The sequence below is a fragment of the Trachurus trachurus genome (genome assembly GCF_905171665.1).
Source record: "Trachurus trachurus genome assembly, chromosome: 24".
In the NCBI taxonomy this organism is placed as follows: domain Eukaryota; kingdom Metazoa; phylum Chordata; class Actinopteri; order Carangiformes; family Carangidae; genus Trachurus; species Trachurus trachurus.
Genome location: NC_139910.1, coordinates 17,953,024 through 18,073,316, shown reverse-complemented (window position 1 = coordinate 18,073,316; position 120,293 = coordinate 17,953,024). Strand labels below are relative to the sequence as shown.

Below are 120,293 nucleotides of genomic sequence, written 5' to 3'. Positions count from 1 at the left end.
AGAACCTATTCAAAGAGAAACCTACAGTTATCTTGCCATAAGGTTAAATATATACAACAAAGGGAATAAAAAATGTAAATATTTATTTACATTGGTACATGTATTGTATATTGGCATCTTTCGGAAATATTCTATATCCAACCAAAATAATTCAATAGCAGCCACGACAAAGAGTCTCAGTTTTGTAAAAATAATTTTAAAACTGATCCATTTTTGTTTACAGCGCACAGCTGGTACAGTTCACACGGCAGTGGCTGACGTCATGGTGCGTTACGGCCAATTCCGTTACGGTTTCTTTTTACAGTCTATGGTTACGGCTTGGTCTCTACGTACAACGTCATTACGTGTCATTTGTGCGTGCTGCGCGCGGGATCTTTGGTTATCTAACGGCGGAGTTTGAGAAGAAACAAGCAGCAACAGCAGGTCAGTACCGTCTGTAGATAACTCTCCTGACTCACACATATGACACATAACACACAACTAAGACATTAAAAATGAATGTGTGTTCGCTGGCCGTGCAGGAGAGTTGTCAACTAGCTTCCGGCTAACAACAGGTCGATAGCTCCACAGCGTAAATGCTGCAAACTGGTGCGAAAACAGCGCCAACGCTAACGAAGCTAAAGAGCTTCATTAAAAGTTGCCCTCGGTTTACTGTTGTAGCGCTACATAACATTATCAGTGTTGACTGGCAGGTTTGCTTGAATTCGTCTTAACAGGCTGAAGCTGTCTGTTGGGGGGGGGGGGGAAATAATCCAATCTCGTAAATACAACAATGGCCCAAGACGGTTACTATGTTGAAACATGACCCAGGTGTTGTGCTAGTAAGTGTGAGGAAAGCAAAGGGACAGAGATCTGAATCCCTGACAGTATTTTATGGTAGTACACAGCGCCTCCTGTTTGATAACACTGAGCTACTTCTTCTTCATGTGGACCAGATTTTCATATTGACACCATGGCTATGAGGAGTGAGGCCAGGGTGGAGGCAGAGGTGGAGGAGGAGGAAAACTTCGGGCCACAGCCTCTGTGCAGACTGGAGGTAGGTTGTCTGAGTTCATTTGGTTCCTTATGGACAGTTTATGAAATGTTGTATATCCTGGAATAAATGCCATTACCATTTTCCTGTCTGGCAGAGCAACTGGTCTGAGGAACAAGCTGCCATTTATAAACATGGATCCAAGTCCGTCCCTTGGCAGATATAGCCTTGTTAGAAAACAATTGTTCAACTTTTTCACCCTTTTTTTTGTTGTGTGACTGACTCTTATTCTACTTCTCCCATCGCAGCAATCTGGTATCAGTGCCAGCGACATCAAGAAGCTGGAGGAAGCAGGTTTCCACACCATCGAGGCAGTGGCCTACGCACCCAAGAAGGAACTGCTGAACATCAAGGGCATCAGTGAGGCCAAAGCTGACAAAATTTTAGTAAGAAACAACGGCCTGATCTTAACCAAAGAGTGACTGTGTCTCACCGTCACGTCACCCTGTGATATTCATGGGAGAAGCACATTTCCACCCGTCAACAAGAATTGACACTCAACTGCTCTGATTTTATCACGGCTTTTTTATTGTGTTAGAGTTGTAAACTCAAAATATAAAAAAGAAACATAAAATATAACACACATTGCCAAACTGAAACCTGTCCAACTCACTCGTCTCAGCACTTGCTAACATCACAAGCATGGTTGGGTTAACTTAGCATCTCTGGATCATGTTATAGGAAAAACATTTGTTTACACTTAAAATGTATTTGAACTGCAGACATTTCATTTAATCATTGGAAGGGGGTGGGGGAAGTGTATTACTATATTATTTTTAATTTAATGTTTAATGTTTTCTGCCTTTGCCAGACTGAAGCAGCCAAACTGGTGCCTATGGGCTTCACCACAGCCACTGAGTTTCACCAGAGGAGAGCAGAGATCATCCAGGTCTCCACAGGTTCCAAGGAGCTGGACAAACTACTACAAGGTCTGAACATCCATCACAATGTTCACTGTGATGATCCGAGCTGAATTTTGTGGAAAAACAGTCTGAGTTCATTTAACTCAGGTTGTGTTAGGTGAACAAGGCAGTCGTTCCAGATAGGAGCTCATTAGTTTTCCTGTTTTCTCCGCAGGTGGGATTGAGACGGGCTCCATCACAGAGATGTTTGGAGAGTTTCGCACGGGAAAGACCCAGCTGTGTCACACACTCGCTGTCACCTGTCAGGTACCGTCAGAGTTATTCTTCTAGGACGATGGCAAAGAAACCCTGTCGTTAAATTTTTAGGAAAGGGGGAAAAAAATCATATCAGGAGTAAGTTTGTGGTTCTCAACCTTTTCTTTTTTATTAGATATTTTTTTGACCTTTTTTGACTTTATTTTTGATGCAGTGAGAGATTGATGGGAAAATCAGGGAAAGGGAGGCTGACATGCAGTAAAGAATTAGGATTAAGTGGTATTTGTGCTGCCAGGTGCCTGTCCCTGTTGAAAATCTCAGAAATGTTAGTTACCCACATCCACCCTCATAAAAGAATAAACTTGTTATCATCATCATCATCATCATCATCATCATCATCATCGTAACAGCCAACCATTCAGGCCAATTCACCGTCTCTCTCTTGACTTTTTCCATCTGACGCTTCAGTTTTTGGATGTTATCTTCAAACACAGTCACACTGAAGTAGCAAACAAGGACCACAGGCTGGCAACAACATAAGATTTCCTCTCAATGTCTTATCACAGTGACATTTTTGTATGTTTTTATTTCATTTTAAAACATTAAACATTCCTTTTATTTAATAGAATTAAATATCCATTAAAGTTGTCCTGCCTAGCAGATATTTTGTCAGTGTATATACAGTTGAATCTCAGCCCACACCACCAGGTGCTTAAAAATTCGAAATGACGTGAGTGTCCTTCGTGTCCACAGCTGCCCATCGATCAGGGCGGTGGAGAAGGTAAAGCTATGTACATCGACACAGAGGGAACCTTCAGACCAGAGAGACTTCTTGCCGTAGCTGAGAGGTGAGTCGTCACTCGTCATCTGATGCACGCCGCCGCCTGAAACACGCCGTGGCCACGTCTAATGTTTCATGTGGTGACGTTCCCTCTCTCTCCGTTGTCAGGTACGGGCTGGTCGGCAGCGACGTTCTCGACAACGTGGCTTACGCTCGGGCTTTCAACACAGATCATCAGACCCAGCTGCTGTATCAAGCTTCTGCCATGATGGCTGAGTCCAGGTCAGTTTGTGCTTTCAGAGTATTAACTTCTACCTCACATGGTGTTGTGTGATCATAATCATAGATTTAATTCAGAGCTGGACACATTGTTTCCAAGATGAAATTAAATTAAAATTTAATTATGGTCATCAAAGGTCTGTGTGACCTCACAGGATAGCTTTAACCAGAACTCCAGGCTTTAATACTGTAGTTATAAAAAAAACATGATTATGCAAATGATTATTTAAAGGTACAAACTTGTTGCCTTAGTTTTCTTTTTTTTTTAACCTCAGAATAGGTGACCTTTTGTGTGGAGTGGTATAAGGTTAGGTGTTGGTTGCTCTCCAAGCAACACATGACAAACCCTCCTCTGTTTGATCTGATTGGCTCTCTTGATATTCTAACCCCAATCCACCCAGTGTCAGTCCTCAAAACTAACATCAGCCAAGTTTATTATAGATCAGGATGGTATTTGTTTATGACCACAGTTTCACAGCTGTGGGTTTGACTGGTGAAGGCCTCAGGCTGCTGCTCATGTGAAGCTGCTGTTTCGTACTGTAAAATTAAAACCAGCGTAGAACCACAGGAAGCAGAGCAGACTCACATCTCCACGGCCTAAATTAGATCCGGCAAGTTCTTCATACCGTCAACTTCTCTCTAGATCAGTTTGTGTAGCTCCTGTATTCCCATGCTGCTCCTCTCATGTTGATGTTTCCCCCGATACAGTGACAGGTTGTTGCAGTATCATGGATGTGATTGTGCCTCCACACTGTTATATAGTGGTCTTATTTTATATTATTGGTGAACATCAAGAGGAGGGAGCCTCAGAGTCTCCATGAAGAAACGTATGTGATAATGTCAGAGCATCAGAGCAGTTTGTCTGCATCTCAGTAGTTCTTGATAATGAAGGTTTAAGTTAAAGTGATAGTTCACTCAAAATTCGAATTTCACTCATTATCTACTCACCCTCATGTCGACTAAGGGCCGAGAGAAGTTTCTGAGTCCTCCGTGCCTTCTCTGAATTACAGGGGGGCTCGGCGCAGCACTGCATGTCCATATGACGGTTGCGAACGGAGCTCACTTTTCTTTGTCCAAAAAGACACACCAAAAAACATCCAAATACCTCCATACTGCTCGTCTGTAATGTCCCTCTTGCAGTGAAGCCCCAACATGAGAAATTGTTCCGAAAGAAATTAAATAAGTATATATTTTAAGCTTGTTTGTAGCAGAAGCTCCCAGCACTGCTCTTCCTGGTCCGTCCAAATCTCGCGAGAAAAATTGGAATTGGAATTTTGGGTGAACTATCCCTTTAAGGTCTATATTACAGTTTACATTATCAATCTGCACGATGAGGCTGTTTTTTGTTGTTATTGTTGTCTTTCTGAGCCCTGCTACATTTAAGCACTCTGCTCTTCTGTGTATTTTTATATCCGTGTCTTGATGATGTCCACACTCACTGCAGTGGTATTTCAACATGAATGGGCAGGATCCAGGTCCTGGTGGTGTGTATCCGTGCAGCTAACACACACACACCTTCTCTGTCAGGTACGCTCTGCTGATAGTGGACAGCGCCACAGCTCTCTACAGAACAGACTACTCGGGTAGAGGAGAGCTGTCAGCCAGACAGGGACACCTGGGACGTTTCCTCCGCATGCTGCTCAGACTGGCCGACGAGGTGGGTGTTGGACCCAGGATGCTGTGATGTGTATTATTCTGGTGTCGTCACGTGTGATGCATGATTGCTGACCCAAGATGTTTTCAGAAGTAGGTGTCTGTAACTCTGAGGATTTCTCTCTGGTCTCTGTCACAACAGTTTGGTGTTGCCGTGGTGATAACCAACCAGGTTGTAGCACAGGTGGATGGAGCAGCCATGTTCTCTGCTGATCCCAAAAAACCAATCGGTGGCAACATCATGGCTCACGCCTCCACCACACGGTGAGTGATACGGTGAAGGATAAGTGTTCCTCACTCCCCTCCTCCTCTATCACAGTCTGTCTATCACAACATGGTGCAATAAGATCCATCTTTAAGGTGTTTCTCCAGAAGTGGTGGTTTTTAATTTACTGTGTGCTGTCAACTCAAAAACTGATCTGAGATAGATCAGTAGTTACCTCATTGATACTCTGACTGATAGTGTAGGGTTTGTCAGGGATCTGTTCTTGGACCACTGCCGTTCTCTTCTAGTTTATATTAGTGCATCTGGAAAACATTCACAATATCACTTCAATGCAGATGACACAGTTTCATACACGGTAACGTCTTCACAAGTTTTTATTGATCTTAGATTGATAACAATTAATGCAGAAGTAAGCGATCCGGTCGTTTTGGCTAACTTCCTGTCAGCCGATGGAGTTAGCAGTCCCCACCCTCGTCCCTACGTCACCACATTCATGCGCATCCCTTGGCTGCACACACAGAGAGGACCGCCCCTTTATGCCGCTCTCTCTCCTCATTGGATAAAGGTTGTAGGATACAAGGAAAGTTTTCTCCTCGGCTTACAGCAGAGCAGAGTGACTGACAGACCCGTGTTTCAGACCAAACACTCTATGTAAGTGATTGCTGTCGGAAGATATAACTATTTAAGACTTATATTAACACAAACATTCCGCTTACTTCTGCTTTAACAAATGACAAAAAAAACACAGGCCGTAATTACAATAGAAAACACTTAGGACATCTGATCTGGTCAAATTGATCACTATAGACAGAAAATTATTGTGAGCATTTTTTTTTGTATCTGATGGCTGTGGACAGCTGCAGCATTGTGTTTCTATTTCTGTCTGTTTGATTGATCGTGAATGCAACAGCTCAGCGACATCTTGAGGCAACTTCTTGAAATTTGGCACCAAGTTTGGTTGTTCTTATGTCTACTATAACTGACTTATTGTATATTTGAATGTTGGGAACACACACAAAGCAATTAAACAGAGTTTCTTGTTGTCAGTTTGTATCTGAGGAAAGGCCGAGGAGAGACGAGGATCTGTAAGATCTACGACTCGCCCTGCCTACCAGAGGCTGAAGCCATGTTCGCCATCAATGCCGACGGAGTGGGCGACGCCAAGGACTGAGAGGACGGACGGGCACGAAGCAGAGAGCTGAGAAACAAGCTGCCTCTGGGACTATAGTGCCACATATTGCTGCCGTCACACAAGGCCTCATGATTGAAGGAATTATGAGTCGTCTCCTTCATGGACTCTGAGACTGTCCAGCTGCACATCTGGCTTCTTGGAGCTCAGTGATGCAACAGCAGGATGAAAAGTTTAGTTTAATGCACTGAAAAGGAAAAGGAGACCAACATTTTCTCTTACTTTTGACGTATCTCATAATTCGGAGATACTGCAAATCTCAGAGATTCATAAAATAACATCTTTATCACTTATTGGACTTTTAAAGTGTAAGAGCTCATACTCAGGATATGCTAAATCATAATTAGAGAGAGGGTCTCCAGTTTCTTTTCGTTGTTGCAGTGCAGTGGAGTTCTGCAGTTACACCAGTAACAGGTTAAAAAAACAATTGTATTAAATAGTGAGTGGGTTTATCTTTTCTTTGCTCTTCATGCTCTTTCTGTTGACTGCTGTCTTCTCTGGACGCCTCACAGTGAACAGTCAAAATATTGTTTTCCTACAAAGACCTACTCATGTATGTAAAGTGTTGTTCTCATTTCCTGTCAGTCACCGCTGTCTGCTGACTACGTTTGTCTTTATAACTTGTGTTTGCTCTATGATTTATATGTAAATTAAATTTCTTTTATTATTAAATCCACTTGTCATCATCATGATGTAAAGATTTTATTGTGTCTCGTTACCACGCTGTTGGATAGTTACACACATGCATGGCTGAGGAAGAGTGGTAGGTGGTGGACCATGAAGGCAACATCCCACCAAAGGGACACAAATATTAGGAGACTTTTCACAGTCACAGCCAAACAGGAGGCTCCATGTCAGTTTACTGAGGGCTGTGGTCCAGTGCAGCTGCTTTGTACTTCCAGATGTGTCCTTTCCTCTCAACACAGGGCTGATGTTGAAAGGTTGTTTTTCTATAAGGAAGTTTTAAACTGAGTTAAATGAGCTGGAGTCTGAGTAGCATCATGACCAGAGCTGCTCCTCTTCTCTAACATCGGGGGTACTACTACTACTCCCTACTTAGAAAAAAGAATAGGAGAAATACTGCACCAACATGTAAAGATTTAAAATGATGCTCTATTGTGTAGATTCACCTTCACTGAGACATCAGAGCACTTGACTGCTTCAAATTCATAAATACAGATTCATGAAGGCGACCCCAGTCATGAAGTCATGAAGAACAAAATGACTGAATTCCTAGTTAACATGATCATAACAAAGTATTATAACCTGTACATAAATGTTTAAACATTTCAGCCCTCGCTTTTTTTCTATCATCTTTATATCTATGTCTTATAAAGTTAGTTAAATAAAACAAAAAAAACACCTTAGAATAAGAGCAGTCACATTCTCAAGTCCCCACGAACACCTTCACATCTTTCCATCATGCTCATCTTCACTTTTCAAATCCTGACTGTGTGAGCTCTAGTCCACTTCTCCACACACTGTAAGTACCTGCAAAAAAGGCTGAAATGTAAAAAGCAAAACTAAAAACTGATCTTCCGTCTCATGGTATCTGGTTTTTCAGATGTCTGTCACTGTGATTAAATCTTTTCAGACCACGGAGCCCTTGTCTGCTTGCCTGTGTTTGATATTCAACAGGCTGATGACTGATGAAACTCTGCTAAATCCAAGGGCAGGCTAACTGTTGGCATCATCTCCATTTCCTTCATATCTCAAGCTTCTTTATTGAATAGATTTGCGAGTAGACAACGTTATACAACAACCACTTCAAATACTGGCGCTTTAATTTCCATGAGTCGATTTAATAATTGAAAACAACACATACACATAACTCTTTACCAGACTCAGTGTCACTCAGACAGGTTGAAAACATTAAATTTAAACAAACTCACTCAGAGACCAGCAGGGGTCAGTAGTGGAAAGAGCTAGAGGAAAGACTGAACACCAGGTAGGACAGTGGCCCCTATTGTTTTTAACCGTGTGTGTCATCCTGGTACTTACTGTAGGTAATAATGTTATCATAATCATCATTATCCATTTAGGTGGCTTATTCCTGCCCATTGATAAAACCTACCTCTGTTTATTGTCAGTTAAATAAGCAAAAAAGGTTAAAAACCTGAAACATACACTACAACCTGTATTAGTCACTGATACCGACTCAGATCAGCTGTAATAAAGCTTGCAGTAAATAAATAAATAAACATCAGTAAACTCCAAATCATTTCACAGTGATAGCAAAACAACAATATCCACATTAGAGGGGAATGAAGATTAAGTGTGCCGTTTGCACAGCACATCTGATTGGATGGTCACAGATTGGGGGTGGCCCCACTAGCCAATCAGTGGCTCCATCGGCTGGACCTCAGTGGAAATAACTCGTTCAAAATGTAGTGTCGACCAAGGCGCGAAGCTCAGACTCCAGTTTAGACGTTTCTTCATCCTTGGAACAGAAAAGAAAAGAGGTTAGTCTCACATTTGAAACTTAAATTAAAATTCCTTCTTTCATCCTTCATCAATTTGCCATTTGTATTTGTGTGGAAATAATTCAGGTCTCTAGGGTTTCAGTTATTGATAAGTGGTAGCACCAAATGTCTTCAGATGTTCTAAATCAATGTTAGCACAGTGAAATGTGGATATCTAAATGGACGTGTCCTCATTCCATCGGGGTTCGTGTGTGCTCTCACATCATTAGTATTGATGGACATCTTCAGAGCCAGCCTGGTCCAGTTTGTGGCCTCAGAGACGTTTCCCAGCTCCCGGTGACACTGACACAAGTCAAACAACACAGCAGTAAGTTTCCAACACGACACACACTGATGACGAGAAAGTGAAGGAAAGATAGAAAATAGATAATTGTTTCATTTTAACATCCTGAACTTTCTCCTGTTTCTATTTTTCCACTCTCGTCTTCGATTAAATTCTTTTTTTTTTTTAATCTACGAATGAACAGGAGAATGTTGTTGTCTCATAAAAGTTTAAGTCAAAATGTTGTGACCATTAGGGAGGGCACTACTTGTTATCAATGGGTCAAGGTTTAAACTACAGTTTCCCATGATGCTTTGGGCCATACAAACAAAAGAAAAACAATGAACCACGACTTCATTGTGAGATTTACTCACAGATGAACTGATTAGTCTGGACATGGTGTCACACCAACCACAGTTATCAAACAACTTGGTGGCTGTATTGATGTTGACTGTGTTCAGATGGTCACTGTGTTTGATAAGCACACAGTAAAAGGTCCCTGTGCAGGTGTCGTGTTACCTTTGCGATGTACAGTCTCACCGTCTTGGAGAAACCTGGACTCAGTTCTTCTGCCTGTGGGTTCACAAGACAAAAAGTGTCATATTCACAAGCAGCATACAAACAAGAGGATGGAGGAGGACCATGGTCCTGGAAGGACCTGATGGGATCTCTTATCCATTTGTCTGGTTTTAAACTTAAAATATAGTTTCTAGACACGAGCTGCACCTGTTCCCCTTAGCTGTGCAGGATCATTATCATTTTGCATTTCATTATCACATCCGTTTAATTGTTTGTATTCCTGCACACCTCTTCTTGAATATATAAAGGTAAAAAAAAGAGAAATAAAACAACAATGCTCTCTTTTTTGACTGAAAATGCTTCATCATCTGTCCTTATAATGTGTTTATTCAAAACAAACTTTACTGACAGAGGAAACCAACCACTGTACTGGCTCCACAGGAGACCATCAACCAACTTCAATGTGACCTACACTTGGACTACGAGGCCCAGCTGCTGCAGCCAGGTGTACCTGCTGTAGCTGGACTAACCGCCAACTTGGACCAGAGCAGAGCAAATACAGGTCTAAAAACACTGTCAGCAGTAGCAGACTATGTGTGACCGCCTGTGTGTGTGTGTGTCTACCTTCAAGAAGTTCTCCAGGGCGTCATGCAGTGTGGAGGAGGGGGGGCTCTCGTAGAGGGCAGCAGCCGCCTTCTTCTCCAGCCAGTCCAGAGTGGCCACCTGCAGAGACACACAGACCAGGAAACATTTAACACGTGCCGGTTGCCTGTGGTCAACAATAAGCAGCACAGCATCAGCACAGCTCCCGTCTCACCTCATAGCACCACCTGCCAAGCAGGTAGAAACACATGGGGTCGTCGTCTCGGAGGGCGATGGCCCGATCCAGATGCTCCTGAGTGGAGAGAAGAGTATATAGAGTATATCCATAGAGTATAAAGGTAGATGTTTATATTAAAGCTCCATACAATATAAAGGTAGATATTCATATTAAAGCTCCATACAATATAAAGGTTGATTTTTATAACGGTTCATACAGTATGTTTATATTAAAGCTCCATACAATATAAAGGTAGATGTTTATATTAAAGATCTGTACAATATAAAGGTAGATGTTTATATTAAAGATCTGTACAGTATAAAGGTAGATGTTTATATTAAAGGTTCATACAGTATGTTTATATTAAAGCTCCATACAATATAAAGGTAGATGTTTATATTAAATCTCCATGCAGTATAAAGGTAGATGTTTATATTAAATCGCCATGCAGTATAAAGGTAGATATTCATATTAAAGCTCCATACAATATAAAGGTCATATCAAAATAAAGCTAGATGTGTCACTACTGTGTCCGTCTGCATGAGCTCTAAATGCTCCTACTGTACCTTGAGTATGTGGCTGCTCTTGAGTTTGCCGTGCATGCTCTCGTGCTGGGAGCTCAGTCCCGTCAGAACAGCAAACCTACAGCCGCAAACACACAACAACTGAGACATTGGAGTATGAGGTCAGTGGTGGGACAGTCATCTACACACAGGTGAGATCCTGATGTTGGGTGAAGCTCGGTCGCCCTCGTCCCCTTACCATTTGTGACACTCGGCGCTCAGGCCGTTCTTCTTCAGGGCGCGCTCTGCCTCCTCACAACCTGCAACAGCAACAACTCACAGGTTAGTCCCTAAAACCCCGACATGCAAACTTCAGGACTCAAATACATAAATGATCAGCACACACTAAATCAGCCATACATCATTTCCTAAACATACAGTAAATTGGTTTTATAAACCAATGTGCCACCTTGCACGTTTCCTTGACCACATGTTCAAATAAGCTACGGTGAAGTGAAAAGGTGAAACAGCCAGTTTCACAGAGCTTCCTTCACTATCATCATTGCAAGCTTTTTCATGAAGGTGAAGTTCATGCTGCACTTTACATCTGCAGTGATTGTTACAAAGTAAATCGATGCACGATTTTACCTCAGTCTCACAATCAGTGACCTTGTTCTTCCTCATATCTCCTCTCTGTGTCTGATTACTTGATGATAAATTGATTTAAAGAGTCTAGCTTTATTATTCAAATAGCTTTTAAAGAATGTGAGTACACCAAATTTCAGTTCATGCTCCACTGACAATCTCATTGTAATCATTACATCTATGTGTGTGTCCATCACCTTGTTGTGCATAGGTCTTCTTCTCCTGTTTGTCCTCTGTGGATTCGTACATGTCACTATAGGCCCGAGCCAGTCGCCATAGAAACTCCCTGCTGTCTCCATACTGCAGAGTCAGAAAGCCACTGGTCAGTTTTCAGGAGGATTCACTAATGAACACACACAGCCGACCAGGCTGATGTGTGTTGTCAGACGTCTGACCACTGTCCTTCTGACAACAGAAAACCAATGTCTGAACAGCTACAACAAAGTGGAGAAAACATCTGCAGGGTGTTTTAGTTTATATTTAACACAACAACAAATTTATGAAAATCAGTGATTGTGCACCCAAGTGTGAGAAAAAAAAGAGAAAGACTTGATTTTCCACGGGGAAAATTTAGAGCAGCAGTTCCCAAACATTTCCATTTCATGGCCCACTTGAAAGTCTCAAATATGTTGGCAGCAATCGTGATCACGCTCATGATTACAATTTTTCTAGTTCCTTTTAATTCTTCCTGCTGCTATTCAATTTGATTCTTAATTTTTAAAGCTATATTTGGGCTTTTCATCCCTCTATTATTACAGGATAAGAGACAGGAAATCTGGGGAGAGACACGGGGGGATGGCATAAAAAAACAGATCATCTATAAATAAGTACAGTGTTTCTGATCACTTGATTTGTCAGTAAAATGTCAAAATTGCCAACAAAAGTCATAAAACTTCTTCTTTCTGACAGTTTAACCAGCAACGGTTTGGGATTCTGATTCTGACAAGTGCAATGTAAATCATCATTATCAATAGCGTCCTCACTAGTTTACTTCCCTGTGACCGAGTCGGTTCACTCACCTCTGCTCTGTTGTCCAGCAGCAGGCGAAAGCCCTCCGCCTTCAGCCTGGCATCTCCTGTGTGGAGGATGTCACTCTGAGCCAGGAGGAGAGCCAGCTCTCCACTGGGAACTTCAGTCACCAGCTGCAGTCTCCCCTCATCATCATCATCCTCATCCTCATCGTCCTCCTCTTCTCCCAGATCCCTGTCTTCCCCCACCTCCTCCTCCTGAGAGTCTTCCTGGCGGAGGGTGAGGACTGTGGCACAGCTCCTGTCTTCCTCTTCCTCCTCAGACTCCTGCTCTGGCTGCTGCTCTCCCTCTTCTTTGTCTGTGTCCCGGTCTGTGTAGTCGGACTCAGCATAGGCTGTGGAGTAGCTGAGAAAAAAAACAAAAAAACTCTCGGGTGAAAAACTTTAACCAGCGTTTCCTACAATACCAGTCCTGCATAATCAGCAATGTAATGTGTTTGAAGTTCATGAAGTAGTTTATTTTGATAACTTTCCTTTTTGATGGATTGTCTGTTATCACCTCCTGTGTACCTGATAAATGTACATAATGTACATTAATAACATCAGATCTTTTCTCTTTTTAAGGACGGGATTAGCAAGTAGCTAATTTTCACCCGCAGTCCTCTGGCAGTTTACATAAAGAAGATTTCATAACAATTAGACAGACACAGGTATAACAGGACAGACATAAAATCAGACACAATATTGACAGGTGAAATAAGACAGACAGTACAAGTAAGAACTCGACAGAGCAAAACACAGGGATCAGAGGTACAAAGAAGTTCTAACAAACATTCAGGACAGGCAACAAGAACAAGAACCTGACATACACTCTTGACTGAACAATCGCATTTTCCACGTTTTTCCATATTCCATGTTGTAAACTGTTTTCTTGTCTGTACACAACATCTACTGTATTGCACGTCTGCCCGTCCTGAGCGACGGATCCCTCCTCTGTTGCTCACCCTGAGGTTTCTCCCATTTTTTCCCTGTTAAGGGTTATCTTGGGAGTTTTTCCTCAGTTAATGTGAGGGTCTAAGGCGGTGTTTTTCAACCTTGGGGTCGCTTGGAATTCAAATGGGGTCACCTGAAATGTCTACTAATTGATAAAAAAAAAAATTACTGATAAAAATACTCTTAACTAATTATTATTCTTTTTAAAATTATGATTAAAAATACCACACACAATCTTAAACAACTGTATTCTATACTTTCACCTTCTCAAATATAAATGGAGTTCAATTAAAATGCCGCATATAAAAACATCTGAGCTGACGCATGATTGACGGCCGCGATCACATGACTGCACGTGATCGGGGGTCGCCTGAAATTTGTGATTTCAAAATGGGGTCATGAGCCAAAAAAGAACAACTGGTCTAAGGGCAGAGGATGTTGTTATGAAGCTGTGTAAAGCGCTGTGTAAAATGGGCTGCACAAATAAACTTGCCTTGCATCGCCTTAGGTCTTACAGTGTGTTCACAGCCACAGCAAACTGAACAGCAGGACTGCACAAAATTACTTTATGAGTCAGACCATTATTATGTTACACTCGACATGTTTTGAAACAGTATTATTTCCGTTCTAAAGTGTCCACAGGATTGAGTCTCAGTCAGAGACTTACTTAGAGGTAGTCACACATGGCACCATTTAACTGTCTCTAATTGTCTTTCACGAATTAGTTGATTAAGCTTAAAAAGCCAATCAACAACACCCACAAGCTGGATGAGCCTGAGCTGGTGCTACAGAGAGCACTACGGGAAATCACACACCGTTGCTCGTGCTGCTATGATGGAGGCACAACTTTAAAGCTGCACTTGCCATTTTCTCCACAATGTCAATGGGTCAGGTGTTGGACATTATGTATGAACTGGAATTATTATCATCATGAGAGTGACACCAGAAAAGAAGAATAGACCAAAACTAAACAAAAGAAACTAGTGAAAACAGCGCATACCCTCCCTCACTGGTCTCATCATATGCGCTGGCCATGCCCTGGCTGGCTGTGAAATAGATGGAGCTGGAACTGTTGGAATCAGTTCGCTCTCTGTGGACGGTGTGACGGCGCCGACGCAGCCGCTGACTGTCCTCCACTCCCTTTCTGAAAGAAGAGAGGACACAGTCAGGGGAGGGATTTAAACTCCCATACACAGATGTCTTCAGCTACTTATTGTTAAGAGATTTCTTATTAAAAACATAAAGAATGGGTCAAAGTTGTTAAGCCCACACCAACTGAAGACCAGTTGATTCAAGTATTAAAAAAGGAATTGGGACAAGAAATTAATAAGTTGTTGTTCCCAAATATTTCTGGGAATGAATCTGAATAATACAGTACAGGTAAAGGAGAGATGGGAAACTCAGACATATCACAGGACATGTGGGAAGAAATATGCACTGAAGCACATTTAGCAACCAACTCAAATGTGTAGAGGGAATTTAGATAGAAAGTAATTATGAGATTCTTTGGGACACTAGAAAGTATGGCTAAATTGAGCAATACACACTTGGTGGAGAAACTGTGGCCCACATAGTAGCAACCAGACCCAGATATTTTGGTCATGCCTTTAATTGAAAATACTCTGGGAAGAAACTCAAAGAAGTATTTGATGAAAACATTACAGTTGTCACCTCTACTGGACCCATTACTGAAAGGCACTAAAGCAAGAGCTGAAAAATAAAAATACTGCTACTGCAATTAAATGCATCACAGTAGGATGGTTGAAGTCCAATCCTCCAACATACAACATGTGGACTGAGCAGATAAAGTAAATATATCAGATGGAACAAGCTACGTACTCCCTGAGACTCCAAAAGGACATATTTATTACTGGAGCCCTGCTGTAAGTATACCATTGCATCGAGGAATACATCACTACACACTTTTGAATCCATTTTACAATAATAAATATCCCATCACACCGACAGGAAAATATTTTTATATATAATTCATTGTGCTCTCCCACAATATGCACAAGTGGATCTCTGAATCCCAGTCATTTCTTATCTATATCCCTTATTTGTTTTCTTATCTGTTTCTAGCCAAAACATGTGGTATCATACTCTATAGAAGTGCACAGCTACAGCTACCCTCATTGTCACTTACTTGACATCCTGGATGATCTGCAGGGCGATGTCCTGCAGGCCGCCCCTCAGCTCAGCCACCTCTGAGCGCAGCGAGGACACGCAGTTCAGCACCTGATCCAGCTGGTTCCTGAGCTCCAGCTGCTGCTCTGGAGAGAGGCCCTGAACCACCGCCTCCATAGCTGCCAGAGCCTGCTGCTGGGCCTCGGCCTCTGGAGGAGGAGACAGGGACACAGGGTGTTAGACACAAGGACTTTGGTTTTACTGTACATCGATCCATCTACTGTATTTCCAGGTCTGGGTTCTCCCCATCTTCATCCTCCAGCTTCTATATCCCTGATGGAACATATAATTCCTCCGACATGTCTTGGATCTGCCCTTGGCCTCCTCCAAATCTGACATAAAGGAGTCTGGGGCTGCCATGTACCTGGGAGGCTGAACCAATGCTACACCCAGGTGAGGAGTCAAACTAAGAGTGGTTCAAAAGCCTTAAACAGGAACTTTCAAATCAAAGGGAATTTGATGTATAAAAAAACACACACACAGCAGTTGATCAAAGTGCTGAACAACACCAAGTAAATTACCATCAGCACAGAGAAACTCAAACTTCACTGAAACACTAAAGATAATGAAAATGTTTTGAACTGAGACTTGAAGGCGTTGATGGATGAGGCAGATCTGCTGAGACGAAGAAGCCTGGATGTAGCGTCTAGAGCCCAGTGGTTTGGAGAGACACTTCATCTTTATGAGTCAAGTACCTGCAACTTGCCAGGCTGGCTGTTACATCCTTTAGTCTTATGAATGGTGAGAGCAGGAGCAATGGTGGAGATCCCAGACTGAGTTGTTCCTTTAATTATATTATAGGCTATATAGTTTTCACAACTCCACAATAATAGTAACTACAGAAATGAGTCATGATTTCAAATACTGTCAGGCTAACTGTCACTTTCTGGATGGTAAGGTTAAGGTTAACACAAAAAGCAACATGCAAAAACACTCAAAAGTGTGACCCCAGTTGGACAAAGCTGCTGTCACGGTTAAGTGGCACAATGTTGTTGTTTTTCACTACTTGCTGTGAAACTAATTGCCCCTAGGGGATGATAAAGACTCTTGAACCTTGAACCTGCGTGGACTTTGGACTAAAACGCGTGCAGCACTGCAGCCTATGGCAGAAACACGTGCATGTTTTCGGCACCAGGCAGAGACGAGCCGAGCCGAGCCGAGCCGGGCCGGGCCAACCCACCCTGAGCGTCCATCGGCTCCTGCAGCAGCGCGGCCGCGGCTCCATCCGCCCCGTCGAGCAGCCGCAGGGCCGGGTGGGCCTCCAGCACCGCGCTCCGGGACCTCCTCCTGCTGATCTCTCTGTAAACGATGAAGGCGATCAAACCCAGTCCGGCCGTGGCTCCGACAGCCAGACCGATTAACCCGTTCCTGCCCAGCGGCGCGTTCATGTCTCCTCGCTCCTCGGTCACAACAAGCTCACGTTACCGTCACGTTTCACAGTCGAGGCCACCTGCGTGTGTTTCCCACCACCATGCCTGCCGCCCGGTGATGACCCTCAGCCCCCCAGCTGCGTGTCTGCGGACGTGAACGACCCTTCGTGAAGAAAAACACGGCTGCTGCGTCGCACGCTCACCGTTAGCCTGGTGTTATTAGCCTACGGCGTCCACTGATAATAACACGATGACGACTTTTAATAAGCTTAACGAAATGATAAACAAACGAAAAATCCTTTGGCACGTCGCGCATATATTTCGACGACACGTTTTCAAAGCTAAATGAGTATATTTATAATATGTCAAGACGTTCAAAGGCCGTGCGACCAGCCGTAGTGATGCTGTAAAGACATTTATGAGGCTGCTAGCTGCTTCACATCAGCACCACTGCTGTCAATGAGCCAGCGTGACGTCACAGGAAGTAACGTCCGCGAGCTGACGGCGCTGAAGTTAGCTTTCGATTCGGCAGCTCAATCAGAAGCTAACTTCAGCATCGTTGAGATAACAGTGAAGCTGCTGAGCTGTTTCTTGTGGCTGCTTAGTCAGTCAAACAATACAGCAGTGGACTGGACTCAATCCATGTCAAAAGATGAGGAAACTCCTTATAGTGAAACCTAAGCTAAAGTATAATTTTACACTGGCTCTGTGTTTTAAAGCTCCTGATATTCCCCCTAAAATTACAATTTAGGCTTATTCTCATTAGCCTATATTGCGACTTCTTGTAATAAAATATGAAATGTTATATTTATTCTCAAAATTGTAACCCCCCATTATAGTCAATATGACTTTCTCGAAATCTCTTTTTTTTTTTTCCTCCAGTGTGGGTCTTAAGACTCATCTGAACTCCAGGGTCACATTTTACCATGCCACTGCCAAACCTGCATTGTGTTGTTTTTTTAGGTCAAGTTGCCTTTAGGTCTTTTGTTGCTTTGACTATATTTTCAGTGTCAGTTTCCTGCTGTTCCTGTTTTTAACGCTACAGACTGCTCTGCTCCGGTAGATATCTGTTGCTCATCTCAGCTCTAACATTATCAATAATTGCCAGTCAGTTCCACTGGCAGCCATACAAGCGGACATGCTGATCTCTATGCTGGGTTTTTTTTCTGTTGTATGTATTCCTGTTATTTTTAAAAGTTGATTTCTGTGTCATTGGTCCATACAACTTTAATTAAGAACTTTTCAAGTTTCTTTTTGTGTGTTAATAATTTGCAGTAGCCTTTCTGTTTCGGTTTACCTGATGATTTCACACCTTGTAGTGAATCCTCTGAGTTTATGCTAATGAGGTCTTATTTCAGAAACATGTCCACCTGCATTCTTGACGGACAGTGCAGTTATAAAGAGACTTGTGCTGCTTGATCTACCAGTTTTTCATTTTCTAGTTCATCTGTGCACACCTTTTTAAGACGGAAAGCAACCGTTTATTTTGGCAAACCAACCATCTTTGTTATCTCTCTGGGAGATTTCCTTCAGCCTGGTCATAAGCCTTTCTTACCTTGGTCTCTTTACATACTGACAGACACCACCTCAGTTTAGATAACATCAAAGGCTCACTCTGCCTCCTTCAAGTAGCCTACCTATCCGAGCTATTTTTACAACATGGGCAATCATAAACATGCTGAAATGCAGCAAGTATTTTATGATTTTGTTTTGTTTTTTCCTTTATTTTAATATCCATCAGTAAGGAATCATCCTTCCAAATGCACATTATGTGTGATTACTGCCTGGGGTATGGAAGTAAAACTTTATTGAACTGAACTTATATAATCAATTCAAATATGTGATATTTACTGAAGCTTGTCTCCAGACATACAAGATGTTTTGTTCGGCATTATGGTTTGTGCCTGATGTAGTTTTACCTCAATAATAATAAGTTGATGAATACACACATATTTTTATCCACAAAAGCTGAACGACAGATGACTCAGTTATTTCAAAGGGAAATCCCTTTGGTCTCCTATAAAAAAGGAGAAACAAATGTGGCTGAACAGGACTTTGATGAGCATTCGCTCTTAGGCTCGTACAAGTCTGACTTTTGGTAAGTTAAACAAAGACTGCATGATTTTCCCATAAGGCATGCAGTCAGACCAGTCGGTGTAAATGTAGACTTGAATGACTAATCCACTCCCATGCAGGAAATACTTGCAGACATCAGTGACATTACTGCCAAGAGCCATAAAGTTATTACAAGACTTACAGATGAGACTACCTAACTGTGTTGAGGCTTATTTGGATTATTTGGACTTGTACACAGCACATTGGAAAATGCAGGTCTGAGGTTCGCTTGATGCTCAGACAAACGTGGGAGTGTTCAGTGGAAGGCAGGCAGTGTTTGTTCTGGCTTCACATCCTTCACAGTCAGCTCTCTGTGTTGGACACAAAGCAACCTAACAAATTTGCAAGGCCATGGTAGAGACGTACCCTATATACAGGGCTTAATTTGTGCCGGATCCTGCCGGAACAAGATCCGGCACCTCGCCGAGTGGATCCGGGACCTCCTCTGTCAATCAAATAGGCCTACGTGCAGTGGCGGCCTTAGACATCTGGGGGCCCGTTTCAATATTTCATATGAGGCCCTACCCTGTTAAACAGAATTATTTGCCAGCTATGTGCCCATGTGTCGCTGATGCTTTAAACCCTGAAAGGACGCAGTAACGCACTATCCATGCATCCCAGGTACGCACAACACATTAAGTGTTAAAATCACTATCAGGGCAAGAAACCAGGACTTCGCAGAAAAAACGAGGACTGAAGTTGGTTTTCATCAAAAAGCAAAATCATTATGTAGCCTACATTTTCAGACAAACTACAGGCTTTAACAATATTCTGAATTTAAATTGGCAACAAAAGTAATGAGAGCAAAGTGCTCCGCGTTATTTCAGCACCACGGACAAGGAAAGGACGAGACATGCGGACAGACAGACGTCTACAGGCGCTGATCCTGTCGGTGCTGCGGTGCTGGAGCAGCAGACAGACAGCTGTCTCCTCCATTAGTAAAATCTGTAAATAAGCTGCCAATAATATCACATTTTAGTTGTGCTCTCGCTGTGTTTTATTTCTCTGTTAAGTTAGGACGTACTCATAGATCGCCTGTTTGGAGGCATTTTAACCCGAGGAAAAAAAGGAAAGAGGAGGAAAGTGATTGACAGACGTCAATCATCAGGTTACGCAACTGGGCGCACGTCAGGAGAAAAGCAGGAAAAACAAACACTAAGAGAAAAGGAATAATACTGGGAGAAGGAAAACGAGGGTCTATTGATAGTTTGCGGGCCGTTTTCAAAGGTAAGCCTACGTTGTTATTGATATTTCCTGCCGTATTATTAATTAGGAGCGATTAGTGTGCAAAGAGAGAGGCCACTTTGGCATTTCTTATTACAAGTGTAACAAGGACCTGTAAGTACACCAAAATACACTATGTATTTACAATGTAAGTACATGTTATTACATACGGTTACATAGGTAATAATTAATTAGGTAGATACACAGGAACAAGGACCCCTTAAAATAAAGTGTTACCTTGCATTTTTATAATCTTTGTTCAAGTCTTTATTTTATATACCAAAGGTTTATTGCATTTTTATAATCTTTGTTCACGTCTTTATTCTATATAAGCAACAGTTTATTGCATTTTTATATATTTTGTTCAATGTAGGTCAGAAGGAGGGTCTATTGCCTTTTGTCTTTATATAAGCACAGTATTGCCTTTTTAGTCTATTGTCTTTTTGTTTTATTCAATAGTTCACACTGAAGATTAAATGCATTTTAACAAAAACATGGTTGCTCATTTCAACTTCTTCAAAAAATAAGTTATTTTTCCTTAAATAGCCTAATAGCCGGTATTCAGTTATCTATACGAACAATTAAAAGCCGGCCGGGTCAAAACAAACAAACAAACAAACAAAACTCTTCCAACTTTGTGGACTGTCTGTGAAGACTGACGGGAGTGAAGCCGACCTCATCCTCTGCCTGCCGGTGGGACAAATTGCACTGTCGGATCTGGGTCTCCGTGTCCGGAACCCGTTCGGGATGACTTGAATGGTGCTGAAGCGCTATGGCGCAACGGACACAGAGACCCAGGTCGGACAGCGCAGCCAGGGGAACAGCACATGAGGAAGACGATGAACTCAGATTAAATCCATAGCGACGTGAGCTCTTATACCTCTGAATTTCACCGCATCGGGGTCATTTTTCAGGTGTGTTAAAAGTCATTTAAGCGCCGTTACGCACGCCGCACGTCTCGCCTCCTGTGCGCTCCTCCCCTCTGCCCCCGCCCCCCGGAACAGCACCCTCTCAGTGTTCCGGGACCTACACATGGACAAATTAAGCACTGCCTATATATCCAAAAAGAATAGTCCACATTTCTGATCTTCAATTTTTAAATCTCTTGGATTCACAATGTGGTAAAACAAAACAAAACAAAACAAAATAAGAAATCTGAAATATCAGCGAGTCTGCACAGGATCCATATCTTGTGTGAATAAAGTACCAGTGTGAGTAGAATGAAACTTCAGGCCAAGGCTTGGATCCTCTGTGTGACTCCAGCCCATATACTTTCCACAGCTGGGCAGATTCAGGCTGACCATCATGATGTATGCCGGATTCAGGTGTAGGTAGTCAGAGGAAGACATGCATGTGTCCCCTGCCAATGGAACGCTGTTTGGTTTCCTCTCTGCGGCTGAAGTCATGTTCCTGTGTGTTTGTTTAGCTTCACTGTCGACACGAGGGCCATTGGTGGTTGCTGCGTTTGACCAGTGTACCTGTCAGGTGTGTTATACTAACACAGCTGTGTATTTAGTATAACAGTCCATTTGAATGAGAGTATCCACTTTGAATGCTGGTGGAAAAATTGGCCAGAAAGTATTAATAATGTCACCTTAAATTAATAGTGTTTCATGAGCATAATGTCTAGTTTAGTTTAGCCTAATTGAGGATTTTTTTTCTCTTGAGGAAAGGAAAGGATTCATGGCTATAGGGTTCAGATCAATTACCTTTAGTGTCCCCACTCAATTTGAAGCTGACAGTTTTAAAGTGCTCAACAAGAATAAATAGATAAAGATTAGTTGCAAAAGATAAAGTTGACTGAATAAATAAGGTAAATTCATATAGCAACCAACTGAATAGCTTAAAATAGGATTAGAGCATTAGAAATTTAGACAAAATGTTAGAAATTATTATTATGGCAATTAGTCTCATTAGACGAAATTGACTTGTAAAGATGTTTTCTGTCAAAGAACAAAGCTGAGGTAGGGTGGGCATGGTGGACGTCTCAACACCGTCCCATACCTCCTCCGGCCCCTCCTTAGCTCCGGCCCTGCTGCTGCTCAGACCTGATCCCATCCTCCTCTCCTCTCTCCGCCCTCTGCATAAATGAGACCAGCAGCATCTCGTGTCTCCCACTCAGACAGAACATGGCGGAGCTCTGCGGCGGGCTGCAGCGGTCCTGCTGCTCCTGGTCTCCGGTCCTGCAGTGGTGAAGGTGCAGAGTAGCTGCACGACGTGTGGTCGGGGTCAGGGCACAGGTCTCCGCCGGCTTCAGTTGGCTGTGACGCTACGAGGTGGGACGTGTTGGGGAAATGTTTGGAGCCTGAGCAGGTCGAGATGAGCCGACGACACTCAACAGGTAGGAGAGACAAGTGCAGCTCTGCAGCTCTGCAGCTCGGCGTCTGCACCTCCACTCACTCAAACTAAAGTGTGTGTGTTGTAAGAAGTTGTGATGGAGGTCTGGTGGTGCTGGCGTCTGTTTTCACCGCTGTGAATTCATGCTCCTGTGGTGAAACTGCAGTAGCTGCTTGGCCGGATCCGGTCCTCTTGTAGTGGATAAGTCACCACCGGTTAATGATGATGCATTGTGGCCGTTTCAGGCGTCCCGGGGTCGGACAGTGAGGGCGCCCCCTCCCCGCTGCTGCCTGCTGATCATGTGCTGCGCTCCGGAGCCGTGTTGTTCCCTGGTAGATATCCACACACACACACACCGCTCCTCCTGTCCACTGCTCAGTGGCAGGCTTGGCTGCTACTGGGATGTATGAACTCAGCACTTAGTTATTCTTCTGAAGTCACATGGTCACAGTATTGATACAGTGAGAAGTCCTGTGTTGGCCAGAATCAAACTAAAACCTGTGGAAGAGAAACTCAGTTTTAGCACTTTGAAGTTGCCAGTAATTTGACAAGTTGGTTTTTTGCATGAACTCCATGAGTTTCGTGGTGGCACAAACTCTTGAGTAAATATTTTCCTAGTCTAAGGTTTCCTTAAAGGTACACAAGTTGCACAAAATACCCACTTCCTCTCCTTGTGCTACAGCAGATGACTGCAACAGACTGTTGTGCATACAAGCACCAGCATTGGTGTATTCATCACTATCAGGCCAATCGTTTGGGGAAAAAACCTAATAGGCACTTGAAATTTCAAGATGGTTTAATCTCATATCTGGCATAGGAAACCCATTTTACCACAGGACATATTAAAATGATCTTGCGATCTAACCCTGTGGTTTAGTCTGAGGACGTCAGATTTATAACCTCAGAGCATTATTTGTAAAATTTCCCATATGTAATGTGAAAAATTCAGCATAAAACACAATGTATTTGCAAACATATTATTATGATGGATGTGGCACAAGTTCTGTGGCTTACTTGTCTAACATTAGCTCATAGAGACACTGGGTCACTAGCCTGATGGTGAGCTTTTTTTTTTTTTTTTCTTGTAATACTTGCTGAAATATACTTAAAACATTTTTTTACACTGAATACAATTGAACCTTCTTCCTTGTTAAAATGTTTGACTCCTGGAGGATTCATCGGGGGGAAAAAGGGTGGATGAACCTGTGCCAAGTTTAGTAATTGTATCCATATTTGAAATATTTCTCTAATGTAAGCGGCCATCTGCTGCATTGCTAAGGTTTCCTTAAAATGTTCACTCAATTACTGAAGGATTTCACCTCATCTTGGTCTTAAAGGAAGTACTCAACTCACAATTGCACAAAAGACCTTTGTGACCCAAGTAAGGAAAAAAACTAAAGGTAGCCTACTGTTTGTAAATGAAGAAAATAAACAACACCCTTAAAGTATCACACTCTGCAAAATGATTTACATTAATAGAAAACTTTAAAGTGCTTTGGCATGTAGGTCCAAGACATACTTTGTTACCTGTCTGTACGTTCCAGGTGCTTTCGATCAACATGGCTGCCCTTTGATCGTGTTCCCGGTGGATGAACAAGCCAAACTCTCCTCGGAAATCAGCAAAGCAGAAGTGGTGGACTTCATAAATTACTTTCTGTGCCTGCACAAGTACGTGGACTCGAGTGTGCTGGTTGTTGTGTATGTGTTAATTTGTCTGTGTGTGCACTGATGCCTGGATTGTTCTCAACAGCAAGAAGCAGGAGGACGAGAACCTGGCGTCGGTGGTGGCTGATCTGAGACAGGCCTCTCTTCCCGCGATCAGGTTCATCGCTGAGACTCTGCTCCTGCTCGAGGTACCGTCATGACAGAGTGAACAACAGTGTGGTGCTGCTGTGGATCCTGGCCTGCAGCATGTTTCCAGTTATTGTTTTGAAACTAGAGACCCACTATGTGCAGACCTTGAAGTGTATATATCCACAGTGATGGCTGAAAACCTAGGTGGTTCTTTTTTTAATGTTGTTACATGGGCAGAGCTGGACCCCGGACTCTTTCTGCTAACTTCAATGTAGTAGCCAACACACAACAAGCACACTATCACTCATGGACAGTTGGTCTGTTTTCTATAATACATTTTTAAGGTTAATGATTCATAATAGGTAGCATAGTTTATTATTTTAGCTGCAGTTGGAGTGTCCAGTATCACAGCCATCTCTAACACTGGGATAACCTTACTTAAATGCACAGCTCTGCAAGAGTGTGGACAGAACTGAGGTGAAAAGATGGCTAAAACCAAAGGCTGTAAATAAAGATGGTAGAAAATGATATATATAAGTGCAACTCACTTCAATTTTAAGTATTACTTCCTCGGATAAGATCAAAAAGAAAACATACAGACATGTTCAAGTTCTAAAAAGTTTATGTTATGCATGCACGCAGTACTTGGTTGGTCTCCTCTGGCATGAATTATTGCATCCAGACCTGGCACTGAGGTGTTATTGACACCCAGGTTGCTTTGTTAGCCACCTTCAGCTCATCTGTGTTGTTGGATCTGATGTTTCTCATGACAATAGCTCATAGAGTCTCGATGGGGTTTAAGTTGGCCGGCCACTCAGTCCCGGTGGTAATATCACGGTCAGCAAACCAGTGAGTAGTTTTGGCTCTGGTCAGGTGTTAAGTCCTGCTCAATGTCGGAGCCTTAAAGCAGATTCACACCCATTAGAAAAAGGTGAATCTGAAACATTTCCTTAGACTGTTACTGTATATGTAATGTTTTAAATTGTATAACATCATGTGTGACATTCACAACAACAATCATGTCTACTCTTCATACATGAGGAGCCCTTGCCTACTTAAGTCCCCCTCCCCACCCTCCCACCTCCTCACTAGTGGCAGCATTAAATAAAAAGAACGTCTTTTATTTAGTAACAATAATGACTCTCCATACAACTCGGTTCACTTCCTGTGGGAGGAGAAACTCTTAGCACCAAATGTAATATTTAGGAGAAGAATGACCCATGTATGTGATAATAATTTAACACAGTTTCTCTTGAAGCATTGTGGGAGTTGAGATCAGAGTCATGTCTGTGGTGGAATTCTTGTGCGTGGGGAGAAGGGGGCTGGGGGCTCACATGCATGACTGGTCACATGTTGGGTTATTTAATAGAAAAGCCCCAGTGAAATTACATTAAATGAGCACCATTATGTCAGGATGCTGCCATTTTCAGTATTTTCCAGATCAACTGGAACCTCTTTGTGGCTTACGCGGTCTCAGTTTTCTGGCCTGATCACAGCAGAGCACACAGAGCGACATGTACATTTGATTTTGTCATTACAAATAAATCCGCCGGGATAGAGAGGAGCCTCGCTTAACAAGAGAAACCCAAATCATTTGATTCAGCGTTAAACTAATCATGTTCTCTTCAGCTGCACAGGCGGACGGTCCACAGTGTTTACATCATTCAGCCCAAAAAGAAAGATGCCGTCAAGCTGCTGCAGAAACTCCTGGCTCCGGCAAAGGCTCACTCTGCCTCCTTCAAGGTGAACAAACTGGCCTGGACTGGCAAATACAGTGTCTTTTTTTTTTTTTTTTTTTAATACATGTGACACCAGGCAGTAACACTGCTGATTTAATCTTTTTCAGAAAGTCTACTTGAGAGAAATCTCAGAGCTCTCCAATTACATCGACCGAAGCCAGCTAACAGCGTCGCTTGGGGGCTACCTGATGTACTGTCACCACAGCTGGGTTTCCTTCATTAAGGTAATTCATATGTGGAAAAAATATCAGTCTATGACGTCAGCATCACTGTTTGTATTCACCTAGCAACACCCTGTCATTATTTGACAGATTGACTATTATGAGCATGAAAATAAAGGCAATAGATCGGCGTTAATTTGACCAAATCTGAACAGTTCTGTTTGTGAAACAAGTCCGCGTTTGATTCAAAGCAGAACTTGTGAAGCGGTCTCATGATCTGTCAACACAAAGTAACATTGTCCTGCCCTGCCCTGTGTGTGTGTGTGTGTGTGTGTGTGTGTTCTTCTTCCACACGCACGCAGTGCCACACAAACATTCACTTTATCTGATGTACAAAATGAAGCCAAATCAAGTGTTTATTCCAGGTCAGTGTTGCTTCTCTGATGGGGAGCATGCTCAGTTCATTCTGTCAGGAGATGGGGCCATTCATCAGATTCACTGGAGTGGCCCGCATCTATTGTTTTGTTACCTTGGTGAAGCTTGTGCAAATGCCTCGCGTAATCAGCTGACCTTATTAGCAAGTGAAAGGGCGCCCCTCTTTCCATTAGATTATACATTCAGTCATGCTCAACTGGGGCAAGTGTGGCCACAGTGACCAGACCCAATGCAGCACATCTCTGTCTACAGCAGACCTACAAATGTCCAGTAGACCTACATTTCACTGTGAGGGAATCGGAGCAGAGCGGTCTTATCAGGCCGTCGACGGCTTCAGTTACAATGAAAATGCAAAACATGTTAAAGCGATAGTTCAACATTTTGGCAAACTGGCCCATTGCCATAATCCCTATAGTATTAGGAGTAGGTTCATTACCTTTAATTGTCAGTGCAAGCTGTTTTTAGATCAGCGGGGCAGAGACGCAAGCTGCTCAGCTAACGCAACGGAGGCGCACGGTACTTTCACCTTTCCCTCATCAAACTCATCAAATACAAAATCCAACAACTCCAAAACGTTCTCGTGGAGAAGTTGTGACCTGCACATTCAGCACGCTATGAAATAATAACGTAACATTACGAGACAAAGTTGTTTTTGAGGCAAATGCGTAACCAGAACTACTTTTCAGACACGGCTGCTGGGCGGAGTGATTTCAAAAACGCAAGTAGTTCCGAGTATTTGCTTCGCCTTCATGTGTTTTGATTTTACATAATTGTACGTTATTTCATAGCGTGGTGAATGTGCAGGTCACAACTTGTCCATGAGAGCGTTTTGGAGTTGTTGGATTGTGTATTTGATGAGTTTGATGAGGGAAAGGCGAAAGTACCATGCGCTTTCATTGCGTTAGCTGAACAGCTCACGTCTCTGCCCCGCAGATCTCAAAATAACATGCACCGACAATTAAAGGTAATGAACCTACTCCTGACTATATAGGGATTATGGCAATAGGTGAATTTGCCAAAATGTTGAACTATCCCTTTAATGGTGAAGTTAGTAAGTGTGTGTAGCAGGTATTTTAAAGTGCCCCTGTCTCTGTGCTGCTCCCCGCAGGAGATCGATGCCTTTCAGCAGCAGTTCCTGTCCGTGGTCCACCGGCTGCCCTCGTGCATCTCCTCCCTGCAGACTCTGTCCCGGCTGCCGCTGCCCAGCACCTCCAGAGAGCTGCAACGCTTCTGCTCCGACAACGAGGCCAAGTTCCAGCAGCTGAGGAGGTCATGCTGTTCCCTTCTCTTCTTTTTATTCATTCAGAAATGTTGTATCACACTGGCCTGTACTGACCCATTTTCAACCAATAACACTGGACACCACATTTTTCATCTTATTAGTTGAAGTTAAATGTCCTTGTGACCGGGGGATTCTTCCAATTCTCTTGCTATGAAATGTCCTTAATTTACCCAGAATTCAATACACTACAGTCTTAAGTTTTTCCACATCACAAATTCTTTCCATAGTGTTTTTTTTAATCCACCGTGCTGTCTTCAAATGAATCGGTATGAAATGCACAATGTTGTGTTTTGCCTTTGGAAGTTTCTCAAAACAATAACCAGTAAATGTAGTGAAGTAGTGAGGGATCATGGGAGTCGTTGTCTTGATCACCATTATTGTCAACCTGTTTTTGTGCGGGTCATTCAGGGTTGTTGGTGTGTGTTTTTTGTTTGTTTTGTTTTTAGTCTCCTCAGCTTGTTTCTGTGATAACTTCAGATCCAAACGTCCAATGACTAAAATGCTTTATCGAATTTAAAATATACAGTTAGAGGTTTAAACAGTGAATCTTTTTTTATTTTGTTAAACTGGAAAAAAAGTTGAGCCTCGGTCAGAGCAACACAACAAGGACACTAGTTCATTGAGGATATGTCACACAGCTTTCTCTGGTTTGGGAATTGATTTGTAACATTTTGGAAAATGCATGTACACTTATACAGTATGTATTGTGTGTTGCGGTGTGCAGGGGGCTGGGGCTGGACGAGCTGCTGAGACACTGTGACCGTGTGGTGGAGAAGCTCCGTTACCCCGAGAAGGAGCCGTGCTACCAGGCGATGGCCGGCACCGCCCTCTTCATCCACACGGCCTTCGACATGCTGCAGAACCACAGCAGGTACTGTACTGCAGCAGCCTCCACTGCTCTCAGATGCCTTCAGTTTAATCCTCTGCCCCAGTGCTGTATGTTATGTATGGGAGGTGTTAACTGCAATGGTGTTGCACAAGAGCTGAAACCACAGTAATGAGGTTTATGTTAATCTGGCTACTTGGTTTCTTCAGGTGGTTTTGGCTCGCGGACAGAGACGGAGGTGTGTCCGTTGGTCTCACTCTCATCGGTGTGACGTCTCAGTCTCAGTATCACCTTCCAGTATCAAATATCTTCAAATACAAACACTCACTTAGAAGAACATTAGGATTTGGACGTCAACGGTCACAATGAGCCCATAAAACACGATATTTGAGTTAAATTGCATCATAATTAACGCAGGAATTCTCAAGTTGTGGCCAAGAACGCAACAGGATAAAATAAATGGTCTACAGTGACGCTGTGACATCAAATCAGACATAAAAGGAGGCTATTTCCTGCAGCTCGACTGGTTTGTTGTGGCAAACGACTAATTCTAGTTACATGTCTCTGGTTCCTCTGAAATGATCCGAGTAATATGCATTGTAATGCAATGATTTTGGCTAATATTGTGATTTCAGTTGCAGTGGTTGTTTTTTGTTTTTTCAGTTTTTTACCAAAGTAAATGATGTGATTTTTGTTGGTCTTGTACCAAACAAGAGGGTTCCTTTTTTCTTTTTTTTAGATCCAGGGAATTAAGTTTGTAGTCTGAGGCATCTCTGTAGCAACACAACAGTTACGGCGCTGACGGTGCACAACAATGTGACGCATTGTGCCGTAATCACAATCGCAGCTCTTGTGCTTTAGATATTGAATTGGCCCAATACGAGTCCATTATTGCACATTGAAGCACTAAATCAAGTGCGGTATGTTGTAAAGACTGTGTGTCTTTATGTGTTTTTCTTTTTCTTTTCTTTTTTTTTTAAATACATTGCACAGAATAACTGCAGCTGTGGAGAAGGTGGAGCTCCTCTGGCAGCAGGCCTTCTCACAGGCCCGACTCCAGCTGCAGGTGTTCCAGCTGCGAGACGACGCCCTGCAGGTGAGTCGGCAGCAGTCAATGTGTCCAGGCAGCGTGGAAACACATGAAGCTGAGAGGGTTTAAGTTTTTTTAGTGGTTCTCAAAGTGGGGTCCTTGGTGGGGTTCTCTGATGTCTATAAATAATTTCATTTTTTTTAACATCTAAAAGTATTGGTGTATGAAATATATCTGGTTTTACAAATGTGTTTCCTTGTTCTTACAGATCACAGCGCAGGTCGAGAGGTTTTTTCAAGACAAGCTCCAGCCGTACAAAATGGAGGTTGCCAAAGATTCTGCAAGAGCAGAGATGCTGATGTCCCACTTTGAAACGTCCATCCACACTCCTGCTGTGGTACATGTTTAGTTAATAAGCTCTGATTCCTTCAAGTGCCATTTTTGCTGAGTTAATCCTCCATCAGATAGTTCTGCCTCCCTGTCTATGAACCTAATGCTAAAAGGCTATGAATTCATTCAGCATCCGTAAACACAGGGCAAAATACAGCAGAGCAGAGTGCGAGCCACAAGAAACAGAGTCATATTCTGAGCGAAACCTTGTTCATCTTAGTCTGTAGTGTATCTACATATCTATATGTTTTTGTTAATATAAAAAAAAGCTGAAAATTTGTTTTACAGGATGTTCAAATTTTATTTTCCATTCAAAGTGACAGCTCCCCCTCCTCTCCTGTCTGTCAGGCACTTGTCCGCTGTGCTGAGGATGTCATCCACACGTTGGCTGAAGTCCTGCCGGTCAGCGGTCAGAGCAGAGAGCGCTGGGTTTTGCACCTGGAGAGGCTGAAAGACAAACTCCACTCGACTGTGAACTTTATTCTCCAAACCCTCAGAGCAGTTTCCAGCTACCACCACTATTTCACCAAGGTGAGTTCTCCTGAGTTATATATCTGCTCTGCCATCAGTACATCTCTACCACAGCAAAGTAACACACAAGTAACATGTCATGACTGTTACCTTGGTGGTTTGCCTGGTTTTGTTGGGTTTTTATTTTTCCAAGAAGTTATTCAGCAGCTTCTGTCCATTGATCATTCGTTTTATATCCACACTGTCTTGGTTGTGCAAAGGATGACTTGAAGCATGTGCAAAAATGTGACTGTACACTATCAACTATCACTGCATCACTGCCTGAGGAGCTTCTTTCTCTGATCTTCAAACCTGCAGATCACTGTGTGTGTTTTGATTATGGCATCTGAATGAATGTAACCAGTAATGTGAGACATAAGGAGCTCCAAAAAGTTGTCATTCACTGCATATTGAAGGTGAAAATTTATTTGAAGGGGTTAAAACATTTAAAGATGTTTGCTTGTGAGAGGTTAGAGTTGAAGCAGATGAGAAACAGCTGGAATCAGTTCAGTAATCTTGTTGTAAACTGTGTTTCATAATGAACACTATAAAATGTGTGTGTGTGTGTTCCTCCTCCAGGCCAACACCTGGTACCGGCTGGTTCTCAGTGAGAACCTCCTCCAGGAGATGCTGTCAGGTGTTGATTCTCAAAGTGTTCCCACACCACGGCAGAGGAGGAGCAGGGTGACGGCCCCGGTGTGGAGACACAAGCTGTCCACTTTCCTCAACAAGAACTGTCCGCCAGATGTGGAGGAGCTGCTTCATCTGGCTCATCTGTCCAACGTCATCCCGGACGATGTGGTCCAGGAGGCGGGCAAGCAGATGTCCCAACGGTGAGAGGACTGATTTTTGATAAAGAGAAGCTGACCCTGGTCTTCATGTGTGTAGTTGTGTTTCTTTTTTTTCATTTGCATGTTGAATTTTTTTTATTTAATTTTTTTTTATTGGTGAAGTTAAGTGATAGACGAGGTGAGGTGACATAAGGGACAAATACGTTACAACACATGGACTAAACATACAAACAGTCGACATAAGTATTGCCAGTGTATATATATATATATATATATATAAAAATATGGTATAGAGGATACAAAAAAAATCATAATGAATACATAAATAAAAATAATAAAATAAAATGTAATAAAACAATTTTAAAAAGTAAATGCAAAAAATGTAGATAATTATTTTCATTTGTGTAGAATAATTGTGAGAATTAATATTACATTTATATTGCTGTGATGGTGATATATTGCAATTTTCTGTTCATTAGATGCTGTTCATTAGATAATCAGACATGACATGCTCACACCTGCATCATTCAGAGACACGTTTTACTGACCATGCAGCATTTTACTGCAATTACTGATGTGGCTACATGACCACCGTTCACAGTCATCTGGTCTTTCTTCATCAGGTGCATGACTGTGAGGAAGCTTGTGACCTCTTCGGGACCGGTGTCTGTGGCTCAGCTCCAGATGGCCCTACAGTGGCAGTATGAGCTGCTGCAGAGCCGCCACGTCATCGTGTCCTCTGCTGACGCTGCTGCAGACGGAACAGACCGTGACGTTCAACGCTGCCCGTCAGATCCCAGCCTCTTTAAATGTGGAAGTGGTAACGAGGCGCTCCATCCTCTAGGAACGTCTCCTTTGACGACGGTCTCTGGGATGGCGTCGACCGAGGGCAAACCCCCCTCCCTCAGCTCCTTCGACTCGGGCTTTGACGGAGCGGCGAGCGGCCAGCTGGAAGCCTGGGGAGGGAGGGAAGGAGGGGAGGGTCCGTCTAGATCGGCGGGGACGAGGGGCACCGTGAGACCCGGCGGGAGTCATCCTCTAATCCACGAGGAGAACTCGTCGAGAGTTTCGGATGTGGAGTCGGACTGCGGCTCAGTGGGGAATCTGTCCGGGGCCAGCATCCAGATCATCCCCAAAGTGACCGAGGACTCCGTCAACTTTGAGATCAAAGTGAAGCGCTCCGCCGCGCTGCCCTCTAATCCCTGGCTCAGCCTGCCGTTAGACGATCTGGAAAACATGTACACCGTCACCATCACGCACAGCCCCAAGCCACAGAGGACTGACCCAGACTCCTACAGTCCCTCGGACCCCCGCGCCAGTCCCATGTGGGATAGAGATTCATCGCCCACCACAAAGACGGAGGAGGAGGCAACGAGGAGCACACAGCCCAGAGCGCCACGGAGAGAGGGCTGGACTCTGCGCTCACAAAGCAGTCTGGAGAATCCTGACTTTAGTCCCATCAGCCACATCCTCTCCAGCACCATCACAGACGGAAGAGACGAGTCCATCTGCCCCACAGAGGGGGGTCCTACTCTGCTCTGGGACTCTTATGACTTCCATGACCAGAACCAAGATCCTGTGGATAGGTAACGTTACTGTCAATACATTTCTACAGGGCAGGCTAAGTTAAACAAAACATAGAAAACGCAGTTGAACGGTTTTACAAAATGAGATTTCCCAGTTCTGTTGATCAGCTGTCGACACAGGCAGATATGACAAATGTTCTGCAGGATCTAGATGGCAAGTTTTTATCTTAAAGGTCCTGCACAACCAGATGTTTTGACTGATGTGTACTCTTGTGATTACATCTCACATACACAGCAACCCTCACCTATGGCTTGTGAGTAGTGAAAGTCAGAAGAATGAGATCACAGATGAGATTAAATGGACTTGGCTGGGCTAAGCCTTAGAAATGGGCTGAGGGGCGTTGACAGAGGGAGCTCAGAGTAAAAAGTATCTGCTCCTTCATGTTGAAGAGGCCCAGCTGAGGTGGCTCAGACAGTGCTGCAGTGGTAAAGGACTTTTTCTAAATCAACTGAGACCTGAAAAAGTTGTATGATTTGATATGAAGACATGCAAATGACTTCTCACTTGTTTTACTTTTTACTTACTGGAAAAGACAAAAAAAAAGACAAACAACCTTCTGTATTGTACCTTACACTGTTTTGCTTCACAGCTTCTGAGCAGGACTCAACAGTCACTATTGATTTTGATCCAAACAACAATATTGTGCGTTACTGGTGATTTGGTGACCAGAGGTTTTTAACAGCTGATTTTAGGGGGACTGATTAGCAAGCAACAGTTTGACATTACAGGAAGTTAAAGCAGAAGTAAGCAGAATTTTTGTGTTTATATAAGTGATTGCTGTCAGAAGATATAACTATTTAAGACTTCTATAGAGTGTTTGGTCTGAAACACGGGTCTGTCAGTCACTCTGCTCTGCTGTAAGCCGAGGAGAAAACTTTCCTTGTATCCTACAACCTTTATCCAATGAGGAGAGAGAACGGCATAAAGGGGTGGTCCTCTGTGTGTGCAGCCAAGGGATGCGCGTGAATGTGGTGACGTGGGGACGAGGGCGGGGACTGCTAACTCCATCGGCTGACAGGAAGTTAGCCGAAACGACCGGATCGCTTACTTCTGCTTTAAGTTGCTTTGGCTTTTAAACTGTTGATAATTATGTTGTAGGTGATCAGTTTGCCTTATTTTTTTCCCAGTGTGATTGATGTCATCGAAAAGGGCTGGGATGAGAAGGAGCAGGACGGTTTGAGGGAGGTGGAGAAGATCCTGGTCAGGGCTGATGAAATACTGGAGGTAAGAGCTGCATCAACAACTGACATCAGAAAGTCTAACATATGACTAATCAGCTGTGAAACGTGTGTCTCACAGGAAGAAGAAAGCGTGCTGGTTCAGGAGGCTGTGCTGGAGGCCCTGCTCAGCTCTGAGGACAGACACTGGCCACTGTGGGACAGCAAGGACCAGCTTAGTGTGGTATGTCCATCTTATGTGTTCACCTGGACAGAAATCCTGATGGTGTTGCTCTTTTAAAAATCAAAATTGTAAATTTAACAAAGCTGGTGACTTTTGTCTGTTGCAGGAGAAGAAATATAAATATCCACACTAATTATTTATCTATTTATCCAGATCTGTCAGTACATTTTCCCTCCTCTGGTGAACACAAACACACAAAGGAAAGCATCTTGTTTCAGCCTTTGCTGGTTTTCACTAAGCCTTTTATCTAATCACAAGGAGTTCTCCTTTTTTCTCTCTAACCCCCCCTCACAAAGCTGCTTAGACCAACCAAGTTAAAACTCCTGAGCTTAGAGTGTAACTCTGTTGCTGTTCACATGGACAAATTTACTTATAAGACCTACAGTTGGCTGATAAAAGAACAACTGAAAGCACAGGCAAAACATTGAGTGAATTGAACAATAATAAAAACAACAACAATGTAGAAAAAACTTATCTTGTAACTAAAGTGGCATCCTCTGTACAGTCTCATTAAGATTTAGTGACATGGGCTCTACACAGACATTCACTGTTTGGTGAATACATTGGCTTATGGACAGTGGGAGAGCTAGGTATAAGCATTTGGCTTTCCCTGTTGCCAAGAAGAAACCCTTCTGATTTATGCAGCAAAAGCAAAACTTGATTCAGCCAATCGACTTGCAGTTGGACAACAGACCCAGATGGCATCAAGTCGGTCATCTGCCTTCATCATTTCAGACTTTGGGCCATGTGTTCTGTTTTTAACCTGAACATGGCACACTTGATATTGTGAGTGTGAGTGACAAACTGCAAACTCCATGCTCCATTGGCGCCAGAGCCATTCTCCTAAATCAAACCCAGTCTCATTTGTGTTCCTGTACAACTTTGTTCACTAGTCAGAGGCTGGCAGTGTGGTATTGTCTACTTTCATTACAGAAACATCTGTATAAATCTGCAGCGCCTGCACTTCATGAATTCTTGTGTCTTCCTGTGCTTTTTTTTTTTAAAGATGTCATCCAGTGAGTTGACTGAAGCTGGTGTCCTCGGCCTCAGGGACCTGGACACTGCTGAATCTGAGAACCTCAGTGAACCCAGGTCTCCTGGATGTGTGAAGGAAGTCCACTGCCCCGAAGCTGCAACAGAAGCAGAAACGGCAGCCGCTCTCAGCAGGCCAGACCTGCTGACAGAGCTGAGGATTGTCCATGTGCTGGATGAGCTGATCATGGAGGAGCAGCTGGAGATCCACAAGCTCCGCCACTGTGAAATAAGCCCCAACAATGAGCTTTTGGGGATAAAACCAAAACCTTCAGATGCAAACGGGACATCGAACAGAGAGAGGGAGGCTTTCCGCCTGCAGCTGGAAAAAGAGAAGAGGGAGGTGGAGAAGCTGGAGAAGAGTTTGGACAAGGAGCGTAAAGTGAAGAAGCGCAGTGACCGAGCCAGAAAGGTTCTCAGGTGTTCTATAATGGAAAAGGCCAGAGGTCAGAACATGGAGGACCAAGCCCTCTGCAGGGAGCTTTTATCAGAGGGCTGCACCAGATCTCAGAAAACACTCCCCACAGCCATAGACCACAATGAGGAGACATGCAAGACTGAAGATCCTCCAGCATACCTACATGCTGGTGTTGACAGGGAGCCCATACCACATAATGATGATCCTCAACCTCAGGATCCTCCTTCCTGTGAGGCTGCTGCATCACCATGCAACTCGAATATTTCCCGTGATCTGAAGCAAGCTAATGAGGAGTTGGAAATCCAACCTCAGGATTGTGTCTGTGGGGAAGAACTAGAAGAATCCAGTGAAAACAATGTCACATGCAAACCAGAAGCTTCTTTAACCCCTGAAATGAAGCCAGATGACGGAGCGTTTGACCCGGGTGGAGAAGCTTCACTTTCTGTGACTGACGACCTCCCTGAACATGAGGTTACTCCTTTCACAGAGCTGCTGGATCCACATCTGTCTGCAGCAGCTCAGGACCCAGGTTCTGGGGAACTCGAGCTACAAGAAAAATGTGTTGAATCAGAGAGAGTGACTCCACCCATCAGTCTCCACTTTCTCCATCCAAATGTAAAGGACCAGAGCAACAACAATAATAACCACTCGCAGAGTTGTAGCCTGTCCTCGGACCACTTGGCTGAAATGACCACAAAAGATGAAGAGGACACATCAGCAGCAGCTTCAGGTTTACTACAGACGTGCAGTGTGTCTCCTCCAGATGAGCAGTCAGCCCCACAGCTGGATGAACTGCATGAAGACTTCCCTGATGGTTTTCAGAGGATATCAGGCCCTGGGTCAGCTGGGCTCCAGACCCAGCTCAACATCGACACTACAGAGGTAGTCTGCATTTACACCTCTCTGTTTACCTCAATGCATAAAATCAACATCAACCACAGGGTAGAGTATCATAGGGAAACTGCAGTAAGACAAGTTTACTTGAGCTTTCGAATAGATACCATATTTGTCTGTTCTGAACAGAAATTCATCTTTTTAAAATGTCTCCATTAGGCATTTAAAAATTAAAATCCACACCTAGGCATTTAAAAAAAAAAATATTATTTATGGAAATAAACCTACTCATTACAAGTTGGCCAACAACTCATTTACAAATCCAGAACCATTTTGGTGAAAAAATGTAGGCTAGTTGTAGAAACATGAAAATGTTTCATAAATGTCTCAAACTAAATAATTAACAGCTATAATTATTTTTAAAGCTCCTAAATTCTTTTTTTCTTTATTATTGAGACTCATAACTTGTCATAATTATGATCAGCCAATTATATGAAGGTTGCTGGCTGGACCTTTGGTTCCCAGCCTTTCATGCCTTTGCTCACAGCAGCAAAGGAGTACATGATGTTTTTAATGAGCAGCAGCACTGTTCTTTATTTGATTTTTACATTCTATTTATTTATTACATTATTTATTCATTACATTGACATATTTTCTCACTGTAATTACAGATGATGGATTATAAGACCCCCATAGTGCTGGACACTGGGTCTGGTTTGATGAAAGCGGGATTTGCAGATCAAGATCATCCCAGCACCGTGTTCCCAACAATAGTTGGGAGACCTAAATATGAGGCAAGCGTGCTTCTCATTCACCTTATTGGAAAAATACACTGTAGTTGTAAAAACATCATCTTCACAGGTTTGGTTTCTGTCCTCACAGGAAGTAATGAACGGCAATTTAGAGAGAGAGATGTACATTGGCCATGAGGCTCAACACATGAGGGGGGTCCTGGCTCTGCAGCACCCCATAAAGAACGGGATCATCCGAAACTGGGACGACATGGAAAAGGTAACGATGTGGTGATGTCACTGCCAAGATACTACACCTTCTTCTACAGCGCATTTCGTTCAAAGTAACCATCATTCTCTTTCCGTATTTCCTCAGCAGGAAATACTTGAACTGCTGTGGCCACTTTAAAAACGTTACACAGAAAAACGGTTTATACTGTGTGTGTATGTGTCCTTTTAAACTAAGAGTTTTGTGGTTTCAGATTTGGCATCACACATTCCAGCAGCTGGGTGTGGAACCAGAGGACCACCCCGTTCTGCTGACCGAGGCAGCCATGAATCCCCTGGAGAACCGTCAGCGCATGTTGGAGATCATGTTTGAGTGTTTCAACGTTCCCCTCACTTACGTGGCCATGCAGGCGGTGCTGGCCCTGTACGCAGCCGGCAGGTCCACCGGTACGCTACTCCAGTCACACCTATTTTATTTTTTAAACATCCGAGTTCGGTTTGTTTGTTTTGTATGACAGATTTTTTAATAAAATATTATGTTTCCTTCCAGGTGTGGTGTTTGACTCTGGAGACGGAGTGAGCCACAGTGTTCCTGTGTTTGAGGGATACTGTCTACCTCACGCAGTGCAGCGCTTCCCTCTGGCAGGCGGAGATGTAACACTGCATCTTAAAAAGGTATCCAGCAACTAGAGATGAAACGCTAAGTTTGTAGGCTTCTATTAACTTGGGTTGGCAGCTATATACGTACCTTTTTTTTTTTTCAAACTTAAGCTAAGAAGGAGGTGATTGACTTCTTTTACACTGTCAAATGTGTTTACGTTTTCACAGCACATCATCACAGAGCTCATCATAGAAACAATGAGCCCCATGGCTCATAGATGGGTTGATGCCCCTGTCAGTGTTTGAGCCTTTTTTTTCTTCTTTCTTTTTTTTTTTTTGTTAACATGATCATTTTGGTCACAATAATCATGATATCTCATTTTTATACCCTCATCTCTATCGGCAGTGTACTGTTCTACACACTGTGCTGGCAGTGGTGTGCCTGAGCTGCTGAGGGAGATGTTTCTGTATCAGTCGGCCTGTGATGAAGTGTCTGTGAAGCTGTAGTGTTAGTGTGTGTTGATGCTAAAAGTAAATGGATCTTGCTTCTTAAAGCTCCTGCAGGAACAGGGGGTGAGCATGCGCACCACAGCAGAGATGGAGATAGTGAGGGAGATGAAGGAGAAGTGCTGCTTTGTGGCTCTCAACTATGAAGCTGAGCTGACTGGACGGGAGTCCTCCTGCGGGGAGATGCATTACACCATGCCGGACGGACAGACGGTCACTCTGGGCTCAGCGCGCTTCAGGTAACTCCACATCGTGTCCTGCCTAAGATCAACAGCTTATAAAGAAAGTAAATATTAAAACTGGAAATCTGATTTTTAAATATTCTGACATGAAAACACACCAACAGAAATACTGTAGTTCTGTGATGACTGTTACCCCTCAGGGAACCAAACTCTAAGTTTAATAAATCAAAAAAGTCATTTTTTAAAAATATTTCTCTGGATTTCAAGTTGAAGAGTTAGTGGAGAAACAAATTCCTGTTTTTAATCGACTGAATCTGGCAACTCACATTTAGACACTGCATGCAGGTTTTTTAAGTGGATGGATGAGACATTTCCAGTATTTCATTAAGTTGACATGCCCTTTCAAAATCACCCAGGGCCCCTGAGATTCTGTTTAAACCCGAGCTCATCGGGCAGGACCAGTACGGGATGCATGAGAGCGTCTTCAAGTCGATCCTCAGGTCAGACATTGACCTGCGGCGCTGCTTCCTGGGAAACATTGTGCTGTCAGGTAACAGCTGCTTTTTGTTAACAAGTCACGGCTCACAGATGAAATCCAGCTGTGCCAGCGTCTACACAGATTATTGTGCCTCATGAATGTCATCACGACTGGGTTTTTTTTTTGTGTGTGTCTCTTGCTGTAGGTGGGAATACTCTGCTGCCCGGTCTGCCTGAGCGGCTCCAGGCTGAAATCAAAGGCCTGCTACCTGTGGACATGGGGGAGCATGTTCGTGTCACCCAACCCAAAGACAGAGACTTCTCGGTGTGGAGTGGAGGAGCGGTGCTGGCCAACCTCCCCACCTTCAGCTCTGCGTGGATCAGACAGGACGAATACGCTGAGTTCGGCCCACAAATTGTCTTCAGGAAGTGCTTCTGAGGAAGGCTACTGTGTAGTCTGCCGGTCGGACTCCTCTGCAATGTACCCCGAAAGTTTATTTCACCAAGTGCAAAATATACACATCTCTAATCTAGTGCCATGGACTGGTCTGAGCCATTATGACCTTTTTAGGTTGTTTTTTTAAAATATTGTCTACTGCAATGTGTTTAAGTAGTACTTGCCCTAGTCATCAGTGTGGATCTTTACATATGCAGGTTTCTATTGATCTGCTTCTTGCTTTATGCCTTAATCTATTGAGATCCACCAGTATGGCAAATATGAAACTAAATTATTGGGCCCCAACAAACTTTTTATCTGTCTTAACATTCCCATTTCCAGAATCTATTTCTGTAAGTGTAAGTATTATTAATGTCTGTGATCAAGTGACTGGGATTGAAGCCTTCGAATAGATGTTAGCCATCTTTGATTCCAGAGAAAGTCACTGCGTTTGTGTACATATATATATTTCTATATGTGTGTTTGTGTGTATGTATACATAAATGTAGATATAATATCAAATCACTGTATTTAAACAATTGAAAGTAAGTTTCAAATAAGAAATAATCTGTGTGTTAGACATGGTGACGGTTTGGATCAATGTACACAGCTAAAACCTTTTCATTAGAACAGCATTGAATTTTTATGATGGCACATTTGGCACACTATAAGAATTAAGCTTTTCTTTGTGTCATGACTTCATTGTCAAAAAGAAAAAAAACATTGCTAGAACCAAGCTTAAATTCTTTTATTTTTTCTTATTGGCTTTTTCAATTTTGCTAAATTTCAACTTTAATTTTTTTTTTTTCCTGGCAGTGTCCCAAATGCCCATCAAATATTGTGACTCTGAAGTCAAAGAAGAACTTTGCTGTTTACTGTTGTTGCGGTTCTGTGAACTGTAAGGAGGGAAGTGAAGATTTGTGGTCTACGGAGTTTAGTTGAAGTGACTGAGTCATGTCTAGGTTGTGTCTGTTGTCCCACATGCTGAGTCTGCTCCTGGTTGAACTATTGGTTAGTGAAGGTTTGGATGTGGTTGGGAGAATCAGGCACAGTGTTACTCTGGTAATGCCTGTCTATCGCCTTATTGCTGTAACATAAGCAGGAGGATGTGGAACGCTCACTGCTGCAGGTGTCATGTTTGTCCATTGGCTTTAGTAGTTCTCTTTTATATAATATTGAGTGCAGTGTTTTGCCTCCGTTTGTTGTTTATTTTCTCATCTGAGAACACTAATTGTGTGGGATTTATAACACTTGCGCAGTAGTGTTTATTCCTGGAAAGGCGTTCTGGTGGAGTCGAAGCTGTAGTATTTATCCCTTAACCCACAATTCTCGAAAACCTTTTGTGTATTTATACTTGAGCCTTTGCATGAAATTATTTATTGCATGTAATATAGTTGCCCCATTTGCATGTACATTTATTGTTGTATGTGTTTCTTTGCATTGTTTCCCCCGTTTCTTTCTTTCTCTCTTTTTCTTTTTTTCCCAGACAGCCTTTATAAGGGCATGGGGTTGTCATATGACCAATAGTTCAGCTTAGTGGAGATGACTGAATTGTGCCTGTGGGAACTCCAGTGCTGCTCAGTCTGCTTCTCGAGAACAGATCACCTCCTCTGTAAAACAGTATTGACGTGTTTCGACCAAACCATGTTGTTTATGTCACGTCTGTTTTTATAATAAACATTTTAATATTCACATTTTGCATGGTGTTTTGAGTTAATTTCCTGTTCAGAGACCTGCTGTGGGCTGGTAAAACTGGAACACTATCTGGCCTTCCAAAAAATAGAAGAAAGGCCATTTCTGTCAAATAGCATCCTTATTCCCTTATGTCTTTTTGATGATAAAAAGGCCTTTTTTTTCTTTTTCAAAACATTTTACATTTAATCTTATCAAACTAATTGAACACTGAAAATAGAGGAAACAATAAATTGTTAAGATGCATGGATGATGAGACACCATAAACTAAAGTATGCCTCATTGTAAAAGGACAAACCCCCAAAACAAAGGAATACCATGGCAGAAATAAAAAATATATTGTCTTGTTCTTATTGCTTTGCTGTATGGATATTTTTTCTAAATGTACATTGTGTAGATCTAATAATAACGTCATGGTTTGTTCCAGAGCCTCATGGACACTGTGACGTTGTTGCACTGTTACCACGGCAACCAGATATCAACAAACTGCTCCGTAGTAAGCAGCGTCGTTCAACAGTAGCTAAGATAAAGTTAAAAAGGTGTTTTCTGTTTGTAAAAAAAAAAAAAATGTCTCGCGCTCATGCAGAGAGTGTGATTAAAAATATTATCCGGAAAATAGTGCAGCAGTGCGCGGAGAGGGGACATGCTGTCTCCGACACTCTGGCGGCTTTCATGGTCAGTAAGCTAAAGCTAACTAGCTCCAGAGTTAACAAGGTGCAAAGTCATTCAATGATTGAACCCTCCTATTTCTATTTCAATATCTCCAGGTGAAGTCTGTTGTACTCGACCCAAGACATGGATTTGATGCTGACCGGACACTCACCAGACAGGACATCCAGAAACTGGAGGAGGTTAGTTAACTAACTGTTATTAACCATGTTAATGAACTACAATTATGTTTACAAGTATTTTCTCCATCTGCAACATCTCTTCCAGCTGTGTCTGGATAGACTCATGGTGAAGTGCAGCCCATCCCTGGACACCATCAAGATGCAGGTGTATTTTGACCTGAACTACACCTCCCGACGTAAATAACTTCATTCATACTGATACAGAGTTCCCCATTTTTACACCAAGAGCTACTGTGATGAAATCAAAGGGGCTCAGAGCTTTTGTCTTGTCTTGTCTTATAGTACTGGTTACATTCATTCACATATTATATCAAAACACTCAACCAGATCACCGAACCAAATATGAGACCAATAATATAAATGATCAATATAAAATATCAATGTACCAAAACGTCTGATTCACATCAGACAACAAAAATCAGAGTCATGATCCACAGACCTGACTACACGGCTGCAAGTAAATGTCCAAAAATCTGATTAGACATGAGAGAAAGAAGTTCCTCAGTCAGTTATGCAGCGATAGCTCACAGTTTAATTTCTGATGAGTCTGTGTTGCTTAAAGTTTGAACTACACATCTGTGCGCACTATATTGTCTGCAGCTTTGGATGAGCTACAACAAGAAATTGTTATATCATGTGATGTATCACAAAGATACTTCAACTAAAATATAATCCGAGTATAAATGATTGAATCCCTAATCTTTTTCAGTATGCCAACCTGAATCAATAAAATGAAGACAGACTTTAGAGTATATTAGGTTAGATTACATAAGATTGGATTACATAATAAAATAGGATGGCTAGATCATCCACCCTGGGGCTTTGTTGTATGCAACAGTCTGAGTCAACACAGCCAATATACATCATAAATACATAAAAACACATTTAGTACAGACTTCTGACAGTCTATACACACTTTTGAGATTGTTATTGTATAAGAAATACTGTGTTAAGATATAGTGTCATGGTCATGACTAAGCGAGGACTTTGTGTGTCTGTGCAGGAGAGTTTCTGGAGGAAATCCACAGGGTGGCGGAGTCCAAGCTCAGCTCAGTGAGCAGAGAGATCACCGACAGCAGGGTGAAGACACGGGAAGACTTCGATGCTCTGTATCGTAAAATCATCACCTACATCCTGCTGCGCTCCGGCATGGGCTCACCTACAGCTGTGGACTCCATCAAAGAGGCTACAGGTCTGACATCATCTTCTTCTTTCACCATAGTCAATAAAATCACTGTGGCTTCATTAAAGGGCAGAACCACCCATTTTAACAACTAACAAGTAATTAGCCCGTCAGTGAACTGCACTGCATAGATACTCTTTGCTATGCAGGACACATTATTATAAAGATGTCAATAATATTCTCATGTAAACTCTATTCTCACCATTGAATTGTTTGTGTCTCAGCCACCCTTCAGAGTGTCTTCCCTCAGACTGAACTGGGAGCCTTCATGGTGCTTGTAAAGAAGGACAAAGAGCAGCAGTTAAATGAACTCACCATGATTGTCACAGGGATCCGACTCTTTAACAAAGCCAGCAAGAGGAGAGAGGAGGAGACTGACCTCTCTGAACTAAGTACAGTACACCAACAAACTGACATAACATGATTGAGTTATCATGGTGGAGAAGAGCTGCTTATGTAATACCTCCTTTCCCCTCTGCAGTGCCTCCAGCTCTTAATGAAGCTCTTCCAGTCGTCAGTAAAACCATAGAAGAGGAGCTGAGTGCGTCGCAGAGCTTGGCATGGAAATACACTGCTGTGCTGGAGAAGCTAACACTCTCAGATGATCAGCCTGAAGACAGTGTCATACTCAAACGGGCTCTCTACAATGTCAGACAGCATGAAGCCTTCCTCAAAGTGTTACTGGTGAGCTAGCTAATCGTCCTTTCATGTAGCTTTAGTCTTTCTTTAATATATACAACAGACATTTTCCTTGAGGCTTATGAAGTAAAAGAGGACATGTTTTCACTTTACTTCCAGGATGATGCACGTGTGTGTGCCAAGCATGTTGAATCCCTGGAGCTGAAGTTCTCATCCCAGATGAAGCTGCTCAGAGAAGCGGTGCAGTCAAAGACAGCCATCCCCACTGCAAATGTTTTTGTAAGTGTCTTTGCTGTCATGTTGCTGCTGTTATTATGACCTGTCATATCCATATACTGAACATAACAATGGATATGTAATCCTGACTAATCCAAAAATTGTTAATCCATTAGAACTAGGCTTTTTACCAGAAGGCTAATTCAATTGTTGGCTAATACCAGTAGTTAAAATGCAAATTATTGCTAGAGAGAGCCAGGAAAGTGAGGAGAGAGACTTGGGGAGTGACTGGCAGTACAGAACAGCACAGTTAGGAATCGATCTGGCAATCACTGTGTTGGGCATTGCCAACATGGGATGTGTTCGACCACCGAGCACCCCTACAAAACTGTTCTTTGTACCAGGCTGTGACTGTTAAATTGGACATTTCAACTTCTATAGAGACTCACTGTTGCAGCCACACTCTAGTGGTCGGTAGAGGAACTGCAATTTTTGGTTCTTCATTTCGCAGCCTCAAAACTTGATGCTTTGTCATTTCATCGCTTAAAGGAGTAGTTCATGCAATATAAAAAATACACACACTGTTTTCATTTTAGAGTAAGTTTATATAACTGTCATCAGGTTTCTGTCTGTGTGTTCAGTACAGAGATCCAGCTCATTGCTTGTTGTGGATCCTCTGGTTTGGTCACATATTCCAGTTTAATAATCAGAATATTTTTACAGCCTCATCTTTGCCATTTCTCCTAACTGTCTTTCAGCCACGGTTCAAGTCCCTCTCAGAATTGTGGTCTGGACTCCAGGATGAGGCTGAGCTGCTCAGCATCCTCAGTAACATCAGACAACATCTGCAGCTTTTCCTTGCCTCTCAAGCAAAAATGTTCTCTGAGGCCTATTTGGATAGCCTGCTGCAAGATACGAAGGTGAAGACAGATGAACAGAGGATGACTGAGTCTGCAGGTATGACTGACATCGCCTAAGTTCAAAGAGTAAGATACTGCTGCTGATCTAGGTTCATCCAGGAGCTGAGCAGATAAGCAGTTGTTCTTTGTCATTGTGCCTTTTAGACAAGTCTGTTGTTCCAGCTGAGATGAAGACACAGGAATGGCTCCTACCGGATTCCACAGCCAGTTTTAATCGTCTGTTGCTACAGTACAATGGAGTGTGTGGCTACACCCTCGTGAGGAGGGACGGGCTTCTACTTCCAGGTAATGTTCAGTCTGAGATCAGATCGGAGGGAATTTTGAGATCTACATGAGATAGATTCAGACATGAGTGAAAGCCTCAGCATGCTTCAATCAAACCAGTTTACATGGAATGTTGTATGACCAGATGTAAAGACGGAAGCTATTACATCCTACAGCCTCCACAATCTATATTAATGATTGAATTATAATAGAATCCAAAGCAATAAACTTTATTTGTCCCAAGGGGTAATGTAAAAGGCACATTGAGTAGATGCAAACAGTTATAATAATAAAACTGTAAATAAAACAGTGTACAAATTAAGAAGACACCGCATGCAAGAAAAACAATGACAATGAATTGAAGAAATACAAGTGCAAAAAAAAGAAGAAAAAAAGCCACAGAGTGAGTAGGGTATGGTTGAGTTTTAACTTTTTATATGTGCGTTATATAGAAAAAAAATATGTTTAGTGCATTGAGTAATTTTTAAAAGATGTTTATAAATAGGGAGGAGAGGAGACGAGAGGAGTGCACTGAAGGAGAGACACAGATGAAAAACGTGTTTGGTTTCAATCAGTGCATCTTGAGTGCATATAAACCTTCTGTGCGCAACCATCCTAGTGTAGTGTAGCTTTAAGGACTTGGGACAGCCCACCTGATAAACTGCTTGGATAACCCCAGCAGAAACACCTGCAGTAGCTGGAATGACCCAGATGTGAGGAAATGCAGAGATGCAAGACAGTTGGTATGGCAGGTTTTGCCTGTTTCATTCTCATGACTGTCTCCACATCAGCCTTAGTTCATTCAGCAGCTCCAAAAAGACATGGCTGGAATAGAAATATGTCTGAATTATTTATTCTTCTGTCATTCCAAAAATGTAAACATGAGTGAAAAAACATAATGTTCTTTTGTTGTGTCGCCACAATAACAGCAGCCGTGTGCAATGCTCATCTGCATATTAACTTAGCAAACGTATTACATGGACAGAACATAGACTGCGTCAAGATGATGGAGGAGTGTGATTCCTCGATCACCAGAGTGCTGTTTTGTCTTTTTTTCCCCAGGTAATCCCCACATTGGAGTCCTGAAACACAAAGAGAAGCTCTATGCGTTTAGCTCCAAAAAAGCTGCCTTGGAATTTGCCTCCTGTCCAGACGACTTCATCACCAAGATCGCAGAAAAAGCCAAGATCTGCCCTGAGCTCATTCAGCTCCTCAAACTTCACCAACAGTTCTCTTGTGTCAGTCCATACTCTGAGGTGAGCAGTGACCAGAGCTCTGAACACACGGCCACACGCAGTGCTCACAGTCCCTGTGGTGTGATCTGATTTTACTAGAAGGAATAGCTCAGTTCGGCAGTTTGGCTGTTTTATTTATTATTTATTTTTTTAACAGATGCAGCCAGGAGAGAGTTTATTGGTGAAACCCATCACCAGGCGTGAGAGCGGCACACAGACTGACCTCCACCCTGTTGAGGCGAACGTTGTCAAGTCGTACGAGTGGAACGAATGGGAGCTGCGTCGAAAAGCTACCAAACTGGTGAGTCTGTATGAGGTCATGGTGGAAGCAGGTGGCAGGTGGGGGAAACCAAGCTCACAGAACCAACCTACACACGCACACACACACAGGGGACGGAGCTACAGCAGCACTGGGAAATCCTGGGATGGAGATAACTCAACGTCTGAACCATGAAATGCTCCTTGACCAGATACAACATTATAATTAATTAATATAAGTTCATCTTAAATCACAGTGGCTGCAATAAGTGTGATATTTATACATGATATGAGCACCCAGACAATCCCCACCTTTTCAGCCAATTAAATATTAGCATGGAATTGATTATCTTGGAAATGCAGCCTCAATAAATTGGTAGTCAAGTAGCAAGTCATGTGTCTGTGTGGCTTATGAGAGTGCTCTCTCTTCATCAGACTATGTCCAGGATAATCAGGTAGCAGTTTAGGTTGAAAACCTTATTATTTTGAAGATAATTACAAGTATTAAGTCTTTTCTTGATTCTAGGCTGATCTTCTGACCAAAACAACGCACTCAACACAGACTGATCTGAGCCACATGAGACGGGAGAACGTCACTCAGACCTGGCTGCCCAAGGAAGCTGCCTGTCAGAGCAGGAGAGACGGCGAGAGCAACGTCCCCAAGCCTCAGATCTACCTGGCAGGTCTGAGGGGACAGAGGGAAGGACATGTGGTCAAGACAAACCTGACCAGATCGGTCGATGAATAAGCCCTAAAAAAAATCTTAGTAGCAGAGTTAAATAAAGCTCATGTAACACGTCGTTTTGATTCATTTTGCTCTTATTTCACATGATGAGGACTATAAATTGCTACTCACTACATTGCAGCTTAGTTGCAATACACACAGTTTTTTTATTTGTAAAATAATGAAGAATAATGAGGGAGAGAATTATTTAGTGAAATTTAAATGACTTTGATCGAAGTCAGAAGTTTAATGTACATACTATGTTAAGTTGACTGTGGCTTTAAACAGCTCGGAGAGAATTCCACATTCACTCTCTCTCTCTCTCCCTCTCTCACACACACTGTTGGTATGCTGTGTTGTGTGTTTCCATTTTGAAACTAGGTTACTCCAATTTTAGGCCCCATAGTGGGGCAGTTTACTGTAACCTGATAGTGAGTCTGCAAGACGCTGGCTTCAAAGGGACAACTACTGTCACTGTGAGTAGAAACCTATGATTATAGAACATTATTGCTTCCTGCACTTAGATTGTGAATGGATGATGTGTGACAGAGCAGAGCTGCTGGCGGAACTAAAACACAGAGTCGGCTGCTGTATAGATGAAGCCAAAGCAAAGCTGCTCAGCCTCAGTCAGGATATATGGAGCCATCCAGAGCTGGCATACGAGGAGAGGAAGGCTCACGACAGACTTGTGGAGTTTTTCAGTCAGGGGGGAGGCTGGAAGGTCGACAGCCACTTCAAACTAGACACAGCGTTTCGAGCCACCTGGCGGTCCGGAGGCAGCGAGCAGGGAGACGTGGTCAAAGTGGGTTTCCTGTGCGAGTACGATGCCCTGCCAGGTATCGGACATGCATGTGGACACAACCTGATAGCCGAGGTAGGAGCTGCTGCAGCCCTGGGGCTCAAAGCGGTCCTGGAGAAGGCACAGAACTCCCCCATCCAGGTGCAGGTAGGACAATTACACAACATGTTGCACTGTTCAAATGTTTTGTCATTAAACCAAAGTTCCTCCAACATTACAAAATTGTTTGGTCCTGTCTATGCAGTCTTGTGGTAGTTTGGGTTTGTTTTGACCAGTAGATAGAACAGCAGCCACCAGCTCCTAACAAAGGATACAATGATTCTATATTTTGACGAAAGATTTTAGTTTTATAGTTTTTGAGTGAGACAATCCCAGCAAACACTGGGTAACCAACACAAAGAGACAAACTTTACAGTCAGCAGGTAACATGGTGTGTTCTGAGAACCAAGTCAGACACAGGGAGGACATGCAAACTGGATCCAGATCTAGCCCCAGGTGTGGGGATCAAAGCCAGAATCCTTTTGCTGTGCAGCAGGGCCGGCCCTAGCATTTTGGTGGCCCTGAACAGGATTTTGTTTGTGGCTCCCAAAACACTCCAAGTGCAAACACTAAATTACACACACTGCCATCCCTCCACCTGAGCCTCTCCTCTGATTGGCTCAGGACATGTTATACTACACTCAGATGGTTTTTGTGTCTTAAACCTATAAAAATATCTTCTTATACATGGGCACTTTCACAGGAGAGTGTAAAATATGGAGCTTTAGGATAATGATGTTGTCATTTTTAATCATTTGAGTCAAATCAACAGACACATTGGTTAGTTCCCAGAGGTTTTGTGAGTGTCTCATCTTACTTTTGCCTACACAAGTCTCTTTCTCTAATTCAGCCTGAGCTCTTTCACTCAGCTCATGACAAATGTTCAATGTTCAATCGATCTTTATTATCCTCAAAGGGGCAATTTTCTGCGAAGCAAGTGGTCAACACAGTCAAGCACACATACAGACCCTGCAGAAACACAAAATATACTAATATAAATAAATAAATACTCATACAGTGGGATACATCAAAAGGAATTCACAAAAAGCTATTACAGCAGGGGTCAAACAGTCTTTGTAGCAGTCGGTTTCACACCTCGGCAAAGTGAATCTACGATCTGAAGGAAATAGTGAGAATTCCTAAAAAAACAACAACGGGTGGGTCGGGTCAGACAAGATCCTGTGAGCCTTTGCTAGGGCCCTATTGCCTTATACTGGTCTGAGATGTTGTTAAGGGTGATACCTGTAATCCTTGTGCAGACTTTAAAACATTCTCATATAAGTGTTATCCATGTTAAAACCATGAAGTGCATCCGCTGGTGTGCTGTTTTGCAAACTGCATACCACCTGGTGTTCAAATGTCAAATGTTGTGCAGCTGTGATCCATCAGGTGTCCTTGGTCTTATCTCCACAGGTGACGGTGCTGGGCACTCCAGCCGAGGAAGACGGTGGAGGTAAAATTGACATGTTGAGGGAGGGAGCCTTTGATGGTGTAGATGTGGTGTTTATGGCTCATCCATCAAAGGAGGACGCCACATATCTGCCCTGTGTGGCTGAGCATGAGTAAGTTTTACCACAGCACACTTTTCCTGTCCCTCTTCTCTCTTTATCTCTTTCCCAGATTACAACATGTATTATTAGGTAATGAACTATATTCAACTTGTGCAGCACTGGATCAGCAGTGCTTCTTCTCCCTTGTCTGATTTCTTATGTCACGTTTCTGATGCTCCAGAGAGGGTTAAGTGTGTTCATCTCATGTTTTCCAGCGTAACTATAAAGTACCATGGTAAGGCCTCTCATGCCTCAGCCTACCCCTGGGAGGGAGTCAATGCACTGGATGCTGCGGTGCTGTGCTACAACAACCTGTCTGTGCTCAGACAGCAGATGAAGCCTGACTGGAGAGTCCATGGTGAACAGCTGATGATCCTCTGTGCTGCTCACGTGTTGCCGTCAGGTGTTTAGAGAGCTGGCATTCAGTCAATGTTGTTGTTCAGGTATCATAAAGCATGGTGGAGTGAAGCCAAACATCATCCCTGCCTACACTGAGCTGGAGTACTACCTGAGGACCCCGTCGCGCTCCGAGCTTCCTGTCCTGAAGGCTAAAGCTGAGAGGTGCTTTCGATCAGCTGCCGTGGCAACTGGCTGTGAGGTAAGAGAGCGCGTGGTATTGACATTAACATGAACCATGAAACATCCACAGCTACCTGCCACAGTGTCTGTGGTTCTAGCACTATAGATTTTAGAATAGATTAGAGCTTTATTGTCATCGCCAACAAAACATTGTAAACCTTGAGGTTCCACCAAGATATTTTAATGCTACAGGTGTTTTTCTGTGGCTCTTTCCTGTAATTTAGAACAGGATAAGCTCATCTGCAACTTAAACTAAACATAATCGCTGCATCAGGGGGTATACATTTTGACCCCATTGGAGTTTTAGAGCAGTGACCCCCAATCTCCACCCCTAACTCCTAGTTCAGTGTGTGTCCATGCTCACCACACCCTCAACATGTGTATAAAAACATGGACATTTTAACATGGAAGTCTATGGGGACTTATTCACTGTTGGAAACTCAACCACTCTAGTCGTCACTAGAGAAACTGCAGCTTCAGCGTTGACTCATGTCCTTGGAGGATGTTGCTTGTTCCCAGGGATGACGTGGCTGGATGAACCACTCTGTCCTATCTGATAAGAAAAATAAGAATTTCTATTGGGTCATGAGTTAGGAAAGCTTGGGAACCACTGATTAACAGGAAAACAGATGATTTCTTTGGTAATTGTGTGTGTTTATCATACATTACAGTTCAGGTGAGCTGCTATGGACATACTGTAGGAATAAACAATGCCTGGTTTTATTCAAAGGTCTTGTAGCACTGTCCTTCTATCCTATAGCTTTATGTCCCATCAAACTATCTGCATTTTAGGTACAAGTAGAGTTTGCAAGAAATACATTTGACAACATGCTGCGCATCGCCACTCTGGAGGAGCTGTATGAGAGAAATGGAAAGGCTTTGGGGATGGACTTCACCATAGATGAAGACGTCCTCAAGAATGAGTCGGGTATGTGTCTCTGCAATGCACAGACAGTGTCAGTGCTGGGAGGAAGCAGGAAGACATGAATAGCTGATAAAAATATGTAGGAGAGGGCGAAGCCACACACATTCATTATCTAAGGTTCTTTATGTTTAAACTTTAAGAAATGCAAATGAGGATTGTTCTGAAAGTGTTTATTAAAGTTTTAAATACAGGGATGATCAGTGACCTCTGACCAACAACCATCTTCCCTCTCTGCTCCTCAGGCTCCACAGACTTCGGCAACGTGACCTTTGTAGTACCTGGCATCCACCCGTACTTCTACATTGGCTCTAATGCACTTAACCATACGGAGGAATATACTGCTGCTGCTGGTATGTACCACCCATCCACTCTCTCTCAGACATATACATGCATACATACTTACATTGTTATGCACTGATATTGATTTGGTTGTTCCAGGTAGTGACGAAGCCCAGTACTTCACCCTGCGGACAGCAAAGGCTCTGGCCATGACGGCGCTGGACGTGCTGCTGCGTCCAGACCTGCTGCAGAGGGTGAAGCAGGAGTTCACTGAGGCCAAACTGAAGGACGACAGCATGGCGACAGGAGAACACACAGGCAGCTGACAATTCACTAAAAACTTTGTCTACCTCTTGTGTTGATCCTTTGAGTGAGACACAATTATATATAATATATGATACACCTCTCATTCAATGGTTTTCCTTTATTTTTGTATTACTTTCTACATTGCAAATTCATACTGAAGACATGTAGTAAACAAAAAAAGTGTTAAACAAAGCACAATATGTTTTATATTTTACATTCTTCGAAGTAGCCACCTTCTGATTTGATGACAGCTTTGCACACCTTTGACATTCTCTCATCAGCTTCATGAGGTCATCACCTGGAACGGTTTTCCAACAGTCTTGAAGGAGTTCCCAGGGGTGTTGAGCACTTGTTGGCTGTTTTGCCTTAACTCTGTGGTCCAAGTTAACTCATCCCAAACCATCTCAGTTGGGTTTAGGTCAGGTGCCAGATTGTTTTAATTAATAGTTTTGTGTTTACTACATAATTCCATATAGTTCTTTCAACCTTTGATGTCTTCAGTATGAATCTACAATGCAGAAAGTAATAGAAATAAAGAAAGACATTGAATGAGAAGGTGAACATTTTGACTGGTAGTGTTCATTGATATTTTTTCATTGTGTGTAAATAAAATACAAATAAATATAAATAATTAATTACTGAATTTATTTTGCTGTCTCGCGGGTTTCTCATTTGACATCGATTAACCCTAATTATATTACAATTAGTCCATATTGTTATTGTTGTTAACATTATTACTATTATTATTAATTTGGATATAATTTTAATTTATGCAACTCTACTACTTCCTGAACTTAAACAAGCTCCTTTATTTCCTGTCTTACATTATTGGACAAACTGATTAATCCAGGTGTGTCTGAGTAGTCACAATGGTCAGACACACCTGGATTAATCAGCTTGTCCAATAATGTAAGACAGGAAATAAAAGAGCTTGTTCAGGAAGTAGTGGAGTTGTGCATAAAGCCTAGTCGTGCAATCATAATACATCCATGAGTGCAATACATCCATGGCCTAGTGCCACCAGTGTGAGTAGTGTGTTGTGGTTGTTGTGCCACTGGGGGGCAGTAACACAGCCAGCAGCGTCGGAAGCTCCGAGGACGACGAGCGGAGAAGAAGCAGCAGCAGCGGCTCCGCTCTCCCCCACCTCCTCTCTCCCCCGCAGTCAGTCAGACTGGAGTAGCTGCTGCCTCAGTTAGCCGGGAGTCTAATGTTGGACTTCCTGGTCACTGTGTTTTCCACTGGAATTAGATACGCAGTGTGTCACACTCCTGACCGCCAACCCGACAGGCAGCCAACTCTCCTCGGTTGTTTCCCCCAGCCGTCAGCAGCGGAGAGGCCGGGTCCACTACCTGACGGTACTTACTCACCATCCAGGCTAGCTCGGGAGCTAACGCTAGCGTCAAATCTGCGCTGTTGGTTGTAATTTAGCCATGTCCGCCTCGGCTGGATGCTCCCCGGCGGGCCACAGCTCGGGCCTCGGCCCCGGTATGTCCATGTTCCGCTGGCTGGAGGTGCTGGAGAAAGAGTTCGACAAGGCCTTCGTGGACGTGGATCTGCTGCTCGGAGAGATAGACCCGGATCAGGTCGACATCACGTACGAGGGTCGACAGAAGATGACCAGCCTGAGCTCCTGCTTCGCTCAGCTGTGTCACAAAACCCAGACGGTTTTCCAGCTCAACCACAAACTGGAGGTGAGTTTAACTGTCACCACAGAGCCGTCATGACTTCACTGACTGATTGATGGGGATGTTCCTGCGACACATCGTGCAAACTGTGTTCATACTGTAGCTGTAGCTGTCAAACTCATCCTTAAATCTCCGTGGACTGTCACTGCGGTGGTGTCGTCGACATGACAACCGTTCAGTTTATTCCAGTTAGCTTTAAACTCATCTCAACATTCCACTTCTCATTCCATAATATCGTTCACTTTATCTCGTCACGATATCGCGAGACAATCAATTACAGCTTATCTTTCAATCTTACCTTTTTAAAAAATCTTTTCAAAAATGAAACATTTCAACATTATCACAAAGCAAACGTCTTGTTTTCTTTATTTTCATTCTGAATCTCAATCCATAAATCGTTCCTAAGTGAGTATTTTGCTAACATGAACTGGTTGGGCCTGTTTATCTTCATTACGTGTCACTGTATTTGGCTGGTTTCCTATTAACGCTGTCACTTCTGCTCGCTCTGTGATTGGCTGGAGCTGATGCTGGTCTCTGTGCCAGCATCACCAGTGCCTGATCGCACTGATGCTGGCACATGATCGTGTAGGACCTTCTTTTTACAGTCTATGTGTAGGACCAGACCTTCACCACAGGATTGTATCGGTGACCATGGCTGAGATGGAGAGCATTATTCATGCTTTTATTTTTTCTTGTTAAGATTATTGTAAGCCTCTTTTCAGCTTTATGTTTCAAACTTCCCCAAACCACCTTTTTAACCAATAGATTAAGATATCAAACACCAGCACGTGGTGCTCACCTTTTAGAGCCTGGGATATTAGCTTATTATGAATGTGGATATGGAACAAGATGCAAAACAAATACAAAAACAGATCGGGAAGCAAAGCAAATGTCAAATGATTGTTTTTTCTGGTGGCAGAAGGTGAGATACAGCAGGTTTGGGATTAGAGGACAGTCAGGCCAGAAGGTAGTTCTACAGTCCTTTGCGTTGTTCCTGGGCTGCTCAAGGACTTGGACAACACAATAAATCACAACAAAGGAACAAAGCTATCATAATCAGCAGGCCCATCAAAAAGGCATCCTCAGATCTCTTAAGCAACCACCTGCTGTCGCACAAGGTCACAAGCACAACACCAACAATCTACAATTGAGATATGGAAATTAGGGTACCGTCGGTGTCGCTAACATGTCCATGGTGTTTTGGCAAATTTAAAAATGTATCTATGGTGGTTTTTTGGCTATTTCAAATGTGTAGATTTAATACTCTGTACAAATCTGGTGCTTTAAGGTTGAACTGCACAGGCAGTGAGAACTGGGCACGAAGGGCTGCTTCTGTTTTTGCTTCTGGCTAATTGGTAATTAATTATCTTGGCGCATTACTTCTAACTGTAGGCCGGAGGAATGGTGTGACACCACTTGCAGGAATGTTTATTGCACCACCCCTTGTACATGCTCAAGTACATCCCAAACAAAGCTCTCCACACACACTCGAAAATATAACTATGAGGAAATTAATCTTCATTCGGATTATTGACATATTATAATATTATAAATTGTGAGAAAAATGGCATCTTTAACTCTGCTGTCCCTCCTCCCCAGGCTCAGCTTGTAGACCTGCGCTCTGAGCTGACCGAGGCCAAGGCCGAGCGGGCGGCGGTGGAACGGGAGCTCCACGACCAGCTGCTGCAGCTTCACGCTCTGCAGTTGCAACTTCACGCCAAGCAGGGCCAGACTGAGGACTCTGACACCATCAAGGACAGACTGGTAGGTGGGGTTGGGGGGGGGGGGGGGGGGGGGGGTGATGATGATGATGATGATGTTGTTTTGCGCAAAATGTCTTCTGTCCTGCAGTGTAATGTGTGGCTGCAGTTTAATACTGATATCGTCAAAGTGTGATGCTGGGGAGCTGAAGGAGAACAGTTTTGAGATGATGAAGATGAACCAGACCGGAGCACTCTTCTATTCTGTTCAAATGAAACCAACTTTATTCACACTGGTAGCAGTGGTATAACAGCATTATAATAGCACCAACACACCATCATCATTATTATTATTATTATTATTATTATTATTATTATTATTATTATTATTATTATTATTATTATTATTAAAAGTAATTCAGATCATTAAAAACATAGTCCTTCTTGGATGCTGCTGCTGCTTTGCTGCTCCCACCTTCTGCTTTCCCACTGCTTCCAATGTTTTACAGTTTTTCCTGTTCTGAAGTTCACATTGCTTGAGAGTATTGAACGGTTCACTTACTCACAGTCTCTGTTGGCTGAATTTCTCTAATTGCTTCCCTCTCTCTGCTCTTCCTCTACCTCTTCTCCCCTAAAGCCTGCACCAACAGTGGATGAGATGGTAAGTTTGTGCATGGGTGTGTTCCTGCAGAAAATAGGTTGGAGTTACTTTAGAGTGTGTAGCTGCACGTTACTTAGCATAAGAGCGGTGAGCCGAGACAGTCTGTGGATTATATTTACGATATTTGCGTCAACTTCCCAAAAGCGCTTATGGGCACATTTAGGCTGTGTGTGCATGTGTGTGTTTTGCCGTCGCAGGGTTGTTAAAATTTTGAAATATAATTAGCATTAAATTACATATAAATATATGTAATTTAATTGGTGGTGGAAGGACACAGGAATGTCAGAAGTTAGCAAGTGTCCCGTCATTAACGATTTGGGACAATAGACGGGTTTTCTCAGACTTTGTCCGAGCCCATGTTCCCTGGTCCAGGTTCACAGTTCTGTTAAAACAGAAAACAGTGGTTTATGCTGCACTCTTGGATGAGAGAGTGACCTGCAGCCCTGAAACACACAGTCAGTGTCTCATACTGAGCCTCAAACATTTTACAGGTACCTGAGATTGAGACACAACAGACCCGTTTGGCCAGGTGGCAGGGTGGCTGGCAGTTCGCTCTTTCTCCACTGTGTCTATATGTGTGCTCCGTAAGTGCATGTGATATACACACTGCCCGTCCAAAAAAAAACGTCATACACTCTCATATTTCGTTGGGCCGCCTTTAGCTTTGATTACGAAATGCATTTGTGTGGCATCATTTCGATAAGCTTCTGCAATGTCACGACATGTATTTCCATCCAGAGATGCGTTAATTTTTCAAAGATTCTCAATGGGGTTAAGGTCTGGACTCTGTGGTCACATTGGACCACATTTCTTCCTTGAAGAAGATGTTTCCCCACTATCCTTCCAGTTTTTAATAATGTGTTGGACAGTTCTTAACCCAATTTTAGTCTCAGTAATCTCCTTAGATGTTTAATTTGCTTGATGCCAATAATTTGACCCTTCTGAAACAGATTAACATATTTTCCACGACCACAGGATGTTTCTTCTGACATGGCTGTTTAAGAAATGAGACTGCATCAGTTGTTGCCAGCTGAAACATAATCATCCATGCAGTGATATATTATATTATTATAATATTTTTGGATGGACAGTGTGGAAACATGGTATAAGCAGGTAGTTTCTGTTTCAATCTGCTTCTGAGATGTCCTGCTGCTGGGAAACAGTGACTTTTCTCATTCAAAATAACACACTGTGCTGTCCACAGTACCAGGAACTAACCTCACACACACTTGTTTGCTATTCATACACACTGTGAACTGGCAATCGATCAAGTGTAGGGTTGGGTATTTGGTTTTACAGCCCAGGTTTTAGTGCTGCCTGAACAGCAAATAGACAGTGCAGGTGGTGAAGACCAAACTCAGAGCTTTAAAGGGAGTGGATACTGGACTAATGTTGCTCTGTGCCTGCTGCATGTTTTAAACAATTTGTTGTTTTTACTGCTAGTTCCACTTCTCACTGGCTACAAACCTTAAATCCAGCTTAAACAGATGCCTAACACATTAATCTTTAATTAGAATTAGCAACTAGATTGAACCTGAGCCGGGGTTTATTTGAGAAATTAATTCAGTTCTCAACAAATGAGTTCCCTTTTCCAGTAATGTATCTGTCAGCCCAGTAAGAGTGTGACTGTGTTTCCTATGTGTTTGTAAATATCACAGACCCTGAGTAGCAGCTGTTATAGTGACATAACTGTTTCAGTTGCTGCTGTTTCTTAGAGTCATGTTCATGGGAAAATACATTAAAATCTCAGGAAACATTCTGGTACCATTAATGATGTGTAACTGAAAGTTGTCTGGTAAGATTAGAGTGCATACAGTACATCAAGAAGTTATGAGTGGCGTGAAAACCGCCTCTTCTTATTGTTTTCCTTGTGGTGATTGTTGTGTGCGATGTTCACGTGGGATGTTCTTGTTCTAGGAACAGGAGCTTCAGGCCAGTAAGAAGGAGAAACTATCAGAGGCCAGGCTGGAGGCGGAGATGAGGCTATTTAAGAAAGAAAATGAGGCCCTCCGCAGGCACATGGCAGTACTGCAGGCTGAAGTGTACGGCGCCAGACTGGCTGCCAAATACCTGGACAAAGAACTGGCTGGCAGGTGAGAGCCGGAGCCCACGACACATGTAGGATCAACGTTCACACTAAGAGAAAACAATAACACAGTGGAGTCATGCACACATTGTACACTTGCTGTCACAGAAGCAACTCCAGCCTCTATACCGTCTACACTGTACTCTCTTCAGAGCACACATTGGTAGTTTGAAATGACGTAATTACAAATGATTTCTTGGTCTGGACCAAAACCAAAGAGATTCATCAGAGAGCATTCACTCATATTATCAGCTCTCTCTATGGGAGCGTAGATATCACCATACCCCCACATATCCCACACTGTGGGATTACTAATTAATTATGAGTACTCACTACTCATGTTATGCACGTACTCACACGCATAAAACCTGAATGGCTGTGGATATTTGAATCATTTCATGACAGGTAAATGGGGCCAAGGTCTTCAAGATTCAAGAAGTGTATTTCGCCATTTTGTGTGGAGTAGAGTATTTTATAAGGTCTTATAAAGTATTATAATAGAATTATAATGCTCTATGATGTGTTATGCTTATTGTTATAAAGCCTTATGATAATTTACGAGTGTTTATAATGATAGTTATACATGTTTACAAGCCAATTATAACACATTATAACTATATTTATAATGCATTATCGATGTGGGCATTATCAGTGAGTTATGAACAATTGTAACGTATTATAATACCTGACCTTATAAGTCATGATAAAATGCTTTATAGTGTGTTATGATTATTGATCTAAAGCATTATGATCATTTATGAGTGACAGTATTACACATTATTATAACTCATTATAAGTATGGTTATAATGCGTTATAGAGATAGGTGTCAAATAAAGTGTTACCAAAGCTTAAAAAGAATTTTAAAGGATTAAATCAGGGCAAAAAAGATAAAGAAAACATCTATAAACATCAAGTCTTGTTTGACTTGTTGTGTTATCATGGAAATTCTTGGAAATGCTTTAAAAAAAAGTGGACCACCTTAACCAAGAATTTGCTTGTCCCCCAGGGTGCAGCAGATCCAGTTACTTGGCCGTGACATGAAAGGGCCAGCACACGACAAGCTGTGGAACCAGCTGGAGGCTGAGATTCACCTTCACCGCCATAAGACCGTTATCCGGGCATGTAGAGGTCGCAACGATCCCAAGAAGCCCCTCCCCTCCCCTGTGGGGCATGTGAGTGTGAAACTAGATAGCTGAAACTGTTGGGATCTTTTATCCAGGCCTTCAGATTTTAACGTGTTAGTGTCATTACAGGACCCGGACATGTTGAAGAAAACCCAGGGAGTAGGCCCCATCAGGAAGGTGGTGCTGGTCAAGGACGACCACGAGGGACTGGGGATCTCGATTACAGTGAGTCCTGTTGTTTTTTTTCTGTGACGGCCTCTTTAAATTAGACCTGAGATCTGTTCTAAAAACTGCACTGTTGCAGGTCAAAGGATGGTGAGGAAGTAGGGAATGAACTCGTGGTCTAACATCTCACATTAGCTCCGATAGGACCGGTCTCCCTTTTTAACGTGAGCCTAGTACCAGTCCCAGGGAGACAACCCTTCCTCCTCATCTCCATTTATTTCCACTCGCAAGCCCACATTGGGTTGTCAAAAAGAGCAAGTCTTTGGAAAAGGTGACAGTCAAGGGGCAAAACTTTCAGTCATTATGTCTCTAAAGACATTCCATGTTTTTTTCTCAGGTAATATCCTTGATGAAGTAAATAGTAACAAATATTTGTACTTACAATAAATTGTATGTGCTTAAATATCATAAATTCCTAAAGACACAAAAAATTGTCAATTTGGATTTTATCAGTTTTCCGTCGTCACATAAGCAGGTATTGTGGATGTATGATGGTGTGGGTGGGGGACCATGAATGCATGCTCAGGACGCTAATACTCTTCTACATCGTTACAGAGAAAGTAGTTCACTGTTTAAAATACATTTACAGAACATTTTGTGTCTATAATATCTTTTATTTTATAGTGCTTTTCATACTCTAACACTTTGCATCATCATATTAAAATAATAAAACACATTCAGAGCAAAAGAAATGTCATTACAACACCCCCAGACTTTTACGTAGACATGGTCCTGCATTCTTTGTAACTATGGCAACGACTTAAACCACAGCAGAGCTAATAACAGTCGGAGGAATGTGTGATACAAAACTTTAGTGGGATCGGATGCTGCTGGAAGACAAAGACGCTGTGTCTCAGACGCTCACTCTCTGAAGGATCTGATTGTGTCTGAACATTGGGATGAAGTCAGATGAACAGAAGCCTCTCTCTCACACACACACACACACACACACACACACACACACACACACACACGTTTGCCTGAGAGTAGGAGCGCTCGTCCACATGAGCCGAGTCAGGTCTTAAATCTTGTGTGTGTTCTGATCAGGGCGGGAAGGAGCATGGCGTTCCCATTCTCATCTCAGAGATCCACCCGAGTCAGCCTGCAGACAGATGTGGAGGTCTGCATGTCGGAGACGCCATCCTCGCCGTCAACAGCATCAACCTGCGGGACGCCAAACACAAAGAAGCCGTCACCATTCTGTCCCAGCAGGTAACACCGGCCACCACAAACACACTCACACACACACACACCCACCACCATGCTGTTTTCATGCCTCTGCGGTTTATTGTTGTCAGGTTGTCCACATGTCTCATTCTCATGGACACAACAGACAATAAATGGACAATAAATGGTTCATATTCTACATGACAGGATCAGCAGATGTGACCTGAAAGCAGTTCTAACGTGCTCATTTTGTGTCTGGTGTCAGCGAGGACAGATCGAGTTTGAAGTGGTGTACGTGGCTCCAGAGGTGGACAGCGATGATGAGAATGTGGAATATGAAGACGACAGCGGCCACCGCTACCGACTCTACCTGGACGAACTGGATGACAGCAGCACGGCGCCGCCGAGCAACAGCACAGCATCTCTGCAGGGTAGGTTCTCATCAACACTGGTTTTGACCACTGATTAGCTGCACACAGATCAATAGAAGGTTCTCTATAGTGCCTGAACTCTCCTTTCTGGCCTCTCTGCATGGGGTTTGCGTGTTCTCCCCCGTGTGGATTGTCACGTTCTTCAGCTTCCCCCTACAGTCCGAAAGCATGCACACACTAGGTTGATTGGTGACTCCAAATTGCCTGTAGGTGTGAATTTGAGTGTGTGTGCATTTTTGTCCGCATATGTTGATGCTGTGATAGACTGGCGACCTGTCCGGCCCTATGCCTGCTCTAATTGGCTCCAGCCTATCTGCGCACAACCCTGCATGCATTAGCAGTGTAGACAGCTGTTGGGTGGAAATCTCTTTTTTTCTCCCAATTTTCCTTCTATAGGAAGCTTAAGAATAATGTCCTCCTTTCCACTTCTATTTCTATAGTTTGTGTTTGTCACATCTTCACAACAGAAGAAGTAAGATGTTAAAGGGATAGTTAGATAACATTTTGGCAAATTGGCCCATTGCCATAATCCCTATAGTTTTAGGAGTAGGTTCGTTACCTTTGTTTGTCGGTGCAAGATATTTTTAGAACGGCGGAGTAGAGCCGCGAGCTGCTCAGAGCTATGCTACGGAGGCTAATGGAACCCTAACCCTAAACCTACTGCTATGACTATAGCTATTATTGCAATGGGCCAATTTGCCAAAATGTTGAACTATCCCTTTAATGCTGCTCTTCTCTATATCAGTACTTACAGAAAGTCTCTCACCCACTTACATGACTGTTACACACTACATATATGACAACATGTAACTTATAAATCTGTGTCCACCCTGCAGCTCTGGAGAAGATGACACTGAGCAATGGGCCAGAGAATGGAGACACTGGGCTCTCCAGTGAGACCCCTTCAGAGGAAACCCCTTCAAAGCCCCCTGAGACCGAATGCTCCCTCTAGAGGCTCAGTCGTTCTTATTCGGAGAGATGACGCGAGGACTGAACGAGAAATCCCTCTCAAAGAACTGAATCAAATAATTCTCTCTCTGAGAAGCCCAGGAACAAGAGAAAATGAACAGAAAGTGTCTGTTTTCCCTTCTTCCTCTTGGAGCACTGGGTTGGTGGGATTGGGTGGGGGGGGGTTGGTTAGGTTAGCCTGGGCATGTGGCAATTTCATGGGGTAAAATACATGTCTGAAGAGCCAGAGGTGTAAGATATGTAGACGAGTGAGTGTTACTGAACAGTGTGTGAGTTTTCTCTGTGATATTTTATGAAATTACTGATGGGAATTGACAGAAGAAGAGCTTATATGAGAAGAGCGGACACTGTCCTGGAGGCTCGGAGACATCGGGGGTGGGAGGGGGGTTCCAGTTGAAAATGTCTTTCAGGGAGACACTTGATGAGTGTTTTTGCTTCTGTTTGTATAGTTATTAATTTCATTTTGACAACTTTATGACCAGAGGGCATTGTTCTGTAGGGAACCCAGGAGAGGCCAGGAAAATATCTTTAGTGACTGCTCAATAATTATAATAATAATAATAATAATAATAATAATAATAAGGCTGTTCATTCACATTCAGACGAGGCGCTCTAAAGTCAAATAAACATCTAATGAAAAAATGCTATAAAATCTCACCTGTCATCACGATTCATTTTAATACATGCAGGTTTTCTGTTGAATCATGTGTCAGGATCGAACACATGAAGAAAAACACTAAAGCCTGAAAGAGGGATGTTGAATCTCTTTGGGTATCCATAAAATGTAAAAAAAAAAAAAAAAAAAAAACACTTCCTGATGATGTAGTTCATCCCCTGGTCACAGCATTTACCCTTTGAGAGATTTGGCTGTGAAAAGGAGAACAGTATCAGCATCCTACTGCAGTGGAGTCTGTCTTTAGAGGCAGCGCGAGTCGTCCAATCTTTCCCTCAAACATTTAACATCATAACCAGAATCCTATTAATTAAGATTTTGTTCCAGCTGTTAAATCATGATGCTGTTCAGTGCTCACATTTAGCGAAGCAATCAAGGAATGAAGATGATGATGCCATGTCTATAAATACTGAGAATAAGCACGTCGTACAACATTCAGCACCTGACAGTGAAAGTCCTTGGGGACGCTGTAATTATTCCAGTGGCTGACCTCAAATCCTGGTCCTGGTGTTGACTCCTGTTTGGAGGGTGGAGGAGGTTTCTTTTCTTTAGCCTTGTCCCATCACTAACAGCTTTTGGCATGTCCTGTAGGTTGAATATACCGGAGTGGGCCACAGTGACACTTGTATGATATAATGTAAATGAATACAATCATTTTTAATAATGGGGTATTTCTTAAACTTGTGTGTATTGCTGTATACTTTGTTAGTGTATTTTTTTATTGTGCCACATTATGATCTCATGTAACACACTGTATTTTGTCAGGAACACCTCACAGTATTATGCAGTAAAACACAACAACTTGCAAAGTGCTCTGTAAGCAAGAGGTAAACGAACCCCTCCCTGACACCAGCCTCACCAGTGTACTGTTTAATGAGAGGATATCCAGCTGAATATTTTATTGCGCCCGGGTCCTGTTTCTGTTGGCACCACGGCAACCTGCGAGTGTTTTCTGACCCGGAGGAGAACGAGGAAGTGGAAGCCTCTCAGTTATGACTCTGTGACCTTCCGAAATTCACACCGTCAGTCTCTTTACTTGCTTTTCTTACTCCGATCCCTTCGGCGCTTGGTTTGTGTCTCTCAACTCTTCACATACAGTATATGATGTGCATCTTTATAAGTATTGTATTCAAGCTAAACAATTTATTTAGCCTTTAAATAAAGTTTGTTTTCAATTTGGTTTGTTTGTAATTCGTCTGGAGTGTGTCTTAAAGATGTCTTCACCCAGAAAACACACCGCAGAGAAAATAAATCAGAATTTAGACTAGACCTGCAACTAAATGTGACACAGTCCAAACACTTAAGTGTCATCTAGACCTGGAGGCTGGATGCCCTCCGAGACCAGGGTGTGCTTCTGTTAGAAGTTGTATCAAACAATATCAAATGTTCATATCGGACCCCCATTGTAAAATGTGTTAATAAGCAATGTATAGGCAAAAATAGATCAGCAAGCATGTACAACATCCCGTATTTATGTCCTATATCTTCTGTGTTGTGCATAAGTAGATGTTATTGGCCAAAACTATTAGAAATATGAATAAGTTAATAATTCTTATGCAAAGTCATGCAATTTTATTTCCTTTAATATCCAGCTTGTGGCAGATATATAATTTTGGAACCTTGATTAATAATGCACCCAGTCTACAATATAACCTGGAATCTGACAATCTTAATGTTCAGTACTGCACAAATCACACTGAGTGTTTGCTGCAAGGCCAACAATGTCCTCATTGTGGGACAAATAAAGGAATGTATGACCTTATCACTCCCTATGAGCAAGAAATAAAGTACATTATATTTACTAAGCATATTATAGTGCAGATACTCTGTTTTTTAAGAAGCACATAATAAACATTCCACATATTCTTTATAAAAATAATTTTATTTGCTTTGTCGACATATAAGATCAAACCTCCATATGAACAAAAACCTTTAGGAACAATGCTGTAAATAAACATACCTTTGGCATTCATAGATTTAGTAAGTCAAACTGAAAGAATATCAGAGAATAATTTCTTATACAGAGGATCAAGCCAGCCAGTGGCTTGTCAAGTCATCCACTGATGAACTCAAGACAGAACTCAGAAAGAGCACCTAAACGTTACAAGTTACAGTTCAATCATGCAGACTACGTGTTTGTCACCTAGCTTTGATGGATTTCATTTATTCTATAACTTGTCTGGTGGCACATGAGACAAAATCTACCAAAAAGTGCATGTGCTGTTTCAGTCTGCATGTCAGACTTTTTGGCTGCAAGCTCCACTGCACTCAATGGCTGATGGAAACAATAAGCATGTGATAAATAACATGTTGCATTATGCTGGAGAAATATGTTGCATCTGTGTAAAACAGATGGACATCACCCATATTCATCTGCAGGTGACTTATAAAAGGAAGGAGTCTCGTGGTGGTATCATCTGTCGACAGCATTTACTCTTAAGCGTGTGAACTGTTTTAACATGTGATTATAATAATACATTTATGTTAAATTGGCACATCTGACTTGGAGACAGTTTTACTGCCACTTAAACAGCACAGATGCAGTCGGTGTTGCTTATTAAGACATTTTCAGTCACAAAGATCAGAATTTCTAACATCTAGAAGTCTGCTATTTATTTCACTTTACCTTCACATCCCTTATCCAGTGTAGCTTATTGTAGCTGATTCTCAGAGTAAAATAAAACAAAACATAATGAATTTCCTGTAGGTTTGTAGGCTACTGCTAGTTTACTTATAACAGATACATTTGATAAATGATACACTGAGGTGAGTTCTCATGTTGACGTCCAAGCTTTAAAGTTATATAGGCCTACTTTGAATTGTCTAAGGGGGTAGTAGTTCAATGGACAGGATTCATTAACTATTGTAACTAGCTTGCTAACTAGTCTAGCATAATAGCAAGTTAGCTTAGCAAAGTAGCAATTATGTTAGGCACTGCTGCTAGAGCTTTTGGTTGTCCATAATTACATTATGTTTGATAGATTTTTCACATATTGGAAATTACAAACAAATCTCTGGAGAATTAGATATCAGATTAAATTGTAAAATCCTTTCAATGTGTTTTTTTGGTAAAGAAGCTAGAAATTCTGGCCATCTTTTATGGCAGCGGGGAGAATAGCCTACGTCAGTCCCACCGCCCATTTCTCCGACTACCCATCAATCCGACTTATTCTAGAGGGTTATAGTTAGGTTTAGGGTTAGGGTTACTTAAATCGGAGAAATGGGAGGTCGGACTAATGGACGCAAAAATATAGAGATGTATGGTCGGAGAAATAGGAAGTCGGAGAAATAGGAAGTCAGATAGACGCCATGCGCCCAGTGGCAGCCATATTTAAATTTCAAGAGGGATAAATATACCAAACTTGGTGCTTTTATCTACATTATGGTTATCTGCTGCTGCACTGAAACTCTATCAGACAGGACCCACCTCTTTTTGTCTCCACCCCAGTTCTTCTGTCCTATGTTATTGGTTGAGTTATAGGGCAAACTTTTCTCAGGGGCAACGATGAGCTTTGAAATTTGACGGCCGGGCAGGGCCAGTATCAGATGGATGGAGAGTGTTTGTGTGAACTAATATAAGTAAGATGTAAAGAAAACTTACATTGAATTTCAGTGGGAGCAGTGCTGTTGGTCACCCTTTTTTGCAAGTTCATCAAAGTTTGTGGTCTTTGCTATAATTTGGACAATTTTGTACCAATATTTGACAGGCCAGTTTAAAATGCCCAATGGGCTGCATACGGCCCGCGGGCCTTAGTTTGCCCATGCCTGGTCTAACATGACTGCAACATGACTGCTCACATCAGCCACGACAGTGACACATAACACTTGTCTGGTGAGAGCCTGCATCGGTGTGAACCTTATCATGATTAACATAGTTCTTTATGTGGTTATCAAAGTAGTATTGAGAATGAATGCCGTTAAAAGACACAATGTCACTAGGAGACACAGCTGTCACCCATGTACTGCGCACAGCGGTCTGAGATGCTCCTCCTCAGCTCATCAATGTCTCTCCTCAGCTGGCCCACCTCCAGCAGCTTGAACCTCAGCTCTTCTTCTGCCACTGCTCTGCAGTCGCTCTCCTCTGCTGACACACTCAGCGCTGGATAGAAAACAGCAGAGTACCAACAGTTACCATGAGGTAATGTGATGACAGCCACGCTGCACTGTGTGTTTGTGTTTGTGTTGTATCGACCTACATTTCATGCCCAGCAGCAGAGACAGGTTGGGCTCTTTCCCCTGCGCTCTCTGAGCCAGGATGTTGCACAGAGCCTGGAGGTCGAGGAGACACAGGGACATCTCCTTCAGCAGCCGGCCCACTTCTGGCATCTCCGGATGGGATAACGGATACGCCGACGGACCATCGTCCACCTGCTGTGGCTTCACAATGGGAAACAAAGTCAGACTTTTTAGTTTCCACCAGATGGGAATTCCACATTGACCTCCAGCTCCTTCTGCAGCACTTCAAGACTGAACACTGCTACCTGCTGTAGGGCTCTGGGTGGAGGGCACGCACTCTCCTCCTGCTCTCGTCTTCTCTTCTGCAGTCTTGTACTGGCGGCCTGACAAAGCACACAATGTGGCTGTGAGCCTGATTGCCTCATTAGAGAAATACAGATTGTGTACAAAGCCACAACTGATCTCCTCCAACTGCTGCTGTCACTTCTTAGACTGTAGTAGGTGACTTTCAGTTGTTGTGTTGCTGTTTCATGGTGGTGAAAACTGAATATTTTAATGTACATGTAACAAATGTTGAAAATTAGCAACAGCTATAAGAATCATGCTTTGTATTGGCATCATGTTAAACTGCAATATGAATCCTGACATAATAAAATGCAGTGAAGAGGCCTACAGTTAATAAAAACAATTAAGATCAGTGTTTGACTTTTTCCCAAGAGCATGACATTGGACAAAATAGTTTGATTTCATATGTACAATAACAGCAAGAGACAAAATTTAATAGAAGACATTTCTTGATTATTTACAAGTTGAATTATTTACATGTATGCACTTATGCTATACCATAATTCAATTGGTGGATAATCAAAAATATATAGAATTTAATTTATTACATTTGGAATATTAAGGAATAGGTAACTATGGTCATTGTTTTTGCACTGTATATCAGTGCCAGTGCAACCCTCACTTATATGCAAGTGCTGCTCATTACATTACATACAGTACAGTCCTTTTAGTACTGTTTGTAGCTACTCTCCAGGCTACTGGTCAGGTTAGTTTGAAGGAGATATTACAGTACCGTTAGTTGCAGGGTCAGTCTCTCAATCTGTTCTCTCTGGTGCTCGATCAGCTGGCGGTGGAGCAGAGACAACATTACATTACATGTTAACAGCCCCTTTATCTTTATGTGTGTATGTGCATGTGTGTTTTAAGCTCTACCCTGTTGCTGTGTTCTCGCTGCTCCAGAAGTTGAGTGTTTTCCACCTCCAGGCGTTTCAGGTCTTGCACGGGCAACCTCACCCCGTCGTCCAGACACTGCTGCACCTTCTGCTGCAGGCTGAGTGAGACGACACACACACAACAACAAGACACACAATCTTAGTCTCCTGTGATGTTCAAGGCCGGGTATAGTTAATTCACTGATTCCTGTGAACACACAAACTATAGCCATGTGAATTACAAATGTTTCAGTTTCTAGACTTCGAGACTTATCACACATGTTTGTTTACTATCATTCATATGGCTTCACAAATACAAATGCAGCACATGAACATTTCCTGGTGCTGACTGGTTTGTTTCAATCTAATATGGGTAAAAGCATTAATGTGACGCTAATTAACAGTAAATGGAGCAACCGTTAAGTGGAGCGATACATATTGTTATAAGTCCCATTATCAGCAGGAATACCTCACGTCCAAACATATACTGTATTTTTTGGTTAGAACTACCTGTTAACACTATTTCTCTTCCAAGAGACAAAGCAAATAGCTCTTCTAGTTGGAACATTAATGACAAGGGGAAGATTTTCTCTGTGTTCAGTCTGAATACACATTAAGCGGAAGGTAAAATCAGCTGATGGTGCACCTGTGTACGGACGCAATCAGCTCCATCTCTCTCCTGGTCTGCATCTTGATCTTGACGTCCTTCTCTTTCATCAGAGTACTTCCTTCCTCCAGGCTCTTCTGCAGCTGACACACTCTCTTCTCCAGGTTATTTGCTTTCTGCTGGACCTCCTCCTGCTGAGCACACACACACACACACACACACACACACACACACACACATAGACACACAAATAAAGACAAAAGGCTCTTAACATGTCGTCTCTGTACCGCCTCCAGCTGATGGAGCATCAGAGCAACAGATAGTGTACCATGTTCCCTGCTGCCTCCCCTAGTGTTACAGCTGTGTTGCCAACTAATTTCAGTAAAACTGCAAAATACAAGATTTATTAAAAGCTAATTAATTATTATTACTGGGTATATAATTATCTATTTTTGTCAAGCCACTTCTCGTGAAAAAATCACAGCAACTGTCCCAACACAGTGCCTCAGTGGGAAATCTTTCTTTGTTGAAGAGCACTGATATAACATAATAGGAGCTTTTTAATTAAAGTTGGTCAATGTTGAAGTTATTTAATCATTTATTGAGGTTTTTATTGTTCTTTATTATCTAGTTATTTAAATTCAGGCTTATTTAACCTCAAAAAGGTTGATGTTTTATCTTGCCTTTTTAGGTGTAGTCAAAACTTCAAGCACCAAACAATCAACTGACTTTTTTGACTGATTCAAAGACAGGAAAGTGGGGAGAGACTCTGCGGGAATGACAAGCAGTATCGGCACAGTCGGGAATCGATCAAGCGATCGCTGCATTGGGCCTTGCCAACATGGGATGTGCTCTTAACCACTCGACCACCGATCACCCCCACCTTTTTGGGGTCCTTCTTTCCCAGGTCGACAGGAGAGCAGCTTGTGTGCACTGTCAGGCGCGGAGCCACTGTCCGTGTGTGTCTTTACATGCGTGTGTGAGTTTGCGTACCTGCTGGGCCTGGGCCTGGACCTCATCCAGTGTGGGCAGGTCAGAGAGGTATTTCTCCAGAGTCTCTATGCGCTGCTGTTTTTCATGGCTCTGCTCATTCTCCCTATGACACTTCTTCTTCAGACTACTGATGTAGCGGTCTCTCGTCTTCATCTGTGGACACAAACGCCTTGTATGTCATATTACAGTAAAAAGCAACAGGACGAGACAAAGTCCTTTGTGTTGGTCCCATTCTATACCTTTTCCTCCAGTTTCCTGATGTCTTCTGTGTATCTGTGTGTGACTTGCTTGAATAACTCATTCATGTGGAGCACTTCCAGCTCAGCCACTGCTAGTTTCCTGCCGAGTTCCTCGTCACAGCACAGCCGATCAGATGGCTGTTTGCATGGCGTTCTCATCACCGACTCCTGTCACACAAGCAAAGCTTTTATTAAAAAAAAATACCTGAAATAATGATTTTATGTACACATTTTATCTATCACATTGATGTTACCTTAGTATTTAGGATGTGGGGATCATCGAACCAGCCTCTCTGGCTCTGCAGGACCTGCTGTGCTCTGAGCTCGTTCTCTCTGATCCGGGCATGGAGCTGCAGGATCTGCTGCTTCTGCCTGAAACACAAAAACCCGTGCATCAACATACAGCAGCCGCAGCAATCAAGTCAATACCTTGACCACCAAATTCTGATTTATCCATCCTCAAGTCCATGTGAATGTTTGTGTCAAATGTTAAGAAGCTTCATTAAAGTGTTACTACGACATCATGTCCATGAGAATGGGACATTCAGACAACTTGTGAACAATAATCCTCTGCCTCTGGCTGTTAGATTGGAGACAAAAGCCAGGTAATTGGGTAAAAACGTGAAAACTTGTTGTTTTTGTGTTAATAATACGTTTGTGTTGGGTTGAGGCAGCAGAGTACAGTTTGTGTTGACACAGTATTTGAGGTATTGATTCAGGAGAATGGAGGTTGTAGTACTGTTGAGGTGTGTTGTGTAGAGTCAGGGCAGTTCTGTGTGTGTGTGTGTGTGTGTGTGTGTGTGTGTGTGTGGGTGTTGTGGTACCTATCAATCTCCAGCTCTCTCTGTCTCAGCAGCCCCTCTTTCAACTTCACCAGCGTCGAGACAGGAAGGGAGGTCCCCGTAAGCATCTGCTCACACACACAAACACACAGTGCACAGGTAAAGGATGACATCACGATCCTGTGTGAGGAGTCATTTCTTCAGTTTCTTATAAACACTTCCCTCTAGGCATGTAAATCATAAGCAACACGTATAAACTTGATGGCACTGACACACACAAACTCAAATATACAGCAATAAAGAAATACAGTCACACAAGACGTCAGTGGGGAAAGAGGAGCTAAAGCTGAATGTAGTAATCCTGATCCACAACAAGTGACACATACACATAGAAAAAAAACTGATGAGGTTGTCTGCTGGCTACATTGTCTGTCGACTTCCTCAACTTTACTTCACATTATTGGTATGACGTAATACTGGTGTTTACTGTGGGGTCCACTGTGGAGGGGAAGTGATGCCATTGGCAGACATAGGCATACCATCATAAAATAAGAGATTTCTCTAGACTTGAAAATAATATATAACATGTGTCTGTTCATTATAATGTGTTAGATTACAAGATTACAATAATACAAGAATTTGCATTTGTCGTTTCTTATGCACCAATGTACATAAGAAATTAAAGATTGCTCCCCCAACAAATACCAGCACCACAGCGACTGTTAAGTAATTATTCCAGTACTAATGTATGAAAAGTCAAAAGTTCTTCTGATGTCTAAATATAATTCAGCTTGGCCCAGTTCCTTATTTCCATTTGATATATTAATTTAACCTCTCAACTTCCTCTATTAGTACATTTCATTCATGTTATCTTAATAATGTTTGTTTAATTTTAGTGGTCATATAATCTATATATTAAAAATCGGGTTAGTTTAAGAAAAGTTGAGTGTATGAACTCTCCTTTACATCTTTCCTTGATCACATGACGTGGTTTGAAAAACTGATTATTTGGACTTTTCAACCACAGCCACATGTCTCATTCAGTAGAGACTAAGGTCGTCCCCATCGCCGTGGTCAGATCGGCTGATTAGACCAAACACGTGAGCGACGTTTCTGTCAAAAATCCTGATACATTATTATCACACTCCTCTCACCTGGTTAAGCCGTGGTTCCTGCTGATGTCCCTGTTGCCACGGCGAAGGCCCGTCCCCACCGCAGCCCTCAGTCCCCATACCGCCGATCGGAGCAGGTTCACTTCCACGCTCGGCTTTGGGTCGATACTCCATCTGCTCCGTCAGCCACATCTGGGTGCGCAGTGCGGGCTGGATCGGGGAGCTTCTGTCAGTCTGGTGACCCAGCGGCGAGTCTGCTTGTTTGGGTATACCCAGGCCATAAACATGTCCGCCTCCCTGGCCCAGCTTAGCTTCTGGTAAAGCACTAAAGTTCATGTCTAAACTGCTGTGTCTTACCGGTGAAGACAGCGCCGAGGAGAGGGACAGACCGGTGTCCAAGCCAGTAGATCTACTGCTGTAGTGGTAGCAGGGGCCCGCTCCAGGTGAGCGCTGCAGCAAGCTATGGCAGAGCAAGGAGGAGGACAAAGGTAAATAAAGGTCCACGTTAGACCCCCGGGGTTCCTTTCTATACCCGTGGAGCAGACCTCTGTCTAAAGAGCCTTGAGACACCGGGTTGTATTGATAGCCTGCCGTCCTGCTGGAGCCGCTGTCAGCTCCAGAGGACAGCTTGGTGAGGGAGGACCACCTCCGGATGGGCTGGTGGTCCTTCATGTCCAGGCAGCTCGGTGCGCCCAGGTGAGACACGGCCGGCGTGAGCAGCTGGCAGGACCGGCTCCAGTGGCCCGCGCTGCCGGGCGAGGACGTCATTCTGAAGGTGGTGCTGGGCGAGGAGGACGGGGAGGGCAGGACGTGGACGGTGGGGATGCCGTCGTCGTCCTGGCCCAAGTGATGCTGGGACAGTGGCTGGAAGGACAACGGTGTGGTGCTGGAGCTGGAGTCATCTGTAGGAAGAGACAAACGGAGGAAGAATGTGACTCTTCATCGTCATCAACACAGGCAGTTACTAACATTGACATTACAAGGTTTAATTACTTGTTCACAAAGCAGCAACTAAAAACGATGAGTATGGGGCGCCGTATAGCTCAGTGGGTAGAGCAGGCACCCCATATGTAGAGGCTATAGTCCTCGCTGCAGCCGGCCCCAGTTCGAATCCCGAATCTGGTGGCCCTTTGCTGCATGTCATTCCCCCATTCAACTATCCTATCAATTAAAGCCAAACAGCCAAAAAATATATACTTAAAAAAAAAAAAAACTAAAGAAAACGATTGTGTCTGTCAAAAACTACAGGAAGCACCGGCATCCAGGACCATCATGTTCTGGGTCTCCTCTCTTCTCCCTGATGTCTCAGTCAGTCTGGGTCAGGCTCCAGGAGAGTCCTGGTTGTTCCAGGCTTCTTTATTTCAGAAGATGGAGGACACAGCAGAGCTGTTTTAACCCTCCACACACTCCTGTCTCTGAGCTCTGCAGCAGCTCCTTCCTCCTCAGGATTTCTGCTCTAATCTGAGACCGTTTCAGTCAAAATGTAGAAACATCTGAGAGGTGACCCAGAGAAATGGACCTCACATTAACTGACAGAGTCACAAAAAACTGTCTAAATGCTTTTGTCCATGAGATATCTCAGTAACTTTGTTACTTCACGGCCCTGAGAGAGAATATGGAGGTAAAAGTGATTTTATTTATTTCATCATGAAACTGATGGGGTCTGAAGACTGAATGAACTGAAACCACCAGTGAAACCTTTTCACCAATGCAAATGAGTCTTTTTCACCACTGACCAACATCAGGCAGTTACACAGACACTATAATTCTGTTATCCTGTGGTAACTTTATAACTATTAAGTAGGGTTAATCAACATGGTAATCAATGCTGCGTGGCTAAGATCTGAAGAATCACGCATTTGAGGACCGATTACAGAAGTATGACTAGACTGTCGCGGTCTAAAGACTCCCTCTAATCAGAGAATCTAATGGGTGGATCCTTTATTACCCAAGATTCACTGTGCAACCAAGATGAATCACTTAAGATGGATGTAAATGAAACAGCAGCTTTGGATAACGCAACAGAAGACAGTCAGAGTGAGTAGAGACAGAGCAACAGCTCAAATGTTGGCGATACAATATATATCATGATGGGCAACGATACGATAGGACTTCTTACCTTCCACACTGTCAGAGTAGTAAGTGCCAATGCCAGTGTCACCGCTGTCAGATACTGTGCTGTGTCGGCGCCCACCACATATGCTGCTCCCGGGGCCGGGGTGGCTGCTGTGCCAGGTTGATTCGTGGCCAGGGACCCATCCTGGAGAGCCGCCGCTGCTGGAGCCTGAACAACAATTACAAACGACAGTTACACAGTTTATTAAAAACACCAGGCTCAACACCACCGGTTACCAAAATTGTAAACTATGGATGCCCCGACTAATCGACTACTTTCTGTAGATTGCGTGCAGCTGAGAGATGCTATGTGTGCTGCTGTGTAGTGTATCCCTATCTCCCACCCTGTTAACTATGCCGATATGTGACAGGCCATCAAAATAAAAGAACCATCAGCCATGTGGTACTTTACAACTTATGTGTGACAATGATTTAATGTATCACATCACTGGCAAAAACAAAACAAAACACAGGACCACTGTATCCCTACATATAGTCTATCTTTTTCTTATGTATGTATATTTCATATAAGGAAGTTTGGTGTTCATGGTGTATACTGTATTTTCTTATGGGCTCGTGTTGGTTCTACATACCAAACTAACAGAAAGTAAGAACATGTTGCTCAAGCAGATGTGTGAGCTTTCCCCCAGATACCTTGACCCATCACTCTTCATGTTTTCATCAAACATCGCTGAGATTTAATTTCATGAGTCAGCAGTCTAATGTAAACTTGTGTCTGGTTTGAACAGGTTTTAGAATAACATATCTTTGAGGGAATAAATTCGTGTTTGTCACATATTGAGGGTAAAACTCTATAAAATATGAAACAACACACAGCTCTCTCTCCACAGTTGTTTGAAGAACCTGCTGCTGTGACAAAGGTGAAGTGAGTTCAGTCGTGCTACAGGAAGTAGCTGCTGTCTGACTTGACTGTAGCTGGTGATTGATCTGTCTCTGAAGTCACGGCCCAAAGTAAGATGAAGTCACACAGACTCAAACACGTACATCATTTTATATTTAACACGTAATTGACATTTGCACTAATAGAGAAATGCATTTCTTAAGTATTGGACACATCAAAATTCAAAGAGGTTATTACGGGTCTCTCCACAGCTCTTATAAGTCATCCTGGGGCAACACACACTACTGCCTGAACCAGAGTTGATGACAATCTGTGGTGCTAGAGGAAACGTTAACAGGTCATCGCACAGCGAGTTTCCTGCTCTGCTGAGTGCAGACATGTTATCAGCTACAGCACATTTGATCTGAGGATCTTAGATAGTCCTTAGTCCTCCTCTGTTGTAGGCAGGGGGTGGAAGTGGGTTTCAAATTAAATGCATCTAGCACTTGTGTGTCATATTCTAACTAATGCTTTCAACAAACAGTACATGTTGTAAAAGCTGCTGTAAAAGATGCTTATCAAGATATATTAATGTTTCTTTTGTTTGTTTTGCTTTGCTATTTGTGCAATTGCTTTTATAGGTGAGGTTTAAATATAAGCCCGTAATGGGTTTCTACCTCACCCGCACATGTATTTTTTTTTCAATTTAATTGTTTGCTTTTATTGTTGCTTTTATAATCGTGCAAATAAACATAAACATAAAGAAGTGAGCACCCCAGTAATGGGTCAAGCAGTCTGTCGGCCAGTATCTCATCATTGCCCACAATCAAAGCAGTGTAGAACCGGGCCTGCCTCACAGCAAGATTAAAATACACTGAGCCAGAATAGTGTGATGCTGTCACAGTGTTCAGCAGGGCTGTAGCCTGAATACAAACTACAGGCCTACATTACTGTTAAAGTAATGTATCAGCACATACTGTACTGCTGCTCTGTTGGACTGAATGTAATTCAGAACGAATTCATCAATATTAGTAACACAGTATTGGGGAAAAAAGTAATAAACACTAATAATTATTTTGCCCTTGACTGATTGACTGCACATCGCAGCTGTGGCTGATCACGTCTTGTGGTTATCTGTCACATCTGTACTCAGCTGGATCACCTGAGCTCCAGAGAAGCGGACCAGTCCAGATGTTTTACTGAGGATGGGCTCGTGCAGCTCCTTAGCTTAGTATCACTCTCAGTGCAGTGTGTGTGTGTGTGTGTGTGTGTGTGTGTGTGTGTGTGTGTGTGTGTGTGTGTGTGTGTGTGTGTGTGTGTGTGTGTGTGTGCTAGCTGCTCTGCTGCTGCTGTTCTCGGCCTTTAAAACACAATCACCGCATCCGGTCCACTCGTAGCCTCTCCGACTCCGTTAACTCACCAGTTTTGTTAGACTCGTATCCATCCTCCAGATCTCCTCTGAACCACATCCTGGGGTCGGGGGGTTTGATACCACAGCTGCAGCGCTGGGACCGTCAGACCGATCACAGGACAAAGGGAAAAACAACACAAGTCCAGAGTGTGAAAACACTGCGCCCGCATCACTCAACACATTATGGCACAAAACACCTAAATCCTCGTGCGGAGGTCCTCGGCCTTTAAAGCCGCCAGTCGCTCCGCCAGATAACGGGACCCTTCCTGTAAACCGAGCGGTCCTTCTCCGCAGACTCCACCTACGCAGCTGCGCCGCAGCACTGCCAGCACGGCACCGCACAGCACGGCACGGTATGTAGGCTACGGTATGATACCACGCACTAGCCGAGGACAGTCATGTCGCTCCTCAGTGTAAAGTAACGAGCAGTTTCTCTCCGGGCGTCTATTCGTGCAATTACGGTACAACTGCGACTACAGGCAGAGGAGGCGCACAGCTGTGTCTCTGTTGTCCTATTGGCTAATACTTCTGTAGGTAGGCCTATTACTAGTTGTAGCCTATTCTGTAACTTTTCTACATAAAAATGTTGTTTAGTGTTTTACATGTTCCCTAATATTTCGATCAGTTCTCAAACCAGATAAATCTGTGATTTTATAATTATAAATGTATTGGTCCCCTGTCAATTAGCCTACATCACCTATTTTCTTTAAACTATATTTTTTGTAATGGTCTATAATGCTTTGGATTTTTTTTTTTTTTTTTTTTGAATGTGCTGTTCTGCATCAATGTATAGACCTTGTTGGTTCTGTAATACTTGATCAATAAAAAAAATGTGTTGGTTAGAGGCTCAATAACTTTTTACACTTTTTTGCGGTTTGTATGTATTGGCTAACTGAGCATGTGAGGTGTGGTGTGTAAAACACTGGATCAAGGGGGTAGTTATGTCTCTTTCACTGTATGTCAAGCACTTTGTGCTTCAAACCATGTATATAAATAACGTTTTATTTGATAAGATTTGTAATGCTGCGAGCTGAAATCAGCCTCCACAGCACTGCAGGGACATAATATGGGACTGCAGTGATACTAGGCCAGACCGTTAATATAATACATCCATGGGCCAGACACAACCAGAGCCGCCCCCCGTCACCACAGGGGGCGGCAGTGCACAACAGTGTCGGTGGCCAGCCGCCATTCAAGGAGAAGAAGAAGCAGCAGCCCTCACTACGTCAAGCCCGCGCAATACAAGAGGCGTTGAGGCTTCATTTCCACCGGGGAAGCAGAGTAAACAACCGTGGAGGAGCCGTGAACCGGTGAGCAGCTGTGAGCCCGGTGTGTGAAGACGCTGCTGCTGAAACTCTCCTGTTCAAACCTGAACCTCAACACTTCATGTTATCAGCCTGAAGCTGTGAGGACAGGTCGGTGCAGCGGCGAGACTCCTGCTGCACCACAGGTCAGTAAGTTACGTTACGACTGTTACAGACTTCATTAGTTACGTATCCGGACACTGAAACGACGGAGCAGAGTTACGTTAGCTGCAGTTTTGTGCTTCAATAATAATGAAAAAACAACGACTACTGAACAATCAGGAAGTACAGCTACTAGTTACATGTCGCTGTCAGTGAGAAATATCAAAGCAGGCCAGCATGTATAAGGCACCCGTTGGAGCTGAGCATGACAGAAAGTAGTAAATGCAGGAGTGTGTCTGCCAACCAATCTGCCACTTATGGCACAGCTGTGTCCAGCAGCCGGCTGACATGTGTCTGACAGCAACATAGGCTCCTGTAGCCACCACAGCCTGTGCTCTCCTCTCTGCACAGCAGCTGACTGTGTCAAATGAGACTGCTCACAAACTGTGTGTGTGTGGACAGTTCAGTCAGGAGTAGCAGCATCACAACAAGGTGGAGAGTCAGTCTAGTTTAGATATGAACATGTGTGACAAACACATGATTAAATACAGAGAGGTACCATGAATGAATGAGAGAAAGTAATTCATTTACACAGTAAACCTTCTAGTAAAACTGACATGTATCTGGGTCGTCAAGTCTCTAATTTGTTGGCCCCTTTCACTGCTGTAACAGATTTCAGAGCACAAACACTCTTAACACACAGGTCACCTGTGCTGTCATGGATTAAAGGGCGAGTGTAGCTTTGAAATAAGTTTTGAAAACACATTAACCGATATGATGCTCACACAGAGACACGTGAAGTGACAGATCTGTTTGTATAGTTTGTAGATCACTCTGGCTTCTTTGTGTGTGTGCTCTTGTGCATGACATCACTCCTTCAAGTGTGTGTGTTTGTGTAAGGTCCGATAAGAAAGGCAAATTGACTGGAAATGGGAAAATGTGTGTTGCTCCTAATGAAGAAATGAGTGAGCTTATACTCATCATATGTTATGTAGAGTAGAACTATAAACAAGCAGATAAATAAATATATCAAACTTCAGCTTGGAGATGCCTCTTGGGTAAAACTGAGTGTCTTTAGAAACTGGAGTGTTGGTCAGATAATAAACTATTTGAAGATAATACTTATGGCTCTAGGAAACTGGTGGGTATTTTCAGAGTTTAACAATTTATGGATTGACGATAATAACAAGGTTAGTCAAGATTAATTGTTAGTTCCTTCCAGCCCTTTTGTAATATTCAACAAAGATCTTATGTACAGTAGCATGGTTTGAAAGGATGCATTTGTTGAGCCAGCAGTGACATCCATCATTTCACATGTTTATGATCTGCTTCTGTGAACTGTAGCTAATTTAACTTCAGTAAACATGAGCTCTTTTATGAAATGTCAGAAATGATGATTACTTGATAAATATCAAACCCAGACCTCTGCATGTTTCACGTCTTCTCCCAGGAGATCGCATCGCATCACGACAGTATGGCGATTAGCTCAGAACAGGAGGCCCTGATTGGACGGGTTTTTGAAGCCTACCTGACCGAGCATCACCATGACGACATCCTCCAGGTTATTGAAGATGACAATGAAGAGACCCATCAGCCTGTTGTTGTCAACGCCATGACACTGTTTGAAGCGAATATGGAGGTAATGTCAACACAATTCACAACACAGTCTACTGCATTAAAAATAAACACAATCATTATGTTAAAAGATTTTTTTTCTGCAGTGAATATGTAATCAGTATCTATAACATATTACAGAACTCATCCCATGTTACAACAAAACCATCAATGACTCATATCGTTATTTTTTAATATCAGTTGATAGTTTAGACAAGTTTACATACATTTTGTATAATCCGTGGTCTAATGTGTGGCCTCAGGTCGGAGACTATTTCAACGCCTATCCTCATGATGTCCTGGAAATATTTGATAAAGTACTACACAGAAAAGCCGTGGAGTTATCACAGAGTACTTCCCCTGGAGGTCAAAGAAAAGAGCAGAGAATTAGACACACTCTTCATGCCCGTATTACAGGTAAGACAAGTGTAAAAGTGATGGTCACATGCTACAAGATGCTGCTCAAAACTTGCATCGCATTAGTCTGTGTGGTATTCAGACTGTCATTCATGAACTCTCTCCTCCTCTCTGCCCCTATGTATGCCATTTGTTTTTTGGAAGCAGTAATCTGCTGGCTGCCTTGACTAGCAGTGATGATAATGGATGGTGTTGTCTCTTATTAACACGTCTAAGAAGTGTTTTACACTTTATCCGTGAAATCCCTGAGAGTATCACAGAGAGTATCACATCATTTTTTTTATGGGAATCCTAATCCCATGATTTTAGGAAATGCAAAGACTATATTATGGAATTTTAATGATGATCAGTGTAGCTGACGTCGCCGGCCCGGCACCAGTCACTAGCTATTAAAGAGTTCATAGTTAGGGCAAGTGGAGTTTAAAGACTGAAGGACTGACTATTTCCCACCATCAAACTGTCACATGGATAGAACAGGCAGAGAGAGGGGATTAACACTTTCAAAAGGAAACCAGTTATTAACACATCAGAGACATGTCTGAGCAACACGTGGGTCACATGATCAGCTCCAGAAGATCGGCTGAGTGAACATAAAGCAGAATGGGAAAGTGTGAACAACCCAGAATCTACATTTTATAGTAAAGCTCTGATTCTACACTATGTGAAATCTTCTAATATCATCACAACCTACCTCACCAGTGTGTGAAAAGCTGTGTATTTATAAATGGTTTAATAAAATAAAGTACAAAAATGGAGTAAGCTGTGTGTGCAATTGCAGGTCAGTTTGTTAGTGGTAAGGAGTGTGTGAATGAGTGTGAAACACGACCAAAAAGTGTATGACATATACACAATACATACTTGACAACTTATCCATAATTCTGATTAAATTTGTCCAAAGACTAATCTCAGTCAGACCCTTTCCTGTGTCTGGCTGTTCTGTAACATCATGTAGCGTTAAATGTCATGTAATTAACCCCCGCCCACACATACAGTATGTCCCATTAAATGGTCAAAAATGTAAATACAAAAGTTTAAGGTTGCACTATGTGGCTAGATTGTGGTTGTGGCATCTTTCATACAAGCTAACAGACAAAACACTTGATCATGTGTGTAAAAAAAGGAATAAGTTTGTCCCCCTCCCCTCAGGAAGAAGGCAGTAGAGCATCAAAGCCTGGATAGCATGGCTGAAGTCCAGCTGTGCTACAGTGTTTGGATCGCAGCTGTTTTGATCTGTTAAGGTCACTACCTCTTTGGTAATTGACTCTCATGTGTACCCAGGTCTGCCGGTGTGTCCAGAACTGACCAGAGACACTATTCCCCGGTCCAGAGACGTTGGGCACTTCTTATCCGTCACTGGTACTGTCATACGCACCAGTGTTGCCAAGGTAATATCATGCTTCACTTTTTTAGCAGTTGGCTGAAACTGAGCTGAATGCTGCTTTCACCTCTCCTACGTATCCTCCGACAACAGCTTTTAAATGCTTTGCTTGAATCTGCCCATTATAATAACAGTTTACAGGCTTCAATCACTAATCTACAACTCAACAAAAATATAAATACAAGGCTTTTGTTATTGCCTTTTAGCTCGAAGGAATGAATGAATGAATGAATGAATTTTTTTTATTTTCGTGTCATGCCACCACTGTTGCCCATCCCATATGAGATTACAAGACACAACAAATACAAAAACGAAGGAACAACTTTGTCTAAGCACACAAAAAAACTGGTTCATAAATGTGTAATATATTTAGAAATGGAAATAGAAGCCTTTATTGTCAATGTACAAAGACATGCACACCAACACATACAAGAAAGAAATGGATAAATGTGAAGAAATGCAAATTGCACATCGAATAAATAGAGAGATAAAAAAAAAAGCAACAATAAATAATTTTTTTTTGTTAATTCATTTCTTTAACTTTGGAACTGTCGTTCAGGGAGAAAATGGACCTAACTTTCCATTTTCTCACTGAACAATTGCAGTACATGTAATTATAGACTTTGTATGCTATTATGAGCAAAAAATGAACTATAGTGAACTTGACGTTTTACAAACAGCAATGCGTGGTAACAAATTAGAGAAAAAGTTCTATATTTGTTATCAGATTTGTTCATCTGAACTTTTTTCTTCTGTCCCTTGTAATTAGTCATGTGACAACTGCTTATCTGGTGTCCAAGTAACTGCACAGGCTCCACTGCAGCACCTACAACATTAACATGTTGCTGACACACTGATGCTTCAGTCGTCACGTCACATATAATCATATCAGTCAGAGACCAATCACCACCATTTGACTCTTATTCATATTTTATCATGTAGGCATCCTTTATCATCGTATTATCATAACTCTAATTACTCACGTCTTAAATTTAAGCTTTATACCTGTACACACCCTGAGTTCTTGACTGAACAATTGAAACACAACTGTGTGGTTAAATGTCATGTCTTTGCTGTGAGCTGCATTACAATCAGTGCCCTCTCCACTTTTCCTAGGTTCTGGAGTATGAGCGTGACTACATGTGCGCAAAGTGTCGTCATGTTTTCACCATGCAGGCCGACTTTGACCAGTTCTACATCTTCGTCCCGCCGGTCGCCTGTCCCAACCCTGACGCCTGTACCTCCTTCAAGTTCACCTGTCTGTCTGGAGGATCTGAGCCTGCTGCCTGCAGGGACTATCAGGAGATCAAAATACAAGAACAAGTAGGGAAACTATGACAGATCTCTGACTGAGTATTGTTAGTATCTTTATGCCTCGGCACCTGCGCTAGCCAGAGCTGTTTTCAAGTTGTCTGTCCGTCCCATTCTCGTGGTAGTGATATTAGCTCATGGTTGCAGTGACCTCACACAACATAATTTTGGTTCCCTTATTACAACATCTCAAGAATGTATTAAGGGAATCCCTTAAAACTTGACACGAACATTCACCTGGACTCAAGCACAATTACACATTAGATTTTGGTGGTCGAGACTACTTACTTACTCAAGACTTCACACAGTAATTATAACAACATTTTACATATTTTCACCAATCACCTCAGGTCCAGAGGCTGTCAGTGGGCAGTATTCCTCGTTCCATGGTGGTGGTCCTTGAAGATGACCTTGTCGACAGCTGTAAATCTGGTAAGAGCTGGAAAGCTGTGAGATTAGACACTCAGCATCCTGACTGATAATTTTGAAGCCAAAGCACTGTTGCATCATGGAAGTTGGCAGTGTTGGCCTCACATGCTTGAGCTGTATCCCTCAGTAACTGTGGACTGTGTGGCCTGCTCTCAGGGGACGACGTGACTGTCTATGGGGTGATGTGCCAGCGCTGGAAGCCCTTCTATGATGGCAATCGCTGTGACGTGGAGCTGGTCCTCAAAGCTAACAACATAGAGGTGAACAACCAGCAGGCTGCTGCTCTGCTTTTGAAAGATGTTCAGCAGGAGTTTGAAGACTTCTGGGAAAACTACAAACACGACCCCATTGCTGGTATGAAACAATTTACATAACATTATAACTGAAACTCAACTATATTCTTTATTTGTTTTATTGTTATATCTTTTTAATGCTGCTCTCTCTCCCTTGTCCTCAGGGAGGAACCAGATTTTGTTGAGCCTGTGTCCACAGGTGTTTGGCATGTATGTGATAAAACTGGCGGTAGCAATGGTGCTGGCCGGTGGGGTGCAGAGGATAGATGCTTCAGGGTCCAAGATCAGGGGTAACTCTTTTTTTATTATTATTCTTAAGCCTATCAGATACCTGGGTGTCCTATTTGATACCAACCTTCATTTTGAGACTCATGTCAGTAAGATAGATGGTATAATCCTGCTGCTATCATTTAAGGAAGGAGACACAAAATTGTGCACCATCATACATGCATTATTGTTTTGGGGTTGTCCAGGGACGCCATATGTCCTCAGCTCAGTTAACAGAGAGAACTTCTTTATGTTGTGAAGGCAATATCACAGTTTCCATACTGTGATCATGCTGTATGGAAAGTGCAACATGAAAAATATGACCTTTTGTATGATGCTGTGCTCTTCAGGTGAGTGTCATATGTTGCTGGTTGGTGACCCTGGGACTGGGAAGTCTCAGTTCCTAAAGTATGCAGCGAAGATCATGCCTCGCTCTGTGCTCACAGCTGGAATTGGATCAACAAGTGCAGGTGGGTCCTGGGTGTCATCATCAGTGACTCACTTTCACCATTCATCATCAGTTTATCAAGACAAGCTTGATTTGACCAGCTCATACTTGCATATGAAGTTAAGAAACCAGTTTATTTGATGCTGCATTGACTGAGTTTGTTGACACATCATGTTATCTGCTGAAGGACTGACAGTAGCAGCGGTGAAAGACGGAGGTGATTGGCACCTCGAGGCCGGAGCCCTGGTCCTATCAGATGGCGGTTTGTGCTGCATTGATGAATTCAACAGCATCAAGGAACATGACCGCATCAGCATACATGAGGCCATGGAGCAACAGTCTATCAGTGTGGCCAAAGCTGGGTAGGTAATAGTCATGCATCTCCACACACTCAAGGATGATCCTAGGCAAGGCAAATAATACTGAAATAATTTTGAAATGAAAAAATATGCACAAAATGTCAAAGCAATTTATCTAGTAGATTTTAAAATCTTTTGAGAGAAACCAACCAAGTTTAGTGTTTTGTGGTTAAATTCTTTTCTAAAATGTTTTTGCAGAAATAAACTGATAACGCTAAGTAACGTAGGACTTGCTTTTACAATAGACCTATTCCTACAGAAATCTGAGCAAGGATAAGATGTTGACTTCCCTGTTCTGTATCCTCCTCTGCTCTCTTATCCCTACAAGCATAGTGTGTAAGCTGAACACTCGCACCACTATCCTGGCAGCCACCAACCCTAAAGGCCAGTACAACCCCAACGAGCCACTGTCTGTGAACGTAGCTCTGGCTAGCCCTCTCCTGAGTCGATTCGACCTGGTCCTAGTTTTGCTGGACACCAGGAACGCAGAGTGGGACCGTGTCATCTCCTCTTTTATTCTGGATAACAGAGGTACAGCAGGAAAAATTCTCAAATGACACAGATTGTATCACTTTTAATTCACTATATCACAATTCAGATATATATCAAGTTCACTGTGCCTTTAAACGGCTTGGTAAGAAACTTATTTGACATAATCTGAGATTTTTCATCCTTCTAAAATCTTAACACCACAGGTATAAGCAGTTTATTTCAAACATGGGTTAAAGGTTGGGTTGGAGATCTTATTCTGGAGCATTTTTTACTAATCTGCTAGAAATCCTCTTAACACCCGATTGCAACTGAGTAAATAAAGGCTTTTTCACAAAAATGAAATAAATCACTTGCCTGGGGAACGAACAAGCCTGGAAAAACACCATCCGATCACGTACAATGTCACGTTGTAGTCAATTGAATGGTTGAACTGGTTTTTCCGTCAGGAATGCCTGCTGATGCCTCCGGCCTGTGGTCCATGGAGAAGATGAAGGCCTACTTCACTGTGATTAAACGCCTGAAGCCGCAGGTGTCTGAGGACGCCAACAGCATCCTGACCCGTTACTACCAGCTGCAGAGACGAAGCGACGGCCGCAACGCTGCCCGCACCACTATCCGAATGCTGGAGAGTTTGAGCAGGCTGGCTGAAGGTGAGGGAGAAGTTTTGGTATCAGGTGGCCGACATCTACAAATGAATATCTCAATACTGTCGAGCGATATTTATACCATGATATACATGGTAATTTAACGCATGAATACTCATTAGTATGTAGTTTATAAATACAGTTAGTGCTTATCGATGAGTAAAACATTTTAAACTGTGTTTATTTAACTACATACTAAAGAGTATTCATGCGTTAAATGACGAATTCAGTATTTATTAATGCTTAACTAATGTGTACCTATTATAAAGTGTTACGCAATGGTATAAAGTGTTTGGCGAAATAGCACTGTGCTGCAGGGGTTGGAGCGACTTTCCTCTTAAATAATAGACACATGGAAAAAAATGATAACACACTCTTGATATCATCAGCTTAAAAAAATTACTCTAATTGTTTTGTGAAGTGCCCTGACCCCAACCTCCTCACCACTCACACTTTAGATAGCAAATGTTGTGTTGTGCAAGATATAAATAAAGATATAAATAGAGATGTACAGAAGCAGTTGGAAGCTGCATCACTGACACAGACTTGTTTTAACCTTGCAGCTCATGCCAGGCTCATGTACAGAGAGACAGTGACTGTAGAGGATGCTGTCATGGCCGTCTCTGTCATGGAGTGTTCAATGCAGGTAAGACGAGCTACTTCCCTACTCAAGTGATGGTCTCCAACATAATTTCATCTTTTGCTCTTTGTATCTGTAAAACCATGGGTACCTTAGTCATAGATTATATCAGTTGCTTCATCTAGACATACACAGGTGGACAAAATTGTTGGTACCCTCCTGTCAAAGAAATAAAAACAATAGTCACGGAAATAACTTAAAACTGCCAAATGTAATAATCAATAAAAATGTATTGGAAATTGAGTAATGAAAATCAAAAATGCTTTTGAATTGTGGTTCAACAGAATCATTTAAAAAAACAAACTAATGAAAATGGCCTTGTCTATTTTAATATTTATTCTTTAATGGAAGGGGACCAACAGTTTTGTCCACGTGTGTAGATACTGTGGTCATACTGACTGGCTCTTCTCCCCCAGGGCGGTGCTCTGCTGGGAAATGTGAATGCTTTACTCACAGCATTTCCTGCTGACCCCGGTCAACAGTATCAGACCCAGTGTCAGGTGCTGTTGGAGGGATTGAACCTGCCGCTGGTCCTTCAGAGGGAGATGGACAGGATGGCAAGGCGAGTGACCGTCTCCATGCCAAATAAAAGCACTTTAGATCCTATCAATGCTGCTGCTGCTTAGATGGGTTGATAAGGCTCAAAGATTCAGCACACCCTCTCCTTACTGTTTCCACGCTGGGTGTAATCGAGGGGCACATAGGATTGTGGAGACTTATAATTGAGTGAAAATGTGTGTTCTGTGTCCAGCTCGACCCTTTAGCAGCTTCTGGGGTTTACTCAGTAAAGACAGAGCAGCACTGGCTCCACGGTTGGACTGGGAAAGAAATTCAGTCTCAGACTCCACTGATGGAACCAGTCACAACACTAATGCATCTGATGTAAAAGCTGTAAAAACTTCAAAGAATGTTGTGATAGTTCATGTGCTGTCAGACAGGACATTGAAACAATGACTGGAAACACTCAAATTACAACAAACACACAGGGGGTGTGGCCTCATTCCCTGCTCATGGGAAACAATTGTTTGCTGAAATATTATTGGCATTGCCTTTTTTTTTCATAAAAAAGGCATACAGTACTTTGCCCTGTTTCTTTACAGTGATGAAAGTAACCAGTAGAGTTAATTTGTCTCATCCTGTTGTATTTTCTCATCTTGTGTGTTCACCAGGCTGATGAGCAGCGCGCCAGACACCTCCCAATATGATCCAAGAGCAGATACTCAGCAGCATGAACTCAGAGACACAACGGGCATCAGCCAAACACAGCGCCGTCACAACACTAGTGACTGTCAGGGTGATGTGAGAGGGGAGAGTGGCTTGGACTGGTTCCACTCCATCACTTCGCCAGATCACATGACTGCACCTATGATTACATCAACGCAAGAAAACCTGAATAGAAGTGCGATCAAACATTCAAACAGTCATTGTGACATTCAGAGTAACACAGACCGGGTTGGACCAGTGAGCTCTGCCGCAGAGGGGTCAGCGCACTCTGTTAGAAACACTGATGAGCAGTGTGTGGTTCAGAAAATCTCCAAGAGTCTGAGAGACAGACGGCTCAGAGGCCTGGAGCTAAACCAGAGGCCGAGTGACAAGGAGGGAGGAGGGGGACACAGAGAAAGACGTGACCCCATAAATACTGCAAGTAAAAATGTGACTGATCCTTTAAATCCAACTTCAGATTCCTACAGCTGCAGAAGCAGCAGCAGCACCACCACCACACTTTCCTCAGCTGGAAATGACCAGATCCAGGACAACCAGTCATTAGGCAAAGAGCAGGGGGCCCAATCAAGGACTAAGAGCGTGTGCGCTGTGCTCAGAGAGAAGGTCGTAGCTGAAGACCTCCACTCAAAACTGTCAGACTTTATATTCAAACCGAAGAAGATGTCATTCAACTCAGAGGTACAACGTGAATGTAGTGGTGACGGGCCACCTACAGGCACAGAGAGGAACAAGACCCAGAACCAAAGTCTGGACCGGAGAAAACATGTTGGCTGTGAGAGGGAGGGGAGTCAGGTTAAAGATGGAGCCTGTTTCCCACCAACAGAACTGGACGACGTGGATGGTTTTCCCCGTGGAAAGGACCAAGTGGTCAGAACAAAACCGAGCCATGATACAGGAGATCTGGGTCAACAACAAAGACTGAGACTCAACACTGCTAATAAGACCGTGTCCGATGGCCCGGCTGGTAGCCCACCCTCTAATTCAAAGCCCTCCGTAGCGTTCGCAACACTCGCTAAACTCTCCAGATTCTCATTCACCCACGCAAGTCCTGCTCCTGTAGGTTCATCTAAAGCAAACGGTGCTTCTGACGTCGGTACAACCCCCGAACACATCCCCTCAACCGGAAAGACTGGACCTGTTGTCACCACGGGAACAGTAAAGCATGTGTCACCCCCCCTTGTCAGCAGACTCCCACCAGGACAGGAGCCTGAGCGAGGGCCGGACTCACCGACTGAAACAAACAGTCTGATCAGCGACGGAGCTGCTCACTGCGACGGCTCTGTCAACCTGAAGAAGAGGAAGTGTTTCGAGCTGGCCCTCCCACCAAGTGTCGGTGGGTCTGAGGGTCGCTTCTCAGGACTGTCCCTCTTTGGCTCTACAGAGTTAACTAACAACCTTTTTGACACTGACTGGGACCAAGAGGTATCAAAGAAAGTCAGACTGTGAAATAACAGGTTTCTATCAGAGAGAATAAGGTCAGCACAGCTCTCTGCCAGACGTACGATCGCCTGCTTCAGCCTGAAAATAAATAAAACAGTTCAACTGTTTCAGATGTTCAACATGCTCCTCTTGTACTTTGAATGATTCATCATTGTTTTCATATTTCTTCAGTATTAGCCAGTCTGCAGTCAACACCACAAGGGGGTTGCCGCCGGAACGCTAGAAGAGAAAAGCTAGTAAGTGAGCCTTTGAGTGAAGATACTGTGCTAAGCTTCTGTGGAATATCAGTTTTATTGCTGAGTTTAATCGGAAAATGTCTCATATTGCCATGAGTGGACAAAACTAAGTTCTTCTTTTCTAGAAAGTTCCCCTCTGCGAGAAAGTATTTCAACATACTATGAAGTCAGGAAGTCTGAGGCAGACTCTGTTTTTAGTAACCGACACTGTAACAGGATGGGTCACGCAGGCAACTACAAAATTAGGGAAAGAGTCCACTGCTGGTCTTGTGGACTAAGAGCATGACTCCAAGGAGCTGAATGACTTCATACTAGTAGCTCTGATATTATTGCTCATGTAATCATTTTTAGCCTGGTTGATGGGAGACGGTTGGAGTGTTTTGGGGATGTTTTGATCCCCATGCAATCTGAAAAGAAGGCCAGGATGAGAGTAGAGGAGCTAAATATTTATTTTAATCTTGTAGGTGTAGATGTTTTGACATACAGATGTCAGACAGTGAATGGCTGTTTGTCAGAATAATGCTCCTCTTCCCCTGATTCCCCGTAGTTCTGCCCCCCTCATGTTGGGATGTCACCCACCATCTTGGACAGAAATGGCACAGCAGTTGAATTTGTGTGTGTGAATACCTTAGAACTGACAAAGGCTGCATGTGTCAGTCTGCAATGGTTCACAAGTGTTAACCAGATTTTGGGGTTTGTTGCTTTTTACTTGCAACAGTTTCATTCCACTTTGTTGGAGGAGGAAGTCTAGCTATGGGCCGAAGTCCACAGACAGGAGGCAGAAAAATCCTCAAAAAAGCATCAAAGATAGGCAGAGCTCAGAACATGGAGTTTATTCACTTCTATAGGATAAACCTGAGGCCTGTACTGCGAAGGAGGCTCATCATACCTAGGCTTTGTGCTCAAGATGCAGCTCAACAAACCCTCAAGTCCGCAATCAGAGCTAAACGGTACTGTGACGGTGGTTATCAACTTAATTAGTCAAGTCCGGCTCTCAGCTTTGTGCTCTGCGCGCGTTCACATAAAAGGGGGCGTTTGACGTCATATTATTCTACTTCCGCACGAAATGGATCCACAACGGGCTGATTTCAGCCAAGACGAGTGCAATTGTTTTAATGGAGAGAGTGAGCGATATTAAAAAAAAGCACGATCACAGCCTGAAGCAACAGTGTTGCTGCAAATATGACAAGAGAGGAGGCTGCTTTTAATTTTTCTGACAGCTCTTGCGCTACTTTTAAATATGAAGCTTTATCCATATAAACTAGAGCAACATCAACTGTCATTTTAAATTGTGTTTTATATTGTTATATATTTCACTGATCGCAATTATAACGCGAGTGTGTGTTTTATTGGAAGCGAGGCTGGATAGGTTACAGTGAGGTTCTTTTTAGGTGCTGTAGCTACAAGCAAATCTCATAAACAAAGACCTTTTTAAATGTGAAAACAGCGGAGACTTATTCAAGATTTGCGTTTGGGCAACACTGAAATATAACAGGCGACACATCGGAATTAATTTATTCACGGCCACATTAAGTGAAATTATTAACTTTACCGATTATCCATCTGATTATCTGTCCTGCTGCGAGCGAACAACTTCTATCAGTGGTGACTGACTGTATATAAAAGTAAAATATAGGCTATAGTCTAATATATAATGAGCTCCTGACGCTCAGCTCAACGGGTGAGGAGGCGGAGACTCAGCGGAGACGCTCAGAGAAAGTAAACAGCAGCGATCAGCTGATCTCTCCCTCCGTACAAACGCTCCGTTCTGATCCAGCTCCACTGGACTTTCAAAGTAAAGGTGCCGCCAGCTGTAAATGAGTTAAAATAGTGAAACAGCGGCGCTTTTATAGCCGGTTTTATGATTAAACTCGGAACATAACCTGGTCGGGACCAGGTTATGAGCTAAGCATAAGTTACCATGGTGATCTATCCTCGTTAAAAGACAGCCACCGTCGCAGTACAGGAGAGGCTGGCTTTACACTCAACATACCTCGCTAACACACTAAACTGGCTTCGCAGTACAGGCCTCTGAGCCACCTTAACACCTGTCATGCTCAGAGACACATTTCAATTGACATGTGATCCAAAAGACACAGTGCATTAACGTAATAAAATGAGGGATTTCTCTAGATTTTAAAAAGATTGCAAACATTTGGGATAATGTAAGGACACAACTATAAAAAAAATATATATGTACAACATGGGTCTGTTCATGTTTAGTACACTTTACAACCACAGACAAACAAGATCCAAAAACACATCTGTCCAATTGACCATTGAAATGCCTAAAACAATTTTTCCTTTAGATTTAACTGTAAACCCACAATGTCAAGTTTCACATACGTAAACACAACATTCAACAACTCCTGCATCAGATAACATCAACTTCATGTTGACCCCTTTGATAGAAGTGCATGAATACAATTTACCCTGCTGAACCACAACAGTTCTATTTATTTAAATCTGTAAGTAAAAGGTAAAATCTATAATGAATGAGTGTCAATACTGTAGAGACAGTTTGACAACAATCTTGAGCAAAGCGAGAAGCAGTGGACTGCAGCTGAGGCTGAAGTCTCTGTTCACAGTCTCTAGCACAGTGTGACTTTCTCATTGTGCTTTGAGGCGATGCTGTACACATGTGAGGCGTCCGAGCCACTGCTCCTCCTCTTCCTCTCCCTCATCTTGGAGACGAACAGGTGGAACATCTCCACGATGTTGAGGATCACAGAGAGGCCAGCCATTGCCATCATAAAGATAATGAAGATGTTTTTCTCTGTGGGACGACTTATGTAGCAGTACACTTCGTGTGGACAGGGATAGCGGGAATATGAAATCTTGGTGGGCATTAATATGAAGCCGTAGATGTAGTACTGGCCTACGATGAAGCCCACCTCAAACAGGATCTTGAACACCAGCTGTATCAGGTAGCTGGCCAGCAGGACGCCCTTCAGCTGCACTCTGCCGTCTGTGTTTGAGTACTTTGGAGCTATAATCATCCCGTTCTTACCAATCTTCTGCTCAACGCGTCTCCTCAGTTTGTTCTCTCTGCGAATCACCAGCAGGACATGGCCCAGATAGATCAGAGTGGGTGTGGACACGATGAGGATCTGCAGCACCCAGAAGCGCGTGTGAGACATCGGGAAAGATTTATCGTAGCACATGTTCCTGCATCCAGGGCTTTTGGTGTTGCAGTCCATGTTTGTCTGTTCATCACCCCATATTGTGTCAACGCCGGCAGCCAGGATAAAGATCCTAAAGAGAAACAGGACGCTCATCCAGACCTTCCCCACAACTGTGGAGTGAGACTGCACCTTGTCCAACAGAGCAGACAGGAAGGACCACTCCCCCATGATGAAAGTCTGAGAGAGAGAGAAAACAAAGACATGATAAACACACACAGGTAATCCAGTTCTTTTCAGTGAGAGGAATACAAACAGAAACATTAACCATAAAATACACTGCTTTTGTCTATTTCATCTCAAATTCTCACAAGCTGTAAAGGGTCATGTGTTGTGATGGAAAATCCATGATTCGGTAATATTCTGCTCCATCCTCACAACCTATCTTCTGAGATCCCTGGTGGAGGCGATAGAGATTTGCTTGGGGTGTACAGAGCAGGGCCAACTAATTAACTGATGAAAAGCCTCAATCTGAACAAATAAGACTTCACAGATTACACCAAAAAAGACAAGACCTTTAAATCATCCCACTGGTTTTAAGCTGCACCACAGAGCTGAAAGATCACGAGACTGGAAACAGCTGCGTGACATGCTTGCAACACTTTGACCAATGACCTGTTTTACTGTTACTACATGTCCAGAGTCAGCTCCATTACTTGTGGTCATATGGTCAAATATGCCTCCGATAGAAATGAAACCTGTTCAGTCAGACTATTACTTTAGTTGTGCAATTACTAGAGTATGTACAGGAGTAAGTATTCCACTGAGAATTTTTAGAGACACTGTACAGTATGATAAACAGACTGTAGACATGGACACGGCTTAGGAACTATATTATATTACTTATTTAAAGCAGAAGTGAGTGATCCGGTCGTTTTCGCTAATGCTGCATTCCAGGCAGGCTTTTGAAATCGTAAATTACAGCTTCAAGTCACAACTTACGACTTTGTAGCGTTTCAGGCAACCCACTCGTGTTTTTCCGACCTGTTTTACCTGTGAAAGTCACTATAACGGCCACTCGTAACTTCCGACCCGTGAACTCCTACCAGATCAAACTGATACAACTTCACAGGACGGAAAAACACGAGTCTACGAGTTTCCTTGAACGCACCATAACAGTCCTCGTCCCTACGTCACCACATTCACGGCGTCCCTTGGCTGCACACACAGCCCTGCATGCCGTTCTCTCTCCTCATTGGATAAAAACTGTAGGATACGATAAATGTTTTCTCCTCGGCTCAGAGCAGAGCAGAGTGACTGACAGACCCGTGATTCAGTCCAAACACTCTATGTAAGTGATTGCTGTCGGAAGATATAACTATTTAAGACTTATATTAACACAAATATATCACTTACTTCTGCTTTAATGAAGTTTAGTTGTTGTAAACTCAGGAAACATTTCAAACCAAATTAATATTATATAATATTATATTGCTAAGATCTCTAAATGTCTTAATTTTCTGTATTCAACACCAAATGCTGTTACTACTATTACTGTAATACAATTGGATGACATACAAAGTCACATTTAGATAAAATCCTCTAGTAAAGTTCTCAGGTGATATTATCATTTTATAATAACAGACAATATCAGGCTGTTAAGTTTCTTAAGGCTATGAAATAAAGTCAGATACTTTTGTATAACAGTATCGCTTCACACAATAATAGTTGGTCCTACCTCAGTGATGAACACAGCCTTGATCGGTCAATCCTGTTCTTTGACTGAGCTTTCACTTCCTTCTTATAAATCATGTGCATGACAGCAGAGCCATCAGAGTCCTCCCTGGTGCTCTGGACCTGCCCACACTCCCACAGACAGTGACAGATGTTGAGAAACAGCTGACAATAACTGACTCTACAGCATCTATTCCAACATGGGACACTCCCTTCACTCCTCTGAAGACGTGTACCTGTGTACTCTTGAGCAATGAGCTGCTGATCACATTACGGCCAAGGGAAAAACAAGCCAAAAGGTCAACTAGCCAAAGGGCCTAAAGCATCTGTCTTGAAGAGGGGAGTGTAGACAAGTGCTTATTCTAAATCAACCTGCCCGGTCCCCCAGTGCCCCAGCAGGTTGACATGGCTGATGACTGTAGACTATATGTATACCTAAAAGGGAAAAGACATTATCACACCACATGTGAAGATATAAATGCACTCGCACCTTTCTAGTCTCTGGGATTGCTCGTCACATTCACCCATTCACACACATGCAAACAACACTTTGTTGCTGCATCAATATCAATCTATAGGAATATATCTGCATTGCACTTGATATGTACTGTATGCATTCACAGAGTGATGATACATCGGGGGCAGTATCTTGCCCAAGGATACTTCAACATGTGGCTCGGAGAAGCCGGGGATCAAACTACCGTCTGGTCGACCAGCTGAACCACAGCCACCCACAGGTTAGACATGTTCAATATCAGCTTTTATGTGTGTGCGCGTGTGTGTGTGTGTGTGTGCGTGTGTGTGTGTGCATATGATACTTTTTTAGATGTTCAACAAGATATGTTATATGTATATATGGGAAACAAACTGCCTAACCAGCTGATAATATCAGCCACATGCTGTTACGCATTGGACTGCTGCAGCTCACAGTGGCTTTTGCACTAATCAAATGGTCAGTGGTTCGGAGCGCCAAGTGGCGCAGGAGGTTAAGCAGGCGCCCCATGTGTTGAGGCCGAAGTCCTCACTGCAAGCAGCCCCGGTCCGAATCCTGCTTTGGGCGGCCCTTTCCTGTCTCTCAACTGCACTATCTAATGAAGGTGTGAAAAAGCCCAAAAAAATATACTTTTAAAAAAAAAGGTCAGTGGTTAGATTTTCCAGCTCCACAATGCAAGAATACACTGAACCATAGTTTTCCTTGATAAACCATTAATGTGGCTGTCTTACAGTAGAATAGAGCAGTATGTGTAGACACACACAGAGAAATGTAATAGGCCCATATGACATTGTCCATATGACCACCACCTACCAAATATTGTGTAGGTCCCCTTTGCTGCCAACACACTTTGACACAGAGGGCACATGTTATCAGTTGATTCTACGGGCCACCGTAGAATCCTTAACTGGAAATGAGTCATTCATTTTACTGGTTTAATCCTGTTGTTTCAGTAGAGGCGCCTGCCACTCTGCAGTGTGTCTTCAGGAGACTGAGCATCAATTACATCATTTAAACTCCAGGCAATGACTGGTTGAAGCCTGCCTCCCTCCAACAAACGTGAATCACTTAGAATGAACTCTCCTCCACACCAAGAAAAGTCCATCAAAACAAAATCCCTTAGCTAATCAGAGTTCACAGAGTCAGTATCAGAGTGAAACCTGCCCAGTTTTAACAAGAACCAGCTAGATCCATGCAGCCTAACCCTAATCCTAACCCTCAAAATTCTATCAGACTGTCAATATATTAATTGTCTTTTCTTGACACTCAATATCTACTTCCTGCCTACTTCCATCCTCTGTTGCTCTTCTTCGTGTCTCTTGCCTTTTTCCTGAGAGTTTTTCTTTGTCTGATTGAAGAGTCTACGTACAGACGGGGTTGTGACGCTGTTTAGACAAAAAAGCCATCTAGGGCAAATTTGTGATGTTTGGCTATGTACAAAAAAACCAGGTACAGTACCACTATGCAGCCTTGCATCAAATAATGAGTCTCCATCACTGTAATGCAGAGGTCTTCAACAGGGGGTCTGCGACCCATAGGAGGTCCCCGAAGGTACTGCAGTAGGGTCGCAAAACTTTTTTATAGATTTTTTTTAATTTCTACATTTATATTTTCAGTAAAAACATTCAAAGTAAAAGGCATCTTTGCACATCTGTCATCGGACTAGGATCAGCTGATCCAGGCTTATTTGTGAAAAGAGGAATCCTGCATGCTGCGTGACTTGCAAAAATATTTTTAATTATAGCAACGTTATCAGAGAAAAAATTCTACAATATATGGCGCCCCTTCTTGGTATTCTATGAGAAACCTTCAACAATAGTTTTGGAGTAGCCAAAGGGTTATGTTGTGTTGTGGGTGGATGTTGGACAAAAAATCAAAAATGATCTTCCTGTGCAGTGATTGTTTTATACATGCTTTGTCAATAATAAAAAGACCATTGAAAGAATTATAGCAACGTTTCGGTCATACATACTAAAATAAAAACCTGTCTACTATTTGAATGGCTTAGTAGTGAATGCACAATAACAAGATACGTTTATACATTGCACTATAGGCCCAGTTTAAAATAAAACACAATTTTATACAATATACTTTATATAGTAAGGGGTCTCTTCTCCATGCCTCCAACAGTTTGGGGGTCGTTGGCCTGAAACACATTGAAGACCCCTGCTGTAGTGTGTTCACAGTTGTATATGTCATAACATTTGAATTCATGAACTAATTAGAGACATTTTTAAACATATAGTTCCTGAGGTAGTCTTATTGTGAAGCTGTACCGCACGTATGGTCTTTGATGACCCTCCTCTAATAACTAACATCACTTAAGACACACGTTCACATTTCACGTAAACAGGGTGTGCCTTTGAAATAACTGGACACAGTCTGGGTGTAGGATCTGTGACTCCCACAGTGGGAGGTAAGGCACACAACATGATTTATAAGTGCTAAGGTTCATCATGGTTTCCTGTACTGGAACTGAAAGTGACGAAATTTTTCTCTAGACTCATCAAAATCATCACGAGTTGACTGAGTGAAATGAGAAGCTGAAGTTTTAGAAGTTCTCTGCGTCATCCAGACCAAGCCCACCGGCTTCGGCTCCTATTTAACGCTCCTTCTGGTCGGAGTGTCACGTCTTTCGCTGGCCACCCTGTGGTTCCTCTGTGATGGGCTCGTGGCAAAGAGTTTCTGATAACTAAAGCCTAACAGGCAAGTACTTTTTTATATATATATTTCTGCAACCTTGAAAGAAAACACTTGACACATATAGTTTCAGTGGTTTCTTGACGTTCTTCTTTACGTTAGTCAAGGCAGATCTTGAGTAACTTCTGTGTTCTGAATCTGTATTTGTTTTTATCATACTCTTGGTTCATTTAGCTATTTATCTGATCACAGCTGATTCATCAGGGCTTAACGTAAATTGATTTTTACTCTTGTATCTAAGTGAACCTCTGGTGAGCTGCTTTCTTGTGTCACCACTTCACTTTTTGCAGTGTTTGGCTTGAATCAACAGAATATGTTGTGACTGACATTCATTGTCAGTCACAACTGCTCACAGATTTATATCACCTTTTTATTTATATCACAGAATAACTTCTCCTCCTATTCCTATACCATATTCTTCTTGTCGGTGTTACTAGACTTTCTTCTGGTTACTTCTCATTTTACTTGAGGAACATTTTTTTTTACATACAATTTCAGTCACCAATGTGGCTATATACACCTCATTGACTATGAAAAGGTCTATATTTTCCTCTTCTCCTTTGTTTTATCAAGAAGAGGAAGATATAGTTGTTGTTTTAAGAACCAAAAAAAGAAGGAAAAAGCTTCTGATGTATTGTATTTTGTATTTGTATTTTTATTGTATTTCCATGTGTTGTGAAGATGTTTTCTGAAGGTGTTTTGCTCTAAGAACCTCTGTAGGTCTACTTTATTGAAATCTAAACTTCTTTATTATATTCATCTACTAGATCTCCTAAACTTAAATGATGCTCTAGATTCTAAATGATTTATTATCTTTTTTTTTCACCATAGGTGTGACGTCTGTGTGTTTCCTCTTCACTTTGGACAGACATTAGTTTCCAGCCATGGGTGACTGGTCTTACCTGTCCGCTTTACTAGACAAGGTCCAGTCTCACTCCACTGTGGTGGGGAAGATCTGGATGAGCGTCCTCTTCCTGTTCAGGATCTTCATCTTGGGCGCTGCTGTAGACAAAGTCTGGGGGGATGAAGTATCAGAGTTCAAGTGTGACAGCCAGGAACCAGGATGCGCACACGCCTGCTACAACTGGATGTTCCCAATATCCTACATGCATTACTGGGTCCTGCAGATCACCTTTGTGTCGACGCCCACTCTGGTCTACCTGGGCCACGCTGTCCACATTATCCACAAAGAGAGGAAGATGATAGAGCAGCAGAAAAAAAGCCCCAATGAAAATGGGTTGAAGAAACCCAAGTACACAGACGACAGGGGGAAGGTGAAGATAAAAGGCATCCTCTTCTGCACTTACATGACCCAGCTGGTGGTCAAGATCCTCTTGGAGGTGGCCTTCAGCGTGGGCCAGTTCTACATCTTTGGCTCTGTGTTCTACGAATCATACTTCCACTGCAAACAGAGCCCACCTTGTGCCGTTTCCACTGGAGCCCAGTGTTACATGTCCCGTCCCACAGAGAAGACCATCTTCATCATCTTCATGCTTGTGGTGTCGGGTATCTCAGTGCTACTCAACATCATCGAGATCATCTACCTGCTCTGCAGCAAGAGGAGAGAAGACAGGAGACGGCTTCAAGTTGCGAAGCACATATCCAGTTTACAGCCACAGCCGTACCCGTCCAACCCCGGCTGGGTGGGCATGAGCAGCCAGTATGGCTTCCCACTGTTGCCGCCTCCGCCATCTCCGGGCCCGACAGAGCTCTGCATTGACGACAAGAAAGAAAAAGACTCTTGATTCATCACTTATAATAATTAATGCTGAAGGTGTTTGCTCTTTTTGGTCTTTTTCTTCATTCAGTCTCCTTTGAATTTTTTTTATTTTTTATTTTTTATCAGTGAGTAACCAACATTTGTGGTTCAATTGAATGACTGAATTGAAAAAACAAATGTGTCACAAATGTTAAATCAGGTTTTAAAATCATTATTATCATTATTATGTTTACTATATTGCAATAGTTCATATTTGTTTCTGTAATGACAATATGAGTCAAATGTGCTGTTAAAAGTGTGTAACTAATATACATTTTATACATTATACATGTTACAAAGAAATAAAACGAGAAACAACATGGGAAATCAGGACTTTCCATTCTAAATGAAGAGATAACAAAACACACAGTGTATCTGCAGCTGTTCAGGCTACACTGAAGCCAAACAGCAGGGTACCCATAGAAGAACATCTACAATATAGTGGTTTGGACTGGAGGGTGGGTTTTGCAAGGGGTGGAGTAATAAACTTCAATGAATGATGTGCAGGAGGGTTTTAGACTTGTGATGTAACATTTCGACAAATATGAACAAATATAAATGACACTGACCTGCCATCAGTCTGCTGTAACTCCAAACAAGGAGCTGCCACATCAAGAAACAACTAGGCCACTCATTGGCTCCAACCTCCTGGCAGTGTGTTTGTGGGGACTCCAAGGTAAAGTGGTCAGGGTTAGATCAGTACGAGGATCAGTGTTTGTGTTTTCTCATCCCATTAGATAAGACTGTGACCTGTCTGTATCAAAACCCTGTAATAACCCACCTACACCGCATCAAGTCCACCACTAGGTGGTGCTCTGGACTAGTGATGTGAAGTTATGGAAACCAAGTGGTTCAACGGAAAGTTACAAAACTCACAGCAGTGTTTTAGTTTGACTGCAGGAATGAGTGTTGCAGTGGATGTATTTATATGTATGGGTGATAAAGATAATTCTTTCCAAAAATAATGAGATGTTATAATTCATCTGGAGAGAAACATTGAAGATACATAAAATTTATATCACAGCTCAAAGGTAGGTGAGATCAGGTATGATCAGTGTAGTCAGTGTGTTGTTGTACATAGGCTACAGTTCTTCAATGCTAGAGATAAATGTGCTTTTTGGGTTCAGGTGAGTCCAGTCTGCTCTAACATCACACACAGTCAGAGGATGAGAGAGGATCCAGATCTTCTTTTGTAAAAGTATCAGGACCAAAGATACAATAGATGAAGCTCAGAATGATTTGGCAGTGCTGTTACTCCTGTCTTAGATCTTCTATATGGACTAAATAATGATCTTGTTTGAACTGATAGTCAATGGATGGTGCACAGTGAGAGCAGCTGCAGGTATCGCCTGGTGGTTTAACGGTGAGACCAGAAGATCTGCAGTAACAGAAGTGTGAGATCCACTTTAAACATGGCCGGTGTTTCAGGAAAAAAAGAAAGAAAAAAAAAGCTCCGTTTCATCCGCTCCGATGTTCTGTCAGCACATCTGGAGCTGGTTGCTCAACGCACACATGAAACAATACAGTCCTGCGTGCGTCCACACCTTGGCGTATTTACCCATGCAGCGAGTCTCTCCTTGTGTCCTCCCCGCAGACCGGGGTCGGCCCTGACGTAGGGATCAGGTGACTGTGAACTTCGCTGAGGAGACTCTTAAAAGGGATTTCACCATCGTCAGGGGGAGAGACTGGTACAAGTGGCGGACAGAGTCCCAGTGGGCCCCTCTTCTCTCGCTCTCAAACTTCCCAGGTAAGTTTCTGATGGATCTGTGTGCGGCAGAGACGCGGACGCTTCTCCTTCTTCCTCCTCTTCTCCTTCTCCTCCGTCTCTGCTGCTGCTGCTGTCTCACTAACTCTGAAAAGTTTCCCTCTGCTTCTCCTACTCCGTGGTTCACTATTCACTCCTCACTCCAAACTCACATCTACAGGGTGAAAACTAGAGAAAAGCGTTTCTTCATTCACTTGTTTAGCCTATAACTATTATTTTTTATTTATTTCATAGACTAGACTAGAAACTGAAGTGTGAAGTTTTCTTTTCTCCCCTTCTTCTTTCCTGTTGTTGTGACTTAAGCTGTAACCGGGGCAACTCTGTCCTCTGGACTTTTTAAAGTGAGGAAACGTGTGTTTTACCCCTCAAGGATTTAGAGCCCGGTTACTAACAGATGAGTTGAGTTGAGATGAACAGGGAACAACTGCTCCATCATGTACAGCGGGGAAAATAAGTATTGAACGCGTCAACATTTTTCTCAGAAAATATATTTCTAATATAGCTATTGACATGAAATTTTCACCAGATGTCGGCATCAACCCAAGTAATGCACACATACAAAGAAATCCGAACATTAATGTCCATAAATTAAGTTATGTGTAATAAAGTGAAATGACACAGGGAATAAGTATTGAACACATGAAGAAAAGGAGGGGCAAAAAGGTATGGAAAGCCAAGAAAACAGCTGGAGTTTGTCAGTATTTAGAATGTAATCCTGTCTCCTATCAGTGCAAAGTAATATCTGCTGGTTTAGTCCTGATTGATGCCTTTTAAAAAGGTTTCTCACCACCAAGGTGTCAGACAATAAGAATTGCATGGTGGGCAATGGCAAAGGGCTGTCTAAGAGCTGTCTAAAGACCTACACAACCTTACTATTGCAAAACAGGAGTCAAAACAATAATCAGAAGGGTTCCCTAACAGTCCAGGACACTGGTGGAGAGCTTCAGACAGACCTGGGATCAGCAGGTACAGTTGTTTCAGAGAAAACAATAAGTAATGCACTCAACTGCCATGGCTTGCATGGTGTGTGTGCATGGAGGCCATGATGGTTGAGTGCATTACTTATTGTTTTCTCTGAAACAACTGTACCTGCTGATTCCAGGTCTTTCTGAAGCTCTCCACCAGTGTCCTGGACTGTTAGGGAACCCTTCTGATTATTGTTTTGACTCTTCTGTTTGAAATCTTTGGCTGCGTAGGTCTTTAGACAGCTCTTAGACAGCTCTTTGCCATTGCCCACCATGCAATTCTTATTGTCTGACACCTTGGTGGTGAGAAACCTTTTTAAAAGGCATCAATCAGGACTAAACCAGCAGATATTACTTTGTACTGATAGGAGACAGGATTACATTCTAAATACTGACAAACTCCAGCTGTTTTCTTGGCTTTCCATACCTTTTTGCCCCTCCTTTTCTTCATGTGTTCAATACTTATTCCCTGTGTCATTTCACTTTATTACACATAACTTAATTTATGGACATTAATGTTCGGATTTCTTTGTATGTGTGCATTACTTGGGTTGATGCCGACATCTGGTGAAAATTTCATGTCAATAGCTCTATTAGAAATATATTTTCTGAGAAAAATGTTGACGTGTTCAATACTTATTTTCCCCGCTGTATGAGGAGCAGAGAGTTCAGAGAGGCTCTTTGTGCTGGACTCTATTGTTCTGCTCTGTCCTCTTCACTTCCATCAAACAAACTCAATCAAGTAGAAAGTGGCGGGATGTTCTCTGTCTGATAACATAACACTGACAGTGTTCATCCCCTCATTGTTCGGTCCTCATCAGAGAACATCCACAGTGGGGGTGAGTCAGGGAACAGATCCTCTGCTCCACAACTTCAGGTTCAAGTTTTCACTTGAGTTAAAGTACAGGAGAAGTTGATTTCAGACATACCCCAAGTAAGTTTAACGTTTTTATTATCTTAATGCCAATACGTAGTGTTGTTTCACATTTACAAAGCCTGGTGATTCTGGAAAAAAGCCTACTTTTGAACCTGGAGAATAAAACTACTGCAGAATATAAAACAAAGCTTATAGAAACGTCAATTAAATAGACAATTGAATCAACAACAGCAAACAAGCAGTTTATCTGGAAATAAGCAAACATTAAATACCTCAACGTTCCCTCCAATGTTGGACAGCAAGTGTCCGTATGGAGGGATGAACTTTGTTCGTGTTAAACACAGCAAACGTTTAAGGGATCTTTACTTAACTGAAGAATTTTAAACATGAACTTGAAGCTTATTCTGCTTTATCTTTACCGAACAGAAGGAACTGGTTGTGATTTACTCTCCTGTGTTTAACCCAATTTGTTGCCTCTCACATTTACACAAATTTAAAAAAGTTTTAAGGAAGGGTGCGTCACAGAACTGTTGTAGACTCAAAAGTACCATATTTGTATTTTAAGTGTAATGGGGTTTACAGAAGTTTAATATATAAAAAAAACTTGAGTAAAGTACAGACTGTGGAGAAGTATAATGAAAGTCCCATGGTAAATGTACTTGCTGCAGGTGATTCCTTCACAGGTCACAGGACAGACTGGACCTAGTTTATCATGAGATGACTGAGAGCACATGCAATTAGTCCGGCACCATGTGGCTCTGACTTGAGGTTCCTACTAATCCGCATTCAGATCCTCAGGAAGGAGGAAAACATCTGTGAACGTGGATCTGTTTTTACATCCTATAGGATCTGATCGAACCGTGCAACAGCTCTGCTTATTTGTTTTCATATCATACTCACAGGAGACAGTCAAATGTCTCCTGACAAGTGTTGAGAGACTGGATTACCTCTGTGGTACATCATTTCGGTCCAGTGAAAATCACTGTGGACGGACCTCTTCTCCTGTATTTGTTCTGGATGTAACAGTTTGTTTAATTTGAAGCAGTTAGTTGAAATATCAGTGGTGTCTGCCTGTCAGAGGAGATCAGCAAGACTTTCTGTGTCTCTTCACTGCTTATGCAGCACAGCGGTCAGTTTGACCAGGGGGGGCACTAGTTGTCAGGAGACGGGGGCCCAGATGATTTCAGTGCCATAGAGAGTGCGCCCCCATCTGATTTAGCGGCGTTTAAATAAAACGGACTTGACTTCAACTAGTCTCTGGTCAGTGTTTGTGAGTGTATTGTACTGGCCCGTGTCCTCCTGCTTCACAGGAACTCTTTGAGGGCTGTATTTTTGTCTGTGTACTGATTTTCCCACAGGAAGTGTTGTGTGTGTTGTGTGTGTGGATCAGAGGAAAAGACTCACCACAGGCCTTCCTGACCAGATTCAGCTGCAGCATCTGCTCTGCCACACACACACTTATCAGATTGGGTACACACACTGGCTTTTCTCCAGAAACCTCATTCTGAGCAGCCCTCAGTAGGTCTATTGCTCTGTGGATGACCCAGCTCCATGTCTGTCTGAACCCGAAGCAGATCCTGTTGTTCCTGTGCAGCAACAGCAGGAATAAATATGAATAGAACATTTTTCACTTGAGCAAAGTCCGACACAAATGTTTGGGAAGAGGCCTGAAGCCGTAGGAGCAGGTGTGTTCTGCCTGGAGGAGGACGTTCTTATGTTAATCTATAGCGTGTTGAGTGGAGTGTTTAAATCGCCACATCTGATCGGTCATTTTCCATCCACGGCCATAGGGGTCAACAGACTCTCTGTGGGTCCTTGATCCTGGGATTTAAGTTTTCTTAAACCCGTTCAGTTCAATCTTTTACTTTCTTTCTTTCTCTCTCTCTCTTTTTTTTTTGTTTTTTTGACGACTACTCACAATGTCATGTCACACTGTGTTGATTTAAAGGCAGTGGTGCATACACGCTGCTGCTATCTAATTGGATTAGTTTGCAATGACTCATTTTTCTCTCCACCAGTAATGTTGCTTTATAATCACGGACTTGTTGCTCAAAGTAAAACATGTCTCAGTGCTGATGACGTTAATCTCCCCCAAAGGCCTTGTGTCCTGTTTGTTTATACTGTGTCTATTTGAACCCACCCACATGCATATATTATATATATTATTGCCTTTCCATATGTAAAATGTATGTACATAAAAAACTTTGTTTTGACATTACGGTCGTAACCTGTCATAAAATGTGCAAAAAATCATCATCATTCATCATTAATATTTTAAATATACATATAAAAAAATTTTTCATTTAATCTTAAAGGTAACATATGCAACCACATTACACATGACACATGTAATGAATGCATTACATTTCTGTTTGGGTGAAAATAAGTAACAACTTTTTCTTTCTTTCTTTCTTTCTTTCTTTCTTTCTTTCTTTCTTTCTTTCTTTCTTTCTTTCTTTCTTTCTTTCTTTCTTTCTTTCTTTCTTTCTTTCTTTCTCCAGCTAACACTCCCTGAGAATGGGTGACTGGAGTGCTCTGGGTCGTCTGCTGGACAAGGTCCAGGCCTACTCTACTGCTGGGGGCAAGGTCTGGCTGTCGGTCCTCTTCATCTTCAGGATCCTGGTCCTGGGCACCGCGGTGGAGTCGGCATGGGGGGACGAGCAGTCGGCCTTCAAATGCAACACCCTGCAGCCTGGTTGTGACAATGTGTGCTACGACAAATCTTTCCCTATCTCCCACGTTCGCCTCTGGGTCCTCCAGATTATATTTGTGTCGACACCCACGCTCCTCTACCTGGCTCACGTCTTCTATCTGAACAGGAAGGAGGTGAAACTCAACAGGAAAGAGGAGACGCTTAAAGCTGTGCAAAACGATGGAGGTGATGTCGACATCCCACTGAAGAAAATTGAGATGAAAAAGCTAAAGTATGGCATTGAGGAGCATGGCAAAGTGAAGATGAAGGGGGCTCTGCTCAGAACCTACATTGTCAGTATTTTCTTCAAGTCAACGTTTGAGGTGGGCTTCCTGCTCATCCAGTGGTACATGTACGGTTTCACCCTCGCTGCAGTATACACCTGCGAGAGGTCTCCATGTCCACAGAAGGTGGAGTGTTTTCTGTCCCGACCCACAGAGAAGACGGTCTTCATCATCTTCATGCTGGTGGTGTCGCTGGTGTCCCTGCTCCTCAACATCATCGAGCTCTTCTATGTGTTTTTTAAGAGGATCAAAGATCGTGTGAAGGGGAAACAGCAGACCACGCTCTTCCCTGGTGCAGGAAACACCACGACCAACACCGCCAAGTTCGCCTACTACAACGGCTGCTCCTCCCCGACCGCTCCGCTCACGCCCATGTCTCCCCCGGGCTACAAGATGGCGACTGGGGAGCGGGGAACCGGCTCGTGCCGCAATTACAATAAGCAGGCCAACGAACAGAACTGGGCCAACTACTCCACGGAGCAGAACCGGCTTGGCCACAATGGTGGTGGAGGAAGCACTATTTCAAACTCCCACGCACAAGCCTTTGACTTCCCCGACGACACCCAGGAGCACAAGAAACTGTCCTCATCGGCGGGACATGAGATGCAGCCGCTGGCGCTGATGGATGCTCGGCCCTGCAGCCGGGCCAGCAGCCGCATGAGCAGCAGAGCCAGGCCGGACGACCTGGACGTGTGAGACCGGGTTCCTCCTCCTCCTGGCTACAGGATGTGCGGCTGGAGCCAGAGAATCAGGAAACACTCCATCACAAAGGTTGATATATAAGAGGGACTAACCTCGATCACTGTCTTCAGCATAGAGACTCTTAGTCAATCAAAGAGACGTTTTAAACTAATTATGTAACACTGTCAAAGGTACAAATTACAAATATTTTTTCAATGACATTTACCGTTAACCTTTGTTTTTTTTAGTGGAGCTAACCCAGCTGCGAGAGAATTTAACAGGCACAGGGACGGGGGAGTGACCAAGGTGCTCATTACAGTAGAACCAGTCACTGATCGGCTCCGCAACCGAGGACCATGCTCTGACAAAGTGACTCGTTCGGTTTTCCATAGTTCCTCTCATTTCCATAGTTTCTTGCTTCTCTTCCATACTGGCCGCTGCCTCAGCTGAGTTACAACAGTGTGCCTTCTCAGCAGGGTCTGTTTAATGGCAGACACTCATTAACACCTCAGGCCTTAGTTCATCCCATTGATCAGCAAGTACTGTCCCTATCAAGTAAACTCATCCAATATGGCAAAAAAAAAAAAAAAAAAGCCCCACACCCACATGATGTTAATCTCCAATTCAGCCAACTGATCTAAAGCAGCAAAGTTCATTCTCATTAGAGCTGCAGCCGTGACGAACCCTTTCACTGCGTTCAGCTCAGATTCTCAGAGAGGACTTGGGTCAGGTACTTTGAACAAACAAGGACCTCATCACTGCTGTTTGACGGACAGTCAGCTGCTCTTACATTTTGCTTGTGTAATAAAGCTGAATATATCTGCAAGCCAACATTATTAATACATCTTAACTCACATCCTAGCTATCTTAACCAAGTCCCCGCTGTAGACAGAGGTTAGTGACTTATACAGGAAGGTGTGGAGGAGAAGCTCAGTGTCACTCGTAGTGAATATTTATTGCTTGGCCTTTGTAGGACACCTACCACTAAGAGGAAGAATTGACTACTATCCAACATCTCTCACTCATAGATAACATATTCCATTAACTCCCAAACCAACTGTATATTTATTGACAGTAAAAAAAAAACAATTTGTATTTTTTTTTCTTTGGTAATTTCGTCAGTCAGAGAGGACTGTTTCCTGATAAACTTTGAATTTATGAGATCTGATGTTTTCATTTTGTGGTTTGATTTGTCTGTTGCGGTGTGTGTGTGTGTGGGCGCGGCACTACGTGGGGTCCATGGAGAAAGGCTTTATCACTGTCATCCACTCTTTTTTTTTTATCATCCTCTATGGGCGTTACAGTAGAATGATTATCTGTGTTTTACATAGTGGAGTGAATGATTTCCTGGTTCTGTAGGTACTGTTTTGTTTCAGACTCAGATGTAATCTTTGCTGCTTGAGAAATAGATATTTAGTACTGTAAATCAAGCTAACTGTGTCACAATAAAAATGTGAGTTTTTAGAAGACTGCTTATAGATCTGGACTAATATTTAGTCATTTATATTAAAAATGGATGCCAATGTAGCTCCCCAACTCCCCAACAGTAGGATGAATCTCAATCTGGGCTTCTTTTCTTTCTTTCTTTTTTTTTTTTTTTTTTTTTGCTTTTTCCTGTTTTCATTCATCATACATCATTTCGTTGGTACTTACATGTGTCATGGATCTATGGACTACAGCGGTGTTTTGCACTGAGATCTTGGTGATAGAGTTGTAATGTGGTGCATACAGTTATGGTAAATGCTTTTTCTAATACACACTACTAATTTATTTTATAACCAAAATCATTGCAGTGCATCCCATCAGACATCTGAACACTGGTTTCATTGACTGGTTCTGTGAGAGATGTCAACTGACAGAACAGGAGCAACAGTCGCGCATTGTGGTTATTCAGACAATGCTAATCCATGGGGATCCACTGTTGTACAGTGTAAGTGCATGATAGCAAAACACAAACCCATTCATTGTATCTGTGAATAGCTATTTTAACCAATAAATATTTTCTCTTTCTTAATAACTGATTGGTTGGATTTATTGTAGATCCTGTCTTTTTTGTGTTATGAATGAATCAGTGTTAGTTATTTTCATTTAGCTTTTCACTTTAGACAAATACATATTAGATTTGCAAAGGTTGCCATTTCTGCATATTCCACTTACATACTATAATGACATCTTATATATAATAGGTTAAAGGTCATATCCATCCATTGGTTGCCAAGACTGGCAGAGAGGGTCAAACACAGCACACAAGCTCACATTCACTTTAGTCATCAGTCCCATAGTTTACATGTCTTAAAGTAAGACTGTGGGAGGAAGCTGGAGAACCTAGAGAGAACATATACCATCAAAAAGCCTCCGGGGCAGAGGATCGAACCTAGAGTCTACCCGCTGTGAGGCAGCAGTTCTAGCCTGTGACTAACTGTGCCACCCCAAAGACTATAAATCCGCTGTGCAGCCCTAAAAGCCATATTTACACACTTTATATCTTTTATTGAATCACTTCAAAGTCTAGTAAATGAGTCACATAAATGAGTCTAATGTGAACTGCAACGTCTTTGGTTGGTGGGGGGGGGGGGAGATACAGTTGTGACACAGTAGCTTTAGCTCTTGTCCCAGTTCTGGTTTGGTTTTAAACTGTTCAGCAGGGTGCAGCTAATTTAAAAGGTAATGTTTTCTGGATTTAGTCTCAGTTTCATTGTGGCGAAAAGGTCAATGTTTATAATAAAAACGAACACTGACACATCAAACACCGAGCAGGAATCTCATCAGAAGCAGTAACTGTCCTTTCACCTAATATGGTCCTATAAATAAATGAATAAATAAATATCTTTACATTTTAAGAGAATAAAACATGTTGCCTCTGGCAGGTCTCAACTTACTTAACATATCTTATCTTAACTTAACTATCTCAATATAACAGTTTCATCAAACATGGAAATGACTGTTTTCATAATTTATTATATTTAGTTTTGAATCTAACCTGTGAAATGATGTGAGGCACATACTGTTTTTATTCCCCTGTGTTGCATGTGTCGAGCACCCTGCACAGCTCTGCTGCCAAATACAACCACACTGGCTCTCATGGTGTTGATTTAACTTTATGATGAGAGTTTTTCTGACTTAACTATTGTAACATTTATGGAGGATTGCATCATGTGCTTATAAGAGAGGAAAGCTCTATGCAGCCGATTCTGCCAAGGCCTCCTGAACACCACACAAACCGAGTCATGATCCAGATTAAGGTGAGTGATAGGAGCGCAGAGGTATTCAGTCCTGGAGTGTACTGCAGCTCTGATAAAGGCTTCTGAGAGATGCAGTTAAATTCCATAATATGAAAGCACATGGCTCTTTTTTCGCTTCTCCAAGTTTCCTATTTAATCTTTCCACCGTACTAAATCAAACCACATGTGAGTAGAGAGCTGAGCTGCAACTCGAAGACCACGTGTGGCTTATAGTGAGAGAGGGAGAGGAGCATGGGGGCAGGAGGTGTGTGTGTGCGTGTGTGTGTTTGTGTGGGGGGGATTAAGGGAGGGGGGCTCATTAAAGACCTAATTGTTTTTATCATTTAATCATTTTATAGTAAACTGTAAACTGATGGTTTTCTGAGAAGAGCAGGACCTGTCAAAGCTCCTTTTATTCCAGTTGTTGCATGGGGAGTGGCCAGTGTTCAAACATCTTCATAAAATACAACACCAGACTTTATAAGGATCAAAGTATTGATGTCCTGGACTTCCATCACAGACAAGAAAAAACAGTAAATGCTACACTCATGGCAGCAGAAACTTAAACACAGACAAAGATTCAATAAAAAAGATTAATTCTTTTTTTTTAAAAGAAGAGAAAAATATGGATATATCATAAATATCCATATTTTTCCTCCTCTTATACAATATAATATTATATGTTATTATTATATGTTGCTACAAAACATTAAGATGACCCACCCACACCCCCCAAACAAGAACCATGAACAGCTTCTTCAGCTTCATCTAAGTGCTGTTTCGAAGGCCAATCCAGCTGAATGTTAACGCTCCCAACATGACTGAGTGTGTGAACAGTCAGAGCCAGGACATTTACAGTCATATGTGAAACAGAGGTGAAATCAAACTCTAAATGTTTCCAAGGACAATGTTATTTCACAGGCCTGGACTCCGTGCAGGCGTGTTCTGGTGGCTGGATGTATTTTTAGTGCAATGAACATGGAGGTTGGCAGCTGTTGCGTTGCAGCTGGTTTGCTGCTCTCAGACGTCCAACAATGTCACTGACTGACTTATAACCACACACCACAGAGCCGGGGTGGAACTTTGGTTTACTTGGCAAAAATGTGTAGATTCGTGTATATGTGTCTCTGTGAGTGTGCGCTCTATAAATGGTGTTCATTGATTTGTGATGACGTATTCAAGGCAGGAGCTGTTGGCAGCCACCGATGAGGTGCTGACAGAATCGTCCAATGAATGGAGTTAGTTAGTAATGGAGCTTGCTCGCTGCTGCCGCTCTGTCACGTCACTGGGCTGACTCAGTTTCTGAGGCTGCACAGGAAGTGGAACAGGAACAACCCAGACAGACGTTACAAACATCAGCCTGCTCTCTTCTGATTAGCTCCCTGACCTTTTGTCACCAGAGCTCTGAAGAGAAGCTGAAGGGAGGAGATGTGAAACTACGCTGAGATGGCGTCTGCTTCTTAAAGTCACAAATAACATCTTTGCCCAGAAGATGGTTAAATCAGGTGTATGACTCAAACAGTTGGTTGTCTGCTGACGTAGATGGACTGAGGCATCATGGGTATGAAGTAAAACTGAACTTTTCCTTTATTAAACCAAACCACAGGAAAAACTGTCATAACAAAGACCAAACCAAGCTGCTACAACAAACACTCACTTGTGTGTTTTGTGTGCGTGTGCATGAAAAAACACTCCACGTTCTACTTAACCCTCCTGTTGTCCCATGGGTCAAATTGACCCAATCTGTTCCCTTCCTTCCTTCCTTCCTTCCTTCCTTCCTTCCTTCCTTCCTTCCTTCCTTCCTTCCTTCCTTCCCATCGTCCTTACTTCTTCTTCCTTCCTCTTTTGACCCAACTGACCTGTTCCTTCCCTCCATCTTTCTTATCTTCCTTTTCCCCTTCCTTCTTTCCCTTCTTTCTTCCTTGAATGAATCTGTTCCCTCCCTCCATCTTTCTTTCTTTCCTTCCTTTCCCCTTCCTTCTTTCCCTTCTTTCTTCCTTGAATGAATCTGTTCCCTCCCTCCATCTTTCTTTCCTTCCTTCTTTCCCTTCTTCCTTCCTTGAATGAATCTGTTCCCTCCCTCCATCTTTCTTTCCTTCCTCTTCCCTTCCTTCTTTCCACAGTCCTTTTCCCTTCCTTCCTTGAATGAATCTGCTCCCTCCCTCCATCTTTCTTTACTTTCTTTTCCCTTCCTTTATTCTTTCCTTCCCTCCCTTCGTCCTTACTTCTTCCTTCTTTTTGACCCAATTGACTCTGTTCCCTCCCTCCATCTATCTTTCTTTCCTTTCCCCTTCCTTCTTTCCTCCCATCTTTCCCTTTGTCCTTCCTTCCTTCTTTCCCTTCGTCATTCATGCCTTCCTTTCTACCTTTCTTCCCTTCATCCTTCCTTCCTTTCGTCCTTCCTTCCTTGACCCAGGAGGACAACAGGAGGGTTAACATAGACAGTTTTCAGTATTCACTGCATTTTGAGGTCAAATCCTCGGCTCCTTTTGAAGATGACACACTGTACGAGAGCTATAGGACGTTGACCTTGTGCACAGATCTGTGCGTGTATCCTGAACACGGTCGGACCAGTGTCAACAGTCTGCTCTGTGTGGGTCGGTATACAGTGAAATCCTATGTTGAACATGAGGTCTGTGTGTGACGTATCAATGTGTGTCACTGATGCTCTCGGCCTGGAGAGTGAATGGAGACTGTTTACCTGTCTGTCAGCCTCAGCTCCTTATCACTTCCTTTGAGTGAAACGTTACATTTCTTCATGTCTGACAAACACACAACCACAATGGCGACTGCATGTTCCACGTTACACTTTCTCTGACTTCCTAAAACACTAAATTCCATTGTATGAATCAAAGTCTCAGTGAACCCACTTAGTGAATCAATCATGAATCATTGTTTGCAAAACTCTGAACACATTTTCACTCACTATAACACATTTTGCATTGAGTTGATGCACCAGTGTAAACACAACTCAATAATTTCCAACCCCCCTACTTGCTATCAGGGCCGTTGCTAGGAATTCTGGGGCCCCTGAAAGAATACTAAAGTGGGCCCCTGACTTTTCCACTTTTTTTTCTTAGACTACGTATGTATTATAATTTTTTATTTAGCCTACTTTGTTTTGATGCTAATGCAGCATTACTATGAATATTAGTGGGTCTTATGTAGAATAATTCAGTCATACAAAAATTAGACTACTGGGGGTTTTTGTGGGCCCTGGGTGCTGGGCCCCTAGAATTATCATCACCTTTCTCCCCTATACAACGGCCCAGCTTGCTATAACATCTTTCAGATACCGTAAACAATACTTAGCACCCGTCTAGCCCAGTGTCGTTTGATTATAAACTCCACAGCTACTCAGCAATGAACTGGGTGTTTTGCAGGTGTCCTATCTCTAAGATAACATGCTGCACACATGGCCCTGGATGCACAATGGGTTTTTGTTGAGGATGAGTGTGAGGAAGTATTGGTTCTCACTCATACTGAGCTCCAGATCTCTCCACAACACTGTAAACTGATTGTTCCCTCGTTCCCTTGTTGTTGTCGTTCCCTTGTTGTCCCTTGTTCCCAGTTGTTGTTCACTTCCACCTATGAGTTATACAGTAGACTCCTGCGACTGTTACTTATATGTTTTATATCTAATGTGCATGAAGTAAGTAAACACTTGAAATATTGTTTATTTAAATATCAATAATACTTTTCTCTGGCTCTTATTCTTCTGAGCGGCAGAAGAACAAATCCTCCAACACTTTCCATTACCTGTTATTTTCCTCAGGTGTGTTTCCATCCAAATCTGTGTTGAGTTGAGTCCTCATCAGCTGCAGACTCCAGGCCGTCCAGCTGACAGTTACTGGTCATACAGCCTTAATGAAACACATGCTGTTTGTTCGCGCACACTACGACATCTACAAAGTTTGTGTGTGCGTGTGTGCATGTGTGTGTGTGTGAATGTTCTGTGTCGGAAAATAGCTTAAAGTGCATTAAGAGGCGATTATGACATTTAAGTCCAAACACAAGACCGTTTGTAAAGGAGGAGAAAATGGAAATGGGCAGATAGAAACAGTGAGGGAGTTCAGGGTCACCACAAGCAGTTGGTATACGCACAATCTGACCCTGCTCTGCCAGCAGCTCAGAGACACACTGATTTTTATTCTTTATTATTTTTATTTTATTTCTATAAATGTACTTATTCACAATCACTTTCTTTCCATAATGGTTGCTAGGATTTTAAGCTATAGAAATCGCCTGTTTGTGTATAGAATGACCTAATCTCCCAGGCCCCTGAGTTACCCATGATGCACCTAGCTTTTTTTTTTTTCACAGCTGAAGTGAGCATCAGCAAAGTGTTTGAATATGTGGAGAAAATAGATGAATGAAACATATATGGATGATTATAGTTTTTCTCAATCTCTTGATGGAATTCACACATCAGAAACTGTGTCCTCTAAACCCTTCATGTGGTTCTCAAACATGCAACTGAAGCATTTCTTACCTGTGCAAAAGCCTACAACACAGTTTACAGGTGAATGGAAATTCAGAGGAATAGAAGAGAGCCGCATAAAATATGTGGAAAAAAAACAAATGCTCAAACACAAGCTGCCTTAAAGTCACAATGGTGACATTTTGGAAAAAATGGTTGGAACATGGTGGAATAAACTGTCAGGATCAAATGAGAAATACACCCACACATTTAGGAAATGTCTGTAGGAGTGGAAGTTTATACAAATACACTGAGCAATGCTAATGTGTGGAAATGATGAACTGTTCGGAGAAATGCATTCATATACATTAGTGTAAATATAGTAACATGTTCACAAGAATGATCAAAACTGTAAAAAGCAACACTATACTGGACATTCCTCATGTTAATAAAGCCTGTTTGTTGGTGTAGCATTGCAGCTGCCAGCTTAGAGGTGCGTCTGCAGGGATGATGATGTCCGTCAGTCCACCACTTTGCTCCAAACTGGATTATCTCATTAACTGTGTTGGAATTTGCTCCAGACGTTCGCAACACAAACAACACAATCAGGCTTTAGTCGAGACACAAACACACTCACACGACTTTCATTCATGAGAAGATTTGCCTCTGCATTCTTTCATGTTTCCGTTGCTTTCATTATTCAAACCACACATGTGTGTGAGCGTGTGTTTGTCCTAGTAGCTTAGGTTTGCAGGGTTGGTTGGTTCTATAGAGACCTGGATGATCCGTCTTGCCTGGACACACACTTGACTTCAGCCCATTCACACACACTCTGACTCAGGGCTCAGTGAAGTGGGAGCTGTATAGGCTGGAGGCAGAGGTGTGCAGCAGTTAGTGAGCGCTCCATCCTTCACGTGTGGTCACAGGCCGGAGCACTACTAACCAAAAAACATTTCTATAATATGAAGTCTTTGGACTAAATTGAATGAGTTGCGCTGCTGTGTATTTATCAACTGCTACATTAGCCCCTGATGTCCACAATAGGCTACTCCTGAGCCTCCAAAACAGAAACATATAGAAACTCTGGTTCATTTTGAAAACTCTAGACAGAAACAGAGGAAACAGTTGCTCTCATCAGCGGTGAATACAACATGACTCTGAATTTCAATTAGGCTATTACGGACCTTGTTGTCTTTATTGTTCAGTTCAGAGTATTTTCTGCAACTAACCAACCAAGAGTAGACAATCTGCTTCCGGTTTACACCACTTTGCACATGCCCAGTGTAACTGACATGAGTGGTCATGTCACAGCTGTGTTAGACAGGATAGAGATCGTTTAAACCAGTTGTCTGGACCAAGATCACAGAGGAACACTGATGTTGTAGTTGAAAAACCATGGTGGGATGATGTGAAATCTAATCATTAATAACAATGTTATATGTTGATACTTTCATTTTACAGACTGAAGCAAATACAAACCTGAACCATCAGTTGAGGGGTTGAGAGTTAACACTTTAACGTATCTGTGTGGATTTAACCTTCAGTCCACAGTTGGCATGAAATAGCCAAGGTGCAGAGAAAAATAAAATAAAAAATAAGAATCCTCCTCACTCCTCCCATCTTCTTCCACCTCATCCCCGGTTCCTCCACCCTCCACTTGGCCAATGTGCCTCTGTGATTGAACTAACAATGACTCCCAACTTCTTGCCAAACTCTGGGTGCATTTATGGAGGTTTAAAACAGACACCCTTCCAGCCCAGAAGTACGTATTCCATTTGCTTTGTTGTTTCCCATTAATGCAGCAATTATAGATCATTATTAATGTTCCTCATTATGAGGCATCCTGTTAGTGTGTGCACAAGCAGCCAAAGAACTCACACTGTTAAACAGGGTGATACGATTCATGGGCTCCTCATGTTTCCAGCTGGTTATGTGTTTGACTGAATGCCTCACTTTTCTACAAGGGTGGAACCAGCATCCGAATCCTCTATCTCAGTGAGTTCACTCGTGGAAAATGTCCTTCAACATGATTCTGGATTCTGGGTGATTGTAAAATCTGAATGTCCAACTCAACCGTTCAGCTCCATAATGCTTAGAGTGAAAAGAGTTTGACTGAATGAAGTTTGAGAACAAGAGAGTAATGAGGTTAAAAGGGAATTTACATTGGATAGAGTTCAGATTTCGTGCTTAGATCCCAACAGGAAGTGGATCAAATGCTTCAAGGGCCGGTTGCACAAAACATCTTAAGTTTACGACTTAAGTGTGTAAATACACGTGTTAATGTTGCATTATCATGTGATGTGTTGTTGTGTTTGTGTTGTGTGTGTCCACACCTGACCCGACACGCTTTGCAATGAAGTTCCTAACGGAAAAATGAAGTAATTTTGATTTGATTTGATTGAAGTATAACAGTTAAGGTTTAGTTTCTCCTTAGTGAGAGAGTTACTCGAGGGTGTCTATTTCCTTTGTGAAGAAAAAACACAAAAGCATTCTACTGTTTCCTTTTGACTATAAGTGACCACAAAGATCATGTGACATAAAAATGTGCAGCAGCATTTAGCTCTGGAAAGCAGAGCGATCCAACTGTAGAAGGTCTGACAAACAGAAAACACTGGGATGTCAGTATTTGTAGCTCATGTGTTTTCAAGCTGATAAAGACATTTTCTGCATTGTTTGTATTTTCTGTTTGCATGTATTTTTTTTAAAAAGGTGCAGTGATTTGACCTTCAAGGCCATCGTATGTTCCTCCCCTTACATCAGACAGAATTTATTTTAAATGTAAGAGGTGGGAGAAAGTCCCTATGTTGCAAGTCCAAATAGAGTCTCAAGTCTTTGCTCTCAAGTCCCAAGTCAAGTCCAAGTCCTAAGAATTTTGTTTCGAGCCCCAAACAAATCGATTATAATTAATGATACGTAAAGATCATGACCACGCCTCACTTGCTAAGTTGTTTATATTTTATTGTTAATGTTCTGCAACTTATTCATCTGTTTATTTTTATTAATATTTCTCAAATCTTTGCTCTCAAGTCCAAGTAGAGTCTCAAGTCTTTGGCATCAAGTCCCAAGCGAGTTCAAGTGTTTTTTTGATTTGATCAAGCAAGTCTTAAGTCATCAAAATCGGGACTCAAGTCTCAAGTCTCAAGTCCAAGTCCCCACCTCTGGATGTAACCATCAACATTTGAGTAACTATGACAGATTACACAGTATAGTCTCTTTTATAGTTTTATTTTGTAACCCAATCACATGTAAGTTACTCAGGTTTAGTAAAATGGTACACACAAGACATAGAAAGTAAAAACACAAAGATTTGGTGGGTGGTAAGAAAATCCATTGCAAGAGATGTGACTGTGACTATAAGTTTGAAAACATGGTGGAAACCTAAAGAGAGAAAGGGGGAGGGAGGGAGACAAACTCAGGCTCAGACAGCATGTGAACGTAGCGAGCTTCGGCTTTATTGAGGCTCTGGTGAAATATTTATGTGGTTTTAATAAATTTCACGTCAATGCTCCTCATGAAATACAGAGCTGCTCTCAGCACGGGGCTCAAACATCCATCAGGGACATGATGGTGGACGGGGGAGGGGGGTTGGCTCCTGCATTCTGCCTCCTCAGTTACCACTGACAAACACTCAGCCGCACACTGGTGAAGTCTCAATGCTGCTTCCCTTACCACCGTGTTTTGTGCCTGATTGTTAATTTCCTGGCTCCAAATAATCACTGAGTTGCGCTGAGCGAAGTGCAGTGGGGCTGCTGGCCTGGATGTCAACAACGGCACAACACAAGGACTAGTTTTTGTAGTTTCAATTCACAAATTCTGTCCCACATAATTACATCGATCCTTTTTACATGCCACTACGCTGAATGTCATCCACAGCAGTGGTTTAGGTGAGTTCACAGGCTCACAGGCTACACAACACAGGAACCTTCTTTATATGCACAGCTTGTAACTTCTGTCTCCAGGAGCCTCTCAAAACCGGGTGACGCCATGATGGGACAATGTTGTCTAAGCTCCTCCCGGTTTGAATTTCAGAGTGTCAGTGGTCAGGAAATCAAACAGACCCAGTGATTGTAATGTTTAAAACACTGGGTAATACTTTATTTGACACCTAGCTCTATAGCGCATTATAACCACAGTTATAATGAGTTATAATGCAGTTATAGCACTGTATAACTATAGTTATAAACACTCATAAATGATCATAATGCTTTATAACAATAATCATAACACACTATAAAGCATTTTATCATGACTTATAAGGTCAGGTATTATAATACGTTACAATTGTTAGTAACTCACTGACAATGCCCACATCAATAATGCATTACAAATATAGTTATAATGTGTTATAATTGGCTTATAAACATGTATAACTATCATTATAAACACTCATAAATTATCATAAGGCTTTATAACAATAAGCATAACACATTATAGAGCATTATAACTCCATTATAATACTTGACCTATAAGCCATTATAAAATGCTCTATGATGTGTTATGCTTATTGTTATAAAGCATTATGATAATTTATAAGTGTTTAGAACTATAGTTATACAGTGCTATAACTGCATTATAACGCATTATAACTATGGTTATACAGTAATGTGTTATAGAGATAGGCGTCAAATAAAAGTGTTACCAAACACTGAATAAAGCAGTTTGACCTTTAAGTCGGTGTTTCACAGATGCTGAGACTGTTGCTAACTTTTGTTTTGACTGTTTCTCTGATGAACAAGACGTTGAGCAGCTTTTTACCAGCAGCTGAATCTCGGTAACACTTTATAATAAGTACATACTATTAAGCATTTATAAATACTAAATTCATCATTTATAACGCATGAATACTCGTTAGTTTGTAAACACAGTTAGGGCTTGATGAGCAATGATGAGTAAAACATTTTTAACTGTGTTTATAAACTACATACTAATCATGTGTTATAAATGATGAATTCAGTATTTAATGCTTAACTAATGCTTAATAGTGTGTACTTATTATAAAGTGTTACCAACCCTTCATCTGTGACAGAAATCTGAAAACCACAAAGGTGCAAAACGTATCTTAAAACTAGATGAAAGTTCAAGTTGAGCTTCTGCCAGACAAACACAACACAACACTGACACATGATCACAGAGGATCTTGATGTATTTAAAATGTGTCACCCAGCTGGGTTGTAGGAGAGCGGTTACACATCCTGCTCAGCTGCTCCACAGGTTCACACAGGACAGTCGCTCAGGAGGAGCAGGTGTCTCCAACAGGCCTCCAGAGCAGAGTGGCAGGAAAAACATGGGGCAGATTCTACGAAGCAAAACCTCTGCCTGTTGATAAGAACAATATTTTCTCTGGTGTCAGCAGGGTGAGACCAGCAGATGTGAAGGCCACTCCTCCACTGCCTGCTGTGCTTCTCTAATGTATTCACCCAATCCGGCGGACTCCTCTGTGCAGGACTGAGAGACCTTAAGACTGAACACACAACGCGTTATCAACACCTTGGTACTCGACTTCTCTGTGCTTTGGGGAAGATGAGCTGACTCTGTCAACAACACACGGAGAAGTGGAAACACACTGCACTGTGGAACATGACATGTCATAAATAACTCTGACTTGCACCTTAAGCTGCTAAAAGCTTCAAATCCTCAGAAAAACCCACAGAGGACACGACCGCAGAGTTTTCAGTGGAACCTTCAGCCCTGGAAACAATAAATGCAGCAGCATGGAAGAGGAAATGAGACATGTTTTCATTTAATGGAACTGTTACCACCACCTCAGTTTGTGATTTAACTGTTTACTACACAAACCAGAAAAATATGGGCCAGACTGACAGCAGCAGCAGCAGCAGGGCACGTCCCGTCTTTCCTCTCTCCTGCATCTCTGTGTCAACATCTTCATCTCCATCCTTCCTATCTGGATGAGTTTTTAGATTTCCCCCTCTGAACTGACAGTGAACACACAAAATGTTCAGTATATGCACCCAGATGGTCACATGTCACTCTGCTCTCACTGTCCTCCACCTACAGTACCCATGACCACCTGAATCAGATTCAGACACTTACGGCTCTGCCTCCAGAGTGGCTGGGTCTGCTCCATCTACTTCAAGTAGCCATTACTCCAAGACAGCTCTTCATACAAAGGATTAACATTTTATATAACTCAATAACCAGGGATGTAACCTTGAGGAAGCGATTCTACTTTTACCATTTATTTCAACGTCATC

General features: G+C 42.6%; 11 protein-coding genes across 15 annotated transcripts; 8 read left to right on the top strand and 3 right to left on the bottom strand.

The window, feature by feature from the left end:
- Window positions 1–400: 400 nt before the first annotated feature.
- Window positions 401–6,261, top strand: rad51 (RAD51 recombinase; the record flags this gene model as incomplete). The annotated part of the gene is made up of 10 exons (XM_084000637.1): window positions 401–423; window positions 936–1,036; window positions 1,282–1,419; window positions 1,845–1,962; window positions 2,111–2,202; window positions 2,905–2,999; window positions 3,101–3,214; window positions 4,739–4,868; window positions 5,007–5,128; window positions 6,138–6,261. The coding sequence occupies exons 2-10, from the start codon at window positions 953–955 to the stop codon at window positions 6,259–6,261; spliced, it is 1,017 nt and encodes a 338-aa protein (XP_083856763.1). The 5' UTR covers window positions 401–423; window positions 936–952.
- A 1,770-nt stretch (window positions 6,262–8,031) lies between these two features.
- Window positions 8,032–17,467, bottom strand: rmdn3 (regulator of microtubule dynamics 3). Of its 2 annotated transcripts, XM_084000357.1 has the most exons (12): window positions 16,840–17,467; window positions 15,619–15,808; window positions 14,473–14,616; window positions 12,531–12,885; window positions 11,709–11,811; window positions 11,126–11,186; window positions 10,930–11,005; window positions 10,361–10,438; window positions 10,168–10,266; window positions 9,544–9,597; window positions 8,964–9,044; window positions 8,032–8,719 (listed from the first exon to the last, which is right to left on the bottom strand). In XM_084000357.1, the coding sequence occupies exons 1-12, from the start codon at window positions 17,045–17,047 to the stop codon at window positions 8,660–8,662; spliced, it is 1,509 nt and encodes a 502-aa protein (XP_083856483.1). In that variant the 5' UTR covers window positions 17,048–17,467; the 3' UTR covers window positions 8,032–8,659. The 2 variants fall into 2 exon arrangements, with proteins under 2 accessions (XP_083856483.1, XP_083856484.1); XM_084000358.1 differs by lacking the exon at window positions 14,473–14,616.
- Window positions 17,468–36,820: 19,353 nt separating this feature from the next.
- On the top strand, window positions 36,821–40,099 carry LOC311007666 (uncharacterized protein; the record flags this gene model as incomplete). Its single annotated transcript, XM_084000924.1, has 8 exons — window positions 36,821–36,983; window positions 37,607–37,729; window positions 37,818–37,946; window positions 38,149–38,341; window positions 38,445–38,569; window positions 39,050–39,240; window positions 39,600–39,733; window positions 39,867–40,099. Exons 2-8 carry the CDS (start codon window positions 37,607–37,609, stop codon window positions 40,097–40,099), a joined length of 1,128 nt encoding a protein of 375 aa, XP_083857050.1. The 5' UTR covers window positions 36,821–36,983.
- Window positions 40,100–42,355: 2,256 nt separating this feature from the next.
- On the top strand, window positions 42,356–48,102 carry cfap206 (cilia and flagella associated protein 206; the record flags this gene model as incomplete). Its single annotated transcript, XM_084000504.1, has 12 exons — window positions 42,356–42,463; window positions 42,556–42,639; window positions 42,725–42,815; window positions 43,643–43,831; window positions 44,047–44,214; window positions 44,304–44,506; window positions 44,621–44,740; window positions 45,436–45,634; window positions 45,742–45,882; window positions 46,924–47,117; window positions 47,254–47,397; window positions 47,881–48,102. 12 exons carry the CDS (start codon window positions 42,356–42,358, stop codon window positions 48,100–48,102), a joined length of 1,863 nt encoding a protein of 620 aa, XP_083856630.1.
- A 330-nt stretch (window positions 48,103–48,432) lies between these two features.
- LOC311007470 (xaa-Arg dipeptidase-like) lies at window positions 48,433–52,638 on the top strand. Of its 2 annotated transcripts, none has more exons than XM_084000665.1 (7): window positions 48,433–49,018; window positions 50,330–50,478; window positions 50,682–50,824; window positions 50,910–51,064; window positions 51,838–51,973; window positions 52,213–52,320; window positions 52,409–52,638. In XM_084000665.1, exons 1-7 carry the CDS (start codon window positions 48,569–48,571, stop codon window positions 52,573–52,575), a joined length of 1,308 nt encoding a protein of 435 aa, XP_083856791.1. In that variant the 5' UTR covers window positions 48,433–48,568; the 3' UTR covers window positions 52,576–52,638. The 2 variants fall into 2 exon arrangements, with proteins under 2 accessions (XP_083856791.1, XP_083856790.1); XM_084000664.1 differs by having other exon boundaries at window positions 48,433–49,024.
- Window positions 52,639–53,678: 1,040 nt separating this feature from the next.
- On the top strand, window positions 53,679–64,406 carry gopc (golgi-associated PDZ and coiled-coil motif containing). 2 transcript variants are annotated; one of them, XM_084001016.1, is made up of 9 exons: window positions 53,679–54,246; window positions 55,840–56,004; window positions 56,578–56,601; window positions 58,519–58,694; window positions 59,695–59,860; window positions 59,942–60,037; window positions 61,085–61,249; window positions 61,470–61,635; window positions 62,472–64,406. In XM_084001016.1, the coding sequence occupies exons 1-9, from the start codon at window positions 53,986–53,988 to the stop codon at window positions 62,585–62,587; spliced, it is 1,335 nt and encodes a 444-aa protein (XP_083857142.1). In that variant the 5' UTR covers window positions 53,679–53,985; the 3' UTR covers window positions 62,588–64,406. The 2 variants fall into 2 exon arrangements, with proteins under 2 accessions (XP_083857142.1, XP_083857143.1); XM_084001017.1 differs by lacking the exon at window positions 56,578–56,601.
- Window positions 64,407–66,714: 2,308 nt separating this feature from the next.
- cep85l (centrosomal protein 85L) lies at window positions 66,715–77,081 on the bottom strand. 2 transcript variants are annotated; one of them, XM_084001354.1, is made up of 13 exons: window positions 76,780–77,081; window positions 74,523–74,687; window positions 72,446–73,305; window positions 71,334–71,419; window positions 70,764–70,881; window positions 70,510–70,677; window positions 70,271–70,423; window positions 69,317–69,471; window positions 68,672–68,789; window positions 68,532–68,582; window positions 67,759–67,836; window positions 67,474–67,654; window positions 66,715–67,376 (listed from the first exon to the last, which is right to left on the bottom strand). In XM_084001354.1, the coding sequence occupies exons 1-13, from the start codon at window positions 76,826–76,828 to the stop codon at window positions 67,213–67,215; spliced, it is 2,346 nt and encodes a 781-aa protein (XP_083857480.1). In that variant the 5' UTR covers window positions 76,829–77,081; the 3' UTR covers window positions 66,715–67,212. The 2 variants fall into 2 exon arrangements, with proteins under 2 accessions (XP_083857480.1, XP_083857481.1); XM_084001355.1 differs by having other exon boundaries at window positions 69,317–69,468.
- Window positions 77,082–78,113: 1,032 nt separating this feature from the next.
- mcm9 (minichromosome maintenance 9 homologous recombination repair factor) lies at window positions 78,114–89,138 on the top strand (the record flags this gene model as incomplete). Its single annotated transcript, XM_084000118.1, has 15 exons — window positions 78,114–78,228; window positions 79,630–79,815; window positions 80,054–80,207; window positions 81,486–81,592; window positions 82,702–82,908; window positions 83,247–83,328; window positions 83,482–83,679; window positions 83,783–83,908; window positions 84,236–84,355; window positions 84,521–84,695; window positions 85,021–85,223; window positions 85,631–85,834; window positions 86,392–86,474; window positions 86,885–87,030; window positions 87,638–89,138. Exons 2-15 carry the CDS (start codon window positions 79,651–79,653, stop codon window positions 89,136–89,138), a joined length of 3,471 nt encoding a protein of 1,156 aa, XP_083856244.1. The 5' UTR covers window positions 78,114–78,228; window positions 79,630–79,650.
- A 2,280-nt stretch (window positions 89,139–91,418) lies between these two features.
- On the bottom strand, window positions 91,419–94,361 carry LOC311007359 (gap junction Cx32.2 protein-like). The gene is made up of 3 exons (XM_084000501.1): window positions 94,229–94,361; window positions 91,544–92,730; window positions 91,419–91,495 (listed from the first exon to the last, which is right to left on the bottom strand). The coding sequence occupies exon 2, from the start codon at window positions 92,719–92,721 to the stop codon at window positions 91,960–91,962; it is 762 nt and encodes a 253-aa protein (XP_083856627.1). The 5' UTR covers window positions 92,722–92,730; window positions 94,229–94,361; the 3' UTR covers window positions 91,419–91,495; window positions 91,544–91,959.
- Window positions 94,362–98,252: 3,891 nt separating this feature from the next.
- On the top strand, window positions 98,253–99,251 carry LOC311007840 (gap junction Cx32.2 protein-like). Its single transcript, XM_084001197.1, has one exon. The coding sequence runs from the start codon at window positions 98,302–98,304 to the stop codon at window positions 99,160–99,162; it is 861 nt and encodes a 286-aa protein (XP_083857323.1). The 5' UTR covers window positions 98,253–98,301; the 3' UTR covers window positions 99,163–99,251.
- Window positions 99,252–100,840: 1,589 nt separating this feature from the next.
- gja1b (gap junction protein alpha 1b) lies at window positions 100,841–107,950 on the top strand. The gene is made up of 2 exons (XM_084001196.1): window positions 100,841–100,923; window positions 105,285–107,950. Exon 2 carries the CDS (start codon window positions 105,301–105,303, stop codon window positions 106,453–106,455), a length of 1,155 nt encoding a protein of 384 aa, XP_083857322.1. The 5' UTR covers window positions 100,841–100,923; window positions 105,285–105,300; the 3' UTR covers window positions 106,456–107,950.
- The last annotated feature ends 12,343 nt before the right edge of the window (window positions 107,951–120,293 follow it).

Coding starts and splice junctions, on each gene's coding strand:
- gja1b (XM_084001196.1), top strand. CDS start 105,301: ATGGGTGACTGGAGTGCTCTGGGTCGTCTGCTGGACAAGGTCCAGGCC.
- gopc (XM_084001016.1), top strand. CDS start 53,986: ATGTCCGCCTCGGCTGGATGCTCCCCGGCGGGCCACAGCTCGGGCCTC. Junction 54,247..55,839: donor AGCTCAACCACAAACTGGAG/GTGAGTTTAACT, acceptor CCTCCTCCCCAG/GCTCAGCTTGTAGACCTGCG. Junction 61,636..62,471: donor CAGCACAGCATCTCTGCAGG/GTAGGTTCTCAT, acceptor TCCACCCTGCAG/CTCTGGAGAAGATGACACTG.
- LOC311007840 (XM_084001197.1), top strand. CDS start 98,302: ATGGGTGACTGGTCTTACCTGTCCGCTTTACTAGACAAGGTCCAGTCT.
- rmdn3 (XM_084000357.1), bottom strand. CDS start 17,047: ATGAACGCGCCGCTGGGCAGGAACGGGTTAATCGGTCTGGCTGTCGGA. Junction 14,617..15,618: donor CAGATCATCCAGGATGTCAA/GTAAGTGACAAT, acceptor CTCTTCTTTCAG/AAAGGGAGTGGAGGACAGTC. Junction 9,598..10,167: donor CCCTGGAGAACTTCTTGAAG/GTAGACACACAC, acceptor GTGAACCCACAG/GCAGAAGAACTGAGTCCAGG.
- LOC311007470 (XM_084000664.1), top strand. CDS start 48,569: ATGATTATAGAACATTATTGCTTCCTGCACTTAGATTGTGAATGGATG. Junction 49,025..50,329: donor ACTCCCCCATCCAGGTGCAG/GTAGGACAATTA, acceptor TTATCTCCACAG/GTGACGGTGCTGGGCACTCC. Junction 50,825..50,909: donor GCCTGACTGGAGAGTCCATG/GTGAACAGCTGA, acceptor GTTGTTGTTCAG/GTATCATAAAGCATGGTGGA.
- cep85l (XM_084001354.1), bottom strand. CDS start 76,828: ATGTGGTTCAGAGGAGATCTGGAGGATGGATACGAGTCTAACAAAACT. Junction 71,420..72,445: donor AGGAACCACGGCTTAACCAG/GTGAGAGGAGTG, acceptor GTGTGTGAGCAG/ATGCTTACGGGGACCTCCCT. Junction 69,472..70,270: donor TCCAGGCCCAGGCCCAGCAG/GTACGCAAACTC, acceptor GTGTGTGCTCAG/CAGGAGGAGGTCCAGCAGAA.
- LOC311007359 (XM_084000501.1), bottom strand. CDS start 92,721: ATGGGGGAGTGGTCCTTCCTGTCTGCTCTGTTGGACAAGGTGCAGTCT.